At 42.7% G+C, this 121896-nt stretch overlaps 1 protein-coding gene across 1 annotated transcript; it reads left to right on the plus strand.

Moving 5' to 3' along the window:
- The first annotated feature begins 50295 nt into the window (after positions 1 to 50295).
- ADTRP (androgen dependent TFPI regulating protein) lies at positions 50296 to 120878 on the plus strand. Its single transcript, XM_012534333.3, has 7 exons — positions 50296 to 50390; positions 51037 to 51369; positions 61008 to 61142; positions 62687 to 62788; positions 94391 to 94506; positions 104786 to 104937; positions 119899 to 120878. The coding sequence occupies exons 2-7, from the start codon at positions 51070 to 51072 to the stop codon at positions 119931 to 119933; spliced, it is 840 nt and encodes a 279-aa protein (XP_012389787.2). The 5' UTR covers positions 50296 to 50390; positions 51037 to 51069; the 3' UTR covers positions 119934 to 120878.
- The last annotated feature ends 1018 nt before the right edge of the window (positions 120879 to 121896 follow it).

The raw sequence follows: 121896 nt of genomic DNA on the forward strand, positions 1-121896 counted from the left end.
TGATATTTGTATGTATTCCAAAATGATCACCACAGTAAGTCCAATTAGCATCCATCACCACACACACAGATGTTTTCCTTGTGATGAGAACTTTTAAGATCTACTATTTTAGTAACTTTCAACTACACAATATAGTATTAATAACTGAGTCACCATGATGCACACTGCATCCCCATGACTTACTTAATTTATAACTGGAAATTGGCACCTCTGACCACCTCCAACCATTTCACCCACCCTGTCTCACACCGCCTGCCTCTGGCAGCCACCGCTTTGTTCCCTGTATCTGAGTTCTTTTTCTTTTTTTTCGTTTTTTTTTTTTTTATTCCACATATAAGTGAGATCATACGGTATTTGTCTTTCTCAGTCTGATTTATTTCACTTAGCATAATGCCCTCTATATTGTTTAACTCTCGGAGTTGGAAAACTTTGTTGCTAAAACCCTTTTCAGAAAAAGAAAAAATGTGACAGTGTACAACAATTTGGGGGCTTTGACTGGCATGTTTCTCCCAATATGGACATTTGCAGATAAGAAAACCAAAACACAGAAATGCCTTTACATATAAGCTCAGGTACCATTTATACCCCACTTCTGTGAATAAGATTTAATCACTATATATCAAATCTTCAATGAGATTCATATCATCTTTAAATTATCCTAGTACAGAGTCTTGTCCTTAAGAAGGTACTCAATAAATGTTTGTTGAAGCAGTCATGGAGAATTTAGCTCACAGGAAATCTAAGTGATTATCAACAAGCATAGCAGACCTTAGTGGGAACCGTTGCTTGCTATGCTATTTGATTTCCCAGTAGGAAATACAAATTCAACCTTACCTTGGCTTTCTTCTTCCATAGATTTCAGGAAGATCTTAATGGCTTTGGAGTTTCAGGTTCAGCCTTTTTTTAAATTGTTTTTCTTTTATGCTGGACATACATTTACAGCTTTAAAAGATACTAAGCATATTCACACTACCATTCTACTTGACTTTATATAAGAAGAGAATTATGGTCATGGAAGGGTTTTTCCTATTAACAAACTGCAAGGGAGGATTTTCTGATAATTGTCTGGTTAACCAAGGGTCAGTGAAACAGATTAACTGTGCCATTGACTCTTGATATCATAGAAACATGTATACTTCTGAACTGGGGTCCTACATCCTTTCTTTCTAGGAGCAAACAACTAATTTCCAAAACTATTTTTAAGTAGTATTTAACAGTGATAGTCATTATTTCTGGCAGAATTTTTGATGTTGTTTTGCTTTCAATTAGTTCAAATTAAGTGCATCTATTCCTTGAGTAGAAGATGAAAATCCATGAATAAGAGCAATTAGCGTCGGTTTAGTTTGAGCGTTTATGAGGCAATCAACTGAGAATCCCATGAAAATTTGTCATTAGACCGTGAGTACCATATCCCTTGTTTTCGTTCTTCCAATGTCTCTTCTAGACACAGACACGTACGTTAATGGGCTTCTACACACCACTTATAGAACGGGATGGTTCCCATGGAGTGTTGGGCTTTCAGCAGTTAAGGAAGGTAGAATGTAAATTGCCAGTTTGGCTGCACCAAGTTAACAGTTCTGAGTAGCTGCTATGAAGGTAGTGCAGACCCTCCAAGTACAGAGGAGGCGCTGGGGACCCTGACCACAGCCCTCTGTGACTTCCTGCCACCTGCAGGACTCTTAAGAGGCAGAGACTTCCAAGATACTTTCCCCTTTGTGGCAGCCACACCTGACCTTCACGGAGTAGAGGTCCTTGTCCTTGTGTCTACCTGGATGACAGATCGCCAGCAGGACCAGAGCAAGGGGTACTCAACTCAATGCAATTAAAGAGTCAGTTTACTGAAATGTCCAGATCACCAACTCACATTCTCACAGCACCGATTCTACTGAACTACACAAGGACAGTGTCTTCTTGTCCAGGACAGTACTTTAGCACCCAGTACAATGTCCGCTGCAGACAGGCTCTCAGTAAACAGACTTCAACCGGATGACTTGCACGAGCTGTCGGGGTTAGGAGTAAAGAAACTCCAATATCTTATTTCCACAGCTGCTAAAGTTCCCAGCTGTCAGGTCCTTAAGCTCCAAGGTCAGCCCTGGAAGGGCAGCTGATGGAGGCTGCAGTGTTCACCCAGGCTTATGCTTAATCTTTGGCCATTCCCTCTAAGCCTGTCGCTGAATGGAGCACCTTCTAAAACCTTCCACAGATATCCATGCACTTAGAATTGTCCAGTGCTTTCTGCTAAAGCTAGTGTTCCTTGGCTAACGCTGCAGTGTACTTTGGCTTGCATTGATGTCTATGCCTAATGTGGTAACATGGTTAAATGTCGGCTCACATCTTCTTTTATCTTAACCTTCTTCAGGACCCTCTTGGGAGTTTACTATTTTATGACTTTGTAAAAGCCACTTGATTTTCCTCTCTTACTAGTGGTGAATAGGGTGAATAGTGGTGAACAGGGGATATTTCCTCATTCACATCACTCAAGCCAGAGTAAATACTCATTTTTAGTTGTGTATTTAAGTTATACTATTGGTGCGAATCCAGAAAAAAATTTTTAAGTTCAAATATGTCTTTAATAGTACATAAAATTATATATGAGGAATTTATATGAGAAATACTATGAAGCATCTATCTAGTGATAAGTCAGACAACAGAAATCAGAGAACCATTCAGTATGTCTATACACACTAGAATAGCGTGTGATCTTTGGCGAATCGGTGTCTCAGTAACTTTTTGTTGCAAAGGTGACTAACCATTTAATCATTCTTATGGTTAGTAGATTAAGACTACCCTTTGCCCACCTGAGAGCTCTGCTCTGAAGAGAAGCCACTGTGCTGGGTCCCAACCCATCGGGCTCTATGAAGACAAGAACACTTCTGTCCTGTTGTTTAGTGGGAACACGGTGCACAATGCCTGGCCCGATGTTCAAGGAATATCTGTTGAATCAGTTAATGAATGCTGGAGGTGCTCTGTATGCCTGAGAGATCCTCCCTTATTCTACACAGAGTTACACAGTCTGTTCTACTCAAACAAGTTTGTTGTGGATTCTGTGGGAAGGAAAATAATGTCAGCACAACAGATTTTTTTTCCCCAGTGAATAAGGGAACAAAATTTTTTTGTAGTGTAAACAGGCAAATACAGACATCAAACACTATTAAACAAAATTCAATTGTCTAATTTAGTTCAGTCAAATTGTTTCTCACTTTAAAAATCAGAGAACACTTCTTATTCACTTGGCAGTCACTTTCAACACTTCAGAAGAAATGACTGCATTGACAGAAAGAACCTCAGAGAAACGCATAGGGAAATAAAATAATTGAACACCGGCACATCAAACTGACTTAAAGAAACTATTGCCTATTCTTTCCCACACTGTGCTAATTTACTGTTCTAATCGCCTAGAGTATGTATTCAGCAAATATCATAGCTGCGTGTGTCACGAGCTTCATTTTCCCCGACACTGACCTTGGATTAACCCTTCACCTTTCACTCTACAGCTAATTAAATCCAGTGACATTTCGGTGAGACACTCTCCGCTGAAATATTTAATGAGGGTCTTAAATTCCTTCATACTTGTCCCAACCACTATATGCCTACCTCCCCGTCGTACATCTGCTTCAGTGTCACAATATTGTGTCAAAAAACTGTAGCACTGCCATGGTAACATCATAAACCTGTCCCTCGCCCAACTCTTCAAGGAGTTTATAAAAACGCAGCTGTAAAAGTTGGCCATTGGCTGTGTGAGCTGGGTCTTTTATGTGTGCTAGTTAACTTTTTTTCCCTTTCTTTCTTCACCACTCCCACTTCAAAACCACTCATTTAAAAATATTTACAAAGTAATTTAACATTTATTTAGCCATCAAAGAGGAAATTGACATTGAGCTCAAGTTCACTTTTCTTACTACTGTACTGCTTTCTAAGGTTAAAATTGTCACTTTTTTTTTTTCCTTTTTACCATCTGGGTGAGCTCAGCTGAAATCAGGAGTTCTTTTTTCATCCCCCTCTCATTTCCTCTTTCTTGGAAGTCTTCACTTCCCCGAGTTCCTTCTGAATTCGGCGAGAGCCCCATATATAGGAAAAACACAGAGGCATTCAAGGGAAAGGGAGCAGGCATGGGAGGAACAAATCATTCCAGCACATTAATCTGCATTTTACTGAAACCCACTGAAGTCCGCTTGAAATAGGGTGAAGTTGTTCCTTTTATTTTTTCTTCACAGCTAGGTTACCTAACGTATCTGTTTCTCCATTATTCCTAATGGTCCCCCGCGCCCCAGCAGTTTGGGCACTTCTGTGGAAATCCCATTCATCCTCAAGTTTTAGATAAGGTTGAGTGAGGTTATGTCACTCATAGTGGACAGAGTTGACACAGGGAACTCTGCATCTCCTAAAGAAAGGAAGATTTTTAAGTGTTTTTTTTCTTTTTTTCTTTTTCTTAAATAAAATCAAACGTGTGAGGCAAAGAGAGAAACCAAAAATCCAAGAAACAGTCAACCAATATCTACTGGAACTATTTTGGGTTAGATTCTTTGAAAGAATATAAGTATATAAGTACAGAAATGTTAATTATATGACATTCGATAAGTTTGATGCCTTTGAGCAAAATTCAGTTGGAGGTTTTGATACAATTATCACCTAGGCTAAATTACCTCAGGACAAACATGAACTGTGTGTTATTAAACAGTTCCTGGTGAAAGGAGCTTGAATGGTCAGAACTGCATATCTAAGTCAAAGTGGAGTTAGGCTGCCTTCAGGCAAACATAAGCAGGGTCTATACTGAGGCTGGCAAGCTAAGGGTGTGCGTGTGTGTGTGTGTGTGTGTGTGTGTGTGTGTGTGTGTGTCCAAGATGCACATGGAGTGATTCTGAGTAGAATAAACAGGCGGCCCAGACACAATCACCTCACTGTTGAGGTCCATGAGCTTGTGTTGGGAACTTCCCATCTTCTGTTATCCCTGCCTCTCTCCCTCACTTATAAGCACAACGCTCGATACCTAGTACAGATGCTCAAAGGATGTGTTCTTTGCGAATGATTTGATTTTATCCCTTTCATTTATAATTAGTAATAATTAGTAATGTATTATCTCAGGAACTAACTACATCTAAAATCTGGAGAGCTGTAATATCTTGAAACTGTTCACCATAGCCCAGCAAATTAACAACTCAGCTCAGACTAAAAAAATCCCCCTTTCACACTGGCAGTGTGTGGTAATAACATCACAGTCTTTAATCATAAAACGACAGAGCCACAGAATGCTTGCAACAGAGATGGTTATCAGTTAACTTTAAAAAATTATTTTCATGCACTCTGCAGCTTGGAATTCCCCCCTTCCCCCCACCACCTTGATGTCAAGAGGAGCTACACATGGGGGTCAGCTCTATAAAGGGCCACACAAGTTAATCTGAGATTACCCTGGAAATTCCCTCCTATGGGTGTGGTGGTACCGTGGAATGACAGGTGATTTTACGGGGGTAAATGTGTTTCAACACAACAAACATTCTAAACAAGAAAAAGAGTAGCACCAAAAAAACAGCAAAAATAGCACTAACAGTTTTTCTCAAGGTCTGTTATATTTCAGACAGTGGCAAGTGCATGGAAAAGGCAAGTCAATGCTTCTGAGCTACCGATAAAAAACTGAAGAGTTTCCTGTATATTAGCGGGATGAAGTCCTTTGGGTGGATGAACTCACGAAGAAAGAGAGTACGGAGTGAGAAAGGAAGGAATCAAGGTCAAAGTCTTAAGGAACTCCAACATGTAATTGTTGGAGAGTGAAAGATAAGCTTGAAAATGGGTCTCCAAGAAGTGGTCAGAGGAGTAGGAGAAAAATCAGGAGCATGTGGGGTTCCAGAAACCCAGAGAAGAAAGGGTTTCAAGCAGGTAAGTGTGGACAATACTCTTGAATTCTCATGTAAGGTCAAGTAAAATAAGCAAAAGGAAAAAATTACTTAGCATATTATGGACTGAGCTATTCCCCTCCAAACTGAAATGTTGAAGCCTTACTGCCCTATGTAACTGTTTTTGGAGATAGGGTCTTTAAAGAGGTATTTAAGATTAAATGAGGTCATAAGGGTGGGACCTTATCCAAAATGCCTGGTGTCCTTATAAGAAGAGGGAGAGAGTCCAGGGATGCAGGCACATAGAATAAAGACCATGTGAGGACACGGGGAGAAGGTGGCCATCTACAAGCCAAGGAGAGAGGCCTCGGAAGAAAACAAACTTGTTAGAACCTTGATCTCAGACTTCCAGCCTCCAGAAAATAAATTTGGGTTGTTTAAGCCACTTAGCTATTTTGTTATGGCAGCCCTAGGAGACTAAGACAAGCAACAAGGGTCTTAGATCACCGATGACAAAGTTGCTTTGGGGGGATATGGAAGTTAAAAGCTGGATTGGAGCATGTTGAGAAATAAGCAGGAGATGAATAAAGAGAGACAGGGAGCAGAGTCAACTCTTTTAAGCAACTTGAATGCGAAAAAAAAGTAATTTGAATGTGAAGATGAAAAAGAGAGATAGGGTGATGAACTGGGGAAATGTGGGGTTTCAGGATTATGAGGATTAAACTTTAAAATTAGCAAATAATGTATGAGATTATCTATGCAAAAGCCACATTAAAAAGACAAAATATCTCTTAGATTAAAGAGCACAGTTAGAATATGGTGATAACAGCAACAATAATAAAATAGTGATAAAGCAAAAATAATATCATTTATCAAGCAACTTATATAAGCCAAGTTATGAGTGTCATGCTTTATAGATTTTATATAGTTTTATCTTCATAGCATAGTGCCTGCCACCTACCAGGTATTCAATACACTTTTTCTGACTGAATAAGAAAGACTCTATAAAATAGATATTATTATTATTCCCAATTTAGTCCCCATTTATATTTGAGGAAATTAAGACTCACATAGTTTAAATAACTTATCCAAGGTTTACGTGGCCCTAAAGTCTAATCAATAATGTAGACATATCCAAAGGAAAATACCCTAAGTGAAAATAAAATGAGACTTTAGAAGGGTAAAAACTGAGTGTGCTTTTATACTGCTGTCTAGGGGAAAGGATACAGGTCAGTGGTGCTATTGGCATTGGAGAGAACAACCAGCTCTTGGGAGAAGGTGCGGGAGGTTTCAGGCTTCTGGTGACTGAGTTCATTCCACCGTTCACCCCCTACCTGGGATCTGGGGATCAGGTTGTGGACCTTGTAGACGCCTGTATGAACTCTCAGGAGGATGGAAAGCAATTGGAGGGTTTTAAGCAGACGAATTTTATCATCTCATAAAAGTCTGCTAGGGCTGCCAAGACAAACTATCACACACTGGATGGCTTAAACAACAGAAACTTATCTTCTTATAGTTCTGGCAGTTGGAAGTCCAAAATCAAGGTGCCAGCTGCGTGGTCATCTCCTGAGACCTCTCCCCTTGGCTCGACGATGGCCGCCTTCTTGCTGTGTCCTCAAGCCGTCATCCCTCGGTCTGGGTATTGTGTGTGTCCTAATCTTGTCTTCTTAGAAGGACACCAGTCATACTGGAATAGGGCCCATGCTCACGACTACATTTTAACTGAATTACCTCTCCAGACCCTATCCCCAAATACAGACATTTTCTGAGGTACTGAGGATTAGGGCATCAACACATAAATTCTGAGGGGACATAATTTAGTTCGTAACACTTCAACTGGATGTTTAACATGATCACTGGGCTGATAAGAATAGATAACAAAGCGGTATGGATGCCAGGGTGCAGGAAGGGAGAGCAATGGAGGTGGCTCAGTCCAAGGCGGCAGTATTGTTGAGGTGGTAGTAAGAGTTTGCACTTGGGAAATATTTTAAAAGTTGAGCTGAAAGAAAATGCTCTTGAATTGAGTGTAGGCTACAAAAGAAAGAAGTTACAGAATAACTCCAGGGCTTTTGGCCTGAGTAGCTGGAAGGATGGAGTTGCCATTGCCAGAGATGGGCAGATTATGGAATAGGCAAACTAGGGTGGGAGGATAGGAATTCTGTGTAGGACATATTAAGTTTGAGATGCTAGTTGGACATCTAAATAGAGATGTCAAGTAGGCATCTGAACACAATTCTGGAATGTGCATAGAGGTGTGGGCTGGACACATAAATTTTGGAGTCATTGTTATATAGACAATATTAAAAGAAACAAGAGGCTGTATGGAACTGCTGAGGGGTGCGGACAGAAAAATAAGTCCAAGGGTTGAGCTCCGGAGCACAACAACGATAAGAGGTCAAACGCATGAGGAAGAACAAGCAAAAGAGACAAAGAATCAATGGCCAGAGAGGTAAGAGGAAACTCAGAAAATTATGGTGCCTGGAAGCCAGGCGATGTCATAGTTTCCAGAGCAGAGAACGTTTGCCAAATGCTATGGATAGTTCAGTAAGAACAGGACTGAGATCTGAGCACTAGATTCAGCAGTGTGGAGGTCACTGGTGACCCAATATTTGTTTGCTTAATGTGAGTCAGTGCTTAAGAGCTTAATCAACTCTGGGGCACTGAAAAGCTGAGTTTGTGGATCAAACTGCAGGGAGGACAACGCCAAGGAAAATATAACCCTCATGGCCTTCCTACCTGTCCAACTGCCCTCTCTAGGTAATCTGCTGCCTCTTTCCCAAACCACAACAATGTCTCTGGTGTCTCAATGATAAGATTGGACGTGCAGTCAACACTTGGCCTTTTAAGGTCTCTGAAATCTCTGTAGACCTCAAATTGTTGTTTCTGTTGTCATTAAGTGCTACCACAGTGCCTGGCACATGCTAGACAACCAATAATTATCAAATGAATGGATTAAAAAAATGAACGCTGTTGGGTAAGTAGATATCAGCCAACAAATGACTAGTTTTCTTCTTCTACTCTGTGTTAATATGAACCCTCCAATGAGAGACCTCAAGATGAGATTTCCCAAAGGGAAATGCCTTTGGGAGAAAGATAGAGAAAGACGCAGCAGAGGTTGGAACAACCATCAGATCTTGGAGAAGAGAAGGAAGGAAGGATGATTGAGAAGAAGCATCTTAGACTGTAGTGCAGTTTTAAGAAAGTATTGGCAAATTTATTGGGCCACGAATGCCCATCAGAAGAGTCCTTGTCTTCCAGGAAAGGTCCTGACTTATAACCCTGCCTCACTCAGTCACTGGCTGGGAGCAGCCCATGGGAAGCATGTCCGTGGTGCCAAAGCGATGGTGTATTTCTGAGCGCGGTAGCTGGGGCTATTCGTCCATTATGCCACCTACGGCCAAGATCTGAGAGGTCCTTTTCACAGCCACCTCACATCCCATGTCTATTTTTGGCTTCCCACTCAATATTTTATATAAATGAGTGAATAGAAATAAAACTCCAAAGAAAATTTGAAAAATTGTCTTTTTCAGAGTTTCTAGTCAACTACCTGAACATCCATAACATTACTTGGTTAAATAAGTCAAGCAACGACAACAAACCATAATTCAGGCAACTTACAATTGGTATACGATTAATCTTTGGTCATCAACATCTAAAACACTATCACTATCTCATTAAGTGCTGACTTCTTATCTGTTTTTTTATTTTTTTTTTGCAGTACGCGGGCCTCTCACTGTTGTGGCCTCTCCCGTTGCGGAGCACAGGCTCCGGACACGCAGGCTCAGCGGCCATGGCTCACGGGCCCAGCCGCTCCGCGGCATGTGGGATCTTCCCGGACCGGGGCACGAACCCGTGTCCCCTGCATCGGCAGGCGGACTCTCAACCACTGCACCACCAGGGAAGCCCTGATTTCATATCTTTTAATAGAAGACAAGGTAAATGAAAAAGACAGAACATGCTCTCCATTCTGCTTTCCATTTATTCTGTTAGTTACTAACCTTGAATTAGCTCAGGCCCCAGCCTGCCTCCTCCTCTTCCATTCCAGCCTTCTCCCCACACACAAGTTCCTGGCAAGGTTACTGCTTGGACTGCTGGTCAGCACCTGCCCCAGAAAGTCAAACAAAGCCAATTGTTCAGAATCTAGTTTTTGAAGGAAACCTTCCACCCATAAACGCACACTTGTGTTTTTATAAAAATGTGATTCAACCACCATGTACTGAGAACATATTTCTTGTTAAGATTGGAATTGACTAGTCAAAAGTTAATCATTTTTTTAATAAAGGAAAGCCTAAAAGAGAACATCTGGCCTGCTTTTCTCAACACTGTGCGCTAAGATTTTTGTAATATAATGTGTTCATTTTCCGAAGAAGTAAACTGAGTCATGGGATAAAGAGTTATTTTATTTTTACATTTTCTTCTGAGTTGATACTGAAATCAGAACCCTTACATTAGATTTTCTACTCCTGCACTACACTCCATCAGGGCACCGAGATCACACTACCTCTACAGGCTGAGCGTGTCAATAACTGAGAATCATGCCTTGTGCACGACAGGATAAATAACTGTACTTTTGAAACTGAATATTGATTTTTCAGTGGTCTGTCATACTAGACATGCCATTTCACTTGAATGAAGCAGTTTTTTTTTTCAGTGTTGCAGAGGAAAAGCACAGGTACAAGACAGATTTTCCCACCTCTATTACTTAAATGAGAACTTCTGTTTTTAATTTACCAGTAACCATATTAGTCCCTGCTTTTGTCATTCTCCCCAGGAATATCTACGCATTTAGGACTTAAGGTGGGGAGGAAAGAGGATCACAGATCCGGGAAAACTGGGTTTTTCTTTTCTTCGAGTGTGAAGGACGTCAGGAATTAATAACTATATAATGGATTTTGTAATTTTCCTTTTTCTTCTAAGAATTGAAAGCTCAATGGTCCCTATCCATGTAGCACTGACACCAACATCTACTGTTTCTACAGATGAAACAAAAACTCTAGAAAACCTCACTCACCTTACTGAAAGTGTTCATTTACTGGGAGCTTACCCCATGCTAAGAAGATGAGCAATTCAGAGGAGTTAAAACAATTTTCTCAGGTCTTCAAAAAGACCATCCCTATTCTGGAGCCTCAAGGTCAGGAACTCACGGTCCTAGCAAGGTCCCTAAGATGTGTCACCCATTATTTTGTTCAGTAGAGAAATGGTCAAAACACAGCTTGCAGACAGCAATCAGATCGTTATGTACAACCCTCTGCAGCAAGTTTGAAAATGGCGACTCTAAATTGTGGTGATTAGATGTCACACTGTGCTCTCTAAAAGACTTGACATGAAACTACTACACAGAGATATATGAATACTGAAAATAAACCTGTCAATTTTATTTCATATAATAAATTACTATATTTAAAATGTGGTCTTTGGTCAGTAACACTAGTGAATTCTGGTTCACATCCTTATTTAGTTTGGCCGCACTTACTGGAATCCTATGGGCAGAATTAAATCTAGACTTCCTGTACAGATTAAAATCTGTACAATCTCTTGTCTAGTTTACAAAGACCTCAGAAAGAGAGATTTTTGTTCCAGAAGGTTGTTTCCCTATTTTTTTCTTCTTTTCAGTGATTTTTATTTCCTTAAAGTTTTTGTTTGTTTGTTCTTTTGCTTTTTAACAAATGTACATGAGAACCTTGATTAAGCAGCTTCTCTACCAACTTTCCAGGCTGTCTCATGGTTTATTCAATGATCTTATATCCCAAACATAAATAACCTGAAAGGCTCTCTATTTATTCGTGTAATAAATTATTCGAGTGGCTGCGTTGGGCGAGGCGTACACTGGGTGCCGTGGAGAAGGCCTGCACTGATGCAGATTGACAGTCTCTGGGGCAGTGGCACATGGCCTCAGGCTATGCAGGACACTCCTTCTCTGTGCTTGTTTCAGCTTGGTGCTCCTCTCTTTTGTTTGCTTAACCCTCACACTGTTAGCAAAGAAGAGAAAGAGAGGATGCGATGCGGGCAGGACGGCCTCTGCCTCTTTCTTCAGTCCCTCTTTTAAAAAAAAATTGGGGGAGCAAGGAAACTTTTCCTAGAAATCCACCAGAGCTTTCTACTATTTTTTTTTCCATTAGCCAGCATTTGGTTCTAAGACCATTGCTAAAACTATCACTAATGAAAGAACGGGACTACAATGTTTGGCTTGAACTAACCCTTTCAGAAGGAGCAGATATTGAGAAATCAGCCAGAAGAGCTGCAGCAGGCATGTAAACAAATCATAAACTGCAAGACAGAGAGCGCTGGACCATAAAAGTGACGTAACTGAAGTGTTCTGGGTGTTAAACCTGGAGAGCTTATTTCTATCTGGGGATTAATAAAGAAAACACTTCTGAACTGAAGCCTGGGATTAGGGACAAGAGAATGAAAAAAACCATTTAAATTTGCCAGTCATGAAACGGCAATGGGGAAGAATGGGACATACGCAAAGTTACAAGATACATGGGGCTGAGACAAAAGGTTTATCAGTTAGGTTTTGCTATGATAACAAATAAACCCCACATTTCAGAAGTTTATAACCACAACAACTTTTGTCTTGCCACAGATCTGCCGGTTGTCTGTAGCTGTGTTTGGCCCTTCTTCAGGTGTCTTCTTCTTCTGAGAACCAGGCTGAAGGAGCATCTCCTACCTGGGATATGCTCCTCTTGTGGAAGAGAGCAGAAACCCAAACCTATGGTGAAGTTTCTGAGGGCCCGGTGGGCTAGGGGATGTTGAGGTATTCCCTCGAGATGCAGCTGAAGTTGCATCATCTTGTGCCTCCTACCACTGAGAGGCACAGGGGCTGATGGGAATCTGGATTCTGGAGGTAGCACATGTCACAGCAAGTGTGCTGTTCTAATCGATTTAGTGAGTTATCTGTAAGCCAGACAGTTTTGCCAGGGGTTGAAAACAAGAGAAGGGTCTGTAGCATGTCCATGTTTGATCATGGAAACCAAATTACCACCAGTCAGACTGTAACTGCCTCCACAAAATAATGGCCTCTCCTGCTCTCTTCCAAATCTTGTGCAAATAACTCACATTGGCAAATTCTAACCTGGAGCAATACAGAATAAGGGTTTGAGGAAATGCAATCCCTGGCTTCTCTGCAATGCAGAGGCCCTAGGAGGGTGGAAGTGATGCCAGATTGGCAAAGGCAAATAAGATTGGAAAGAGAGACTGTGACTCAATCACAGAGGGCCTTACATGCTATACCAAGAAAAAGAAGTAATAGGGAGTCTTCTACGGATTTAAGCAGAAGAGTGGCATGACCAGGAGTGTGCTCTGAAGCACTTTCAAGTTCTCTGTATGTAGAAAGGTCACAGGGGGACCCAAGAATCTTAACACTTATCCCTTAACTGTGTTCCTTTGTGCCTGGCACTGAAATATATAATTTTATTTAATCTTCTAGACTTAAATCTTTTTTTTATAAATTTATTTATTATTTTATTTATCTTTGGCTGTGTTGGGTCTTCGTTGCTGCGTGCGGGCTTTCTATACTTGTGGCGAGCGGTGGCTACTCTTCCTTGCGGTGCACAGGCTTCTCATTGCAGTGGCTTCTCTTGTTGCATAGTGCAGGCTCTAGGTGTGTGGGCTTCAGCAGTTGTGGCACTCAGGCTCAGGAGTTGTGGCTCACAGGCTCTAGAGTGCAGGCTCAGTAGTTGTGGCACACGGGCTTAGTTGCTCCACGGCATGTGGGATCTTCACGGACCAGGGCTCGAACCTGTGTCCCCTGCACTGGCAGGCGGATTTTTAACCACTGTGCCACCAGGGAAGCCCTAGACTTAAATCTTTTTAATACTTTATATATTACGCTTACAAGGTTGACCTTATCATCCCTATTTTCAAGATGAGGAAACTGAGACAAAGACAGGTTAAGGAACTTGCTCTTCTTCCCCCAGATAAGCAGATGTAGAACCAGGTACCTAAGTAGGTTTTCCTGATTTCGGTGTCCAAACACTTCCCACTATGTAAAACTCTCTTTCCCTGTGGACTAACGTGTGGGGATGGGAGCCCCACAGCCAGAAAAGGTCCAGGGGGGCAGGCAACTCGGAGGGGCTGACATCTCCTCTTTGCATTCATTCATTTATTTATTCCTCCATTCAACAAATCATTAGGGGTTACAGGTTGGTCAGTTTAGAGGAGATTTGAAGGGCATTATTTTAGCATGCCGTCAACTGTGGATCTTCAGATGCTGCATTTAATTGGGGTCCAGGTGACTTACACCCAATTATAACTACTGATTTAATTGTCATTTCCACTACAGTTTAAACTCCAAGAGGGTAGAACTATGTCTACTATATCTCCAGTGTCTATCACATAGCAACTTCTCAATAAAGGTCTGATGAGTAAATGTGGGAGTGCCTGAGTGACTGGCTGAATAAATGGGAAGAACTGCAGAGAATTTACTTCTGCGGTGGTGGTAAGAATTGGCTGGTAGTCTTTCTCTTGCTGATGAGACTGGTTCTTTAAACCCGGAGCATGAGCTCTCCCTCACACACTCTCCAGAATGAGAGAGTTAGTAAAAGCCTAATAACTCTCTTGCAGCCTCAGTGTCACTTCCTGCTAATCTCTAGCCACAAGCGAGGTAACATGTCTAAAACAGACACCTAGTCACCATGTTATTCTCCCAATGACAAACCTCCAGAGATCCTCCACTTGACTCCAAAGTTTGGCATAACATCCAAGGCCCCTTTGGGAGTCTGTCTTCGGCCCATCTTTCCAGCTTCCCTTCCATCACTTACGACCAGCTCCACAACGCAACCCTTCAGACTCTACACTCCATCCATGTGGGACTGTTTGCAATTCCTTAAGTACTCCAGGCCCGCCTCCATTTTTCCACCAGAACCCCAACCTACCCTTTAAGTCACAGCAGCTCAAAAATTGTCTTGACCATCACACCTCATTTAGAGTGATTCGTGCCTTCTACTGAGATCAACGACACCTTGTTTAAAACTCTCTTCCCATACTACATTTTGATTAGGTGTTTCCATGTCTATGGCTCCCCAGACATACAAAGACCTCAGACGTACAGAGAGGCTTTGTCTTTGCACAGGTGGTTCCTAGAGAGGCAGCCAGCACATCATAGGTGTTTCAGCAACTGGTAGTTGGACGAATGAGCTTACAGAGTGAGTGGCTGGAGGTGTCTGCTTGGCCACCAGGCTTTGATCCAAGCTTCTTTGCCTGGGTGTTCACGCTGGTTACAGACAGTTCCATGGCCCTGTGTCTGCCACTGCAAGCAAAGGAGAAACTGTCCATGAATGCTCATTGTATAGGTTATATCTTTTCAGCCACAAAACCGTCCTCTGCTGGTACCAGTAACTTGGAGTAGTAGGTCGGTGACCAGGAGGTCCCCAGGAGATCATCCTCTGCAAGAGACTAAGAGGTTTAAATCTGAGATGCTAGCCTTTGCATCAGCCTGACCCACTGTCACCCTGGCTTTGTTGTTCTGACTAATTTGCCTTGCTGTGCAGGCTAATTTAAGAGAAAACACACAATTGATGATTATATGAAACTGGTGACTGCACACCATTCCATCAAGGCACAGTCCTAAAAGGGGGCAGAAATGATGTTGTTGTTTTGAAAGTCCAGCAATGTTGAGGATACGACCAGACATGTTCCCTCTCAGCTGAGAAATATTCCGCTCTCCTTTGTGGAAAGTAGGAGGATGACAGCAAACTTTCATCTTCCCTGACAAGGTAACTCAGACATTTTCCTCAGGGAATGGCAACTGCTCATTTGGTTCTGCTCAAGGATAATGTAAAGTGTATAAAAGCGCTCACAGGCCCCACTCTATAGCTGCCTCCTTTGAACACATGTGAGAACACACAGGATGTTCTTCATTAGACAAGGAGCCCACTTATGAGTTTTGTTCCTAAAGGCGCTTGAGTCCTGGGAGCTACGACAAGAGGTCATTTCTTCTCTATGACGCAGACCAAAAGAGCTCTTCTCAGGCCCCCAGACATGCCCCCAACCTAACTACTCTGGTCGACATTCCTCTCTACTCTCTGGACTCTTAAAAGCTCTTTCCGCCTGAAGCGTACTGCAGAACATTTATTACGGGTCATGTGCTCTCCTCTTATGTTTCATAGTGTTTCAGGTAGATTTAAAACTTCTGAAGGACAGAGGACCCACCATGTACGTCTTTGGTAACCCCTAGAGTGCCTAGCACAATGCTAAGTACATACATCATGCTCAATAAATAATTCGATTGACACATTTCTAGACACAAGATATAAAAAGGATGTGTGAGAGAAGATTAATCATATTATGTCAACTTCTTTTTAGGCAACTTTATAAGAAGGTATCACCAATTTATAACTTAACAGTATTTCTTTTTGTAACCTAGATAACAAACAATGTTCCGTGATCAATGACAAATGCAGTTTCCCGTCAACCTGAAGCTGGTCCCCTAGCCTGTGCTAACATGGGATTGTTTTTAACAACAGGACTAAAACAGCATCACATTCTTGAACCTAACCAGGATACATCTACCTGAGGAATTCTGTGTGTCATTCTGTTGTCAAACCTTAAGAAAAATAACTGAGAGCTACAGAGACCTGTGGGAAAGCATTTTCCAAGAGTAAAGAGATTGGATGCACTGCTTTAAGAAAACCAGTTGACATACTACAATTCTTTATTCAGACTACAAAAAGGATAATAACATATACAAAGTTTATAAAATCACAAAGACAAAAATTGAGTGACCACAGAATTACCTACCAAAAGCTATAACTCTACCATCTAAAGACACTTGACAAACAGCAGGCTTGGAAAATCCCTCATTTAGTGATCATGTGATTAAAGACATATATAGACCTTAGAAGGATTGGAATCAATTAATGGTGCACAGAACCACAATATATTATTTAAGGAAATCAGGAACACTTGAGGTTCTCGTGCTGAAAGCCAAATTACCATGTATTCTCACAAAAATCTTATTTGCTGGCCTCCTCAGACATATAATATTGAGGTGATGAGGGTATTGTGCTTTGCTATTATTATATGTTTTAAAATCTTTACCTCCAGGGGCTTCCCTGGTGGCGCAGTGGTTGAGAGTCCGCCTGCCGATGCAGGGGACACGGGTTTGTGCCCCAGTCCGGGAAGATCCCACATGCAGTGGAGCGGCTGGGCCCGTGAGCCATGGCCGCCGAGCCTGCGTGTCTGGAGCCTGTGCTCCGCAACGGGAGAGGCCACAGCAGTGAGAGGCCCGCGTACCACACACACAAAAAATCTTTACCTCCAGTTTGAATTTTTTTTTTCTTTCCCTGGATTCCTACAGAATTTTATCTGTACCAACAATATAGTAAATAATCTGTGTACTCTGTGCCTTTTATTATAAATATGTGCATGTCATTTGCCCTACAAGGTTTAGAGGTCCTTAATGACAGAAATAATGATGACAAGGATGATGATGATATAATAAAAGCTAACATTTATTATACTTTTACTATGTGCCATGCTTTACTGGGTTTCATTGAATCAGATTCACTTAATCACGATGCACTCATCTTTGTATGTCCATTAGGCCTAATAGTACTAGAATAAAATTATATGTGAAATCAACAAATAGTAAGCAAGTTCAGTTGTTTATTTTCCCTTTGAGTAACCTGGGCATATGGGCAGATTTGATTGAGATCCAAATACGTGACTGGTTTTTCTCCTCCTTTGAAATTTTCAGAAGTCTCTTCTATCAGGCAGGAAGGGTCACATCTTCTGATGACACAGTTTCCTCCAAGTCCCTACTGCAGTGGTAGCTACCTAATAGGTTCTTAGAAAATGCCCTTGACTTACATATTCCACAGCACCAATTATGAAAAGTGACTTAGCATAAGCAATGATGATAGACTGAGCTGCTGTGGGTTATACACAGTGAACATGCTACCACTTCAAATTTATAAGTGTCAGGAAGATCATGAGGGATATATATATATATATATATATATATATATATATATATATATATATATATATATGAAAATTTACATTTTCAAATAAGCCCTGTAATGAGTTTGAGAGGTCCCTGTGTGTTTCTAACTAATTTGACTACATCATCGTAGTCAATCTAAAATGCTCTAAAATGCCTGGGTGGGCTCTAAAATGCCTGAGTTTGAAACCTTTTAATACCATGAAAATAGTAAAAGAGAAACTGTGTGTGTTATTCTAACACTTTAAAAGGCTTAAAAATAAATCGCAAATATCCTAAAGAAACTCCCACTCTTGGGGAAATTACTAACTTGTGAGTAATGTGAAGACATTCTCAATAGATTTCCAGTTACATATCCAGTGGTCTTCATTGTTTACTCTTTAATTAAAGTGGGTCCATCCCTTATGTCTCACGGACTCCCAAATACTCAGAATGGCCCAACAAAAATAATCACTCTTCCTACCCCGCTTTCTGCCCTACCCCTCATCCCTTCTAGCACCTTTTCCTGGGGTTACAGTCTCCTGAGGGAACTTGCCCTGGGCCAATGGAGGTTGGGAGGAGAGGGGTGAGGGAATAGAAAGCAAGGGAACCATGGCAACTCCCTCACTACCCTGAAAAGTTCTGAAATGGCCTATCTTTGTAACAATCTATGGAATTTGCCTCAAAGAGAAAGTTGGAGAGTTTTCTCCTTTTCTGATGAGGGGAATCTTAGATCCTGGTCTCAGAGTTTGCCCGTTTCTTTTTAGTGGTGGGCGGGAAGTCAAGTGGCTGAATTCCCAAGCCTTCTGGATCTATGTGAAAGTTCTCAGCCTCTACCCAAGCCTTTTTCTCTGCCAAGTGATGCGATAAAATTTGTGAGAACAGGTTTGCCTTGCGAGGTAGCTGATGCATCTGCACCCATTTCTGGCAGAAAACCAAAGTAAAAAAGAATTTGGAGAAACCTTCCAAATATCGTAAGGGGCTTGATATGAATTTCCTTTAGAAATTTAATGATTGTTCAAGGGAATGTGATTTTTGTTTGACCTTTATCTAAGCAGTTTCTCCCCAATCCCAGCACTCACACTTAGCTATAATTCAGCTTAATCAGCCAAGACCCAGGCAAACCACTTTTATCTGGATGAATTATAAGACTTTCACCAATTCAACACGATCGGCATGTGGCGTAGGAGTCCTTTTGCAACAATGACCTTCTACAATAATAAAACCTTAGAACTGTATGAGCGTCGGAGATTTCAAAAGACTTCGACATGAGTTATCACTTTTAATCCTAGGAGAGAACGGCTCCAACTGTCCAATAAATTCATGGATTCTAATATCTCAGTAAAAGAAATATTTTCTATTTTCCATCCTTTCCCTTTAATAAGAAAAAAGAACCAAAAGGGAAATATGTACTCTTGTCATCCCTTCAGAAATGCAGAGCGGACACAGCTAGCTGTTGCATCCTTCAAAGGGCTGAGGTCTCAACCGGCCCTTGGTGATGTCACCCTGATCAGTTTTCACTTTTGTTCACCCTTCCACTCAGACCCAAGGGAGCAGCCACGAGGACTGTCAGTCACTGAGAAGCGGGGCTCCCTCCACCTGCCTCTTCTTCGTTCTGCTGTGAAAAGCCCACAGTTATCCAACACACACTTGGTGGAGAAACCAAACAAGCCTCAAGATCACTAGCCAATTCAGACTTATAAAGTGCTTTACTGGTTACCTCACTGAACTCTTAAAACAATGCTTTGGGGCAGACATTATTACTTGTCATTTTACAGATGAAAAGTCAGAATTTTAGCGAGATTGAAAGTAACCTGTGGTCTTCCCTGGTGGCGCAGTGGTTGAGAGTCCGCCTGCCAATGCAGGGGACACGGGTTCAAGCCCTGGTCCGGGAAGATCCCACACGCCATGGAACAGCTAGGCCTGTGCACCACAGCTGCTGAACCTGCACTCTGGAGCCCGCAAGCCACAACTACTGAGCCCGCGTGCCGCAACTACTGAAGCCCGTGTGCCTAGAGCCCGTGCTCCGCAACGAGAGAAGCATTGTAATGAGAAGGCTGCGCACCGCAACGAAGAGTAGCCCCCGCTTGCTGCAACTAGAGGAAGCGCACGTGCAGCAAGGAAGACCCAGTACAGCCAAAAATAAATAAATAAAATAAATTTATTAAAGAAAAAAAAAGTAACTTGCACAAAGTCAGATACAACTTGGACTGAACCCATGTCTCATGGCTCGGTGACAATGGAATAAATTCACCACATCCTTCAAAGCGTGTTCTGTGGACCAGCAGCATCAGCATCCCCTGGGAGTTTGCTAGAAATGCAGAGTCTTAGGCACTCCCAGAAGCACTGAATCTGCATTTTATCTAGATCCCAGGAAGTTTGTATGCACAGTAAAGTGTAAGAAGTACTGCTCTACAAAATAACTATCTCCAGCCAAGGGGAAGCTCAGCTGAAGCTCCAAATGCAGAGTAACCAAATGAGAGGGATGTGCCGCTAGGAGGAACATTACGGCACCTCATGCTAATTTTGTATTATTCATCTGTAGTTAATCCCCAAATTTAAATCCCTCTTCCAAGTCTAGTAAAACAGAATCTCACCCTCTACGGGGCAGATGGACCTCTGCTCAATGCCTCTGCTTGTGATGGGGGGGGATGGGAAGCCTTGTTTTCATGTGAATCTTTCTGAAGATCCCTAATGAACAGAGGCTCATCACTCCTGCTAATATGGAGTCCTAGTTGATGTCACTTTTAAGAAAACCCATTTAGCTTGAATACTGTTGGAGATATTCACAGATAAGCAATAGTGATTTTCTTTTTTTTTTTTGTGGTACGCGGGCCTCTCACTGCTGTGGCTTCTCCCGTTGCAGAGCACAGGCTCCGGACGCGCAGGCTCAGCGGCCATGGCTCACGGGCCTAGCCGCTCCGCGGCATGTGGGATCTTCCTAGACTGGGGCACGAACCTGTGTCCCCTGCATCGGCAGGCGGACTCTCAACCACTGCGCCACCAGGGAAGCCCAACAGTGATTTTTGCTTGAACAAAAGTTAACTGGTAGCTGTAGGGAATGGGAAAGGGTTTGGGGGAGAGGGCTATAAAGACTCCCACGGGAACAAGGACGAAAGCTGCCTCTGACTTCATTCTCCTGCTCACTGAGCATCCCCCACCAGAGAGGGCTGAACAGGCCACTTAGGGCCTGCCATTAAGGTGTCATAATCCAAATAAAAATGTTTCCGGAGTCTTTTCACCTTCTATCCTTCCCACTTCCCCAAAGAAGTAGTCAGGAAACCAAACGGCATGATTTCAGAGATTGGGAAAGTCCAATTATGCAAAATGCACCCCATGCCCCTGCCATCACCTGTCTTCCAATTCCAGGAATTCTATTAATTAGTGTTTCTGCTCAAGGTAATTTTTTTATTTCTCACAATTGGACCTTTTCATGATTTTGGGTAGGGTGTTGGGACAGCTAGAAGATTCAAACTGGCCTCAGTCACACGGATGCTAGTTGGTGCTGGTGGCTGCCTGGGAGCTCAACTGGGCTATTAGCTGGGAGCTTCAGTTCTCTTCCATACGGGTTTGTCCACGTGTCTGCTTGGACTTCCTAACAGTATGGTTCTTGGATTCTAACAAGGAGCCTTCCAAAAAGTAAAGGCAAGTAAAATTTAAGACCTTGCCTTGGAGGTACACAGTGTAATTATGAAACATCATATCAGTCAAAAGAGGTCACTGACACAGCCTAGATCCAAATAGAGAGGGAAATAAGCTCCACCTCTTTATGAGAGAGTAGCAAGATCACAGTGCAAGAGAGCTGCAGAATGAGAGAGATTGCTGGAGACACCTTGAAAACATGATCTACCACAGGCCATTTTAAAAGTCCTCTTGCAGGCTTCCCTGGTGGCGCAGTGGTTGAGAGTCCGCCTGCCGATGCAGGGGACACGGGTTCGTGCCCTGGTCTGGGAAGATCCCACATGCCACGGAGCGGCTGGGCCCGTGAGCCATGGCCGCTGAGCCTGCGCGTTCCGAGCCTGTGCTCTGCAATGGGAGAGGCCACAACAGTGAGAGGCCCGCGTACCACAAAAAAAAAAAAAAGTCCTCTTGCATGACACGAACTGTTTAAAACATCAGGAAAGACGATTATAAGGACAATAGCATTTGAAAACAAAACAAAACAACAACAGCAGGATAAAGATTATGATATCTCTTTAAAAAAATAGAGGGTGGGATGCCTGAGATTTTGATAGCCCTCAAATGTGTTATAGAGGTACATTCCTACTCAATGGATCCAATACATTCCTAATCAGCGTATGGGGTGAAGAAAGGTCAGGGTTCATTCTCACGACTTGATTGAAATTATCAGTTGGTATTGCCAACTAATGGAGCACTGCAAGTGTATTACCCTATAGCAATACGTGGTGTGCACGCCCCACTGCTAGCACTAGACTAAGCATCGTGGGTTGCATAGGAAGAAAAGGGCCAGTCCTTGCCCTCTAGCACTTGCATACTTAGATGTATGTTTGTATGTATGTATGTTTGAGAATCCCATTAGGATGGAGCTCCCAAAAGTCTACCTAGTCACATACTTCTGAGTTTAACAAACTCTTGAATCACTTAAGGCATCACTGCTTGTCTTGCTACAATGCTTTAAAAAGGAATGGTTGGTGGAAGCTGATCTAGGGTGAGGTACAGACCACTCTTCTGGAGGAACAAATCATAGTAGCATGATCAAATTAAAATTGGAGGCGATATGCGGGTTCAGAGGGAGAAGGCAGAATCTTGAAGATGTTACCCAGGCATGTGACTCCCAATGCCTGGCTCCTTGCCATTAACAACCTGGTGTAGGATCAGAAGCTTTGTTGGATGATCTGAACCTGGACAAAAAGAACATTTTCAAGCACCTTGTTACAATATACTCTGGCAAGAGTACAGCTGGCACTCTGTAAAGTAATCTGGACATTTTTAGCAGAGTAAGAGACAATAATATGATTTGCTGTTGGCACAATATAAAATCTATTCATTTTTTAAAATTAAAAAGTACATAATTATGTAAGTGTCTTATGGTAAGCATTCTTCCAAGATAGGGAAAGACTCCATGTCTCCAGATTTCTGGGTAGAGTTTATATCTTATATAGATTTATGACAATGATGAGATTTGGTCCCTTGAACTTCCTGACATGGAGTGTCTAGTACAAGCTTCCTACTTGGATTGAATGGTCACCCTTGGGCATCCTAACTTGTGTGGGAACAGCAAACACATAATAGGCATTCAGCAATTGCTACTGAATGGATAATTTCACGATTGGAACAGACATGACTGATTAATTGGATTTCCCAGATCTCCCCATCTGCCCCCAGCTCCCATCTTACACACACATACCTACCATCTGAGTTGCCTTCAAAGGCCCAAGAGACTATAAGCTGCTTCAGATTCTGAGGCATTTCAAACCAAAAACATAGTAAATATTGCTAAATCAAAACCACACAGACCGCATTCATTCAGTCTACTACTTTGGAACAGTTGCTTTCCAGAGCAAGACACTCAGTGGTTATAAGTAAGAAATAGGGCTCAAGTGGAAAATATTTATAAAGGGAACACAAAGAAAATGGTGTTGTGTTTGCCAATGACATCTTGGAGAACCAGTGGGTATTAAAAGAGGGAAGACAAAGAGGCCTGATATTATAACATGCCTTTCTTTCAAGCACACACATACACACAACCAACATAAGGCAAGCCCCTCTCAGGCACTGAAAGGCGGAACACTTCTGGCAGAAATAATTGCCCTATACTTATTGCTGCTGGAGTTGTGGCTCAACAGGGGAACAGAAGGTACAAAGGGCAATGAGGTAGAGCTGCAAGGGAGACCAATGGGCACTGAACAATTCACAAAAGGCTCAGTGTGTTCTACCTGGAGAGAGGAGTGTATATTTTAAAATATCACATTTAATTAACGCTTGAAGAGAGGAACCTAATGGCTCACACCAGTGATTCTAGGCAGCTTTTGTATGAAACAGAGGAAGGGGAAAAACCCTGATTAGGTACTGGCCTTAAGCACAGTTTCCTTGGATTTCCTTTTTCCTCTTTACCATATAATAACATGGCTGAAAATTAGTTCTGACAGCTAATCAGAGTGAGTGGCTCTTTCTTTTCTTGGAGTGGTTAACACGTACTGTGCATTGTGCCAATACACCTACTGCTGAATGGCTGTAGGAAGGATGGAACTAATGAGTTATTTCATTGCAGGCAGCTCTGTACCTCCTTTCAGCTGAATCAGAGGACTTCTGTGGTACTTGGGTCCGTTATGTGTCTGAGGGCAACCTAAGAATGTCAGAAGCAGCTCTGCTAATGTGGTAGCTTCCGCTCTGACTTACTGGACCTTATGTACCTGCACTTCCCACGCCCCCATGCCCCACACCCATCCCTCTCCAATGCCTCTCACTCACAGTTACTGCTGCTCCTGAGAGCACACTGGAAATGTGTACGATAAAGATGGAGTGTTGAACTAAATTTAGGTGGTTAAATGATAAAGCAGGAATTAGCTAAAGACAAAAGAACAAGTCAGTAGAAGGAAAGAAATCATAAAGATCCGAGCAGAAATAAATGAAATAGAGATGAAGAAAACAATAGCAAAGATCAATGAAACGAAAAGTTGGTTCTTTGCGAAGATGAACAAACGTGATAAACCTTTAGCCAGACTCACCAAGAGAAAAAGGGAGAGGATGCAAATCAATAAAATTAGAAATGAAAAAGGAGAAATTACAACTGACACCACCAAAATACAAAGGATTATAAGAGACTACTACAAACAACTATATGCCAATAAAATAGACAACCTGGAAGAAATTGACAAATTCTTGGAAAGGTACAATTTTCCAAGACTGAACCAGGAAGAATTAGAAAATATAAACAGACCTATCACAAGTAATGAAATTGAAACTGTGATTAAAAATCTTCCAACAAACAAAAGTCCAGGACCAGATGGCTTCACAGGTGAATTCTATCAAACATTTAGAGAAGAGCTAACATCTATCCTTCTCAAACTGTTCCAAAAAATTGCAGGAGAAGGAACACTCCCAAATTCGTTCTACAAGGCCAACACCCTGATACCAAAACCAGACAAAGATATCACTAAAAAAATAAAATTACAGACCAATATCACTGATGAACATAATCCGAAAATCCTCAACAAAATACTAGCAAACAGAATCCAACAACACATTAAAAGGATCATACACCATAATCAAGTGGGATTTGTCCCAGGAATGCAAGGATTCTTCAATATATGCAAATCAATCAATGTGATACACCATATTAACAAATTGAAGAATAAAAACCATAAGATCATCTCAATAGATGGAGAAAAAGCTTTTGACAAAATTCAACACCCATTTATGATCAAAACTCTCCAGAAAGTGAGCATAGAGGGAACCTACCTCAACATAATAAAGGCCATATACGACAAACCCACAGCAAACATCATTCTTTTTTTTTTTTTTTTTCCAGTACGCGGGCCTCTCATTGTTGTGGCCTCTCCCGTTGCGGAGCACAGGCTCTGGACACGCAGGCTCAGCAGCCATGGCTCACAGGCCCAGACACTCCGCGGCATGTGGGATCTTCCCGGACCGGGGCACGAACCCATGTCCCCTGCATCGGCAGGTGGACTGTCAACCACTGTGCCACCAGGGAAGCCCCAAACATCATCCTTAATGGTGAAAAACTGAAAGCATTTCCACTAAGATCAGGAACAAGACAAGGATGTCCACTCTTGCCACTCTTATTCAACATAGTTTTGGAAGTCCTAGCCGTGGCAATCAGAGAAGAAAAAGGAATACAAAAGAAAAAGGAATCCAAATTGGAAAAGAAGAAGTAAAACTGTCACTGTCTGCAGATGACATGATACTATACATAGAAAATCCTAAAGATGGCACCAGAAAACTACTAGAGCTAATCAATGAATTTGTTAAAGTTACAGGATACAAAAGTAATGCACAGAAATCTCTTGCATTCCTATACACTAACAAGGCATGATCAGAAAGAGAAATTAAGGAAACAATCCCAGCTACCATCGCAACAAAAAGAACAAAATGCCTAGGAATAAACCTACCTAAGGAGGCAAAAGACCTGTACTCAGAAAACTATAAAACATTGATGAAAGAAATCAAAGATGACATAAACAGATGGAGAAATATACCATGTTCTTAGATTGGAAGAATCAATATTATGAAAATGACTATACTACCCAAAGCAATCTACAGATTCAATGCAATCCCTATCAAACTACCAATGGCATTCTTCACAGAATTAGAACAAAAAATTTTACAATTTGTATGGAAACACAAAAGACCCTGAATAGCCAAAGCAATCCTGAGAAAGAAAAATGGAGCTGGAGGAATCAGGCTCCCCAACTTCAAACTATACTACAAAGCTACAGTAATCAAGACAGTATGGTACTGGCACAAAAAGAGAAATATAGATCAATGGTACAGGATAGAAAGCCCAGAGATTACACACACATATATGGCCACCTAATTAATCACAAAGGAGGCAAGAACATACAATAGAGAAAAGACAGCCACTTTAATAAGTGGTGCTGGAAGAACTGGACAGCTATATGTAAAAGAATGAAATTAGAACACTCCATAACACCATACACAAAAATAAACTCAAAATGGATTAAAGACCTAAATGTAAGACTGGACAATATAAAACTCTTAGAGGAAAACATAGGAAAAACACTTGACATAAACCACAGCAAGATCTTTTTCAACCCACCTCCTAGAGAAATGAAAATAAAAACAAAAATAAACAAATGGGACCTAATTAAACTTAAAGGCTTTTGCACAGCAAAGGAAACCATACACAAGACGAAAAGACAACCCACAAAATGGGAGAAAATATTTGCAAACAAAGCAACAGACAAAGGATTAATTTCCAAAATATACAAACAGCTCATGGAGCTCAATATCAAAAAAAAACAAACAACCCAACCAAAAAATGGGCAGAAGACCTAAATAGACATCTCTCCAAGGAGGACATACAGATGACCAAGAAGCACATGAAAGAATGCTCAACATCACTAATCATTAGAGAAATGCAAATCAAAACTACAATGAGGTATCACCTCACCCTGGTCAGAATGGCCATCATCAAAAAATCTACAAACAATAAATGCTGGAGAGGGTGTGGAGAAAATGGAACCCTCCTGCACTGTTGGTGGGAATGTAAATTGATACAGCCTCTGTGGAGAACAGTATGGAGGTTCCTTAGAAACTAAAAATAGAACTACCATATGACCCAGCAATCCCACTACTGGGCATATACCCTGAGAAAACCATAATTCAAAAGGGCACATGTACCCCAATGTTCATTGCAGCACTATTTACAATAGTCAGGACATGGAAACAACCTAAATGTCCAATGACAGATGAATGGATAAAGAATGTGTGGTACATATACACAATGGAATATCAGTCAGCCATAAAAAGGAATGAAATTGGGTCATCTGTAGACATGTGGATGGACCTAGAGTCTGTCATACAGAGCGAAGTTAAGCCAGAAAGAGAAAAGAAACATATCGTATATTAACGCATATATGTGGAATGTAGAAAAATGGTACAGGTGAACCTATTTGCAGGGCAGCAATAAAGATGCAGACGTAGGGAACAGACATGTGGACACGGGGGGAAGGAGAGGGTGGGATGAATTGAGAGATTAGGATTGACATATGTACACTACCATGTATAAAATAGACAGCTAGTGGGAACATGCTATAAAGAACAGGAAGCTCAGCTCAGTGCTCTGTGATGACCTAGGTGGGTGGGATGGGGGGTGGGGTGGGAGGGAGGTCCAAGAGAGGGGATACAGGTATACATATAGCTGATTTGCTTCATTGTACAGCAGAAACTAACACAACATTGTAAAGCAATTATACTCCAAAAAAAAAAAAAAAAGACAAAAGAACAAAATCAAATCCAACTCTCTCTTAAAGAGAAGAGCTTGGGACCCAAGAGATTGGCTCAGAACAGGACCAGCATTTGTGTGTAATGGGCCGATGTGAGTTAAGGTCATCCCAGGTGAGTGGGCAGGAGCTTCCCTCCCCAAAGAATGTCCTTTACTTGGCTGAAGGGAGTTTGTTTGCCTCACCAAGAATTTTGTTTTTATAGTTTGGAATGCAAAAGAATGATCATTGCTAAAAGGGTGTGATAGAATGGAGTGGAGGTAAAGAGCTTTAATATTCTCCAGATGAAAGCCATGCAAAGGGGTACAGTGATTGCCCCACCAATTAAAAATAATAGCAACAGGGCTTCTCTGGTGGCGCAGTGGTTGAGAGTCCGCCTGCTGATGCAGGGGACACGGGTTCGTGCCCCAGTCCGGGAGGATCCCACATGCCGCGGAGCAGCTGGGCCCGTGAGCCATGGCCGCTGAACCTGCGTGTCCGGAGCCTGTGCTCCGCTATGGGAGAGGCCACAGCAGTGAGAGGCCTGCGTACCGCAAAAAAAAAAAAAAAAAAAATAGCAACAGCAAAAGTGGCCAAAGGGGAGGTATCTGGGCCAAACACAGCCCACAGGATTCCAAAACCTGCCCTAGGGCTGGATCTCACTGGAAATCCCAAAGAATGTCCCTGAGACTACAGTTCCTGATATGTCCCCTTCCTAGGGAAGGAGCCCGGGGAAAGGATTCTGAGTTTAATAGGGCAACGTGACAAGGCAAGACCTGAACTGTGGCAGCTCCCACTAAGCTGAGGCTGGCTATGTCCAAGCAAACAAGCTGGGGTGCTTGGTCATGCCCCAGTCAGGCTCTTGGCTGAGATCCTGGGAAGTTTCCCTTTCAAGTTGTCTTTCGAGGGAGGAATGGGCGCTCATATTCTCCAGCACAGTTCTCCTTGGCCCTCTGGAGGGAGATGAGCCCCCGAAAAGAAGGAGCCTTCTTTAGCACAAATGTCCTGGCATTTTCGGGCTGTGTTTTGCTACGTCTATGCTAGGTCAAAGAGAAAAGGAAAACCAAGCCTTCAAAATCACTTTAAAAATGCACAGGCTGTATTTTGGCTGGATGAACACTTGTCCTATTTTTTTTTTTATTGTGGTAAAATACACATAACAGAAAACTTAAATTTTAATCCTTTTGAAGTGTACAATTCAGCGGCATCAAGTACATTCATATTGTTGCTCAACCAACACCACCATCTGGTTTCAGAACTTTTTCGTCACCACGAAAGGAAACGTGTACCCACTGGCAATAACTCCCTCGTTCCTACCTCCCCCACCCCTGGCATTCACTAATCTGAATTCTGTTTCTATAGTTTGCCTCTTCCTATGTTTCATATAAATAGAATTACACATATCTGGCCTTTGGTGTCTGGCTCCTTTCACTATGCGTAATGTTTTCAAGGCCCATCCACGTTTTGGCATGTACCTTATTCCTCTTATGGATCGCTAATATTCCGTTGTGTGGATAAAGCCCATTTGGTTTATCCACCCATCAGTGGATGGACACTTGGGTTGCTTCCACCTTTTGCATACTGTGAATAATGCTGCTGTGAACATTTGTGTACAAGTTTTTGTTTGAACATTTGTTTTCAATTCCTTTGAGTATATATGCCTACAAGTGGAATTGCTAGGTCCATATGACAATTCTATAGTTAACTTTTTAAGGGACTACTAAACTATTTTCTATAGATGCTGTACCATTTTACATTCCCACCAGCAATACAGGAAGTTTCCAATTTCTCCACATTCTCACAACACTTGTTATTTTCTGTTTTATTACTGCCATCCTTGTGAATCTGAAATGGTGTCTCATTACGGTTTTGATTTGCATTTCCCTAACGACTAAGGATGCTGCGCATGTTTTCACGCACTTGCTGGCCATTTGTACGTCTTCTTTGGAGATACACAAATAACTGCTCAAGTCCTTTGCCTATTTAAAAAACATTTTTTGTTGTTGAGTTGTAGGCGTTTTTTAAAAATATATTCTAAATATTAGACTCATCAGATATGTGATTTACAAGTAATTTTCTCCCGTTTAATGGGTTGCTTATGTATCCTCTTCACTGTCCTGTTTTTAAAGAGAAGATACCAAACAAAGCACTCAGATGCTTTGAAGAAAGGAGTACCAAATAAGACAGTAACGGTCACAACAGTTCTGAGCTAAGGAAAGTCTCCATGCTGTCACTTTTTTACTCTCCTGGCCGCCAGTAGGAGGCCTCCGACGTCCCCCTGAAATAACTAGAGCAACAGTAAGTTGTGTAAAGACTGCATGTGCCAGACAGGGTGCCGAGTGCCTTAACTGCGCTTTCTCCCAGCCTTGTAGCTACCCTGCAACATAAGTGTTATTATTCCCATTTTACAGATGAGGAAACTGAGGTGCAGAGGTATTAATGAATGACCAAAGGTCTCAATGCTCACAAACGACAGAGTCAGACTCCAAAGCCAGGTCTGCCAGACCCCTTCTTGCTCACCCACAGGTTTGTTAAATTTTGTTCTGGGGAGCTTTAGGGCCTCCATGTGGGTGCCTCTGGGGCCTTCCTGGACATAGAGAGGAGGATCAGTAGAGGGTTTGGGTCTCTGGGGCTAGCACCCACTCCAACCAGAGCAGCTCTGCTTTGATCTCTTTTATAATTTGGGGCTCAGGGGTAGAACTTTGATAAAAAAGAGGCTTCCGGTGATTTAAAAAAAATGTTTGAAAACCACTGCTAAATCATGTTGCTTCATGGGAGGAAAATCCAAAGCTCTTGTAGCTTCTTGTAAAACAGAGGTTTAGTTAAAGGAAAATCAGTTCTAAATGGGGAGTTGTTGTTCCATAGGTATAAAGTTTCAGTTATGTTAAATTAATAAGCTCTAGAGATCTGCTGTACTTGCCTATAGTTAACAATATAGTGTTGTGCGCTTAACATTTTGTTAAGAGTACAGATCTCATGTTAAATGTTCTTACCACAAAAAGAAAACAAAAACAATTTAAAAAAAAAGCCTAAGGGATACAAGGAAAAGTTGGAAATGTCTATTACCTTGATTACAGCGATGGTATCATAAGACTTTGCATATGTCTGAACTCATCAATTTGTACACATTAGATATGTGCAGTTCTCTGTATATCGCTTATAATGAAGCAATTTCAAAAAAAAAGGAAAACCACTCCTTGGCTTCATTGATAGAAACCTTTTGTGTTGCACTTGCACACACCCACCCCCAAAGATGCACACACTCTCCCTCGTCGCCCCATTCCTGTACTCTCCTACTTCAGGTGGGTGATGCCAGCTCCGGAGGGAGTTGCCTCTGAACTCCCACTCACCAAAAAAAAATAAAAGTGGCTCTTGCTGGCGAGTGCACCCACACTGCCTGGCAGCCACAATTGTCACCAGTCATCAGTCAGGTATGCTGCCTGCTTACCTTTGAGGGCATTCTCACAGCCAAGCAACCAAACCAGAGCCACCTTTCTTGATTTTTATCTTGCAAACTTAGCATGAGGACCGTGTAACTTAGCATGAGGACCGTGTTTAGGAACAGAGCCATCCTGTGGAAACCCCTCAAGGTGAGGCCAAATCTTAAGAAAAACAGCTTGCAGGTGCCTATCTTCCCAGGCTGACAGCTGGCTTGGATGGACAGGTGGCTGTGTGGCCAGGTAAGGAAGGAGGCGAGGGGACTGCCTTTCCCACACAGCATTTCTGATCTTAGGGGAAGAGGCGGCCAGCAGCAGGCAGAGCTCTGGGCCGGAAATGCCGTGTGCAGGAAGCTGGGCTTGGTCTTGAGCTCCCTGCCTTCCGTTCTTAGGAAACTCGGGCAGCCTGAGGTGAGCTACATGCACATTAGAGCTGGCATTTGAGCTTCACCACTGTGTGAGGATGAAGCGTTGCAGAGAGGGTAAGGGGCCTTGCAGTGGGTGGACAGGGGACATGGGTTTGGGCAGCTTCTCAGAACTGCAGCTTGCGTTTCTGACCATTTATTCTCCGTGCCAATGAAGCGTTGCCAGATGCCTGCTCAATTACAGTTCTAGTGTGAAATCACACGGACAGGTTTAATGCCATTTACTGCTTTGGTCAAAGATAATGGAGGGGTGAGAAGGGGTGATGAGGAACCTTCCTGCCCACGGGTTGAATCGAGATCTAAGAGCAGAATGCCCTTTCATCCTCCACTTTTAGTTTTCTCCACTTAAACACTATGCAGGGCATCTTGTTTCCTTCTGTTCTTAAAAGTTACCCAACTGATAGTGGGTATTAATTATCGTACTCCTATAGGGTAAAGGGTGTCAGCAGGATGTCAGCAAGATGTGTTTTCCAAAACACTGAAAGGCCTCCCTCACCCCCACATCCTCCCAATGCCTTCCTCAAGTACTACCCCCTCTCCTCTAATCTAGCCAAAACTTTCCTAAATTTTAAACCACTGAAGTCACTAGCAGGTTAGCCTACCAATATGGCACGTTTGCTGCCGGAAGGCGCCTGGCAAAGTACACCTGGCATTGCAGACTCAGCTGCTCAGTGGCCCGTCTCTGGAAGATCTAGACCACACGAATCCAATGAGATACAGATAAGAGCAAGCCCAGGTTTGTCCTGCCACTTGCTGTTTGGGTGTGCACACCCTTGCTGGGCAACACCCAACTCACCTACCCAGATAAGCAGCAGCGGGGCGGGGGCCCAGGCACCAGCCATTTGAATACTCAGTGAATCATCTCTGGAACACTGGATGCCTGGAAGTTGAGAAAATGCCCCTTTCCTTCATCCTTCTTTCTTTCAGAGCCTAGGGTTCCAGCTGTAATTTATTCTCTTCTTTACAATCAGAAAAAGTTTTCCCTATACCCTGAGAAAGAATAAAACTAAGAGGAGCTTAGTACTGTCTAGCCGGTGTTATTTCCCAATGCCTCAGATATTTATATGCGCTGTGGTGCGGTTCTTTTATTTTTCAATCAGCAAAATAAATTACCACCTACCAGCGAGGGAGACCTTTTGGTGGCCAAGTTTCCAGATGGGAGTGGCAGAGGGGAAGAAAAGGCCATCCCCACACACATTACTGGCCACTGAGTTGCGTCATTCAGTCAAGCCTGATGTGGTCTGCTCTACCCCATCACAGTTCTTTAGCCTCTCCATTTACAAGGGATGAAATTGACAAGCGCTTGGGAAACACTGAAAAACGTTCTGAAGGTATACAAGAGAGCAGGGATGGGATCTCATCGGGTAGCAAGGTGGCTCTGGAGGGAAGGCAGTAAGATGAGGCGCTAAATTCATGTAAACCCTCTATATCCCAGTGTACCCTTGATGGCTAGGGGTGCCTTTGCTGTTAGATCTTCCTTTTGAACTAAACTAGCAAATCTCAGGGATCCTGGATCAGAAATCCCATGAATTTGATTTAGAATGATTTCCAAAATACTCTTCTCTCAGGACTGACATGATTTCAATGAGCAGCAAATAACAGAATTATGCTTGAGGATATGCCTTATGTGAAATAAGAAACAAGAAACCCTCCTTTCTCACACCAGAAGGGTCTCCCTAAAGCCCTCCTGCAACTCTCAACCTTCAAAACATAAACTGTAGGCAGCATTTCAAAGTGATCACAGGGCACAATCGTATACAGAGGGTTAGATACACAGAATATAGTTAGTGCAAACATTCTTGCTAAATTAACCATGGCTTGCCAAATTAATTCCTATAAGCAAAGAAAAAGTTCAATTTTCTGACTAATTATGCTCAATGATTTTTCAAGGTCATGCATGCCTCAAAACAAAGAAAAGAAAACGGTGAAGGTGAAGGTGAATACTGAACATTGCAATAAGGCTTTACGAAGAGCCTGAATCTGAAATGATGTTTTATTTCTATTTCAGCAATAACTACCATTCTCTTAATCAGGGAGCATATCTAGAATCCTATCTTCAGAACCACGCCCTGTGTTCATGCTGGCTACAGACAGGTCTGTATACGCTTAGGATCCCGGGAGCAGGCTCACCTATTTAGGGTCTACTTTCTGGGGCTTAAGAGGTTTCTAAGAAGTAAATTATTCGGCTGCCTCTGCCCTCCCGATTACATAACTTGTCTGTGGCAATCAAGAAAGTGTATAGTTGGATGTCATATGATGCTTGTGTTCTTTTGGTGCCCCAGTAATAAGTTTACTTTGGGACCAAGATCCACACCTGACCTAAGTCTCATTGTGAACCATGAATCAAGATGACCAGTTTAAACAATTGTTTTCTGAGGGGGGGGGGAATGGCAGAGTTGTTAATGACACATGAATTTACAAATAATTATTTCGAGGTGTAAGACTAAGTGATTTCTGAAGGATTTAGTGTATTGAAAATGGATCCATTCAAAACAAGCTTGCTTCTTTAGGAGGGAAAGAAAACCAATTCTAAGTGTTTAGCTTCACAGACAGAACCTGGTGTTACATCTGCACACATCTACACCCACATCCACTCCCCCGCCCATTTCCCCACTCCTAGCAATTCTGTGAAAAAGATCATGCTTCTGAGCATTGCCACCCAGTAATAAAGTCGAGACTGTTTTACTCACTCCTGAGGGTGCCCTGGTGATTGCCCATTCCCACTGTCTCCTCCAGTACTTCTACAGATATGAGTACAGTCCAGCTGTGGGCTGCCTGCATGGAGGGGGCCCTATTCCAAACACTGATTCTTCCCCAGACCTACTGAAACAGAATCTCTTGGGTTGGAATCAGGAATTCTGTTTTATTTTTTAAAAAAACAAGATCCCCAGCTAATGCTTATGCACAATAAAGTTTAGTAACCACTGACAGCAAGATGGCAAGGAAATCCGTTGCGGAGCACAGGCTCCGGACACACAGGCTCAGCGGCCATGGCTCATAGGCCCAGCCGCTCCACGGCATGTGGGATCTTCCCAGACCGGGGCACGAACCCGTGTCCCCTGCATCGGCAGGCAGACTCTCAACCACTGCGCCACCAGGGAAGCCCTGAGATAGGTAATTTTTAACTCTCTTTAATGACACAAAGACACCCAAGACATCACTACTTCTAAAGTCATCGTGATTCAGGTAACCAATATGACTGAAATTACGTATACATTTTAATATGGATGCTGATTTAGATCAACTGAACTAGAGACATGAGAAGAGTAAAGCAAAGCAAAATAAAAAGTGGGCTTCTTCTTCAAAACATAAAAAAAAATCCTTTATTAAAATGTATGGATAGACAGTAGTTACCAATAAATATACATATATTGGGGACAGAGCTCAAAATTTTTGCTGATAAGGAGACATAATCAAAAGCGTTTGGGAACCACTGCTTTATTTCATTCCTTCAGGATCACGATAGTTGAGATGAATCTGATAAACTTTAAAAATAAAACAGGATACTAATATATGGTCCCACGTGCCCCCTCTTAGAAGATGTCTGTATTTTCATAGAGGACAATGCTTACTCCAGAGGAATCCACTCAAGGAGAGCTTCTGCCTCTCTGGTTGGCAGGTAGATGAGATGTTGGGGTACAGAAGCCTTTCCCAGAAGAAGCATATCCAAGAAGAAACTTCTAAGGGTTCTTAACCACATCCTTGTCTGGGATGAGGAAATCAAGGCACTTATGATTTTTCAGTGAACTCACTAATTACCTTCTATTTTCCCACCTGAGTGGGATTCAAAATATGGTCAAGTAGGTTACTGGCGGTTTCTTCAGGTAGTCTGAGGATAAATGTCTTGTTGGTGTTTTCCATATTCATATTTTTATTGCAGTTTTACATAGACTACCTCAGTTTTTTTTTTTTTAATTGATTTATTTATGGCTGTGTTGGGTCTTCGTTTCTGTGCGAGGGCTTTCTCTAGTTGTGGCAAGCGGGGACCACTCTTCATCGCAGTGCGTGGGCCTCTCACTATTGTGGCCTCTCTTATTGCGGAGCACAGGCTCCAGACGCGCAGGCTCAGTAGTTGAGGCTCACGGGCTTAGTTGCGCCGCGGCATGTGGGATCCTCCCAGACCAGGGCTCGAACCCGTGTCCCCTGCATTGGCAGGCGGACTCCCAACCACAGCGCCACCAGGGAAGCCCCACCTCAGTTTTAATAATCAACTCTGTGATCACATCAATTCATTCATTTGAAAGGATATTTTATAGGTGTTCTGCTTGGGAGGGAAAACTCAATCCTTTATCTTGCCTCTGCGTTTCTCTCCCTTTCACTCTACATGTAGCTAGCACATGTCTAATTCTCACTTCCAAATATGCCAAACATATTTTACAAAGGAATCTGCTTTAGAGTGACCAACTATCCTAGTTTGCCTGGGATTGTCTTGTTTTAACACTGAATGTCCTGTATCCCAGGAAGCCCCTCAGTCCTCTTCACCCAGAACCGCTCTATCCAATATGGTAGCCACTAGCCACATGGGGTGAATTAAATCTCAATAAGTTAAAATAGATAAAACAGTTCCTCAGTTGCACTATCTGTATTTCAAGGGCTTAATAACTACACGTGGCTTCTGGCTACCTTACTGGCCAGAGTAGATGTAAAAATCTCCATCATTGCAGAAAGTTCTGTTGGACAGTGCTGAGCTAGAGGGTTTTTCCAGCAAGTACCTAGAACTAACATCTTTTAAAACAGTACCCTGGTCAAGTGTCACCAGTTGGTTGAGCAAACTCATGTGATGGGGCCTGCCATCTCAGTGAACACACAGCGTATGCTGGCTCATCAAAGCCTCAGTGAAAACTTTTGTTTTTCAGAGTTCACGTTTCCTGATGCATCAGGCTTCTGGAACCATGCCCTCAATCTTCCCAGCTCCCAGGGATGTATAAACAGCTGTTCGCATTTAGTGAAAATGGGAATATGGCATTAAGAAACATTTAACATGACAGCAAGAAAAGACAATTTGACTCCTTTTAAATTGTGTCCATGAGGCATGAGGGTCACACTCATTTTGTTCCCATCTGTGGATTTTCCCTTGATGCGCAGCATAGCAGAGAGGATAGCCGGACCTAGCTGAGTTAGAACTGAAGAGGACATGCATAGGAAAACCACCTTAGGAATGGGTGCCTTTAAGTCGGTCGCATCCCTACCCCAAGCATCAGGTGGATGGAGCAACGGGGCTTCTCCTCTTACAAAGTGGCCAGGAGTCACGCAGAGGACAGCACTTTGGCAACACCCCTGTTCCTCCAGGGCAAAGGAGAATTAGAAACAGAAACAGGAACAAATTGCTGTCGGTTTGAAGATTCATTGCTGAAAGATCTAATTGTGAGCACAGGGCTTTATTTGTTTTATAGAAGTTATTGAGCACCTACTCAATAGGTCCCTACTCGTGGGCCATTCACAGTCTAGTAGGGGAGATTAACAATGTTCACTGATTTTTAAAGTATAATGTAACAAATGGTTACTTGTGAAGATAGTGATGATGATGATGACAACTAACATTTACTGGGAGCTTTCCAGGTGGCAAGCTCTACTCTGAGTGCTTTACATGAAGAAATACAAGAAGAATACTTTAGGAATACAGGTGCTGGAAGGATCCCCAGGTGAAAATATAACACACTATTTTTCAAAATTTCCAGGAAATTTAGCAGATAAACAAAACAAACCTCTCACAAGCTGCTTGAAAAAGTAGCCCAGTAAAGCAATTTAGATAATGGATTTTATGTTTTAAATAACCTTTTTTATTTTGGAATGACTTTAGATTCATGGAATAGTTTCAAAGAAAGTATGCAGAATCCCCGTATGATGACTGGTTTCTGAGTCAGACAGAAATGGCTTCAAGTCCCAAGTTCTGTTATTTATTATTGTGTCCTTGGATAAGTTATTTAACCACTCATACCCTCAGATGTGGCTTCCTCAATTGTAAAATGGCACAACAGAACTTGCTTTAGAGGGTTGTGGGAAAGAAAATAAATGAGAGAATTTCTGTAAAGTGGTTTGTACAGGCTTGGGCCACTGTTGTGTTTAATCAACATTAGCACATTATTATTTATGTGGATGACATCTTTAACAAATTAATGAAATTTGTTAAATTTAAATGTTATAATAATTTTAAGTGGCCAATATCTAATAACTATAGTTTTAGCACTTCAAAGGACAAGTTCCATTTCCTCATCTTGTTCCTTTTCTCAGGCAGCTGAAGGGGCTCTCAGTTCTAACCTTCACCCAGGCTCAGTCTATACCAGGCCAGATGGACACACCACCATTTTGGTCTCACATCGTAAACGTGTCTCTCCCCACCTAAAGAAATGGAGGGAAGGTGGAGTGGGTATACCCACTGTCTTTGACATTTCAGGCTGGTATAACAAAAATACCATAGACTGGGTGGCTTAAACACAGATATTTATTCCTCGTGGTCTGGAGGCTGGAAGTCCACGATCAAGGTGCCAGCAGATCCGGTGTCTGGTGAGAGCCCATTCTCTGGCTTGTAGATGGCTGTCTTCTCATTGTATCTTCACAAGGCAGAGAGCAGAGAGAGGAAGCAAACTCTCCTGTATATCTTATAAGAGCAGTAATCCCATCTCGAGGGCTCCATCCTCATGACCTAATTACCCGCCAAAGGCTCCCATCTCCAAATACCATCAAATGGGGGATTAGGGTTTCAACATATGAATTTTGAGAGGACACCAACAGTCCACAGCATTCATCCAGGATGGGAAGCTGAAACATTCTGCTCTGGTCTGTTCAATCGGGGCTCACTGAGGGGGCTCACAGAGCACCTTCTGAGGAGCTCTAGGCATGGGTACAGGGACTCCTTCTTCTGTGGGGTTGGTGAATGATCCATAACTCAGCGTCCTGTTGTCTCCCTGCTGAGCTGGGGATGGAAGTGGAAGGGCAGAGAAACTGGAGGACCAAGCACCTTCTTCCCCCTTTTCTTCTCATTCTATGATCTCTGAGGTACTGAAGGCTGTGTCTCTACTTCTCGAACACAGAGAAGTCCCAGGATCCTTAGGCCTCTGTGTGGTCCATTAGAGCCATGCACATTTATCTCCATCTCTGAGAAACAGTCACTCCTACTGTCTGATTTCTTTAGAAGAAAATACTTTTAACTCGACAATATTTGGGTTATGAATTCAAAATCAGTTTTCTGAGGCTTCAAAATTTGGTAAAGAGTTGAACATACTCTAATTTTTCCATATTTCTCTCTGCTATCAGAAGACACTTCTAATCATTGCTTAGCATCCCCTTGATTAAAACAAAGACACCAACTCAACACTGAGTGTTTACTTCTTACCCACCCTTGCCCACATGAACCTGCCCCCACTATGTACACACACACACACACACACACACACACACACACACACACACACTCACACACAAAGAAAGAGGTGATAATAATCCACAAACCTTGGACTTTAGGTCTATTTCAGTTGGTCTTTTCAATTTCTAAGAAACTAAGCAGGGGGCATTGGGAAATTCTGAGTTGCAGTCTCAATGGAAAGCCCCAGGTCAAGAGTAACAGCTTTTCTTCAGTTTAAAAGCTAATGTTGACCTTAAGAGAACTCTGAAATATGTGTGAAAATTGTTCCCATCAAATGTTTTCTGGAAAGAATTCAGGCTTTTTGCAATGAAGAACCTATTGATAGATTTAGCACCTCAACATGCCATTCACCAAAGACACACTGCAAAAGTTGTTCCTGTGACCATTCTTTCTAGTGGTGCGGTACTTGTTGTCGGCCAGATGGGCATTCTGATCAGGTGGTGGCTGTGAGGACAGACAGGCTGTGAGTAATTCCTATCATAAAACCTAACACTTATTGAGTACTTACTACCTTACAAGTTCTATCCTTAACACTTCACATGTACTGTCTCATTCAACTTGCATGGCCATACTATGAGTTGGGCACTATTATTATCCCCATTTTACAGTTGAAGAAACCGAGACTCAGAGTTTCATTAACTTGCTCACTGTCACGCAGGTAGAAAGAAGTGAAACTAGGATTTGAAGCAGGGCACGCTGACTTCGGAGCCCACGGTCCTGGCCACTAAGTGACCAGGCTTTGCCTCACTTCACTTTGGAGTCCATGCTTCTTTGGAAGCCAACATTTAGCTGCAGACCAGCAGCCTCACCAAACAGAAAGCAACCTGAGGACCACTCAAATCATCCAGCATCTTGCAAACATTTCCTTACTCATCCCCTCTTCGTATCCCCATAATGATGTCACTGATGGTAGAAAAACGGCAGTGCCAGGACTGAGCACTGCATTTTCCTAGGTGGCACTTGGCCCAGTGGCTTCTAGGCCCAGTGGCTTCTCTCTTAGTTCCTGAACCGGTGCTCACTTTGAAAGCTACAGCCAGATTTATGGAACCAGGGATGCTCATACTAACACCACTAAAGAGCCAATAACTTTGTAAAAACTGTTCTATCGTATTACAGCGGTAGGGGAGGGTGTCATTAGGCCTGCAGTGAAACAATCATTGTTTCCAAGAACACAAAAAAGTCAGCACCTCAGCACTTCAAGTAAGTTCACTGGCAAAGAGGCCTCATGGTTTGAGGACAATCTTGAAGACAACCGACTATGCTTCATCTACTCCCTATGTAGGCCTTTCCCGAATCATTTCAACATTACTCTCTCTGGATTTTGAAAGGGGGACAGAGAAGGGGAAAAGGCAGAAGAATATCATGGAAAAAGTTCTGACATCTTTGAAGACAAGAATGCAAAGGGCTGGTACTTGAGTAGAGGCTCAGGAGGAGACATTCCCTCTAAGCAGCTGAGCAGCAGCTGTACTTCTGTCCCCAGGAGCTTACAATCTGTAAAACATTCTTATCCTGAGAGGCCAGGTTTCAAAGAGATCTATTGTTGTTGAAGGTAAGAGAGAGATGCTGAGTTTATTCTGTATTGGCATGTGATTTATTTTAGGCACCAACAAAAACTAGAATCACTTTGAGTAGCTCCAAAGGCTATGAACCTTCTGGAGGAGAATGGTGGAAACTGCACCTCAACCAACCGGATAAGGTGAAGCAATTCTAGATGAATAATTAGTATGTAGTGATTCAGACGTGCTTGGCAGGAAGAAAATGCCAAGGAGGCTAACAGATTTGACCTTAAACTTCAGCCATTTTGTAAATAAGTGTTCTGTGAGGTTTCATCTCATTTTCATACACGTTGAGAATGGCATTTCTATTCAGAGGTCAGTCAAGTAAAGGATTAGCCAAAGCAACTCCTTTTGACCAAATGAGTCAACTCTGCAATAAACAATCTGGCAGTCTGTGTGTTTTTTGGATTTTGGGGTTTACTTTTTGTGTTAAGGGGATTTTTTTTTTTTTTTAAAGCACAGCAACCTTTTCCTTGCTTTTATGAAACACTGCCCTATGTTTCCAGGCAGGAAAGCAAAAACTTTCAAAAGGTCATGTGATGTCATTTCAGCAATGCAGAAATAACAAGAAAACCAACTAACATGAAGAAAGGGATGTATTTGATAACGATCTTTGGCAGATGTCTTAAAACAGAATATATAAACATGCATGCTATATATGTAAGGCTAAGAGGATTTCACCTTGAAACTTGATAGCTGTAATTCCTTAATAAAGACCACTTGTTTGTCAAGGGCTAGATTAACTTCTGAGCTGCGTTATACAGGAAATCAAATTCTGTTCCATTATAGGAGCCATTATCAATATCCTCCCTGAATACAAATTTGGGATGTAGTAAGAGGCAAATAAAGTCTTCCCTCATCCCAGGCTGAAGGAGTCAGCGCACGTAAACACAGATTGGGATCCTAAAGTGCTTCCACAAAGCTTCAGGGGAGAACATATTCCCATCTCCCTACAGGATCATGGCCTGTTCTATATGGAGTGCATTGAACTCTTCTGGTTTCTATAGAGTAATGGTCCTCACTTGGGGGTGATTTTCTCCCCAGGGACTTTTGGTAATGTCCATAGATATTTCTGGTTGGAATACTGGGACCCCCAGTGATACCAAATAAACAAAGCAAATCAAAGTAGCATCACAAAGGCTCAGGAAATTAAACTGCCATTGGAACCACAGCCTACAAAAGTCAGGCCAGGACCCGTGTGCTAACCCTAAACAGGGTGACTGATTGCTAAAAGATTTAAATAAAACTCAGAGACTCTTAAGATAATAATCGAAATCTCTAGGATACAACTGAAAATCCCAGCCATACCAGGAACCAGAAAAAGCACAGCTTGAATAAAAAAGGACAGTCAACCAGCACAAAGATGAGTCATATACTGGAATTATCTGACAAAGACTGCAAAGCACTTATTATAAAAATGCTTTAATGAACAATTAAAAATTCTCTTGAAACACATGAAAAACAGAAAATATCCACAAAGAAATAGAAGCTGTAAAAAAACTCAACTGGAATTATAGAACTGAAAGATAACAGTAACAGAAAAACAGACAAAAACAAAAACAAAAGACCTCACTGAATGGGCTCAGTAGCGGAGTGGAGATAACAGAGGATAGAATCAATGAACTTCTGGAGCAATTTACTCACGTTGAAAATCAGAGAGAAAATAGACTGAAAAAAAGCAAACTGAGTTAGAAGAGCCTCCGGGAACTGTGAGACAACAACTAAGGATCCAAAATTCATACCACTGGAGTTCCAGAAGGGGAGTAGAAAAAGAGTTAGATTGAAAGAATATTCTTTTAAAATGGCTGAAAATTTCTCAAATTTGGTGAAAGGTGTAAATCTACAGATTTAAGAAATTGCACAATCTCCAAATATGATAAGCCCAAAGAAATTCAAGCCACAACACATCATAAATAAACTTCTGAATACTAAAGATAGTCTTCAAAGCAACCAGAGAGAAACGACACATTAACCATAAGGGAGCACAAATTCAAATAAAAGCGTATTTCTTATCTGAAACCATGGAGGCCAGAAGGAAGTTGCACAGTATTTTTCAAGTGCTGAAAGAAAAGAACTGTCAACAGTGAATTCTATATCTTACAAAGCTATTCTTCAGGAATGAAAGGGAAATAAAAGACATTCTCAGATGAAGGAAAACTTAAAGAATTTTGTTACTAGCAGAATCACCCTTAAAAAATGGCTAAAGGAAATACAGTCAGCCCTCCATATCTCCACATCCACAGATTCAACCAACTGCAGATCAAAGATATTCCAAGAAAAAATTCCAGAAAGTTCCAAAAAGCAAAACTTGAATTTGCCACATAGCAGCTATTTACATAACATTTATACTGTATTTACAACTATTCACAGGCATACCTCATTTTATTGCACTTTGCTTCATTGCACTTCACAGATATTGCACTTTTTTACAAATGGAAGGTCTGTGGCAACCCTGCATCAAGCAAGTCTATCAGTGCCATTTTTCCAACAGCACTTGCTCACTGTGTGTCTCTGCATTACATTTTGATAATTCTCACAATATTTCAAACTTTTTCATTATTTTATTTGTTTGGTGTCCTGTGATCAGTTATCTTTGATGTTTCTACAACTCACTGAAGGTTCAGATGATGGTTAGCATTTTTTAGCAATAACGTATTTTTTAATTATGTACATTTTAGAAATAACGCTATTGCACACTAAATAAACTATAGAATACTGTAAATATAACATTTTTTTTTTTTTTTTTGCAGTACGCGGGCCTCTCACTGTTGTGGCCTCTCCCGTTGCGGAGCACACAGGCCCCGGATGCGCAGGCTCAGCGGCCATGGCTCATGGGCCCAGCCGCTCCGCGGCATGTGGGATCCCCCCGGACCGGGGCACGAACCCGCGTTCCCTGCATCAGCAGGCAGACTCTCAACCGCTGCGCCACCAGGGAAGCCCTAAATATAACTTTTATATGCACTGGAAAACCAAAAAATCGCAAGTGAGTCACTTTATTATGATATTTGCTTTATTGTGGTGGCCTGAAACTGAACCTGCAATATCTCCGAGGTCTGCCTGTACATAGCATTTACGTTGTTTTAGGTACTGTAAGTAATCTAGAGATTTAAAATATACAGCAGGATGTACCTAGGTTATAGGCAAATACTACACCATTTTATATAAGGGACTTGAGCATCTTTGGATTTTGGTATCTGCAAGAGGTCTCGGAACCAATCCCCCAAGGATCCTGAAGGATGACTTAATTCAAACTGGAAGACAATGACAAAAGGATGAAACTTGAAGCATCAGAAAGGATGAAAGAACAAATGTAAAGAGCAGAAATATGGTATATACAATATACTAACTCTTCTCGTGAGTTTTACAAATCATTTAATAAGTAGAACAAAAATTGCAACACTATCTGATTTCCAAGACTATGATATTTAAAAATGGGAAAAGTAAAGGGACTAAAATGGAAGTAAGGAGTCCAAGTGGTAAACTGTAATGCCAGTAGGCTGTAATAAGTCACTATGTATATTGTCATACCCAGAGCAACTGTTAAGAAAACTACACAAAGAGATACACTCAAAAATACTATAATTAAATCAAGATGGAATCCTGTGTTTAATTAATACATGGGAGGCAAGAAAGGAGGAAAAGAGGTGTAAAAAACAAAACAAAACAAAACAAAAAACACCAGAGGAAACAAGGAGAAAGCAAACAACTAAATGGAAGAACTTAAGTCCTAACATACCAACAACTACCTTAAATGTAAGTGTCTAAACACAACTATTGGGTTTCCCTGGTGGCGCAGTGGTTGAGAGTCCGCCTGCCGATGCAGGGGACATGGGGTCGTGCCCCAGTCTGGGAAGATCCCACATGCCGCGGAGCGGCTGGGCCCGTGAGCCATGGCCACTGAGCCTGCGCGTCCGGAGCCTGTGCTCCGCAACGGGAGCGGCCACAACAGTAAGAGGCCCACATACCGAAAAAATATATAACTAACTAAATAAATAAATAAACACAACTATTAAAAGGCAGAGATTGGCACAGTGGGTTAAGAAAAACCTCACAACTCATCTATGCTGTTTACAAGAAACTTGCTTTAATTTCAACAAAATAGGTAGATTGACCGTAAAAAGATTAAAAATATGTACCATGTCAGCATTAATTTAAATAAGAAGAAATAATAATATTACTATCAGATAAGGTAGACTTTATCTGAGCAAAGAAACTTACTAGAGACAATGAGAGACATTACATAATGTGAAAAGGATTAATCACCAGGAAGACATAGCGATCCTAAAGATACATGTACCAAATAACAGAGTCTCAAACACATAAAGCAAAAACTGATAGAGCTGAAAGGAGAAATAGACCAATCCATAATTATTGTTAGGGACTTCAATACTGCTCTTTCAGCAAATGACATAATTATTAGATAGAAAATCAGCAAAGTGCAGTTTAGGTATATGAATATACATGATTCACACATGGTACTATACAGACTACTAAAACAAGATAACCAGAGCTTAACTGCTGATCTTCTTGTGGTGAATTTCCCAAGAAAACAGGCATTTACATGAGAGTTTTAAAAGACTGAAACTGGAATTGCTGATTGGTCAGCACTGACTATGTTTTTTAACTTTGCTGATTCGTTCAGCATATAAAATTCTATCTGAAATATCTGAGTTCTTTCATGAGAAAACTCATGCATTTCTCATTAACACAATTTTGCAAAACATGAAATCTGACATGGCATCTAAAAAAGTCATTTCTAGGTAGAGTTTCTCTTTAATAACTTCATCAGACCTCACATAATGAAGTGACACAAAAACTAATTAAAGCAAGAGAAATTCACCTGAAAATTTCAGAGCTTGGGTACAAAACAAAGCAATTCAAGAAACAGTGAAAGCTCACTGGTCTGATTGTTAAGACACTTGTGTTCTGGTCATTGCTCCCCCATTAACAGCTGTGTGATTTGGGGCAAGTCCTTTAACCTCTCTGAGCTTTAATTTTCTCATCTGAAAGATGAAGAGGTTGAATTAACTGACCTCAAACTCTTCTTTCCTGCTCTAAACTTTTAAGACAATGTGAGTCAATTTCATGCTTGTAAACAGGAAGAGTTCTTTGGCCTCCCAATTGAAAATGCACCATCAAAACTACCAACAGAGAACTCTGCTGCTCTAAGTGAGTCTGAGAAGATTAACACAGACATTGCATTCCACTGCAAAAGCAGAACTGGAGATCAAAAAGTACGGCAGATCTGAATCAGGTTTCCCAATGCAACCGGCAAAGTGATGGGCCAGGAAAGTTTTCATAGACTGAAAAAAACAGGTTCCAATGCCTTTCTGAGCTGGCTTGGTTTGGTGGCTGGAAACCCACACATGGTCTCACCAAGCAGACTTCAGATGGGAGCCTTTAATAAATGTTCTAGTTTTTGAAAAGCAGGGCAGTCACAGTGGCCTCTGAGAAAATCAAGTGCTGTTAGATGTGGTATAAATAACCCAATGGGTGAAACGCTTCATTCTAACTCAGTTTTCAGCCACATGTACGGCAAATGGACAAAGGATCCTAGGGATGCAAAGTCCACTGGAAGGAAGATCCTAGTCTCCCTGAACCTTGACTTCAACTGGGCATCTCACACATTTAATTATTTCCAGAATAAAAGGTAGGTACCTTTTACTGGGGAGAGGGCCTTTAGAAGACAGTGGGGGTGATATTGGTTCAGAGGCAGCAGTGCTTCCAGGGATATACAAACAGCACTGGGTTATGAGAGTGGTAATAATCTGGAAACCCAACAGTTAGAGAACCTTCCCCCGCCCCAGGTAGATATTAAGAATACCACGTGCCGGGCGCGGTGGCGCGTGCCTGTAGTCCCAGCTACTCGGGAGGCTGAGGCAGGAGGATCGCTTGAGCCCAGGAGTTCTGGGCTGTAGTGCGCTATGCCGATCGGGTGTCCGCACTAAGTTCGGCATCAATATGGTGACCTCCCGGGAGCGGGGGACCACCAGGTTGCCTAAGGAGGGGTGAACCGGCCCAGGTCGGAAACGGAGCAGGTCAAAACTCCCGTGCTGATCAGTAGTGGGATCGCGCCTGTGAATAGCCACTGCACTCCAGCCTGGGCAACATAGCGAGACCCCGTCTCTAAAAAAAAAAAAAAAAAAAAAAAAGAATACCACGATACCAGAATTGATCCATGCCAACAAATCTTCATTAGCATCTAGAATTTACCTGCTACCATAAACAGTGCTGAGGGCCCAGAATTGCATCAGATACTCCTCGAGGGGCACACAGTCTGACTGGCTCCATCAGTTAGAGTTCCAGCGGAAGAAGGTAGCCCCACCCAGCTGGGAATTTAATAATGGGACTATTTACCAAAGGGTGGGTGAAGCTAAGGGAGCCTGTAAGGGCTGGGGAGGTATATATCAACTTTAAAGGGAAGGAGCCGTCTCAACATGGTTCTCTGTAGGTTAAGAAGGTAAGTGGAATACAGGTAAGTCCCACCAACACGTCTTGTCTTGAAGCTTAAAATGACTGGGATTTACCGGTTAGTTTGTTCAGCACCATCAGTGGGAGGGGTCTCTCCCTTGTGCCAGAATGAAACCACACTCCCTCAACCTTTTCACCATAACCTCAAGAATTCTGGGCTCCATCATCCTTAATTCCTTCTCTCCACTGTGCTACCTGCAGTCATCACTGTGAAGGGGCTTCCAACACCTTCCACTATGGTTGGCTCTACAGTATGTGCTGGAGCGGGTGTGTATCGGTGTGGGCTTGGGACTCCCGGCCAATCTCTTCAGAGGCTAGCCCACATCAATTACTCCTTTAGCCCAGTAGATGTCCTGGCTTTAGGAAGTGAGACAATCACCATTCCAGATTCCCTGAGCCCCATTTCACACCCGAGGGAACTAACTAACATCCCAATGAGGCTGATGTCTGACCAGCTCAAGGTCATCCAGCAGACTCAAGCCCAGGTTTGAGCCCCTGCTCTTTGTACCTCATCATTCTGTGACTGGCCGAAGAAGGAATGGGTTACAATCTCCATCAGACAAAACTGTTACCTGTGCTGGTGGTTACCACAACTTTACTCAGTGAGATTACATTAATTCTTACCTTCTCCTACATGACATCGAGTCTCCTATGATTTACTCAATGCATTCATCTTTAACTCCATCTTCTGCATATTTAGAATGACAGAATAATTTGCAGGATAATTTAGGCTCCATTAGTATGTTATACATGCCTCTATTACAGTACTTATCACATTGTGCTGTAATTTTTTGTTTACATATCTGTCTCTGCCACTTGACTGTGAGTTCCTACGGGGATTAGCCTATGTCTTACTCATGTTAGTATTCCACCTCCTCCCCAGAACCCAGCAGCTGAACATTTTGAACGTCGTAGGTTTTTAATGAATGAGGCAGCTATTTATAGTAAGGCTCAATAGACGACCACACCTGGTTTGCACACATTCATTTATTCAACAGATATTTATGAAGTTCTTACTGTGTGCCTAGCAATATGCTAAGCTCTAGGAATCCAAACATACCACCTCTGTGTGTTTGGGATATAATGGGAGATAATGGCACATGAAAAAAGATAAAATCCTAATGGCTACAGACTGTGTTTCTCCAAAATTCATGAATTGAAATCTTAATCCCCAAAGTATTGGTATTAGGAGGAGGGAAGGTGATTAGGTCATGAGGCTGGAGCATTCATGATGGGATTAGTGTCATTACAAAAAAGGTCCCAGGGAGACCTCTGGCCCCTTCCCACATGTGAGGACATAGCAAGAAGATGACTGTCTAGGAAGCAGGCTCTCACCAGACAGAATCTACCAGCAACTTGATCCTGGACTTCCCAGCCTCCAAAACTGGGACAAATAAGTTTCTGTTGTTTACAAGCTACTCAATCTATGGCGTTTTTGTTATAGCACCCTGAATGGACTAAGACACTAATCATCATGCAATTTGCAGAGACGCACAGGGTATTAAGGGAGACTAGAAGTGGCTAATTAATATGGCCTGGTTGAGGAAAGGTTCAGGTAAGGGTTTCTAGAGAAGGAAACTGCTGAGCTGCATTTCTGAACATGGTTATGAAATAACCAGTCAAAGACATGCTGTGAGGAGGCCATCAGGGAGAGGAAATAATAAGAGTAAAGGCACTAGGACATGACATAGCCAGTTGTGACTGGAAAACTATGCCAATTTGGTGCTGTAGGACAAACATCAACTATGAGACAAGAGTAAGGCAGGAAAGACTATCAAAGCTAGCTGAGAGTGGCCAGTTCACCAAGTTATGGAATTTGGATGTTATTCTGTTAATGATACTGATGCAGTAAAGGGACTTAAGCGGGGGAGAGATGTGGTAAGACTGGCATTTTAGGTAGAATCACTCCCTGACCTTGTGAAGAACAGAGTTGGGGGATAAGACTAGAATTAGGAAAACCAGTTAGAAGACAGTTACTAAAGTACTGGAAAGAGATGAAGAAGACCTGAACTAGGTCAGTTGTAGAAGGAATGGAAAGAAGAGCACTGACTTGAGCTTGACTTGGGAGATGAACTTAGCAGGATCTGGTGGTTAGTTGGATTTGAGGAGTAAGGGAGAGAGAGGAAACAAGGAAGACTCCCAGTTAGAAGACAGGGCCATACTCACAGATGGAGAATAGAGGTAAATACTCAGGTATGGGGCAAGGTGCTGAATTCATTTTAAACATCTTGAGTTTGAGGTGCATCTAACTAATTGAGGAAATGTCTAACAAGCAGTCAAAGATATGTTTGAAGCTTTATGGAGATGGGGAGAGGGCTGGGATTAGAGGTATAAAATTCTGGGTCCTAAACTAGAAAGCAGTGGTAGAAATCATGAAAGTCAGCAAAATCGCTATGGTGAGTATGTAGTGTGCGATGGACAAACAGCTGGGCCAGGTCCCTGGGAAACACCAGGGAGATTTAGGTCTTTGTCTCCTCTCCTTTCCCAATATTTCCTCAATTCTTTACCCATCTGCAGACCTATGCTTGGGATTTTGTATAAAGGGATCCAAATCCCTAAATCTATAATGATGCTTACCATGAAAACACCCTGGGAGACATATAGCACAGCACCTCATATATGCACCAAGTTTTAAAACATAACTGATCCTTTCCTGAGAGAATTTTCTGATGGGAGAGGTAGAGGAATAAAAGGGGCTCGGCAGGGAGTGGAGAAGCATTGCAAAGGGAGTCTGAGGGTGTGCTTCTTTGTGGCCAGGCGCACTGGTTATGAGCGCAGCCTGCAGCTCTGCCTGCTTCCTACCAGCTTTTGAATGCATCCAGCTTGGGCTTCAATTTCCTCATCTGAAAATGAGGATTACAATAGTACTTACTTCATAGTAGTGTTTAGAGTGTTAACTGAGTTCATATGTGCAAAGCATCTGGAACATCGCCTGCCTCACAGTAAGTACTGTAAAAGTATTAGCCGCTATTGTTATTTACCATTTTAACTTAGGCCGTGGAGTTGTGTACAGCATTTTCCATCTCTCATTTCCCAGACCATCCTCTCCTTTGGGAATGGTTACAATGCAGACCCTATATTGTTGGCTCAGGCTTGCCCTACCCCCGTTTACAGTTCCTGATGTTTGGGATCCAGTGACTTAGGAGGTAGGTTTGTTTTTGTTTTGTACTCCATGTGTAGCCTGCAGTTCTTTCTCCCAGTACTTGTAAACCCTGATTAAATCACTGAACAGCACCACCTACAGACTTACATAACTGCATCAGGAGCATTTCCCTTGGGGATCTGCTCAAAACCCTCTGAGTCAGTTGCCCAGGGAAACAAGCTGGTGATGTCACAAGGTCCCTTCTGTCGAGCCTGAGGCAGGGCCCGGTTCTGACAACTTTGCCCAGCCTAAGCATACTCTTGTCCTCTCCAAGGCAATGCAGAGACCCTCATTCTCTCCCAGCAGTGTCTGAACTCAGGTATATTGGGGTAGTGACCACACACCTCTTCCTGATTCTTTGGCCACAGACCACTTGCTATGCTTCCCTCCAAGGGAACAGAAATGCCTGTTTAAATGGAGTGTCTGGGACAGCTCTCAGTAACTCTTGGTTCTCTAGAGTATAGATAAAAAACTGCGGGGCGGTGGGGGTGGGGGTGGGGAAACAACGAACAGAAACGCTGGGGCTGCTCCCTAGAGGATCAAAGGTTGTTTCAGATTTGATAGGGCCTCAGAGACCTTAGGAGCAAGATTACAACACCCTTCCCCTTTCTAAATATTTACTTCCCTCCATGCGATAAACACGCCCACAATCTCTCCCTCCTGGTCTGTCAACCTGCTTCTCATTCTCTCAAGATATATTATGGCAACTTCCTTATTCTGCCCCCAAGAAAAGAAAATACGACCATGACGGTAGGTATTTTCATTAGAGTTCTCTGGTACTTAACGATAAGGTCATTTAATCATGCCCCGACCCAGTCAAATAGTGCAAAGTGCACTTCTTACATTGCTCCCTGCCCTCTTCAAAGCCTAAATACTGAAACATATGCAAATTTGCAGATTACCTGCTATTATCTAAGTGAAGGCATCTGAAAATCAGCAATAATCCTGTCTCCCACGTTTATCAGGAAAGGAGCCTATGAGAGAAGCAAAATTCAGCCATGTTGGAACGCTCAATCCCAGAGGGGTGTGTTACACAGTTCTCCTTCTCTGGCCCGGCCTGCCATAGGACTTCCGCTGTCACCTGCAGAAGTACGCCAGAGGGAAGCTACTTTGAGACCGTTACAGTCCCCTGGTCAGAGCTAGCCATGACGAGGACTTCTACGTGCATATACCACTTTTTTGTTTTGAGCTGGTATATTTTCCTCAATTTTTATATCTCACAACAAGGAGAGGATCCACGGAAATCCAAAGTCTTTCTAAATGGTGGACAATGGAAGTACTTAACATTCCTTAACCTGGTAAGTCCATTCGGCTGTATCAGGAAGCAAGCTATTTGTCTGTAATATCAGTGCCTCTACACATAACACCTTTGGATTTTATCAAGTACAACATTCCAATATTTGTCTTTCTTCTTCACTGTTTGTTTGTGAGTTTTGGCATTCTCTTTTACTTGACAATTTGCTCTGAGAAACCCCATTTGGGAGTTATCCATAGCTACCTTTTGTGCTACTTGTTAAATGCTCTTTTGAAAAGAATCTTGTCTTGAAGTTCTTCTCAGATGAGCCCAAGTGGGGAACTAAACTAATGGTTTCACCATGGGACTGACTACATATGCAGGAGGAATTTTGAACTTTGCTTGGGGAAGTCTGTGAGGGAAGGCAGAGTGGTGTATGTTGCGTGGGAAGTGCAATTTCCAGTGGAGGAATAATGCCCTTTTACAGCACACACAGACTAACAGATTTATCTAAGAAAAGCAAATACATTTTGCCATGTTCGGATCCCACTTCAATTTTTTATAGGCTCAGGCTCCATCTTAAAGGACAAATCACCCAACCAAATGGCAAATACACATTTTCAACTATTTACAAACCAATCACATCACTTGATCCTTTCTTGTCTCCCTAGCCCAGCTGACCACAATCTGATGAATGAAGTGATGAAGTGTGAATGAATGGGAGAAAAATAGGTTTTTAAAAAATGTTTTGGAAATATGTAAAATTATTTTTAGAGTTAAAAGCTAAACATGCTGCAGCCTTTGGGGATGCTAATTAAAGTTTTGAGATTTTTAACCTAAAATGTAGGGTACCGTATAAACATCTGATTTCAGAAACTAGACAAAGTATTCTAGTTCTTTGGCGTCATAATCCTAGGCAGAGGTAATGCATGGTAAAAAAAAAAAAAAAAGAAGATGACTCTCTGTAATGCTAAGGAGAGGAAATTCAGAAGGTTCAAATCAAAGCAGCCTGGAAGTTCAGCTTCCTCCTCTCTGGTAACTTGCTGGCTTTTGATTTTGAGATTTGAGCCCTGAATACAGTTCTACTGTGCCTGAAAACTATCAAGGTGATGGCTTGTTTCAATAATAGAATTTTATGAGAAAACAAGTAAATAGAAAATAACAAAAAATGATTTTGTGGAATTAGAATCATACAGTAAAAGTCTCAGCTTGATGTATCTATTAGCTTCACATTAAGAATAGTCAAGGTAAAGAGAGCAGTGTCAGCCAGGACTGATGATCTAATCAAATCCAAATTCTAGTATGGTTGTCCTCCCTCACACTAAGCATGGCTAACAGCAGATTCATCACTGACTCCCAAACCCCATCTCCCTGGCTTCTTAATTATAGCTCGGTTACATGTCCCAGAGGCACCATATTTCCAAGAATGGAAAAAGACACTCATCTGTCCAGGATACTTATTTCCCAGTGTTAACTCCCTGACTAATCAGCCACCAGATCCTATGTCTTCCCTCTTACTAGGTTCATGCCTTCTTCCCCAATCTTACTGCCCCTCTCATTGTAGGTGTTTATTAGTTGGTACCTAGATAACCAGATCACCTCTTCACTGTCGTCCCATTATCAGTCCATCCATCACTCAGATTTCAGATTAATCTTCCCAAAGAACTGTTTTGGGTTTTGTTTCGCTTCAAACATCATAAGCCTGCCTGAGAAGTGTGGTCAGCTACTCAGGAAACCACAGGGGCTCCCTCCTACCTTACAGGACCAATCTAAACTCCTGATTTAAGAGCTCACCTGCCTACTTGGTCGTCGGGCGCTCGCCTCCCTAGGAAGGTTGGTCTATGCTCCAGGAAGGCCTGTGTCTTCTCCAGTGTTGGTCCCTAGGCTTTTGCTGTCACTGTTCTACCCATGTTCACACTATCCTTGAATGAAAGGCCTACCTGCTTCCACACCACCTTGCTGCTTTCACAGACCACCTGAAATCCCATATTCTCCTTAAAATCTCTGCTGAGCAACTCTAGCCCAAATTCGTTTTTTCCTTTCCCTGAATTTTTACGGCTTCTCTCAGTCTCCGTTTATTTATGTATAGTATTGTTTTCTCATTTCCACCCACATGTGATTCTCAACATTTCAATCAAATTGTAAGTGGCTCCCAAACAGGAGTTTTGTCTCCTAAGTCTTTGCCAGCCCTGACGTTCTAGGATTCTACATTGTATTTGCCACAGTGGCTGGCGCAGATTATCCCCATAATAAAAGCTGGGTGCCTTGGTATGTTGACTGGACTTGACCTCACTTTTCTATATTCCTGAGCCGTATAGTCTCTTCTGACATCTTCTGGCCCTTGAAATGGGCAGAGAGGGGCTTCCCTATGGCTGTTTCCTTTCTGCTGTTAGGTGTCATCCTGAAATTGTGACTTAATGCAACGTTTTCCAACTGGTGAAGATGGGTTGAATGTGTTTTAGAGGATCAATTTAAGGTCAGACTTCAAATACGTGACATCACGTGAAATACTGCGCCTTAAAATTTCTAGCTCTTGAGGTCTTGTGGGCTGATTAATGGTTGTGTTTCCTAATGATTAATTAGTGTTAACTAACGAATAATTAGTTAATGGTTGTGTTTATAAAGTCACAGAGGTCTCATAACTTGCTATAACACTCTTAAATTTATTTTATGTAAACATATTGAAGTCAGTACCCCATCCTGCTTTCCAGGAAATTTACATCCTGCCCCTTTAAACAGCTTTCATTTCTAGTTGGCGGAATATCCGTCATGGCCCCTAAGAACAAAGTCCAACTTAATCCAAGTCAGCATTCTAAGTGGGCCCCATTTCCTCCTGAAGCTACCCCAGGGGCTTCAAAGGATTGATGCCTGGGGCATGAGGTGAGTTAGTGGGGGTGCCACTGAGGAATGGCGACCAATTCCTGCCTAGTGCCTAAGGAGAGTAAAGGAAGAAGAGGAGAGAGGTGAGTCTCTGTCTAATGAGGGAGCAAACTGACCCCAGGGAAGAGGCAGCCAATTCCCTGCTGGGAGGGAAGGCAGTAGAGCTTAGTGGGTATAAGCAGGAGCTCTAGGATCATGAGCTCTCTGGGATGGTTCCTCAGTTCCACCTCCTACTGACCCTGGTCTGGGTATTTCTTTGTCTTCTATTTACAAATCTGTCAAATAGTGCATAACCACAGAGTGACCGTAAGGGACAAAGGACATGAGGGAAGCACTCAGAATGGTGTAAGAAGTGGAAAACGGAATGAGGAGATAGGAGAGTGCTGGTGAGCTTCTAGCCATCTCATCTTTGAGTACAGAAGGGATGGTGCAGAGGGGAGGGTAATTTTGGGGGACATCAGTCCCCTCACTGAGCACCATGGGTGGTGGGTCATGGATTCAGGCAAGGGTCACCCAACTGCCTCACTGCTCAAGTACTTCCCTCCACAGGCTTCACACTTCAGCTTCCCAGCTAGAGGAGGACCACTGTGGAGTCAATGCTTTCCCTATATAATAGTTGCCTAGGTGGATGCCCTCAGGCACTGGGGAAGCCCTAGAGCTAGAGTCTGCAAGCTCAGGCAGAGGGCAGTGAATCCCGCTGAATGCGGTAGCCCCCAGGAGCTGGGCAAGGAGACAAGGCAGTGCTGTGGACATCCTCGGGTGCTCACGTTGGCTCAGGCTTCCAGTGCCTGGGTCTTCCACAATGTTGTGTTCCCTCCTCTCCATCCACTCCACTTCCACCCAGGGACTGTCCCTGACCCCAGGGAATGCAAGCTGGGGAGAGGGGACAGAGGGATTTTTCAGCTACAATTGAAATCGGCTTGCAGAATTCATAAGAGTTTGCTGGGTTTTCCTCTTTTTAAAAATAAACTTCATTCTGAAACATGGTTAGAGGTGGTGCCTCATAACTGGGATCTCCAGGGGAGATTCTGGGTGGGCCCCTCCCTGTTTCCCTCCCCCTACTTCACGAACAGAGGCATGACATTGCCCTCCCCTCTTCATATAAAGCTGCCCAAGCCGCAGGCAGCTCTGACCTTATTATCGTCAAGCTCTCAGGATGACAACAGCCACTTCATTACATAGGTCCTCAGGGATGGCAAAGCAGGGCCAGGGGAAGAGAGATCCTTGAGAGATCCTTGGGGACGTTCCATCGTTCAAACTCCAAGGTAGCCCATGAACAGTGAGAAGACAGGGATCCATTTATAGTATATAGAACCCACTGCGATACTTGGGGCCAACCTTTAATTTCCATCATCGGGTTAATACATTCATCTGTGGAACTCTTAAGCTCAGCAGACTCAGAAATACACTGAACTGTCTATTCCACAAAAATGCTTAAGATCACTGTTTTTACCTCTCGGATAGTTGAAAGGATGAGGGCTGAGAGAAGGGAAGAGTCACCACCAGCACCCGAAATAAAACAGCTGTGGTTTACTGAGTAACCATGACAGCGTTTTGGTAGGTTCTTTGTGCACAGTATAAAGATTAGTGATTGAAGGCCTAGCTTCTGGAGCCAGACTGCCTGGGTGCCACTCACTTGCCATGTGCTCTTGAGTGAGTTACCTAACTCCTCTGTGCCTCATATGTAGTGGATCTGTGGTGCGGCACACAGATTCCCCTACCTCCTCAGCATCAAGGTACTCATTCCCCAGCTCCTGGGAGAAGGGGTGCTGCCTGCTGGTGACTCATAGCTGAGCTCTCATCCCACAACTGTCCTCAGCAGAAGGGAGCTACCTGGACCAAGGCTTAAGACCTCCCTGAGGTTGCTGCGTGCAAAGACTGGTTGACCTGGGCTACAAAGGCTGGGCTCCAGGACAACTCTGAAGGGACAGCTCAACTCCAGGGCTCCTTCGGGGATTAGCTGATTCCATGCAACTGTACTGCCCTTCCGGTTTTCCTGGTGCTCAGTCCTTCTCCCTCCCTCCCTCCCTCTTCTCATGGATGTTCTGAGAGCACTCCTCCATGAACACCCTTCAGGCAGATCTCAGCATCTCACTCCATGAACACCCTTCAGGCAGATCTCAGCATCTCAGATTCTGTTTCCCAAGGAACCTGGTCTACAAAACGTAAAATGGTAAATGTACCAAAAAGGTTCCTCCTCTTCTGCCGCCTCTTCTTCTTCCTAATAAAGACATATTAACATAGAACCTGCCCTGGTCTGTATTATGCCTAACTTCTGGCACCTAAGAGACATTCTGTGAATGTTGGCTGCATGAATAAATGATCAGAACATAACTCTTAACTGGTAAGAGCCACTTTCTAGAGAACCCCATCCCACCCGTAAGACAGCCTACCGCACGGCCATCCTACTGCTACACTGAAGCCAGCTGTTATCAGCTATACAACACTGGCTAAGCATTCTTACAAATCTTCCTTCCAACCTGTCCCTAAATGTTCTTAGTTTCCTCTCTTTATTTTCTTGTGTTCTTCATATCAGTTCTTCTCCCATGTTCTCGATCTCATTCTTTCATCTGTTTCATAAGCTCAATGCACATGAATAATGTCTGAAATATAATATTACATATAATACAGATATATTTGACAAACTTCCTCTACCTGTCCCAGATGCCACCACCCTCACCACCACAGTTATACAAAATGCTCGTCACAATGAGTCCCCATTTGCTGTTTTATTCTGAATTAATCTCCACGGCAAGTGTTGCATCATTCTGAAGGCGAGACCTGAGAAAGTCCCGGCCTGTCTGAGTCAGGCACAGAGAGCTGAGCTGGGCGTTGGATTACTTGACTCATTCAGTCAGAGTTGTAATGTCTTGCTCAGGAAACTTGTGGAATCTCCCTCTCTGGAATTATTTTTAAATGAAGAAATTCTCATTTCCTGGGATAGTGTAAGAGGATTCTGGCTTAGAGCAAGGAAAATAAACTTGACGACTTAGAAAGGTTAAGCTTCTGTGTTTTCAAGATTGTTGTGAATTTTGTGAAGACGTATGAATGTAAAAATGAAACATCCTTTAGCTATGTTTTCTCAAGTTGCACTAGTTATTAAAAAAATGTAAATTAAGCTCTCCCAGGTGGTAAGTTTGTCAGCTAGCAACAAAAATGGAAGACAGCTAACAATCTTAGATCAGCAGTATTTCAGAAGAAAGGACAGATGGAATTAGGGAAGAACTGGTAGAAAAAAATTAAATCAGACAGTAGCAACTCTGAAGTAAACCCTGACCAAGAAGATACCGTTAACTCTGCTTTTCTGAGCGGCCCAAATAGTTGAGAAATGTAAACAGTAATTTTGCTGTAAGAGTCGTAAAAGAAGGCCAGTTGTTGCTATCTTCTTTCAATGCTACTCTATTAGTTTGCTGGGGCTGCCATAAAAACGTACCACAGACTGGGGAGCTTACACAACAGAAACTTCCTCAGAGTTCTAGAGGCCAGCAGTCCAAGATCAAGTTGTTAGCAGGGTTGGTTTCTACAAGCCTCTCTCCTTGGCTTGTGGATGGCTGCCTTCTCCCTGTGTCTTCACGTGGTCTACCCTCTGTGTGGCTCTGGGTCCTAATCTCCTCTTCTTCTAAGGACACCAGTCCTACTGGATTAGGGCCCACCCTACTGTCCTCATTTTAACTTAATCACCTCTTTAAAGATCCTGTCTCCAAATACAGTCACTTCCTGAGGTACTGAGGGTTATAACTTCAAATATGAATTTTGGGGGCATACAATTCAGTCCCTAACAGCTGCCATTTTCCCCCTTGACTATTCCTTCTGTGAGTGTCTTATAAACATTCCCGTGTACTGTCCTTAGAGAATGAGCAGACCAGTGTCTGGTTTTGTGAGCTGATGCAAACCTGCCCTTGAGGCCCTGCAGGAGGCCTCCCCATTGAGTAAGCCCATGCCACCTCCCTCTCCTTGCTCGCCAGCTCTCCTGTGTGGATCCTCTATGCCCTAGTTCTCGCCTGTTTATTTCTTTTGGCAACACCCTAGCGCCCCCCCCCGGGCTCCTATGCAGGGGCTCATAAATATTCCTTGTTGACACAGATGATGGCACATCAACGTGGGTTAACATCGATGGAGACAAGGCTGCCTCACGCACACAGCTGGCATCTCTCCAAAGTGACATATGCCTGTGAAATAACCTGTGAGCTGAGGGGAGAGGGGGAGAAGTGATTGGCAAGTTTGTGGTGTGGAGCAAATTTTTATCGGTGAAGGAGAAGCCACGGAGGCTCTGAGTAATGTGTTCTTTCCCCAGTCCAATTTCCACATTCTGTGACTGGGAAAGGCAAGAGAAAGTCAGGACGAGCTTGACTCATGCTGACGCTAGGAAGCTCTCGCTAAGGAAAGCGGTCACAGGGACTTCACATGCTGGGTGGAGGCGGCCTCTCCCCAAGGAGGGAAAACCTGGCAGGCACTCAGCGCTCAGTGGGAGATTAATTGCTGTGTGGATTAATTGCTGTGTTGATAGAAAGGTGCAGGCCTCCTCACCGGGGCCCAGGCCCCTCGTCTGCCCTTCCTAACTCCAGCAGCTGCCTGCTATGGCCTCAGGGGTGAGCTGAGAGCTGCTGGGGAAGAAGGGGAGAGAAGGAGACTTCTCCTAGCATTCAGTGCAAAGACTGCACTCCAATTCTGCAGCGCTCAGCGCTCAACGGCAAAAGTAAACGACGAGTATTGGGGTGGCAGCCTCTTCATGGCATTTAAAACCGTAGCCCACCCTCCCTGGAATGGCCCCTTCTGGCTTGAAGCTTCCTCCTCCCTCAGGGCCATGGGGTTCTTGCACATTCCTGATTTTCTACCATCTGATCATTCTTTGCTACTTTGCTTCCCCCTTAGCCCTTCTGTCCCTTAGAGGAGGGCATTTCCTCAGCATTCGCTTCCCACTTCTCTCCTCTTCCCTTTGTCCTCTCTTTAAAAACCTCATCCCACCATGTGGGCTCATCTCCGCAGCCCCGCCTCCCTGGAGGCTACCAGGTCTGCATTTCCAAATGGAAGTTCCTCTAGGCAAGTGGTTCTCAACCTTGGCTGCCCTGATTACAATCACCTGGGAGAATGTTTTAAGATCCTGAAGGCTAGGCTGCACCCCCAGACTCATTAAATTAGAATCTTTGGGAGTGAGAATCAGGCATCGGTATTTTTTGAAGTCATTTTTAATTCTCCCACCTGGAGATAATGGTCTCTTTTTTTGAACTCCCACAGTGCTTTATCCTTATTCTTAGAAACCTGACACGTCACATGGTGTGTGTGGTTTTTTTAAAGTCTGGCTCAAGAAGCAGACTTTGGGTTTCAAATCCTGGCCTTGATATTTATCAACCATTAGACTTTAGACAAGTTTGTTTATCTCTCTGTGCCTCAGTTTCCTCATCTGTAAAATGGGAAGTGGGGAAGGAATAATAGGACTTACCTCATAAGGTTGTTATAAGAAATTAAAAGCTTAGATCAGTGGCCAGCACATAACAAGAAATCAATAAAAGCCAGCTATTACAAAAAAAAAAAAAGTCAGCTATTATAGTTTTGAGTAGTCAGTAAGATTTTTAAGTGATAAATTTATGTCTAATCCAGTGGTTCTAGAACTTTAGCATATACACAGAGCGCCTGGGAGTTTATTGAAAAACAAATTCCTGGGCCCCATTCCCAGAGATTCTGATTCCATAGTCTGGGGTGGGGCTGAGGGCCTGCATTTCTAACAAGCTTTGGGGTGATGCTGGTACTGCTGGTCTGAGGACCCCCGTGGGGACATCGCTGGCCTAATCCACCTCTGTGTCCTCTCCTGCCCACCCTTCAGCCTGAGGAGTGGCAGGAGGCCAACTCTGCAAGAGGTTTCCTAGGGTTCAGAGCTCAGAGCTTGTTCCCCAAAAGCCGACTTGGTTGATCATTAGTCCAGATGCCCAGGTTCCAGAACTTGTCTGACTCAGACTCACAGCAGAGTCCAGGCTGTTCCTTTTGTACCAGTCAGAGCTTTCAAGGAATAGGATTGATTCTGAAGCAGTAACTCAAAACCAACTCCAACTCTGTACTCTTGTGACCCTTAAATTAGAAGCCGTGGGTTTGTGGAACACTGTAAGAATGGACAAAGTCTGTTCTGATTGTGATCTTGTGTCCTTGAAAAAGGCCCTGCTTCTTTTTTACCTTCAAGGCCCTCGGGTACCTAGAGATGCACCCGAGCCCACGGCTTGCTGTGTAGCCCTGTGGATTTAAATCACTCCCTCACACAGACTGTCTCTGTGAGGTCCTCAGAGGCCTTCTCCTCTGGCTTCTCCCTCAGAAAGGCAAGGTGCCATGCTGTGGGTCTCCCTCAGGAGAGCACAGAGCTCCTTCATGGGGCTCTTGACGCTGATTCTGGCTTCTCTAATGAGATTGCAACACTAGGCATTTAAACATTTTTTTCTTCCTAGGAAGAGGCCAGAATATATCTACCATTGTGTCTGGTGCTCTGCCCTTGTGCTGTTTATCTGGATTTTCCCACCTCTGTGCAGCCAAGCTACCTATCTCATTACATTCTCCTTTTAAGCTGACTCTATTCTGTTTCCATTTTAGCTCAAGTCCATTATGCTAAATACTGTACACATTATTATCCCCTAAACAACTTTACACAATCGGTTTTAGTGATCAAGGTCAGGGCCCAGCAAGTTGCAAGACCAACCTTCGAACTGGCTCCCAACTGAAACAGCCAGCGGCCCCTCCTTCTCAAATCAACACTGCTCCCAGAGGGATGGTGCTTCATGTCAGTGAAGAATGTATTAATTAAAGGAATGAAAAGGTCCTCATCTGTTGTAATGAATTTAGTTCTTGCAGGCCCTTTTCTACGGGGTGGCCTGTCTGGAAGATGTGCTGAAAAGAGCTAAAGGGAAAAAAGACATTAAGTTCATAACAGCCTTCAGAGACCTGCTTTTCACCACACTGGCTTTTCCGATATCTGCAGTAAGTTTACAAAGATGTGCAGGTAATATAATACACATGTCATATGGACTGACACTTCTCCTGGGCAGCGAGGAGCCCATTATTATAATCCAGGGCAACTGCATTTGCATAAATGGCCTGAGGACTGCATAGCACTGCCCAGTGTCTTCGGGAAATAAGGCACATTAACTGACAAGATTTATCATTAGCTTTCGTACCTTTGTGAACGTTTGATACAAGATCCTTATTACTGTCTAACAGGGAAGTCTGAAGGACCTTTCTTAACCAAAATACAACTGCGATGACCTTGGTTCCATCAGGGTGATGGGAATGGAGGCTGCCGAGGAGGCAGATGACTAATTTCCCTTTCATACATCTTGTTTCACTTGCTGCAATAAGCATTTGTTATTTCTGCAAGTGGAAACCATTAAAAAAAAAAGGTATGAAAACTTTCAAAGTTGACACTTTGAAATGGAGGAGAGACAGGCTGTTTGAAATACCTGGTGTGGGACACATGGTGGGTGACTCACGTATTTTGTGGAATGAATGGACATTGGGAAGAAGCAAGACATATATATGCAAGGGACAGTCGGCTTGTTGCTGATACTGTCCACATTTCTACAACATTGCGCATGTTTTCATTCATTAGTTAGAATGGAAACAAACTGAGACCAGGCACACGGGCTGCCCAGCAGGGCCTATAATTAGAAATGATTACCTCTTTCTACCCGTCATCATTCCACTTCCTATAGTATTGAGACCTCAAACTTAAATCCAAAATGAAACTCTCCAAACACTAATGATGAGCTCGCAGATAACGGAGTGAGTACTGGCATTCCAGTGTTACTCTGCAGGACACCTCCTCCTCCACCCCCAAAAATCTTCTAAAGAGGCTAAGTTTTTTTTGTATCAATGGAGTTTATTCATTGTTTAAGACTTAGAAATTGAGCCTTTGGAATTTAAGAAGATCGTTAGAAGATTAATAGTTATTTTTTCCCATCTCTCCATTGATTTTGTAGCATGGAAGACAGACACTTTGAAAAGACAGCCAAGGGGTACAAGAGGATGGGGATCAATCCAAAGTTCTGAGCAATAAGGAGATCCAACTCTCTGTTAACTAGCTTGTGAATTACCCTGGGAGCTTGTCACCTATCCTCGCCCCAGCCTTCCTGCTTCCCCTTGCCATGCCTATTTAGAGAGTGGGCAACGCAGGTGGAAGACTCAAGCCATGCCATGTGGCTGCTCTCAGCACTCCTGGTAAAGCTCAGAGAAGAGAGAAGTCATTGGTTAAAATGAAATGGTCTGCGAATCCTATTTATCTACATCCTCTCTGCCTGCCACAATGACAAATAATTGATCCCTAACTCTCTGAAATCCCCAGAGACTGGGTATTGTAATTCTACAATAAATAATTTTTTCCTTCATTTAGTATTTCATTATGTATATATAGGAATGTATCTTTAAAACTGGTATCTATTTTTATTTTGCTACGTTTCCTTGATTATCTTAGGAAGCACTCATTGAAAATAAACCTAATGATACTATTTTTGTGTTCTATTTTCCAGTTTGTATTTTTGTCATTCTGGATCCTCTTTCTCTACGATCGAGAACTCGTTTACCCTAAGGCCCTAGATGGTATCTTTCCAGTGTGGTTGAATCATGCAATGGTGAGTGAAAGGAAAATTTAGTGAATACAGAACGGCAATAACCTCTGTTCTGAGAACTCCAAGTGCCTTATTTATGTTTCCAAACTGCTCCTCAACCCCCAAAATCCCATTCACTCCTCCCTCTTCATCCCGTCGCTATTTATTTAAAGAACACTTTGAGAATACGAAATGAACAAAAAGCGGTGCTGTAACTGGAGATACAGAGAGCAGATGGGATGTCCAGGCAAGACTCTTTGCCAAGTTGCTTATGAAGTTATTGAAAAGACATGAAACCATAAGGGCAAGCAAACTCTTGGAGCCTGCAGTCCTGAAAGAGAAGTAACTTCAGCAAATAACATGTAATGAATTCCTATCTAGGAATGGAATCAAGCAAGCTTTAAAAATAATCCACCCTGGATGTTAACTAGACTTGTGGTGGTGAACATTTTGCAATACATACAAATATCAAATCATTATGTTGTACACCTGAAACTAATATGCTATACGTGTCAATTATACCTCAAAAAAATCCACCCAAATGTCCAAAGAATAACTCACGGCTCAGAAGCAGCTTCTTAGCTAACACTTGATCACAACTATTTATCACAGATGATTTACACATTTCTGCTTCCCATTTGGGTTTTTATTCATGTATTTATTTTTGAGGGGCTGAAGAGTAACCAGAACCTGTTCTGAGTTATTCGGGGCACTGTATCTGAATACCAGTAACAGTGGCCTGGACAAGCAGAGCTGGAGCAGGACCGTCCAGGCCTTGGATGAAGGAGGTCTGAGTCATCAGCACCACACGCACAGAGTAATCAAAGTACTTGCTCCGCTTCTCAATATTTACAAATGTATTTCCACATTAGTCAGGAATTCAGAAGGAGGTCTGAGAGTCTGTGAAGCCAATGACATTTAAAAACCAGGGGGGGCTTCCCTGGTGGCGCAGTGGTTGAGGATCCGCCTGCCGATGCAGGGGACATGGGTTCGTGCCCCGGTCTGGGAAGATCCCACATGCCGCGGAGCGGCTGGGCCCGTGAGCCATGGCCGCTGAGCCTGCGCGTCCAGAGCCTGTGCTCTGCAACGGGGGAGGCCACAGCAGTGAGAGGCCCGCGTACCGCAAAAAAAAAAAAAAAAAAACCAGGGGGAAGTCACAAGGGAGTAGCATATCAAGGCTCCTCAGGTTCACAGACTTTCTTCTACCTCCAACTTTTCCACTGTCTTAAAACTCACATGATTACCAATTTGGAAAAGCAGCTCAGTCCACCATGTGCCCTGCCCCCCACCCCTCAGAAAAATGTACTTTCACTTTAAATATGTGCTCAGTGAGATACTAATTAATTAACTAAGGTATACAAGTTCCGATCTCATTTAGAGTTCAGGACCAAAAACTATATATTTAATAAGTCCCACCTCCCCGAGACCCGTCCTACCAGCTTCTTTTTGTCAGATCACCTCCTCATCTTCCCAGTTTCCCATTAACGTTGATCTGAAACCCCTACACAGGGAATATTGTGGCTTTTTATGGCACTTAGAGTATATTAAGTATGTTCCTCAAATAGGAGCCCATTTAATTCATACAACTTTCTTTAGATAACAATTACAATCCTGAATTTTTCCAAATTAAAAAAAATAAAAACTCAAAAAGTTTAAGTGATTTGCCTGGGGCCACTGAGCTCATAATTCACTCTTCCTTGCCTTGTACTATAGTAAGTGCAGAACTTGTGGTTCAGTCTAGTTTCATAATTCACCAGGCAATCAAAAAGGATGTCACTGCTTGATTAACAAAGCAAAGTGAGAATTCTCACTTAAAAAAATCCAAAATCCCCATCTGTATGCTAATAAGCCAAAACTCTACTTAAGAAAATGAAGCGATTTGGGACAACTGACTGAGCTGGATGTTACTAAAATAAAAAGGCAGAGTATTGAAAGTGTCTTTTATTTGGAGCCAAACACATATATCAAATACCTTTTCAAGGTTTTGTTAGCTCAGCTAGTAGTTTTCCTACAACTATTACAAGCTTCCTACCTCTTTGGGGTACCATTTTCCACATAGAAGTAAGATTAGATTTCTTCCAAATAGTTGTGATGGTGATGCCCAGCATTTGTGACCTTGCTAAACAGCCATATGGACTTTTGGTAATTTTGGAAGCAGATAGCTTGATAATGTATGTCATATCTATCAGTTAATTAGCAAGGCAGATAATATACAACAGAGAACATAAAATATTCGTGTGCCTTCACAACCTGGGGGTTTCTTTTGACCCTGCTCTCTGCCTTTTGGTCAATCAAGTAACCTGAATCCCTTAGAGAGAAGGGGCTAGGGTCCAAAAATGTGGAACGACAGTGAAAAAGAGAAAAGAAGAGGCAACCTGCCTTGGGTCAGACACAGACTCTTCTGTGATTCTGTTAATTTAATTGGAGAAACTCCCAATGGAGCCATTTCTAGTGAAAATGTTGGCAACAGCAAAACCAGCACTGGGTGCTCCTAACGGGGTCATCCCCAAACGTCCATGCTTCCTTATGGTGTCTGCTCCAAATCCAGTGTGCTCGTGACTGCATCTCATCCCTCTTCCCCAAACTGTGTCCCTTACTCTGGACATTTTCTGTCCTCACTATCAAATACTCCTGGTCTATTACCTCAAGGAATGCTCTCTGTTGACTTTTTAAATACTAGTATAAAAGAATATGGAAATGGCTGTTACTGGGTTAATTTGTTGACACTTTCTGCATTTTAACAGTGTCCTTCCACGACAACTCAAATGAGTAAATACCCAGAAACCACCACTGTGGCAGCCAAAGTGAGGATGGGAGGTCACTGGTACTAGTTGCTTCCATGTAGGGCTGGGCCTGATCTTAAAATGAATCACTTCCTGTATTGCTCCTTTTTTTCTTCCACAATATAAGAATTATTGCTGTACACAGCCAGCGTCATACTTTCCTGAAGGTTCTTTCATTTCACAACAGTCTTTATGTTTACTATTCTAGCCTTAGCTCTGGAATATTCTCCCTGTTGCCATTTGCATTGCTGCCCTGGGTTTTATGAGTAGGATTTGTCAGATTAAGAAATACCACTCTCCCCTTTGACACAGTGTAGTTCTAAAACCTTCATGATTCATCAAGTCTTTGGGCTCCTCCCAACCCAACCCTTCTAGCTCATTCTAGACTTGCCGTTGCAGTAGATTGTTCAAAGCTGACTATCATCTCTAATGGACATTTTTCTATCCTTGTTATATATTCAAACCAAACAGTAACATCAGTGTAATATTTGCATCAACCGTGGGCAGGCTGCCTTATTTAAAGTAGATCAACCGGACTGTTTTATTGCTAAGCTGTTCTCCAGTCTTCAAGAAAGAAGGGAAAGAATAGCAAAGTACTCCTCCAGGTTTTGCCAGGAAAACATTAACTCCTCAGGCATTATCTAAATGACTACTCAAGATAGAACCAGAACAGACAGATTCAAACAGCAGGAAGAGGACTCAGTAACTGAGGAAACGCTCAGATCCTAACCTGAAGGGAGCTGGGGGAACTTATTTCTCCGGAAGTCAACCTAAACCATTCAGGTTTCCCTAAAGGAGAGGGAAGAGATCAGAGAACCCCCCCAGAGGCCCTCTACATTTGAGATCAGTACACGATTATTGAGCAAGTGCATACAAGCACCTTATAAACTACCGAGGACTGCATAAATAGTTATGATCACGTAAGACTCTCAATCCATGATCACAGAGCTTTAGAACTGGAAAGGCTTCATTTATATTAATGGAGATTTCAAAACAACCTGCTCTTAAGAGATAGGCCTTGGCTCTTTAAATCAGAGCAAATACCAAATCCAGCCACCTAGTTATTGAATGTGTTGTCATTTATTCACTTGAAATAAAATAATGATTAAGTACCGGCTATAAGGGTTAACACCAAGATGGACATTTGACAAGGGTTTTGACTTCTGGCAACCTTAAATCTGGTGGAGCCTAGTTTACACACACAACGTTGAAATAATACAAATAACAGTTAATGCTAATACAAGACATTGACATAGATGGTGTCATGCAGCGGTATGTTATTATTGCCAAGTGAATGACATAGACAGGAGGGCTGCTATGCCCCTTGTGTCCCAGCCTGGCTGTGACAGGCATGTGGGTCATGATTGGACAACCTGGAAGGCCTTTTAGCCCTCTCTGGGGGCTTGCTGGGGAGTCAAAATGTCAAGGGAAACTCTAAACCTTCCAGTTTCTTCCTCACTCACAGTATGCCACATGTTGTCCATCACTAAATTCAGGCCCCAGTCTCAGATTTTTCTCTCCCACCCGTAAGCTTGGTGTGAAACTGCTGGGCGGCTAGGCAGAGGTAGGTGAGTCCTAATGAGTAAAGAAGGTCACCTGTGCGGACATCAGCATCAAAAGGCCCCCTTTGTCCTCAACGGTACAAACCCCTCGCCCACGCCTCCTTGGCTCTTTACCCCGGCGCTTCTGGGCAGAGAGGACCCACAGTCTGGATATCGCTGGATAGCTCAGTGGTTTTCAGCCTTTAGGAAACAGAACACTTTGTGAATCTGAGGAAATCTATGAACACTTTCCCAAGGAAAGCACAAATAACCATAAAATGTTGTGTACAATCTTAGAAGGTTCATAGACCCTCAAAATTCCATTTATGGACCGCAGGTTAAAATCTCCTGACATAACTGAACATATACTTGAAAACTGGGCCCCCAGATGAGTTCTAATGCTGAGTTCAAATAAAAAATACACAATCAAGAATTATTCATGGGGTGACAAGAGAAATTTGAGATATGATTCCCAACCTCAAGAAGCTTAAATTATAGTTTTATCTATATACATACTCCCACCCAGTCTTTTAACTTGCTGTAAGTAGAGGCTGTGTTCTGAAGGAACTCTGGCAGAACATTTGCCACAGTTAAAAACAGCCCCCCGCCCCTCCAGTATTATTCCCCAGAAAGTCCATGTCTGAAAAGGAAGAGGGTCCTGGTCAGGGTTCCTATGGGGAACTCCACCTCCCATCTACTTCTGTTTCCACATGATATAAGACAACAGCCAGAGTATGTTCTGCTGATACAGCAGCATCCCGGCCCATGTCACTCACAGGGTGGTAAGTGAAATCCTTTGGAGGCTTGGTCTAAGTCTGCAGACATGCTGTGCTTGTGCTCAGTATAGATCTGGAATGCAGAGCCATCAGGATTTACTGAATATCTGGCAAGAAAAAAAAGGGAGATAAGATTATTAGCTTAAGACACAGGGGAGGTATGGATAGAGATGGTAGGGGAGGTGCAAGGATTGTGGAGAAGGAAATTGTTTTGTCTGGACATGTTTGAGATGCCAATTAGACAACAAACTTTAGATGCAGAATAGGCAGCTGGACATATAAGCCTAGGGGAGATTTCTGGACTGGTGACGTAAATTTGGCTGTCTTCATTATAAAGATTGTTTTTAAAGTTAAATAAGATCACCTAGGGAGTAAGTATGGTTAGAGAAGATATCCCAGAGCTAAGCCTTAGAACATTCCAACTTTCAGTACGTGGGAGGAAAAACAGGAGAATTCAACAGAGGAGATTGAAAAGGAGATGCCAGTGAGTTAGGAGGAAATCCAGTGCAGTTTAGTCTCCTGGAAGTCAAGTATATAAATGTTTCAAGAGGAAGTCTTCTACGTCAAAAGCTGCTGAGAGGTCAAGTAAGAACGACACTGTAAGATGATCATTGCATTTGCAGTAATGAACTCTCTGGTGACTTGTACAAGAGCAGTTTGTTTGTTTGTTTGTTTTGCTGTACGCGGGGCCTCTCACTGTTGTGGCCTCTCCCGCCGCGGAGCGCAGGCTCCAGACACGCAGGCTCAGCGGCCATGGCTCATGGGCCCAGGCGCTCCGCGGCATGTGGGATCTTCCCGGACCGGGGCACGAACCCGTGTCCCCTGCATCGGCAGGCGGACTCTCAACCACTGCGCCACCAGGGAAGCCCAACAAGAGCAGTCTGACTGGGGGGAGGGGAGAGCCTTGGTAGTGCTGTATGTATTAGTTTCCTGCTGCTACTGTAACAAATAAACGCAAACTTAAATGGCTTAAAGCAATACAAATTATCTTACAGTCGTAGATGTCAGAAGTTCAAAATGGGTCTCATGGGATAAAATCAAGGTGTCAGCAGAGCAGCATTCCTTCTGGAAGCTCTAGAGGAGAATCTGTTTCCTTCCCTCTTCCATCTACAGTCTGTCTGCCTTCTTTGATTCACGGTCTCTTCCTCCTTCATATCTGTTGTACCATTAAATTCTAAAATCTTCTCTGGCCATTTTCTACCCTAGACCAAGTCCACATTAGAAAGAGAAACGATGACTGCCAGCAATGACCAGAAAATGGTGCTGGGAAATAACTGGTCATGTGACTCTAGAGAGGGAAGAGCTGCCCTAGTTAAGCCCACCGCGTACCACAGGAAAGATCCTTTCTCAGAGCACTGCTCTACATCTCTGAGCAAGAATGAAGACAGAATCATTTATCAGACCCTGATATTTACTTGGATTTTTTTTTCAGGTTTAATCACTACAGTGTTATAAAGAGTTGCCCTCTTGTTTTAAAACACTTTATTCATTCCATTCGCTTCCTAATCTAAGGTAGGTTAGACTCTCCCGTGGCACGGGAGAAACACTGGGTTAAATGAATGCTTAAAGCTCAGCAGAGAAGTCAGAAGCTAAGCTGGGATTAGGAAGCAGAGTTAGCTGGGTAAGGACAATAAAGCCATCTTGCCCCTCAGGAAGTCTTAAGGTAAACACAGGAGATTCTGATAATGAACTGCCAAAGGATTACCAGTCCACTTAAGGTTTTATATAACTAGAACCAAGCAATCACAGTGCCCGCTTTCTTCATCTCTTGAGGGCAGAAACCAGAATGGTGGAAGTATATTTTTTTTAAAAAAAAATCCCAGTTCTGAGAATTTCCAGTGTGTGCTGAAGAGCAGCTTGCTTTTACAATTCCATTATCCAGTAAATACATCCCAATTTCAAAATCAAAGTCAAAGGTTTTTAATGATCAAAACCTATACATGTCTTCTAAGAAGTTACTGGGAATTTGAATAATTGAAATCATTCGGTGTCCTTGAGGGTTCCCTAGCAGGTCTCCCCTCCTGTGTGATGTAATTAGTCCCCACTTCCATGGCAACCACGGGTAATACTACCAACAGGAAGAATGACTTTATGCTGGAGAATAACCAAGGTGGAGAAACTCACAAGAGAAGATCCTAAACCTCTCTGATATACCAAAAGAAATAAAATCTAAGTGGGTAGGAGAGGGCAAAAGTCCCATGATCTCAGAGCAGAAGTGAAAATGCCCACGAGAAGCCTGGTGGAGGGTGTGAGAGCCTTCTCCACAGATTTGAATGGACATCCCCTTCCTGATTAGGGAGCCAGCACAGAAAAGCCCCCTTCATGCTTCTAGTTACTTCATAACCCCACAGGCAGACACTCTGACAGCTGCAGAGTCCCGTCCTTGAACAGGGAGCTGCTGACAGGCTCTCAACCAGCTCCACATCTTTTTCCCTGGTCTCTTTATCTTCTCTGCCTACAGAGCAACCACTTGTGCCTAATTGGGAATTGAGCTTTTCCAAGTCCTCTAATCTTACTCTCACCTCCAGGTCCTTGGATTATCAGCCAGTAGATGATTTCTAGTCTGCTTTATTCCACTTGCCCACATATTATCCACCCATCACATGGGTTCCTAGCTCTCACATGCTTATGTCCTAAGTTTTGAATTCTCAGCCCTGCCCTTCATTCCTCTCAATCCGATGGGCACAGTCATTAATATATAGGTACCTGCGTTCCCAACTGCTTCCTAAATCTCAACAACTCTTCCAACCTACCACCAGCCTTACTTATCAGCTTCATCCTTTTTCTATCACCTTCATGTATTCACTAGACTCATTTATTTTCTCTAAAAGTTTATAATTAGAGCAAAGCTAAAGAAGAGTAAGAACATGGGAACAAGAATGAGCTCTTTCTCTAGGGACTTCATGCATGCTGAGCCATGTGAGACAGGGGCCACTGCCAGAGTCTGTGAGCGTGTGAGCAAAAGGTTTGCTCAAAGTGGAGCTCCTGCTTTTATGCTCAGTGATTCTACACTGAGTGTATACTTGCAGTCTTTTAACAGTGGTCTGATAAAAGGGCCCAGATGCCATTTAAAGAGCATCTCCATGAATACAAAAATCTATAGGCATGTTGGTGCACACTCCATGTACTCACTCAAAGAATCAGCTATCTCATTCTGAATGCTGAGAAACAGTAAAAACCTGATGTTAGAAACAAGCTTGCTGATCAGGGCGCAAGAGGGCATGGCCATTGCTTGAAAATGCTGTTCTTGCTATTGCCTTAGTACATATGACTAACAGACAATAATATAGTGATATTTCCCTTTTTACCCAATTCATGTTTGACGATAAATACTTTTGTAGCAATGATTGGCAGAGACACTAAAATACTTAACTTATCAAATAGTATTTAATAAGAGTCTTTTGTCTCCTATCAACCCAGGGACTTCAGTTTAAGCCTTATATGTGGGAACATTTTAATTAATATGCATACTTTTTCTGACATATTTTAAAATACTTTGCTAACCTAATAATGTCAGAGTTAGCGGCATTAAAATATCATGATGATCACAGAAATTGTAAGCCTAGAAAAAAAGGTGCTTAAGAAATATTTGTTGAATGATATTTGACAACTGTAATATTAAGCTGCATATCCACAGGGAATGACACAATCTTAGTGGTATCTTTTGAGGTGGTGACTTTTAGAGCATGGTGCAGACAGTCCAAGACATCTCCAGGTACAGGTCATCAGGAAATGGACCATCTGGTGAATCATAGTCTATCTTCACAAAAGTCCTTTCACATCTGTTAAGGTTCTTCTTGGGCTAAAAAGTTGGACGGGATAAATTATTAGGAAGAAAAGTGCTGCAGCTTGATGCCTAAGAGTTGGTTTGGGATGAGTGGAAGCAAAATGTCTTAGCCCTGTGTCTCAGTTGCAAAAATAATTGATCTCAGATGTTTTCTACAAGTTAATTTTTGATTTCATGAAAACAATTGACAAGTGCCAGAAAACCTCAATTCTGGTCCCATTTCTGCCATTGTCTTGCTGTGTGATTTTTGGAAAAGCTAACAGACCTACACTGGGTATTGGTTCCTTGAAATAGGTGTGTTTACTGTTCTTAATTCTCAGTGATGCTATTAGGAGCACATAAAATAATATGTGTGCAACATAAAGTGCTATCCGTGATCCGTAACAACCTATGCCAAATTGTTGTCAACTTGGAATCACCGTCACCCCTCCTCCATTCTCCTCTGCATAGCAAGGGATAAGCCTGGAATCACACACAAGGTCCTAGAATCTCTTTCTCCATATGGTTCCAGGTGAGAGTCAGCCAATGACAGGCACTCTCATGAGACGTGAAAGTGAGGACGCCTTTTTCTCTAGTGGCAGTTGAGAGCAGATGTGCAGACACGAGGTTAGCATCAACTTCTGGACAAGCACCCAGGAATCACAGGCTTTATACTACAGGCAGCGAGGGGGCAGAGACTTCTGAGATTTACCATTTCTGAGCCAGCTCCCTCAAAGCATCCCCTTGTAGTAGAAGTTTCCCTCACTTTTACTGCTTTGACCTTTCCAATAACTGCCAAAGCCTCTAAAACCTTCATCCTTGGAATCCCTCAGTGGGCTTCCCTGTTCCTGATGGGATCCCGACTGATAATGACCATAAATTCCTGCATCCTTCCAAATCATGCCCACAACCCTTAGCAGGAGGAGAAAGTTATCCACCCAAAGGAAACAAGGTCCCGAGTGCCGTCCATTTCTGGCCATAGAGAGCAACAGTAGCCTGAAACAAACAAACATACAAACATCACAAGACACCTCAAACGCTGAAAAAAATATTTTAAAAATATTTGTAAACATTTGACTTACGAACAAGAAAATAATGGAAATTCCCCAAAGTTAAAATAAAACAGAAGAGGAGCTAAAAAAGAGAGTGAGATAGATGCAGGCAATATCTGAAGAGAGCATCACTGATTATTTCTTGGAATTTATGAAAAATTAATCCTCAGAGTCAAGAAGTGCCAAAAAAAAAAAAAAAAAAGACACACAGGACACAGGTCAGACATCTAGTCACTTGTATGACATCACAGACACCTTAGACAAAAAGATCCTAGAACCAGCCAGATTAATAAAATGGATTTCCCAAAAAGTAACCACTGTTACACTGATAGCTGATTTCTCAATACCAACAAAGAAGCCAGAAGAAGTGGAATAACAGCTTCAAAGTACTGAAGAAAAAAAGAGCCAACCTATTTACTCTCCGAAAGTATCTTGTGAAACAGGGACAAAGTAAAGACATTTTCAAACACACGAAAACAGACGTTATCACCCACAGACCCTCAGTAATGGAAAATGCTAAAGGTCGTACTTCAGGAAGAAGGAAAATGATCTCAGAAGGGAGGTACGAGATACCAAAAACAATGGCAAGCAATGTGTTCAGTTTATGGTGACTTTAAAAAAGTATGAATTAAAATCCTGGATGCAAACAGAATGTAAGTTGAGAGAGGGCTGATTAGAATTAAGGCACGCTAAGCCCCCCTGGATTGCTGGTGGGGAGGGGCTAGAAATAATGACTTACATTAGCCGTTACTACATTAAATACACGTGTTTTAATGTCTAGAATAGCCACATACAAATGGAATGTATGACTTATGCATCAGTAGAAAAGGAAAAAAGAAACAGAAAAAAAAATAAACTGATGAGAGTTCGAATCCATGGTCAGAGACTGTTCTAAGGTGTGGAGAAAAGCATGTGAACAGGACCTGGTATGAGGTAGATTCAAACCCATGAATATGGGAAGTGGCTTATGGTGGAAAGGCCTTTCCTGCAGGAGTAAGTTACCATCCCCCGAGAATCATTTCTACTGTTCCTGCAGGCACAGATCTCTATTATGCAACCAACCCCTAATTGAGCTGTTCCAGTTAATAAAGTAGGTGATATGATGGGGGTTGGGGTGCAGGATGGGAAGGTCAGAACATATTTGAGAGTAAAATGCTAAGCTTCTGAAGTACTCATTTTAAAGGGGTAGGCAAAAGAAAAGGGAGTTAATGATTAAATCATCCTTTTTGTTCATCCCTTTAGTAGGGACAAGAGCCCTGTTCCCGAAGGCTTATTCCACAGGCCACTATTTAAAAATACTAAATTGTGATGATAGATGAATTTGGTGCAGTGTTCTCCTTTCTAATCCCGGCAGCTGTCCCTGGAGAGGAGGCCCGTAGAGTTCTCTGGCAATTAAGAAGAGGCTCTCGGGCTTCCCTGGTGGCGCAGTGGTTGAGAGTCCGCCTGCCGATGCAGGGGACACGGGTCCGTGCCCCGGTCCGGGAAGATCCCACATGCCGCGGAGCGGCTGGGCCCATGAGCCATGGCCGCTGAGCCTGCGCGTCTGGAGCCTGTGCTCCGCAACGGGAGAGGCCACAACAGTGAGAGGCCCGCGTACCGCAAAAAAAAAAAAAAAGAAAAGAAAAGGCTCTTGATCATAAAGTGATCTCTGGAGGTGATCAAATTGCCTGCCTTCCATGCTAGGCAATGTAACCATTAAGCACAAGGTTTGTATCTTTTTTATATTGTGGTGCATGCTGTGTATTCGTTTGTATATAATTAAAGTTTCAGGGCTGGGTTTTAAGGTCTCAGGATTGTCTGATTTACTTTCCTGTTAATGTCAACATGGGAGTTCTGCACACAAATCTACAGAACAACCTGGACCTACTAGTGAGGGGAGGGGTGAAATGCAAGTTCTATTTGTTACCCGAGATTTCCCCCACTGAGAGATCCAACTGGAAACCAAGTTCTCAGCTCTCCCCAGCTCAGCAATGCCCCAAAATGGAGACTTTGCCAACACAGGCACTGCTTTTCTTTCCCCCAATTTCCCAATCCCTTCTGTTCTTCTATTCTATTCTATTCTGGTGGTTGTGGGGTTGGCTGATTAGGAGTTTCCTTCAGGGCAGAAGGTGCTATTTGCGCCACACGCAAAACAAGCAGGTATGCCTTTCCGAACGGAACAAAGTCCAAGAGCATTGCCCCAGACCCATACGGAATTATCTATACATTCTGCTCATTCCTCTTTTTCTAGCCACCAACTATCTCCAAACTGCCAAACCCAGGGCTCCTGTTTCTGCCCCCATCTTACTCTCAGCAGCATTCAGCACACTACACTTCTCGCTCCCTGAAACTGTGCTTTTTTTGGTTCTGTTGATAGCAGACAGACTAGTTTTCCTCCTACCTCAGTCTCTGGCTGTGTCCTCTACCTGCCCTCTAAGTGATGCCCTCTTTAAGGCTTGTCCTGGACCCTCTTTGCCAGTACTCTTTTCCCAGTAACTACTCACATCCATCCCCATGGGTTTAATTCTATCCATGTGCTGGGTCTATAGCTCAGATAGCCTTTGAGTTCCAGACTTGTTTCTCAACTGCCTACCTGACACCGCTGTTACAGGCACACCTATAGGCGTGCCACAGACATCTCTGAATCAACGTGTCCAGAAGTGGACCTGTTATACTCACTGCCAAACCTGTCCTGGGCACCTCCATCTCAGAAAATGGAGTCACCATCCTCCCAACTGCTCAAGACAGAAACCAGCATTGACCTTCCCACCTCCCTCCATCCCACCACCCTCACATCCCATCTATGAACTAATGTCGTCGATGCTACCTCCAAAATATGTAGCAAATCTGTTTGCTTTCTAGTTTGCTTTCTGTTCACTGCCAACACCCTGGTGTCCACCTTCACTTCTCCTCTAAACCACACAATACCTCCAAACTGGTCTTCCTGCTTCCATTCTCAACCTTTTCCATACAGCAGCACGATACACAGGAAATAGTGTCCCCCTTCCCAGTGCTCTGCAGTGGCTCTCCACTACACTTAGAATAAGTGTAGTGGAAACTACACTTATGGGAACTCCTTCCCATGGCCTACAGGCCAGATGAACCTGGCCCCTGCTTAATGCTCCAGACCCCAGTGGAGCCTGTCTCCCCATTACACTATGTTACAGCTCTTCCGGCCTCTGCTTTGTTTCTGTAACTATGAGAGCTCCTTCCCACACCAGGACCTCTGCATATGGTGTCCCCTTTGCCTGGAATGTTCTCCTTTTGCTCTTCCCTGCCTTTGCTTGTACATTTAGGTCCCAGCTTAAAAATGACCTCCTCAGAATGACCTTCCCTGACTGCCTTACGTAAAGCATGTGCCTCCGCGTTCCTTCCGATGAGTAGATTCCTGTTTGTTTCCTTTATAGCCCATATCGTGACTGGTATCTATGTGGCTGTTTACTTGTTTATAGAAAATCTTGCTGATTAGACTGTAAGGTCTACAAGGGCAGGGCCCATATTTGTTTACTGTTTAATCCCCAGCACCTCACACAGCACCTGGCATGGGGTAGGCGCCTAATGAAGATGGCTGCATGGAAGAATGAAGTCTTTTCCTCTTGCTCTGGTAGCTTCTCTGTGCCCTAGACTGACCCCAGAGTTCCTCCTCAGGGGTAGAGTGAGGTGTGCTGGGACCAAAGGGCATTGGAGGCAGAGAGAAAGCCTTTAGCAGCCCTGCCTTTACAATCTGTGGATGACATGATACGTTTGAAACGTTGAGGTGTTCTTTTGTACAGAAAGTTACAAGTGAGGAAAATTCTAGAGAGATTATTGGTACCTTGAAATATCTATGGGGCTTTTCGTTGTTGCATCTGAGACATATGCTATATTAGTGACTGATTTATGTTCAAAGAGACGCACAGAGTCATAGTAATTACATATATTTTGTTAAAGGAGAGATGATGTTTATTCTGATTTGGACTGGAGTGTGGCTCAAAAGCGGTTCTGGAAAAACCATTTCCAGGCTTACACTTTCCTCTGTTATCACCATTCTCAGATGTTAATTAGGGAACTGAGTATTCATGTAGCCAAAGAGAGTTCAAACAACCATCAAATCAAGGAAGAAGGGTGGCAGAGGCTGAATTTAAGAAAAGGAATGAAGACATGACCACAGAAAAAACCAGATGAAAGAAAAGTGGTCAAAAGAAAGAGGAGAAGAATTGGTTGGAAAACCAGCCTCCTTTTATCTCTGTGAAAGTGTGTGGAAGGCCAATTTCCCCCATTTTTGTTGGTGGGCTAGCAGTGGCTCTGAAAGAGATTCTCTCTCGTTTTTTTTTTTTTTAAATGACCGAACCGAGCTGCAAAAGGAGGCCCGACTGCGACCCGGTGGCCCTCGGCGGCCCTTTTTTAAGACCATTTTTTAAAAAGTCTTTATTGAATTTGTTACAATATTGCTTCTGTTTTATGTTTTAGTTTTTTGGCCCCAAGGCATGTGGGATCTTAGCTCCCCAACCAGGGATCGAACCCACACCCCCTGCATTGGAAGGTGAAGTCTTAACCACTGGACCACCAGGGAAATCCCTCTGAGAGAGATTCTTGATAACACACAACCAAGGATTCCTACTGATGAGAAGCTAGTAATGGGGTGCATTAGTATTTGTGAAAAGTGTACCCACGAATGTGGAATTCCACCAATAGAAAGAGAATAACTACTTCGGTGGCTGCCACTGAACCTAATGTTTTTTCTTTCCTTTAACATCTTTATTGGAGTATAACTGCTTTACAATGTTGTGTTAGTTCCTGCTATATAACAAAGTGAATCAGCTGTATGTATATATATATCCATTCCCATATCTCCTCCCTCTTGCGTCTCCCTCCCACCTTCCCTATCCCACCCCTCTAGGTGGTCACAAAGCACTGAGCTGACCTCCCTGTGCTATGCAGCTGCTTCCCACTAGCTACCTATTTTACATTTGGTACTGTATATATATCAATGCTACTCTCTCACTTCATCCCAGCTTACCCTTCCCTCTCCCCGTGTCATCAAGACCATTCTCTCTGTCTCTGTCTTTATTCCTGTCCTGCCCCTAGGTTCTTCATGACCATTTTTTTCCTTTTTTTTAGATTCCATGTATATGTGTTAGCATACGGTATTTGTTTTCCTCTTTCTGACTTACTTCACTCTGTATGACAGACTCTAGGTCCATCCACCTCACTACAAATAACTCAATTTTGTTTCTTTTTATGGCTGAGTAATATTCCATTGTATATATGTGCCACAACTTCTTCATCCATTCATCTGTCAATGGACACTTAGGTTGCTTCCATGTTCTGGCTATTGTAAATAGAGCTGCAATGAACATTGGGGTGCATGTGTCTTTTTGAATTATGGTTTTTTCAGGGTATACGTGCAGTAGTGGGATTGCTGGATCATATGGTAGTTCAATATTTAGCTTTTCAAGGAACCTCCATACTGTTCTCCATAGTGGCTGTATCAATTTACATTCCCACCAACAGTGGGAACTCTCAAAACAGAGTTCCCTTTTCTCCACACCCACTCCAGCATTTGTTTGTAGATTTTGTGACGATGGCCATTCTGACTGGTTTGAGGTGATACCTCATTGTGGTTTTGATTTCCATTTCTCTAATGATTAGTGATGTTGAGCATCCTTTCATGTGTTTGTTGGCAATCTGTACGTCTTCTTCAGAGAAATGCCTATTTAGGTCTTCTGCCCATTTTTGGATTGGGTTGTTTGTTTTTTTGATGTTGAGCTGTATGAGCTGCTTGTATATTTTGGAGATTAATGCTTTGTCAGTTGCTTCATTTGCAAATATTTTCTCCCATTTTGTGGGTTGTCTTTTCATCTTGTGTATGGTTTCCTTTGCTATGCAAAAGCTTTTAAGTTTAATTAGGTCCCATTTGTTAATTTTTGTTTTTATTTCCATTTCTCTAGCAGGTAGGTCAAAAAGGATCTTGCTGTGATTTATGTCATAGAGTGTTCTGCCTATGTTTTCCTCTAAGAGTTTTATAGTGTCTGGCCTTAAATTTAGGTCTTTAATCCGTTTTGAGTTTATTTTTGTGTATGGTGTTAGGAAGCGTTCTAATTTCATTCTTTTACAGGTAGCTGTCCGGTTTTCCCAGCATCACTTATTGAAGAGGCTGTCTTTTCTCCATTGTATATTCTTGTCTCCTTTATCAAAGATAAGGTGACCATATGTGTGTGGGTTTACCTCTGGGCTTTCGACCCTGTTCCACTGATCTGTATTTTGGTTTTTGTGCCAGTACCATACTGTCTTGATTACTGGAGCTTTGTAGTAGAGTCTGAAGTCCTGGAGCCTGATTCCTCCAGCTCCCTTTTTCTTTCTCAAGATTGCTTTGGCTATTTGGGGTCTTTTGTGTTTCCATACAAATTGTGAAATTTTTTGTTCTAGTTCTGTGAAAAATGCCACTGGTAGCTTGATAGGGATTGCACCGAATCTGTAGATTGCCTTGGGTAGTACAGTCATTTTCACAATGTTGAGTCTTCCAATCCAAGAACATGGTATATCTCTCCATCTGTTTGTAACATCTTTAATTTTTTTCATCAGTGTCTTATAATTTTCTGCATACATGTCTTTTGTCTCCTTAGGTAGGTTTATTCCTAGGTATTTTATGCTTTTTGTTGCAATGGTAAAAGGAAGTGTTTCCTTAATTTCTCTTTCAGAATTTTTGTCATTAGTGTATAGGAATGCAAGAGATTTCTGTGCATTAATTTTGTACCCTGCTACTCTACCAAATTAATTGATTAGCTCTAGTAGTTTTCTGGTAGCATCTTTAGGATTCTCTATGTATAGCATCATGTCATCTGCAAACAGTGACAGTTTTACTTCTTCTTTTCCAATTTGCATTCCTTTTATTTCTTTTTCTTCTCTGATTGCTGTGGCTAAAACAGCCAAAAAAGTATTGTATAATTGTGGTGAGAATGGGCAACCTTGCCTTCTTCCTGATCTTAGAGGAAATGGTTTCAGTTTTTCACCATTGAGCACGATGTTGGCGGTGGGTTTGTTGTATATGGCCTTTATTATGTTGAGGTAGGTTCCATCTATGCCTACCTTCTGGAGAGTTTTTATCATAAATGGGTGTTGAATTTTTTTTTTTCTTTCTTTTTTTTTTTTTTTGCAGTACACGGGCCTCTCACTGTTGTGGCCTCTCCCATTGCGGAGCACAGGCTCCAGATGCGCAGGCTCAGCGGCCATGGCTCACGGGCCTAGTCACTCTGTGGCATGTGGGATCTTCCCAGACTGGGGCACGAACCCGTGTCCCCTGCATTGGCAGGCGGACTCTCAACCACTTCACCACCAGGGAAGCCCGATGGGTGTTGAATTTTGTCGAAAGCTTTTCCGGCATCTACTGAGATTACCATGTGGTTTTTATCCTTCAATTTGTTAATATGGTGTATCACATTGACTAATTTGAGTATACTGAAGAATCCTTGCATTCCTGGGATAAACCCCACTTGATCCTGGTGTATGATCTTTTTAATGTGCTGTTGGGTTCTGTTTGCTAGTATTTTGTTGAGGATTTTTGCATCAATATTCATCAGTGATATTGGCCTGTAGTTTTCTTTCTTTGTGACATCTTTGTCTGGTTTTGGTATCAGGGTGATGGTGGCCTTGTAGAATGAGTTTGGGACTGTTTCTCCCTCTGCTATATTTTGGCAGAGTTTGAGAAAGGTAGGTGTTAGCTCTTCTCTAAAGGTTTGATAGAATTGGCCTGTGAAGCCATCTGATCCTGGGTTTTTGTTTGTTGGAAGATTTTTAATCACAGTTTCAATTTCAGTGCTTGTGATTGGTCTGTTCATATTTACTCTTTCTTCCTGGTTCAGTCTTGGCAGGTTGTGCCTTTCTAAGAATTTGTCCATTTCTTCCAGGTTGTCCATTTTATTGGCATAGAGTTGCTTATAATAATCTCTCATGATCCTTTGTATTTCTGCAGTATCAGTTGTTACTTTTCCTTTTTCATTTCTAATTCTTTTCATTTGAGTCTTCTCCCTTTTTTTTTGATGAGTCTGGCTAATGGCTTATGAATTTTCTTTATCTTCTCAAAGAACCAGCTTTTAGTTTTATTGATCTTTGCTATTATTTCCTTCATTTCTTTTTCATTTATTTCTGATCTGATCTTTATGATTTCTTTCCTTCTGCTAACTTTGGGGGATTTTTTGTTCTTCTTTCTCTAATTGTTTTAGGTGTAAGGTTAGGTCATTTATTTGAGATTTTTCTTGTTTCTTGAGGTAGGATTGTATTGCTATAAACTTCCCTCTTACAACTGCTTTTGCTGCATCCCACAGATTTGGGGCCATCATGTTTTCATTGTCATTTATTCCTAGGTATTTTTTGATTTCCTCTTTGATTTCTTCAGTGATCTCTTGGTTATTTAGTATCGTATTATTTAGCCTCCATGTGTTTGTAATTTTTACAGTTTTTTTCCTGTAATTGATATCTAGTATCATAGTGCTGTGGTTGGAAAAGATACTTGATACGATTTCTATTTTCTTAAATTTACCAAGGCTTGATTTGTGACCCAAGATATTATCTATCCTGGAGAATGTTCCATGAGCACTTGAGAAGAAAGTGTATTCTGTTGTTTTTGGATGGAATGTCCTATAAATATCAATTAAGTCCATCCGGTCTAATGTGTCATTTAAAGCTTGTGTTTCCTTATTTATTTTCATTTTGGATGATCTGTCCATTGGTGAAAGTGGGGTGTTAGAAGTCCCCTACTATTATTGTGTTACTGTCGATTTCCCCTTTTATGGCTGTTAGCATTTGTCTTATGTATTGAGGTGCTCCTATGTTGAGTGCATAAATATTTTCAATTGTTATATCTACTTCTTGGACTGATCCCTTGATCATTATGTAGTGTCCTTCTTTGTCTCTTGTAATAGTCTTTATTTTAAAGTCTGTTTTGTCTGATATGAGTATTGCTATTCCAGCTTTCTTTTGATGTCCATTTGCATGGAATATCTTTTTCCATCCCCTCACTTTCAGTCTGTGCATGTCGCTAGGTCTGAAGTGAGTCTCTTGTAGACAGCACATATATGGGTCCTGTTTTTGTATCCACTCAGCCAGTGTGTCTTTTGGTTGGAGCATTTAATCCATTTACATTTAAGGTAATTATCAATACCTATGTTCCTATTACTATTTTCTTAATTGTTTTGGGTTTGTTTTTGTAGGTCTTTTACCTCTCTGTGTCTCCTGCTTAGAGAAGTTCCTTTAGTATTTGTTGTAATGCTGGTTTGGTGGTGCTGAATTCTCTTAACTTTTGCTTGTCTGTAAAGGTTTTAATTTCTCCGTGGAATCTGAATGAGATCCTTGCTGGGCAGAGTAATCTTGGTTGTAGGTTTTTCTCCTTCATCACTTTCAGTATGTCCTGCCACTCCCTTCTGGCTTGCAGAGTTTTTGCTGAAAGATCAGCTGTTAACCTTATGGGCATTCCCTTGCATGTTATTCGTTGCTTTTCCCTTACTGCTCTTAATATTTTTTCTTTGTATTTAATTTTTGATAGTTTGATTAATATGTGTCTTCATGTGTTTCTCCTTGGATTTATCCTGTATGGGACTCTCTGTGCTTTCTGGACTTGACTCTTTCCTTTCCCATGTTACATGGAAGTTTTCAACTATTATCTCTTCAAATATTTTCTCAGACCCTTTCTTTTTCTCTTCTTCTTCTGGGACCCCTATTATTTGAATGTTGGTGCATTTAATGTTGTCCCAGAGGTCTCTGAGACTGTCTTCAATTCTTTTCATTCTTTTTTCTTTATTCTGCTCTGCGGCAGTTATTTCCACTATTTTATGTTCCAGGTCACTTATCCGTTCTTCTGCCTCAGTTATTCTGCTACTGATTCCTTCTAGAGAATTTTTAATTTCATTTATTGTGTTGTTCGTCACTGTTTGTTTGCTCTTTAGTTCTTCTAGGTCCTTGTTAAACATTTCTTGCATTTTCTCCATTCTATTTCCAAGATTTTGGATCATCTTTACTATCATTACTCTGAATTCTTTTTCAGGTAGACTGCCTATTTCCTCTTCATTTGTTTGGTCTGGTGGGTTTTTACCTTGCTCCTTCATCTGCTGCATATTTCTCTGTCTTCTCATTTTGTTTAACTTACTGTGTTTGGGGTCTCCTTTTCGCAGGCTGCAGGTTTGTAGTTCCTGTTGTTTTTGGTGTTTGCCTCCAGTGGGTTAGGTTGGTTCAGTGGCTTGTGTAGTCTTCCTGGTGGAGTGAACTTGTGTCTGTGTTCTGGTGGGTGGGGCTGGATCTTGTCCTTCTGGTGGGCCTGGACCACATCCAGTGGTGTGTTTTGGGGTGTCTGTGAACTTAGTGTGACTTTAGGCAGCCTCTCTGCTAATAGGTGGGGCTGTGTTCCTGTCTTGCTAGTTGTTTGGCATGGGGTGTCCAGTGCTGGAGCTTGCTGGCCATTGGGTGGAGCTGAGTCTTAGCACTGAGACAGAGATCTCTGGACGAGCTCTCACTGATTGATATTACATGGGGCCAGAAGGTCTCTGGTGGTCCAATGTCCTGGACTCGGCTCTCCCACCTCGGAGTCTCAGGCCTGACAGCTGGCCAGAGCACCAAGACCCTGCCAGTCACAAGGCTTGGAAGAAAAGGAAGGAAAAAAAGGGAAAAAAAAAAGAAAATAAAAAGATAGAAGCCTAAGCCAAATGGTAAAAGCAAAACCAAACAGAAAAAAAAATCACACAAAGAAACATACATACACACACTCATAAAAAGAAAACAAACAACAACAAAAAAAACCCAGTCAGAACCCTAGGACAAATGGTAAAAGCAAACCTTTCTACCTTGTCAGACTGGCTTCTGTTCAGGATTTCCAGGCTGCTATAATTCTGAGAGTCATTCTAATCTCTGCTCTTCTCCAGTCCTTCTGAAAATTATGAACCAGGAACTAATGTAGATCCGTGGATTTCAGTACTAAAAAGCAGTCAAGAATGTGTGGCTTCACGGCATTTATACTGGTCTTCCTAAAGCCAGGCCACCTGCAGAAGCAACTTCTTGTAGCCCCGCTTCCATGAAGCCAGAACCTAATGTTTTAAGAGTTCAGTAGTAATCAGGAGTCTTATGTTGAGGGCAGAATTGGAAAACAAACAAACAAAAAACCAAAAAAAAACCCTCATAAAGCCAGGGGAGATTTCAGCATTTCACTTCCCTTAATCAGAAGAGATTTTACCAGTGAAAATTCAGATCTGAAAGCTATAAAAACCAAACTAAAACAAAACAAAAACCTTTGTGCTTTTCCCCCCTGAGTTTGGAGACCAAAAAATGCACAATCATTTCAGAGGGGTATTCTGGAGAGCTCTGCTAGTACAAACTGCTTGGGAATAAAAGCTTGTGTGTTTTTGACATCTCTCTCCAAACACATCTAGGAACTCATAAAAGCCACGTTTTTACTATTCTCTGGTGAGACGGAATTTTGTGACCTTTTGAGAAATTCTGTTTTATTTTTCCTCAGAGGACCACGATAAGGAAGTAAGCCAAATTTCTTGGCAATGGGAGAATTTCAATGCCACAGGCTTGCATTCCCAGGAGTGTAGAGGGCTCTGAGCAAGTGGACTTGTAATCAACTTGTGCCACATGTAGGTTCCCAAATTTTACACTTAAAAACTTGTCTAGATGTCCACCCACTCTTGGGGTTTGTAGAAGGGAAGGCAATGGCAGCCCTGGAGACATCTCTGTATTAACCTCCTCCCAGAGCCCAGGGGCTCCAAGGTCCAGGTCTAAAAATACTACGAACAGGAGGTTGAAACCCAGAGATGCAGGAGACTGGACAAGTAACACGGGAGTCAGCCTAGAAGGAAGAAGGAGCAATCGGGGACACAAGGAGCAAGCTCCTCTCTGCTCACCACACATTCTCGTCCCTAAAACCAGGGATGCTGGTGCTCACGTCTTAATACCTTTCCTTGATCTTTGACACAAATTTACCACATCTTTTTCTCAAAATATTATCTTCCTTTACCTCCAGACTCTCTGACACTCCTTGTCAACTACCTTTGCAAGATGTTCTTTTTTTGTCCATCACTTAAATCAGGGATTTTCAACTGGGATTGCTTTTGCTCTCCAGGGAACGCATGGCAATATCTGGAGACAGTTTTGATTGTCACAACTGTGGGTGGGTAGGTGCTCCTGGCTTCTAGTGAGTAGAAGCCAAGGATGATGCCACACATCCTACAAGGCAGAGGCAGCCCTCCACAACAAAGAATTATCTATTCTTCAACATCAATCGTTCAGGACTGAGAAACCCTGCCTTTCACAGTGTTTACTTCTAGATCCTTTATTATTCTTCTCACTCACACACTCCCTTTGGGTCATCTCATCTACTACCACTAAAAAAAGTTCTGCACTCTGCTCCCATATCTCTCTCTACAGCTAGATTTCTCTTCTGAGCACCAAACTTGTGTATCTACTATCTTACAGAACTTCTTCTTTGATATCCTACAGATGCCCTTTTGTTTTCATTTTGTTTTGCTTTTTGATTCTCAGCAAGAAAAATAATTGTTCATAATTGAAAATGTAGTCTGTGATTATAGCTACCTGCTTTTAATAAAAGGGAATTAAAATTGACTTTTATTTTGAAAGAACAAAACACAGCTTAGTGACTGCCTATGAGATATTAAGACAGTTTGGGATGCCACAAAAGCTGATGAGGAGAAACCCTTGAGTCTCTTAGGTGTGAAGGATTTTTATGAAGTGCGTGAAGGAGAAGCAGGTCTTTGCAGTAAATGAGAACTTGTTCTCTTTGGTTGTGGACTTCAAGGGCTCAACCCAGTGCTGCCTACTGCTAACACTTTCAGAGCCTCCACTACATAATGCTTTAGAACTAGCCCAGGCGTAGTGTGAAACCTGTAGGGTTACAGTACATGTAAGTTGAAATTCATTAATATTTTTTTGAGTTCCAAGACCGTATCTTATGGACCTTTTAATTGCCTGGAGTGCTGAAACATAACTGCTTTTCATAAGATATTTAATGGATAGCAAATGAGGTCATTTCCCAAGCAAACTTTTCTTTTGCCTCTAGGCGCCACTCCCATCCATCTCCTCCCTCTACTGGGAAGACCCCCCACCACCACCAAAACCCCACAGTGAGCTCATGTGCCCCTCATGTAGACAAACCCTAACTCAACCAAGTACACACATCTGGGAAAATCAGCAGTGGGCAACTGCCATTCTTGCAGAACAGCTGGTGAGTCCTTCTAGGAATACCCTGATGGGTCAGCAAGGGAAAGCCAGAGGCAGGAAGGAGAAAGTGTGGAAACTGGTCCATCATGGGATCCGTCACATGGAGAATCTGGAACTCTGCCCTGGTGCTTGTGCTTACAGGGTACTTTCCTGATTCACTGCTTTAGCTCCCAGGGAAACCAGCTGCCTACATATTGAGTCCTTTATTGACATGGAGACAAGATAGCTGAGAGGAGCGGAAGGTGCCCTGAGAGGTGGTGGCTCTAGAGCAAGAGCAGATTCCTGTGCTTCTGAAACTTTCTCTTTCTTGAAAAGAACAGTCTCCTTTCTCCAACTCAGAGCAGCTTTCTAGAGAGCTGCCCATCTGTCTATGTCTTAAAAACAAGTCTCCATGTGTGCTCTGTGGAGCCAGGCACAGAAGCACGGAGGAAGCGTGGATTACAGATTGATATAGAGGAGGGGGTACAAAGAAGATACCGAACAAAACCTGGGGAGTTTGTTTACACCTGGCCCAATCTCAGAATGGAGGGCCACAGGCCAGAGCGTCCCAAAGAACAGCCTTTGCTGGATAAAAATTTCCTGACTTCTTCTTCCAGGGCTGCCAACTCCTGCAGGGCTGCAGGGATGGTGACACCCCTTTATTGAGTCTATAGTTTAGTTGCTGTAATGTTGGCACCCAGAGATTGTTCCCAGGAGTCACATTTTCTCACAGGTTTCCCCGTGACCCACAACACCCATTTTCAGGATTTGGGGAGCCATCTATAGCCATGACAAAGGGTATAGGTGACTAGCCTGAAGTGGGATTGACTCTGTGGCCCTGCTAACCACGGGCACAGCCCGACATGTGGCTGCCAAGCCAGGTGAGTCTGGCCTGCAGCTGTTGTCTTCTCACTCTGGGACACTGATTATCTTCCCAGCCTATGCAGAGGAACTCTTCTTCCTCTTCTGCCCCACTCCACTGTTTCACTGATTCATTCATTAACGCCACAGACAGTAAGTGGCCAGAGAGGTTAAGCACCGTTCTAAGCACTGGAGATGAAATGGTGACAGCCCTAGCCTCGAGTTGCTTCCATCTGTGGAAGGTTTGGCTGGTGCTGGGTAAACACAATAATGTGACGCTGGGATGGGGACGAGCAAAGGGAGATCCCGCCGTGCCAAGGAAGGGCACCTGCCGGAGGTCCAGATTCTGCCCTGGAGGCAGGGATATCTACCTTGAGCCCTGTAAGGTGAGAAGAAGGTGGAGGGGGCTGAGGAAGGGGAGACATAAGTGTGTGTAATGTACCAGTGGTGGGAAAGGGAACTGTGGGTGGAGGACAGCGTAATCAGGGTCTGAGGGCTGGGTGAAGGCCACAGGATGCGGAGCAGGGCATGGAAATGAAGATGGGAGAGGTAACCAGATCACCAGGGGCTTTGCAGGCCATATTAAGGGCTTAATTCTATAATACTTTGTAACACTTAGGTTTGAATGAAGAAGATGGGTCGAAAAGTAGTTATTAATCAGAGGGTGGAGGGGAGTCCTGAAAAAAATAGAAGGTGAAAGCTTTGACCTCAACTTGTTTATAATCTAACTGAGAGCAGAAGAAAAAGTACACGAAATTGACAGTGTAAAAGTGAAAACTGAACGTAATTAAGCACAGAAGAGTCTAATGCAAATCAAAAGAGCTGCAGGAAGGACAGGGGAGAGTCAGCATCTAATGCAAAGGCAGGATGTGACACGGGCCCCAGAGGTTGCAGAAAGCGCTGGGTGCACAGCTCCTGGAGGCAGGATGGTTTTCTTGGTGACGCTTCTGATCTGCAGTGAAAGGGTGTCAACATTACCACTGACTCTCTGAATTCCTGCAAGCTTTTATATCTCCGTGTCATCAACAGTGTATAATACCTACACTCTAGGCTCTAAACACAGAATAAAATACTGGCTGTTTTATGACGCACAATTAGAGTAAAAACAAACAAAAACTCTCGTGGGGGGAAATGTTATTTCTGGAGTCCCTCTACTGCTCTGATCAGCAGAAGCCTACATAATCATACAATGTTATCTCCTTACTGGCAGAATCCCCTTCAAAATATGTTTTATTATTTTGCCTTCAAATTTTATCAGATATTATCATTTTATGGAACTTAGATCTCTGAAATGTTTTGCTATGGGGACACTGGTGAGAGCACTGCCTACTATTACTGAGTGTTCCCTAAATGAGATGCAACAGTGAAAATTTCTTTGAGGCCTACTTACTAGTGGAAAAACTTAATTTCCCCTTTAAAAAACACAAAAAAAACCAGGAACTGTATACATTCCATCTCTCTCTTTTCACTTTGGCTGTCTGGAAAGAAATTGCTAAAATTAAATCTCGACAGCAGCAACCCAGCAAGCCTCTGGTTGGCGTGTTTCTGTTTCAGTGTTCTCCTGGGTCCTGATGTTCTTTCACGTCTCCTCATGTTAATGTGTGCGCTTTTGGTTGGAAGGCATCTCAAAAGTGTGTGGGTCTGACTGGGAGAGAAGAATTAAAGAAGAGAGTTAGGTGTATGAAAAGAGGGAGGAGTTCTAGGGAAGGAAACAGAATGAAACACAGGAATAATGAGGAGACTGGATTGAGTGGAAGGGGCGGAGCCTGTGGAGATATTGTGGAAAATGGGAGAGAGATAAGATTAGAGGAGTAGACAGTGGACTGAGGTAACAGGGAGCCACAGAAGGTTTTGGGGGGAGTAGTAACATGAAACTTGTTTGAAGAAGGTTGGTCTAATTGCAATGTTGAGTATGGACCAAAATAGAAGAAAGCTAGGGAGGTGATGCTGGGGAAGATAAAAGAATAGACAGCTATGGGAAGCATCTGAGGAGGAAAGTGAATCAAGTTTGGATTGAGAAGGAAAGAAATGAGTCACTGATTACAGCTGGTGTCTAGGGTGTTATTATTGCTGGAGAGAGTTAAATTAGAGGAAGGGGTTTGGTGCTTTGGAGAGGCAGAGACAGAGAGGAGAAGAATGGGAAGAGGCGGATATATTCCAGACTGCAGGCTCTCAAGAGCCCAGATCTTTCTTTTGTCTTACCCCTAACTGAATAGAATCTAACTCACTTCTTCACCAGGCTGGACACCGTCAAAGCCGACTAGCTTCCTGGAAGAATGCTGCTTTGAAATGTTGGCTAAACTACATATTAACCCAAAGGACAATAGTGTAGCAAGTAAAAAATCACATAGAAAGTTCAGAGATTCAGAAAGTTATCATTTAACCATAAAAGATTCAGATAGTTATCATTTAACCACCTGTTCGTTTCACATACAAGTTCATAAACAATGGCATGCTTTTCTTCCTCAGCCCAATGGAGCATTCGTTTCTCCTTCCAGGTCAGTAAGACTATTCATATTTCTCCCAACATTTTATTATGAACATTTTCAAACATAAAGCACAGTTGAAAGAATTTTACAGTGAACACCTGTATTACCTGCCACATAGGTTCTGCTATTAATAGTTTACTGTATTTGCTTTATCACGAATCTATGCATCTACCCATCCAACAACTCATCTTATTTGTGGTGCGTATCAGAGTAGGTTGCAAACATTACTACTCTTCTGCAATAAATAAAACTATTGGTTTTTGACTTCTGTCCTCTGAAGTTTTACCTGACTGGGCTGTGTCAGCCCACCCAGGTAGACTGGAGATCAAAGAGAAGCCTTTGGCTCTTTCTATGGGTGCTTTATCCTCTCAATCCCTCATCCCCAGGCGCTGACTCTTTAATTACAGTGATGCTTAGTCTGTGCACTTAAGTTCCTAGAAAGTAGAAAAGGAAGTTTTTACAAATCCAGTTATCTTCTAAACTCTAGAATTTGAGATGGAAAAGACTCCTGCAGGTAGTGCAGGTGGAAGAGTGAAAAAAAAAGTCCCCTAGACATGTAAGCAATATAACCTGTGTCTACATATCCAGATTACCATATATTGGATTGACTTAAAGCAAAACTGCACCTTTAGTAACATAGCAGGGGCCACAGAGAATACAGATGGTCTCTGCTTTTGGATACAAAATATTCCCAGAAAGACCATCACCACTGTCCCAAACTGTAAGAGTTAGAGGCAGAAACTGCAGTGGGGGAAGTTGGTGAGGAGTGAGGTAAAGTTTTTTAGCTGGTAAATGGATATTATCAAAACCAGAGATTGCCTTACTAGGATTTACAAAACAACTATTACTGCATCTTTTTACTGTGTGTAGTTTTCAAGCTTAAGGAACATGATCCGCCATTGTAATAACAAGCCTGGGTACAATGGCGTGCTATTAAGGTTTGTTTTGCCTCCATTTTCATGTCTGTTGTTGTATTTACGTTTAAGTTTTAATTGATGTTTTGACCATGTGTTTGCCCCGAGGAGGTTTTGTGAAGGCCTTCATTTTAAAATAAATTTTTAAAATGATATATTTAATGTACAGTAAGCAAAAATATCCTCCTTAATGTACCCAGAAGTAAACTCTTGTCCGTGCACTAAAACTTCATGTTAAAATATCTACCCAGTAGCACCATAAACGAACCAAAGACGTTATCTTAGAGACTTGAGAGAAGGAAACTCAGCTTGGGAAGAGCCAGTGTAAGGAATGAATTCTCAGATCCAGGCATTGCCTGAACAGTGGAAGGAAGGAGAAGACTGAAGCAGCTGTGAAGTGGGCAATACTACATAAGCTCATGATTAGGAACAGCACGTGAAGGAGAAAGCCTTGCAATGACCAGCCCGAGAAGGCAAAAGCTGACCTATTTATATCGCTCCACTCAACATAAGAGCTGGTGCAATAAGGAAATGAATCAGAGGAGAGAGGCAGAGAAGTTACTTTAAAGTGTTATCGTCTGATTTTTACAATGTGGAGGCTCTCTGAATTTCTTTCACTGAAGACAATTAAGTGCTCTTGGACCTCCAAGGATCTTAGAGATAAGAGTGTGGCCGTCCTCGCCTTCTGGAGTCAGTCTCTGGAGGCTGCACAGCAAGGATGGAAGACTGTCGGCTCCGTGGGTTACCTGAGTGATGGAGGCTTGCCTCTTTCTCAAGAGTCAGGCAAATGCATCTCATTTTAATTTGAGCCTCAGACACAGGGAAGCTGTTTAGAGCAGCTACTTATCTACTGGCATGAGGCTAGTAAAAATAAGTGCTCATTACTTTCTATGTTGCCACTCATATAACCTTATAGGAATTCTCTATGGGCTGGTAAATTGTAGTACTTATCTACAAGGCTGTTTTGCAACCAAGGAATCTACAGGGCAACTATTATACTAACACTTAAATCAATCTTTCATGCTTATAGTTCTCTCTCCAAGATATTCCGATGGAAGCAGGCATCACACAAAGGACAGGAGGAAAGGTGTAATTTAGTAGAAAAGGATGAAAAAAGAACAACACTTTTCCTTTTAACCAATGCTTTCGGAATGAGGTATTTAAAGAAAAATCTACCAAAACGATGGCTCAGTTAACAAGGAAAGGTAGCTTCCTTCCATCCCCTCTGTTTACACATACTATTGTTTCAGTCCATGATGTTTTGTTTACTTTGGAAGGAAATATTTTACCCCCTCTGAGATAATTAATTTTTGTCAGCTTCACTGTTTATAAGGGAAACTGAAAAACTGTTAACTGAAATACAGAATGAGTCACTGTTTTCAGTAATTTTTGGCAGCATTCTAATTTGTGTCAATCCCAGCCTAATTATTAGATTTTTTGGAAGCAGAAAGCATATTTGATTTTCCTCTTACTAAATTTTTCCTCCTCTTTTGAAAAATATGTGCTGCCTGACAAAGGTTATATAATTTATATCAACGTGAGGTGAAATACCAGTCGGTTTGAAATACCAGGGGGTTTACTGTGTCATGCTTGGCTCTTCACAGTAGCTCAACATTTAGAAAGCTCACAGAATACAATCTTCCTCCTTTCCTCATTCATACCCCCAGCCCTGGCCAAAACAATGTGATTCTTTTAGAGACCTTTTAGCTGGTATTAAGCCATAGTATATGGCCCATCACTAATGACATCACTGAAGTAAACTTCCCAGAAGCCATCAGGAAGAATTCATTTGGAAACGCAACTGAATGTCACTTGCAAAGGGCAGGCTCCTAGAAGAGGTGACCCGTCATGCATTCCTGAGTTATTTGTTATAAAAGCATTAATCACTGTGAACTCATTTGCTCCTAATGCAAACGCGCTACACTATTCCACAGGAATTCTGTTCCAAATGATCATTAATGTAGAGAACGGAAGCTGCTGTGAGCAGGGATAATAGAGTCTGTCAGGTCAATGGCCAGCATAATGGGGCTGTTAGTGGTTCCTGACAGAAGTCGGACCTTCCTGATAGAGCGACGGTGGGCAGAAAGGCAGGCAACTGTACTGGGTAGACAGCCCCCTCCCGGGCCTCCTGAAGTGGCCTCTGGATTAAAGGAGCATCAGTGTCTATCACAGGGTATTGCTAGGGCTCTGAGGTGGCCACCACTGGGAGCGTAGGCACCAGCTGTGGGCGGGAGAGGGACCCATGGGACGGCCACGGGGATGGCCCTGCTCCCACACTCCAGCCGCTTGCAGGCCACAGGCAAGGGTGCAAACAGACACCTGGTGCTGTGGACACCCCAGCCGCTTGCCTCACCCCACTCCACACTGGGCCACCAATGAGAGGAAGGATGAGAATCAAGAACAACAGTGATCATCACAGCCAGTGCTCACTGGACGCTCTCCTGGGCTAAGCATTAAGCCCTTTACACGCACTAATCCCAATCCTCAGGGCAGTACCTCCGTGACATGTGTACTATTTACTGCCACGTTTTACAACCGAGGAGGCTGAAGTTCAGACAGATTGAGTAACTAGTCCAGGGTCAGATTCAAAAATACGTGCCCTTACACACCACGCTCCTTTACTGGAGGGAGAGACAGAGAAACTGGAGATTTTGATCCCTAAAATTAGGCCAAAGAAAGATGCAGGATATGACAGTGGGCCTGGAAGTCTTTCCATTGTGTGGTCAACCAGTCAGTATATTCAGGACCAACCTTGTAGAAAGTCTGTAAAAGCTGTGGTTTGTCCACAATGCTCTTCCTCCAAGCTTTGCTTCTAAAATGTGGGTACCCAGGGCCTTCAAGAAGCCTGACTGCTCTGTGCCACTGAACTGCAGGCTCCCTCTGCCCAGTACTGCCCTATATTTAAGACCTGTGCTTCCTCATCCCACCCCTGCTCCATTAAAACTTGTCGCATTTCTTGTCATCAGAGGGTTCTGATCTCCTGACTGGACCCAAGCTAGCACAGGTAGAGCAAGAAGAAGCTTCCACCTCCTTGGATGCCTCTGAGCACCAGACTGGTATGACTGACAGCAAAGGCCAGCCAGAGTCAGTACCCAGGGTTCCAGCAGCACAGCTGGGCATGGGAGCATGGTGACGTGGGCACTGTGACATTCCTAAGCCCCAGCCCCTATTGTAATTGAGGTGCTGACACAGCTGTCTCGGGGCTCAAGAATGGGACTGGGAAGGAGCTTGCAAGTGGAAGCTACGGATGCAAGAGGCTTCCAAGAGCTAAGGAAACTGGGGAGCAGGGATGAAAGAGGAATGATGTAAACGTAAAAAGTATAAAATACTAACACTATGAGATGTTACCAATAAGCACAGAGTGTGGCAGAGGAACTTAATAAATGTGTTTAAGAAAGGAAAGGACATTGCAAAGAGACTCAATTCACCTTTGCCAGATCAGTTCCCATAACCAAGAGAGGAGTGGGACTCAGAAGTCTTCACACCCAAAAACACCACTATTCCTTGATTATGTCATTTGAAAAAAATCTAGTGTTAAGAGTCTGAAAGATGTGAGAAAACAGATGGTTATAAAGAAGGAGGTGAAGCAGGGAAGGAAGTGGGGGAGAACACGGAGGTTTCAGAGGGAGACTCTCACAGCCCCTACAGCACCCATCACCTGTCGACAGGACAGTTCCACGGTGCCAAGTGCACTGCTAAATGTGTTCTCGGCCTCTCCCCGCACCGAGCTTACCAATACGCACCGTAAGTGTTAGACTACATGGCACAGGATATAAATGCAGCAGAACTGAGTGGGAGAAATTAGCAAGAGGAAAATACAGAGACAGCATCATGGAAGATTGTACTGGCTGTGAACACCATGGACCATGTGAATACAGGGAGAAAAGACACACTCCATACAGTCGAAGCATGAACAGAAGTGTGAAGGGGGAGCAAACATGCCAAGTGCAAAGAATGAAGGAGACAGCCTTGTTCTATGAAGGAGTGTGTGTGTGTGTGTGTGTGTGTGTGTGTGAGTGTGTGAGTGTGTGTGTGTTAGGAAGGGGGTGATAGCATATTATAAAGAGCCTTGGTAGCCAGACAAAGGAGTCTGGATCAATATGGTAGGCAGTAGGGACCTGCTGTAGGTCCTTGGCATCCAAGGAGTATGATCCAAGCCAGGTTCTGGAAAGTTTCATCTGGTATTTGTGTAAGAAGGTAGACTGGAGGGGAAGAGAGAATTAGGGGTGCTGGAGGCAGCCGGGGCACCTTGGATTGATGATTTGTCGTCTTTTCTCCTGCAGCACACATCTATATTGCCCTTCTCTCTGGCTGAAGTCATCCTCAGGCCACACTGCTATCCACTGAAGAAGAAAGGACTCGCCTTGTTGGCTGTTGCTAGCCTTGCTTATGTCAGCAGGTAAGAGTTGCAGAGAGAAAATCAACTTAGACTTGTCATTCCAGACTCTGAGGAATATTCCAGAAGAAGCACACTGTTCTATAAGAGTGCCTTTATCTTGGGTTAACAGGGATTTTGCCATCTTTAAATTTCAGGAAAAAAGGAACCTTAGTGTTTCCTTTTGATACTCATGGAAACATCAAATGCCCAAGAATACACAGGTATGCGTGCACACACGCAGCAAGTCATGAGTTCCCCCTCCCTCTCATGAAGAATTAATCGTTGTAAAGCTACACATGTTACTTTCCCTAGGAAAACATTAATCTTTGGCTTCATTTGTAATTAACATGTTTGAATGGCTGAATGATCTAAGGCATCTAAATATATTCCATTTAAAAGGGCACTTGACAGGCTAATCAGGCAAGGTTTGGTCCATTCCTGTTGTCTGTATTATTATGGGCTTAGTTGCATCAACATCTGGCACTGGAGCCTGAAAGGGCATTTGGGCAATTGCCCAGGGGCCTGTAGAACAGCCTAACTGGAGGCATGAGAGAGAATTTAAGTAGCTGGCCTAGATTTCATCATTCAACCACCTGGTGACACTAATTCTCTGGAATTGTGCCCAATGTCTGTAATCAAGGGAAAGTGCTTGGCCTTCCACCTAGCAACTGGAGAACCCCCCTTTCTACTCTACAGCCTTCTCCCCTGCAGCATGCTCTTGCTCTACTGGGAGGGGCATGCCAAGCATAATACCTGCAGTTGGAAGCGAGTCATGATGTTCCTACTCTAGCCTAGCCTCACATAAGCTTTTCACATCTGCCAATCCGGATAATCCCCCACTCCCTATGTGAGGGGTGGTTTCACTCAGGGCAGTGCTCTGCAGGAGACGGAAGCCAGGAGAAGAACGCATTCCAAAGGACTGGTCTCCAGCGGTGCCTGCTTCATCTGCTTCAGCAGCCTCTGTCTTAGAGCCAGTAACCTTTGTGCCCAGAACTCAGGTGATGGTTCCTCCCTAGCCTTTCCTTCCCTTTTGCAAGGTATGTTCCTCCCACCCTTCTGCACCCTTCTTTCCCCGAGTGCCTAAAGTCATTCGTGTTTCACCTGTCTTAAAAGAAAGCACTTGTTCAGTAAATCCACCCCAAGACTCAACTGATTTACACTGTTCACTAGCCTGGGGCCTTTGCATTTTAACAAAGGACACTTTTAGAGAATAAGGCATAAATTGGGGACCTACTGGTAGTTGAGGTCTGGAGCACTGTGTTGAGAAGGATTCTGAGACCCTACCAAAAGAGTTGTGCTATCATTTAGCAATATCTGCCTTTAGCATGTGAATGGAGAGTGGTGGGACATGCGCCATGTATATTCCAAGTCTGGCTTAACCCAAAGGAATAAATCCCTAAAGACAGAATATCTAGGACCTGGGGTCGGGTAAGATATACACAAAAGATATATTTTTTTCTCTTGTATGTGTTGAGGAGAAGCAGGGTGGTAGCTGGTTGATTATGCACATGAATTTCCATACTCTGTGTTTTTGGTGGGCTTTAATCTGATTTATTCTTTCTTGCCAAGTATAACTTTCAGAGTTCATATATGAGATGGCACTTTCGGTCTATTAATTTTCATCTACCTAAGGACTTGGAAGTTGATCATCAATCCTCATATCTACCCTTGCTCTTTTCCTCCTCAGAAACCAAGAAGGTAACAGAGCACCTAAGGTGACTGGTATTGGGGGAAAATTGCGGTACCCATAAGGATGAAAAGTAGTGGTCGAGAGGGTCTGGCTCATTGGTGCCTGGGCGTGAGCTCTGACAATGCAGGGAACTGGGGTGCTGGAGAAAGGAAGTGCAGCAAGATGGTCAGGAGTGAACACATCACAGGTCCAGTCAATTATTCCTCAGTGCCAGGCACTGTGCTAAGGTATGAGGATATAGAGATGTACAATACACCATGCTGCCTTTAGGGACTGCCTGGGAGAGAGGAAAGTACAGAAACAATGGGAAGACAGGGTGGTGAGACTCTAACGGGGATAAGCGCAGGGTGCTGGGCGATGTGGAGGACTGGCTTCTTAAAGGAAGTGGTGTCTAAGCTGAGATGCAAAGAATAAGTAGAAATAAGTCAAAAGAGATATGGAAAAGACCTTCAGGCAGAGGGAATAGCATCTGTGAAAGGCTGGAGGAGCTGAGGGCGTGGCTGAACTGTAGGACGGGGAGAAGTTAGTGAATTTGGACTTTGAAAATGAGGGCTTTTCTATGCAAAAGTTATAAGCAGAGAAGTGAAATAACATGGCTTATGTAAGAAAGATGATTAGAAAGATGATGCTGGCCGAAGTACGGAAATTAAAGAGGAATCAGACAGGGAGATCAGTTGGTGGCATTTGTGGTAACTCAAGACAGTTGATGTTGGCCCACAGATGACAATATCAATCAATCTGCAAAGAGTCAGAGAGGGTGGGTGGTGGAAGGCGACTCAGAGGTCATCCAGCTCCGGAGACCTGAAGCCCCACTGGGCTAAATGACGTGTCCAAGGTCGCGTGGCCGGGGAAAATGAAAGCTGAGACTTAACTCAAGGACTTCTATTTCCAAATCCAGTTCTCTTTTCCGTGTATTCAGATGGTCAGGTATTTGTTCAGCTCCCTGTTTGTGTAAAACACACTCTGCTGAATGCTGAAGGGGTGAGAACGCAAAACAGCTTTACCATGATCTCTACAGTCTAAATGCTTTCACCATGTTGCTCCTTCCAGCTCTGTGCTCTGATGGTATGTTACAGTGATGTAATGGGGCAAATGAAGGGAAGGGATGGAGACCTATCACTAGCAGGAATGTGACTGGGTAGACCCTGGCAGGGAGCTGAAGTGGTTTGGGATTTGGACTTTCTTATCACTAGTGAAGTACAGAGTCAGCGTTCTGTCCAGTAGGGCCTCATGTTTGCTGGAGTGAAGCAAATACACCTGTACGCAGGCGTTTTATGCTGCCCTATTGATTGAAGCTTCCCTCCCTGTCCGTTGCCTAATTAGGGGAGCTCAGACTCCTTGCTGCCAGCTGCCTCTACCCTTACACAATACTCTGGGGGCACAGGCACCTTCATGGCCACGGATGGTCAGCAACAAGTTCCACAAGCTGGGGATGTCCATGGAGATATTTTAGGGAAGCGGCTATAGGTCAGCTGTTAGGCGTGCCAGTTTGGATGCTCAAATGGGGAAACAGCATAGCAGGAATGAGGTAAAGAATACAGTCCCGGGCCACAGAGAGCGTGAGAAACAAACATGAGTCAAAAAAACGGCAATAACCCTGAGCTGGAGAAGTACTTCACTGCTGGAACCATGTTACAGTGACCTAAAAATATCCACCGAGACCATGGGGACCGCCTCATATGTGGCACTTGCTTTTTATTATTTATCAGATTGCAAAATTGGAGGGCTGGCCCCTAAGCGGGAAAATAAAGCTTTGCAAAGTAGTAATAACTGTAAATCTTTCGTTTCCTTTGGAAAGCATTAGTCATCTATATATATGGTAGCTCACTTACTCCCCGCTTCTCTCTCACCCCAAAACACATCGCCTAGCTCTTCCTAAGGAGCAGGAAAATAGAAACGTTCCTACTGCTGGCTCTTACTCATTCTTTTATTGAACAAATATTTCCCCTAACACAGGGCTGGTCCTGCTGGGAAAAGCAAAGTTATATAAGGCCAAGCCCCAGCCCGTAGGGGGTTTGTACCTCGTAAGTGGAGATGAGCCATGCATACAAATTATAAGAACACGAGATGGGAAGGAATAAAATGTCATAACAAATACGAGGTGCCAAAGGGAACACAAGGAGGAAGCAGTTACATCTGACTGGGCAGCGTGGGAAGGACTTCATGAAAGGTGTCACTGGATCTGGGCCCTGAAGGACTGGCTGGATTGGAGCAGCAAAAACTGGGAGAAAGCGAACACTGCACAATCGCAAAGCCAAGGGGGCACACATCACGTTGAAGCAATGGCTAGCAATTCACTTTAGCTGGACCTACTAGTGAAAGAGACGAACAGGAAATCACCCTGAAACTGCCCGCTCACAGAGTCCTGCAGGCAGCAGGCTGGAGGAGGCTGGACATGGTACAGACAATGTGAGATGTGTTTGCTGCTGTTGTTTGTTTGCCATGAAGGTAGGAGTGAGAATTCTTAGTAACATGGCCAGACAATTATGCTTTAAAATGACTATCTTGACAATAGTGCTTAAAATGGATTGAAGTGGCAAGACATGGGAAGCACAACAGAATAAAGCAACACACGAATAAAGGTTAGCCGGGATGCTCGTAAGTCATCTAGTTCAATCACAATGGTTTATTCTTCATCCACGGATATTTCACAGCTCCAGTGTCATCCCATATCTGGATGCTTGGAACACCCTTCTGCAGGTGGTCCAGTCCGCCAGGACCTCCATCTCTAAAATATTCTAATAATCCAGTGAGTGCTCACACATGCCCATGTAGTACACAGTCCTGAGAATCACCCTCCCACACAGACTGTAAAGCCACAATACCCAGTCTCCTGGATCCAGCACCTCCACGGGGCTTGCTTTAAGGTTAGCATGCCTCCCCCGCTGCTGTCACTGCCAACAATGCCACTGCCCATTAGTCTCCTACGTTGGTGCAAGTAGAACAATGCTACTGGCTATTGCAACAGCCCCAGTTGGCCTGCAGTGCACCACCGCCTTGCTCTTGGTAGACCAGAAATCAGCTGATGCTGTATTTGTCTCTGCTAGCGTGTAAGGTATTGCATGCCAAGTGCAAGTATCATACAGATATACAGCTGTAACCCAGCCCGGGGAAAGATATTTTTAAAGTCACCTCTCGATAGCAGTTCCTATGGGGCAAGAGAGATGATTTCTTTCTTCTATGCTCACTCAGGTGAGGCCCCAGAGCAAAGCTGCCTGGACACCCCAAGTGTAATAACCCTCTAAATTCGTGCACCCGTTTACACATGCACACTTACACATATACACATCTTACGCCCAGAAGCCATTAGAAACTGCCAGAGGGGCAGATTCAGCTGAGTTCCAGGACCAGCCACCTTGTTACACGCGGTACCAACAACCCTCTCCTACTACCGCTAGCGCACTATGTGAATTCACTCCCAGAGCCACTGTTGCCCTTTCCTGAAATATGACCTTAGTCTGGGACCATCTAGATGGCACCACTGTCTTACAACCTAAAATCTTAGTGGGGATCAGAACCCCAGCCTCATTTTCCACAGAAGGACTCCCTAGCCCTCATGTAAATTAATATATGAAAATAAACATGAAGATGCCACACAACTTCCCCTATCATCAGCATCTGGGGTCCAGGCCAGCCAGCATGCAAACTGAAGAGGGGTGGAGGTGGAGGGCTAAGAATGGAAATGCTTATTTACACTTTTCATCCTTCCTGCCCAAATCTCAGCTACCCAAAATGCCTGTTACACAAGTTAGAAATAAGAAGAGCCTGAAGAGGGATATAGCTGTACAATTAGGAATGAGGGACATACCTGAGACACATTGTTGGTGTAACAGAATAGGTTTTATGGATTAATTGGTGTGTAGTGGGCAAATGAAAAGGGAACATCAAGGATAATTCTCAGAATTTTCAGCTGGTGGATTGGGAAGATGGTGATTCCATTAATGTGAGCATCCAATTAACTACAGTTTGGAAGGCTACTGGTTACACGTTCCAGTTTTCAGAGGCTGCAGTGTTCTTGGCGGGTCAGGCAGCTGAGACCTGTCTATAGAAGCCACAGCTAACAGCAGTTAAAAGGAACCATAGGTACTGGTAGTGCCACCTAAACAGACATTTATTTAAAACTAAAGAACCTGCCATGTTCCTAGCATTTGGGAAACAGATGCACATAATAGATAAAATCCCAGTCCTTACAGAGCTTCCAGAAGCTCTGGAGAAAGACAGTCAAATATGCAACAAGGGTAAACTCATGGTAGGGGAAGCACATAACAACCTAACCAAATGTGGGTTGTGGGAAGAATGGTCAGGAAATTTTTCCTGGAGAAATTAACTTTTAAGCTGAAATTCAAAGCATGAGTAAGATTCAGCCAGGGACAGAGCAGGAAGTATGTCCTAGGAAGGGTAAAGGCAGAGGTGTTCCAAGCAGAGACAACAGCATGGGTGAAGACCAGAAGCTGCAGAGCTGGGTTCATTCAAGAAACAGAAAGGGTTAGACTGCAGATCTGAGACTGGAAGGGTGGATGGGTGGGCAGGGCAGGGCCAGGTAGGCCAGGGGAAGGAGCTAGGGTATTTTCTAAAGCAACGTGGATCCACTGGAAGCAGGGGAGCACCATGAACGATTTTTTTCTTTTAGAGAGATTATTGGGTTACTGCATTGTGGAAAGTGGATTGATGTGAGCAAGAAAGCCCAGTGAGCAGACGATTATAGAAACCTATAGGAGATGAAGGAGCCTGGATTGAGATCATGAAATGAGTGCACTGCAGAAATTTTTTTTTTTTTTTGCTGTACGCAGGCCTCTCACTGTTGTGGCCTCTCCCGCTGCGGAGCACAGGCTCCGGACGCGCAGGCTCAGCGGCCGTGGCTCACGGGCCCAGCCGCTCCGCGGCACGTGGGATCTTCCCGGACCGGGGCACGAACCCGTGTCCCCTGTGTCCGCAGGCGGACTCTCAACCACTGCGCCACCAGGGAAGCCCCCACTGCAGAAATATTTAAATATGATTCCATGGGATCATATATGGCAGCTAGGGAAGAGCTGACATTGACTGAGATGGAGGACAAGGACAGTTCAGCTGCACACGTGCTGAGTGCCTTTCCCTCTCTCCCTCCCGCACTCCCTTCCTTCTTTCCCCCCCTCCTTCCTTCTCCCCTTCCCTCTCTCTCTCTCTCCCCTTTTAACATATATTCCAGAAGCCGTAAAGAGGTGATAGCACCTGACCATGACTATCTCTGCACTCAGGCCTCTCTGCTGACTGCCCTTCATTAAATGACTGCAATCATGCCTCACGCTCTAATTGTATTTGCAGTAATTTTCCCACTGTCAGTTAACACACCTATAACTTTCTTTGCACCTTCTCTGTGAAAGTGCAGACTTCATTAGCTTACTTCAGGAACTTCCCTTTACAAACCTTACGCTGGAGGAAACAAAAGTGAAGTAAATAAACAGAAACTTTCCAGGCTTCCAGAGAAATGTCCTTATTTGTAGACTATCTTACATAAATGTGCATGGAAACTAGGAAGCCCTAATTTCAAGTATATAAAGAAAACAAAGTGAACTAATTAACGCCACCCGTTTGGAGCGTATTTAGATCTCCTCGCTGACCCCAAACTCCTGGCCTTAGCTACCTGAGGATATTTACTTTCTGTCCGTCCGGCCTGTCATGAGAGACAGCCATGCAGGAAAGAAGTGCTGTGGACATCCTTCTAAAATGCACCCATGGATGCACATCTCACAGAACTCTAATATTAGTAACCATGATGACAGTTATTACTTGTTTTCAGTCTAGTGCAGTTTTGAGTACATGAGAGTAGCATCTAGACAAGTCTGGGGCAGCAGAGTGATACCAGCAGGGCCAGGACTAGGGCCCAAGGGACAATAAATACTACACATGCAGAACCCTGAGACTGACGCCTCCTTAAATTTTCTTTTTTATTGTGGTAAAATACACGTAACATAAAATTTACAGTTTTTAAGTGTACAGTTTAGTGGCATTAAGGATGTTAACACTGTTGTGCAGCCATCACCACTATCCTTCTCCAGAATGTTTTTCTTCCCAAACTCCCCACTTGCCCCTTCACCCCAGCTCCATTCTACTTTGTCTCTATGAATCTGATGAGTCTAAGTACTTCATATAAGTGAAATCATACAGTATTTGTCCTTTTGTGACTGGCTTATTTTACCTAACATAATATCCTCAAGTTTCATTCAAGTTATAGCATATGTCAGGATTTCCTTCCTTTTTTTTTTTTTTTTTTTTAATTTATTTTTGGCTGCGTTGGGTCTTCGTTGCTGTGCATGGGCTTTCTCTAGTTGCGGCGAGCAGGGGCTACTCTTCGTTGAGGTGTGCTGGCTTCTCTTGCTGCTGAGCACGGGCTCTAGGCGCGCAGGCTTCAGTAGTTGCAGCATGTGGGCTCAGGAGTTGTGGCATGCAGGTCCTAGAGCACAGGCTCAGTAGTTGTGGCGCACGGGCTTAGTTGCTCCGTGGCATGTGGGATCTTCCCGGACCAGGGCTCAAACCCATGTCCCCTGCATTGGCAGGCGATTCTTAACCACTGCACCACCAGGGAAGTCCCAGGATTTCCTTCCTTTTAAAGGTTGCATAATATTCCATTGTGTGTATATAACTGTACCACATTTTATTTATCTGTTCGTCCTTAAATGGACACTTGGGTTGCTCTCATATTTTAACTACTGTGAATAATGCTGCTATGAACATGAGAGTACAAATATCTCTTTGAGCCTTTGCTTTTAATTCTTTGGAGTATGTACCCAGAAATGGAATTGCTGGACCATATGGTAATTCTAGGTTTAATTTTTTGAGGAACTGCTATACTGTTTCCCACAGCAGTTACACCATCTTACATTCCTACCAACAGTGCACAGGGGTTCCAATTTCTCCACACCCTCTTCAACACTTGATATTCTCTGGGGGTTTTTTGATAGAAGATACCCTAATAGGTGTGAAGTGGTATCTCATTATAGTTTTGATTCACATTTCCCTAACGATTAGTGACACTAAGTATCTTTTCATGTGTTTGTTGGTCACTTGTATATCTTCTTCATAGAAATGTCTCTTCAAGTCTTGTGTCCATTTTTAATTGGATTGTTTATTTTTTGTTGTTGAGCTCTAGGAGTTCTTTATATATTCTGGATAATAATCCCATATCAGATGCATGATTTGCAAATATTTTCCCCATTCTATAAGTTGCCTTTTTATTCTGTTGACGGTGTCCTTTGATGCACAGAGATGACTTCTTAAATTTTATGCCATAGGTGCCTCCCTTGCCTCACCCTAGTCCTGGCCCTGACGTTAGCCCCTCTCTTCCAACAAAGCATTTGACAAACTTAAAGGATCTGAAACAACCAAGATTGCACTTGGGTTCTGAAAGTTTCATTAAGCACAGAATTTCATTCTTCCATCTGAACTCCTTTGACAACCTGGGATATCCAAATATGAACGTTGTTTCTGAAGCATAACCTAGGCTATCCTAATTTTTATAAGAGATGAATAGCCTCAAAGAAAGATTGCTGAGGCGACACCCACTGTGTATTCCCTCAGAGGAGAGAAGCTTTTAAACTCTTATAAAATGATTACAATCTGCCAGGCACTGTTCTATGTAATTTACATGTGCTAAATTAACTCCCTTAATCTTTACAATAGCCTTATAAGCTGTATGCTGTTTGTACCCCTATTTTATACATGAGGGTAGGGGGAGAGAAAAGTTGAATAAATTAGTGAAGGTAACACAGCTAGTAGGTAGCACAACTAGGATTCAAATCACAGAAGCCTGGTTCCATATTCCATACTCTTAACCGATTATAAACTGTAGCTGATACATCATCTTCCCCGTATTTAATTTTAAAAGTTATTTCAGACTTTGGCATCTTCCGGTGCAGTTTGTTTCCAGCAAACTGCATTTTTAGGCTTCACTTAGACATTGTGGCTCCTCTCCTAGCATTTCTTTTCCTTCTCTTGGCTGACAGAAATGATTTATATTCTATCCTCACATGAGAAGGATCTGAGCCTCCTGGAGATCCATCTATCCCTACTTAATACTCTATCCGTGGCTATTTCCACGAGCTGAAATCTAGGCCCATAATTAAACCCCAGGTCTACTGTATTATAGTAATAATGCTCAATCTCTGCCTCTCCTACCCCAACAGGCTTGGAGAGCTAATGGAAAGCTATACTTAACTCCTAGGCACAGAAAAGCAAACCCCACTTGTCTGGCTGAGAGTGAGCAAATGGGCACCACCTTAGCAAGTTCAATGTCTCAGCAGGTCATATCTTTCAGGGAAAGAAATAATTCACGTTCTTATACATTTTGTTTGGTTAATGATGTGTTCAGTGTTCTCCCATATTCTTTTACCATCACTGAGTTTTAACGGATTAGATAAAATAGCCAAGCCCGGCGCCTGAAACAGAATGTCTCAATGAATCAGTCTATTTATCCAGAAAATCCTCACTTCTGTAGGTTCGGGAAACACCTCGGCTGTTAAGTGTCCCCTGTGGCTTCTCTTCCTCTGCCTGGACTCCAGAACCCCCGTGACCTTGAAGGGACTATGGCTTTTCTCCCCTGCTGCCCTAATCACTGTGATTTGTCATTTTCTGCAGGGTTCTATGGATCTACTCTGAGACGGGTACATGGGTGTATCCCGTGTTTGCCAAACTCAGCCCAGTGGGTCTAGCAGCCTTCTTCTCTCTCAGCTACATCTTTAGCGTCGGCATCTACCTATTTGGAGAGAAGCTCAACCACTGGAAATGGGGTCAGTTCATTTCTCTTACCTACAGAAACACTTCTTCGGTATGCTCTCTTGACTCCTCCTGGAAACAGAAGGAGAAACCAGGAAAGCAGAAGGCAGTGATGTTTGATGCTTTTGTCCAGAGCAGGCAAGGGAAAAGCCTGGGGGAAGTTCATACCTTCTCAAAGGACCCCATCAAATTATCTCCCCGCCTCCTCCAAACAACACCTCATTTAGCTTTAAGGCTAAAAATCATCTTGTGTAGAGAGCTTAGGACCCAGAGAGCACGGGTATCACCAACCCCTGCATGAAAAAGCGGACTCAAGGTCTCTCCCTCCCTTAAGTGAGGACTTGAGGTTCACAAGTTATTAAATGCCAAGAATTCCTCTTTGAAAGAAATGGATCCAGATGACCCTCTCAGCTCTTCCACCCTCAGCAGTGCCTTCCCTGATGTGTTCCCATCCCTCTCTCATGAGGTTGCTTCTCAACCTTTAGTAAAGTGTTCACCAGGTGGAATCACACCCTGTACTTGAGACTGAAATTCTCACTTGGGGTTTTAGGCAACGTGAATATGCCAGTAAGCTAAGCTTTCTAATTATAGGTAGGCAGAGCCACGTCTCTTCTTCATAGAAAAAAAGCAATCTTAACTTAGTTGATTTCAAAGTGGAAGATTTTATTCTCTCCCTGCTTCTCCTACTGCCCTCACCTCCAGAATATTTTCTGTCAGAAAAGTAACCATGAAAAAGTCAGGTTGCAAAATATCCAGGATTTTTTTACCTATCCAAGGAGAAGTGCAGGAACTCCACTCTGATTTTGTATATAAGGAAGGCAAGAGTCACACACAGTCCCCCACATCACACACCCACATGCCATTCTGTTCTATTAAAATAGAAGTGGCATCTTCCGCCCAATCTATGAACTGGTGTGAAAACATAAGCCTGTGTATGCAAAAAAGCCGACAGTTTCAGAAGGTTCAGTAAAAGAGTCTGTGTTTCTGAGAGGAGACTGAGACCCTGGAGAAATAAGTATGCAACTTGGCCTTTTCACATATTTTCTGCTCTTGGAGAATTTAACTGGTTGAGAAAGCCTCAGAGGCAATATCCTCCTTGAAAGCAAACACTTAAAAAATGGAATACTAAAAATGACTCAAAAAATCGGGATTTCAAATCACAGGAAATTATCCAGAAAAAAATGTGTTGACATTTCAGATGTGCTGACATCTAATTCTAACTAGTTTTGGCTCCTTGAAGTTCTGGGTAGATTGTTGATGCCGTCCCCAAGTCTATATTAAAAAAAAAGAAAGAAAGAAAGACACTAATCCATTTAAAACTTGGCAGAAAGTGTGCAGAGAAAAAAAGTGATTACTCAGTGCTTAGAGAACAATAACTTTTTAAATCAATACTATTTTCAACACACAGCTCTTTTTAATAAGCTTCATTGTTTAAGTGCTATATCCAATTTTCCACTACAGTTGGATCCCAATGAGCAAACAGGCTGGCATCAGCATGTGGACCCTCATTTGCATCATGCATATGTGAATGTTCATGTGAACGACGGACACTACCGTCAGTGGCTATGCGTCTCTCTCTTCTCTCTAGATTTTTAACACCTTAAGAATAGAATGGGTAGAAAGTTCTACATAGCATCAGAATAGGATCATAAATGTGTTAAATTCTGAACTGATCTTAATTATAGATGGTTAACTAAGAAATTAAAAAGAGAAATTAGATCATTTAAAATTCCAGTGGCAGTGAACACTTAAATCACCTAAAACCAAACAGAGCTATATATGTGAGCACATTATCCCGTGTCCTATTCCGCTGAAAGCACTGTAAGGCTTCCCTCATCAGATGAAAATCCAAGCCCTTGGAATGGCACACTGTGACCCAGTCCCTGCCTTGACTCTTACTCTCCTTCTTCTAAACTTGTGTCCCAGCAGCACAGAACCGCTTGTTTTCCCTACACATTGATGTTTCTCACCTCCAAGGGCTCTCTCACTTCCCCCAGTCTTTGCCTGTCTCACACCCACTCATTCATTTCAACTCACCTCTTCTAGGAAGCCTCCCCTGGTCTGCCCCGAGATTTGTTTTTACACTAGACCCTGAGTTTCTTAAGGGGTAGAAGTATGTCTTATCCATCTTTGAATACCCCATTTCCATTAGCTTCCCCAATATTAAATGGATCAATCAACACAAATAGAGAATATTCAAGGCCTCTTCTCTCTAGGCATTAAATGGGACTTTGTGCAAAGTTGTTCTGGAGACAGTGGTCAAGAAGTGACTCTACTGGTTGGTTTTAAAGTGTTGGACAGGGAGTTTAGGAGCATAGGAGGGTATGATATGGTACACTGGTGAGAGAGTTGTCGAAAAAGAGATGAAAATTAGGGCAGGCAATACAAAACAGGAGAAGGGCATCGGAACAGGAATCAAGAAAACTAGGGTGTGTCCTTCACCCGGCCACAAACCAACCATGTATCCTGTACTAATGGACTTCAACTCCTCGCTGATGAGATGACCTATAAGAAAGGCAATTGCACAGCTCAGTTTGCCTAGGACAGTCCTGGTTAATGCCTGCTGTGCCAGTGTGAACAGAATTTTACATTGTCTAGGCTTGGACAACACATTGTGCGGTCCCTCTATCTCTGAGTCCCTCTCTAAACCCTCTGTTCTGGATCTATGGAAACATGTAAGTGGCCACCTACTCTGTCCAGATTCAGGGCTAATTCTACTTTCTCACCTTTTCCCACAGCCTGAGCTTCCTTGGATGAGAGCAGAAATTCAAAGGAGTGCTTTAGTGATGCAGTGGGCGGCCGCGGTTGGGAGAAAAGTTCTGTGCCTGATTGCCTGGGTTCCTACCTTGGCCTTACCACTTATAGACCTGTTTCACTGGGCGAGGCACTCAATGTCTTCGTGTTCCAGTTTTCTCTTACACATCATGGAGACAGTATTAGTACCCTCCTCCTGGGATTCTGGAGGATCATAAATGACTTGGGAAGTGTCAACTGCCAAGTATAGAGTCTGGCACACAGGGTTAGTCACTACTGCTGTTAATTTCATTCTTTCCAAGGAAAAATCACTAACCTTCTTTTCTATGTGGATATTCCAATCATCCCCTTCAACTTCACGCATAAATTACCAGTTTCCCCAGACGAAGGTGATTAAAAGTAACAACCACCTAACTGAGTGCAAACTGACAGAGATGGTGTAGTTCCTGAAGGACTTACAGAGTGAAATAGGTTAGGCTAATTGAGATTAGAACTGATCAGAATCTCTGCTTCTGAAATTTCTGAGCCACACTGTGGCCCGGTTGGGAGTCACCAGCCAACTAACCAAGTGATCAAGAAGTATCAGTCAAGACCCAGGTAATATGCAAGTATCTCTCTAGCAGTAATGCTCGATCTTGACTGCACATTACAAAATCACTAGGGGAACTTTAAGAATACTAACTCCCAGGTCCACCCCAGACCAATTAAATCTATCTATGGAGATGGGGACTCGGCACGGGTATTTTTAAAAGCTTCCCAGTTATTTGAATTTGCAGTCAGGGTCAAGAACCACTGTCACAGAACAGCGCTTCTCAAACTTGTATGTGCCTGCAAACCTTGTTAAAATCAGGATCTTGTTAAAATGTAGATTCTCATTCAGTAGATCTGGAGGACAGCTTGGGATTCTGCCCTTCCAACATGTGCCCCAGAGAGACTGACACTGCTAGTCTGAGATCAAGGCCCTATGTGCCACAGGACCCTGGACTCCTTTCAGTTTAAATAGTTTTGCCTACAAGCATCCTTGTCCGATGTGGTGTTCTCCCAAGTCAGCTGCTTGGCTGAGAAGGGTGTTGGAAATGATGGTCACATCTACCCACTTTCTGCCTCCTCGTGTGTCATGTCAGTGGGTGAAGGTGAAGAAGAGATTGAGAAGGGCAATAATAAGGAGTGATACCAGGAATCAGATGTAGACTTGGAAAGTGTGTGACATTCTCCAGGGGTATACAGATGCAGAGAGCTGACCCTGTGCGCCAGGGAGACAACTGTGGTCAAGCCCTCAGGAAGGTCCTTCTGGCCTTCAAAAAGCTCTCAAGAGGTTCCAGAGGGCCACCCTGCTTGACCTGACAGCATCTCATTTCCTGACCTGTGCTAGCTTTTCGGTGTCACGGAACAGAAGGGTGGGCAAGCACTGAGTCAGTTACTGGGACCAGATACCCACCAGGAAAGAGCCCATTTCTACTTTTCAGGCAGAGCTATAGGTGAAACACTGATTTCAAACAATGATGGAAGCTGGCAGGGGGAAGCAGTCTTTGGTAGATCACTGAAAACTTGGCTCACCATGTCTGAGCATCTAGGGATACTCCAGACAGATTATTTCCACTCTGAATGGGAGAAAGGGGCTGTCAGGGGGTCCCAGTATAGGCCTCCTTCTTTGCCACTTAACTACTTAATTTTCTCTTTTTTTTTTTTTCCTTCTTGATAAGACATAAGGATGCCGACACCAGGACACAAGTCCATCAGGAAGAGAAACCCAATCTACAAGATCTACCAGGCACTGAAAGGGGCTAAGTGCCTCCAGGACAAAATGGAGGGCCTCTTATATGTAGGTGTAGCTGGAGAGGCAGTCAGCTTACCTGTGGCCCATGGCCCCTCTCCTTACATTCACTGAGGGATATATGCCAGGGATATCCTTTGTCAGGGCCCAAGACCACAGATCCTTTTCACTCAGGATAGTTTATAAGCTGAAAATTCCAATCTGGCCAAGTGACCTTGTGACAGTGCCTTGGACAGAATGATATTGAAACCTTCCTTTAATACTATTTCCTACAGATCAGATTTATTTAAAGGAGATTTTATTGTTGAAAGCTGCTTAGAGGCCATCTAGTTTACCTCCTTAGTTTTACCCATGAAGAAATTTATTATAAGGTCTGTCTATCTTCCATGTTGTCCCTAATCATTTCATAAAAAAAAAATCTTACCATGAGTTGACTCCACGGGTATTTATAAAGCATGGCCTCACTGGGCACCATTTAGTCCATTAGAAAAATACATCTCCTTTTTGCATTTCTTGTCCTAACTTCATCTCCCTAAGCTCCAAGAGAGTCCACGAGGGATTATCACTTCTCCCTCTTCCTCAGCCTCTTTTCCCACTAGGGTTTCTCTGGCCAGCTCTCAACTCCATCTCCTTCTACTACTTCTGCACTGTGACTTGTACTCATGTTCTTGTACTCAACTACATTCAAATCTTGTACTCACTTGTACTCACTATGTTCAAATCTCATTCTTCTAACACCTCATGTCCCCCCCACAATCTGCCTTCTCACCCTTTTCCAAGCCAAGCCTCTAAAACCAGGCAAATGTTCTTCAAATTTTCAGTTCAAAGTCTAGCAGTAGCTTTTGTGATGGTAGATACATAGGTGTAAATCTTTTTTTTAATAATATGCTTTTACTTATCCTGTGTCCCAACTATTGGAATAATAAGGTATATAATTACATATGTATCCATAGTGATGTGGACTAAAGGAATGGTTTCCCTTACCATGCCAGCAGAAAATGTTTGAATCTTGTCCGAGACGAACACTAAGTGTTTGGCCTAAAATACCTCTACTCCTTGGTACTAACATAGGATAAAGAAAGGACTAAAATAATCCAGGGGGGGAGGAGATCAAAATGGTGTAGTAGGACGACACTGGGCTCACCTTCCCTCATGAACACATCAAAACTACAACTGCATATAGAGCTTCTCTCACTGAAACTGACCCGGGGACTAGCAGAATAGCTCTTCTACAGCCAAGGCTGTGAAGGAAGACCCACACGGAGCTGAGCAGGCAGGGAGAAGAAGCGACCTGGTCAGCAGCCACACTGCTGGTGGGGGACACAGAGGAGGAGGGGGCTATCACAAGCTAAGGGATCCTCCCTGGGGAACAAGGGGTGCAAGCCATGTATTAGGCACCTCAGCCCTTGGGTCTGACATGGGGAAGACGAGCCCCCTTGGCTGGCTTGAAAACCAGTGGGATTTACTCATAAGGGCTGTGAGGAACTGAGACTCCACTCTTGAAGAGCACACGCACAGATCTGCTTACTCCCGATGACAGCAAAGAGACAGCTGACTGAAAAATGCCTAGGGACCATCCCAGTGTGACCCCAGCCTTCCCCAGGCTCCTGCTGCAGCCCCTCTTGCTCCAGCACTGCTCTCCACTAAGGCAGAGGCTGCCACTGCCCACGAGAATGTGCACACTTGGAGGGAACGGAGCTGGCTTGAACCCTGGCCCTGCCTCTGACCAGGGTAGAGGCAACCATTACCAGCTCACGAATCCCTGCTCACACTCAGATGGAGAGTGCCATCGCTGGAGCACAGATCTCTGTGCACACTTAGTGTAGGAGGGGTGGGGGCAGCTCAGTGGCATGGCACTAACCCCTCCAGCCCTGATCCAGCCTCTAACTGAGGGCACACACTGGGGAAAAAGTGAAACCAGCACAGGAGTGCAGCCCCAAGACCTTAGGCCCTGACCTTGTCCCAAACCAAGATGGAGACTGCCATCATACCCAGGAGAAACCCAGCTCCCTCAGGGCTCCGGCTCCAGCCCCTCTGCCCTCACTCCCACCCCCAACAGAGCAGTGACAGTCATCGAGCACAGCAACAACCCTGGCTTGCATCCGGCTCTGGCTCTAGCCCCTCCAACTCCAGGCCTACCTCCCACCAAGGCAGTGGCTACCAGCACACCCTGAGGGAAGATGCAGATCACGCTCACCCCAAAGCCAGCTCTCCCACCAAAGCCACTGGGCTCACGCAGACTGCACAGGAATGGTCCCACACGAGGACGTGACATCAAGACTAGGACAGGCAACTGTTGCACCTGATTTCACACAGGTGAAGAAAGTTAAACAAAATGGGAAGACAAAATGAAACAAGAAAAAAATACCTGAAAAAATGCTAATGAAACAGAGATAAATAATTTATCTGACAAAGAGTACAAAGAGGGCTTCCCTGGTGGCGCAGTGGTTGAGAATCTGCCTGCCAATGCAGGGGACATGGGTTTGAGCCCTGGTCTGGGAGGATCCCACATGTCACAGAGCAACTAGGCCCGTGAGCCACAACTACTGAGCCTGTGCTCTAGAGCCCGCGAGCCACAACTACTGAGCCCGCATGCCTAGAGCCCGTGCTCTGCAACAAGAGAGAAGCCCCCGTTCGCCACAACTAGAGAAAGCCCACGTGCAGCAACAAAGACCCAATGCAGCCAAAAATAATAAATTAAAAAAAGGTGTTTAAAAAAGAAAAGCTGGGGGCTTCCCCAGTGGCGCAGTGGTTGAGAATCCACCTGCTAATGCAGGGGACACGGGTTCGAGCCCTGGTCTGGGACGATCCCACACGACACGGAGGAACTGGGCCCATGAGCCACAACTACTGAGCCTGCGCGTCTGGAGCCTGTGCTCCGCAACAAGAGAGGCCACGATAGTGAGAGGCCCGCGCACCGCAAATAAGAGTGGCCCCCGCTTGCCACAACTAGAGAAAGCCCTCGCACAGAAATGAAGACCCAACACAGCAAAAATAAATTAATTAATTAATAAACTCCTACCCCCAACATCTTAAAAAAAAAAAGAGTACAAAGAAATAGTAATGAAAATATTAACTGAACTGGGGAAAAGAATAGATGAACATGATGAGAATTCAACAGAGAACTAGAAAATACAGGAAAGAACCAGTCAGAGTTGAAGAATACAATAACTGAAATGAAAATACACTAGATGTCATGAACAGATTAGGTGATATAGAACAATGCATAAGCAATCTGAAAGACAGAATAATGGAAGTCACCCAATCAGAACAGCAAAAAGGAAAACAAATTTTAAAAAATGAGAATGGTCTAAGGGACCTCTGGGACAACATCAATCGTACTAACATTTGACTTATAGGGTTCCCAAAAGGAGAAGAGAGAGAATAAAGGGTAGAAAATGTATTTGATAAAACTGTGACTCAAAACTTCCCAAACCTGAAGAAGGAAACAGATATCCAGGTACAAGAAGCACAGAGAGTTCCAAACAAGATGAACTCAAAGAGACCCACACCAAGACATAATCATAATTAAAATGGCAAAAGTTAAAGATAAAAAGAGAATTCTAAAGGCGGCAAGAGAAAAACAAAGAGTCACATACAAGGGAACCCCCATAAGGCTATCAACTGATTTTGCAGCAGAAACTTTGCAGGCTAGAAGGGAGTGGCATGATATAGATAAAGTGCTGAAAGGAAAAAATTTACAACCTGGGATACTCCTCCCAGCAAGGCTAACATTCAGAACTGAAGGAGAGATAAAGAGTTTCTCAGACAAGCAAAAACTAACATTCATCAATACTAAACCAATCTTACAAGAAGTGTTAAGGAGTCTTTAAATGAAAATGAAAAGGCTATATCAAGAGATAAATTATAGGAAGGGGAAAATCCTACTAGTAAAGACAAATATCCTACTAGTAAAGACTAGACAAAAATCCTACTAGTAAAGACTGTGGATCAACCACTGAAATAAGTTCATATGAAGGTTAAAAGACAAAAATGTAAAATCAACTGTAACTACAATAAACAGGTAAGGGACAGACATGAAGATGTAAAATATTACATCAAAAATACAAAACATGGCGGGGGGGGCAGAGAAAAAATGTAGACCTTTTAGAATGTGTTTGAACTTAAAGGACTACCAGTTAAAAATAAATAGATATACTTATAGATCAATATATATGAACTGCATGATAACCACAAGTCAAAAAACTACAATATATATACAAAAACTAGAAAGGAACATAAACATAACATTAAAGAAAATCATCAACTCACAAGGGAAGAGACCATAAGAAGAAGAAAAGAATAGAGAAGAACTACAAAAACAATCAGAAAACAAATAACAAAATGGCATTAAGTACATACCTATTAACAATCACTTTAAATAAAAATGCACTAAATGCTCCAATCAAGACATAGGGTGGCTGACTGAATAAAAAAACATGCTGCCTACAGGAGACTCACTTCAGAACTAAGGACACACACACTGCAAGTTAGGGGATGGAAAAAGATATTGCATGCAAATGTAAATGAATAGAAAGCTGGGGTAGCAATGCTCATATCAGACAAAGTAGACTTTAAAACAAAGTCTGTAATAAAAGACAAAGAAGAGCATTACATAATGATAAAGGGATCAATACAAGAAGAAGCTATAATGTTCATAAACATATATGCATCTAGTATAGGAGCACCTAAATTTATAAAGCAAATATTAACAGACATAAAAAGAGAAATTGACAATATTACAATAATAGGGGACTTCAACATCCCACGTACATCAATGGACAGATCATCCAGAAAGAAAATCAATGAGGAAACAGTAGACTTAAGTGACACATTAGAGTAGTTGGACTTATAACTACAGGACATTCCATCCAAAAAAGCAGAATACACATTCCTTTTAAGTGCACATAGAGTATACTCCAGGATAGATCACATTCCAGGTCACAAAACGAGTCTCAAAAAAATTTAAGAGGATAGAAATTGTATCAAGCATCCTTTCTGACCACAGCAGTATGAAACTAGACACCAATTACAGGAAGAAAACTTAGAAAAACACAAACACATGGAGGCTAAACAACATGCTGCTGAAAACCCAAGGGGTCAACAAAAAAACTGAAGAGGAAATCAGAAAATGCCTGGAGACAAATGAAAATAAAAACACAACTTTCCAAAATCTATGGGACACAGCAAAAGCAGTCCTAAGAGGAAAGTTAACAGTGATACAGGCATACCTCAAGAAAGAAACAAACAAAAAATCTCAAACAACCTAATCTACCATCTGAAGGGATCAGACAAAGAACAAAGAGCCCAAAATCAGCAGAAGGAAAGAAATAATAAAGATCAGAGAGAAAATAAAATAGAGATTAAAAAATAGAAAAGATCGATAAAAGCAAAAGATGGTTTTTGAAAAGATAAACAAAATTTATAAGCTTTTAGCTAGACTCATCAAGAAAATAGAAAAGACCCAAATAAAATAAGAAACGAAAGAGGAGAAATAACAAACTATATCACAGAGATACAAAAAACCAGAAGAAATCACTACAAACAGTTGTATGCCAACAAACTGGACAATGTAGAAGAAATGGATAAATTCCTAGAAACATACAATCTTCCAAGACAAAATCAGGAAGAAATAGATCATCTGAACAGACTGATTACTAGTACTGTAATTGAATCAGGAATCAAAATACTCCCAAAACAAACAAAAGTCCAGGACTGGACAACTTCACAGTGGAATTCTACCAAACATATAAACAAGAGTTAATACCTATCCTTCTCAAACTATTCCAGAAAATTGAAGAGGAGGGAACACTCCCAAATTCATTCTATGAGGCCACCATTACTCTGATACCAAAACTAGACAAAGACACTACACAAAAAGAAAATTACAGGCCAATACTCCTGATAAATATAGACACAAAAACTCTCAACAAAATATTAGCAAACTGAATTCAATAACATATACAAAGGATCATACACCATAATCAGGTGGGATTTATTCCAGGGATGCAAGAATGATTCAATATCTGTAAATCAATCAATGTGATATACCACATTAACAAAATGAAGGATAAAAATCACATGATAACCTCAATAGATGCAAAAACAAAAGCATCTGACAAAATTCAACACTCATTCACAATTAAAACTCTCAACAAAGTTGGTACAGAGGGAACATATCTCAACATAATAAAGGCCCACAGCTAACATCATATACAACAGTGGAAAGCAAAGTTTTTCCTCTACAATTAGGATCAAGACAAGGATGCCCACTCTCACCATTTCTATTTAACATAGTATTGGAAGTCCTAGCCACAGCACTCAGACAAGAAAAAGAATTAAAAGGCATTCAAATTGGAATGGAAGAAGTCAAACTGTTACTATCTGCAGATGACATGATACTATATATAGAAAACACTACAGTCTCCACCAAAAAAAACCTATTAGAACAAATAAATGAATTCGCTAAAGTTTCAGGATACAAGATTAATACAGAAATCTGTTGCTTTTCTATACACAAATAATGAACTATCAGACAGAGAAAGTAAGAAATCATCCCATTTACAATCACATCAAAAACAATAAAATATCTAGGAATAAACTCACCCAGTGAAGTGAAAGACCTATACCCTAAAAACATAAGGCACTGATAAAAGGAACTGAAGATGATACTATTAAATGGAAAGATTCTGTGTTCATGCATTAATATTGTTAAAATGTCCATACTGCCCAAAGCAATCTACAGATTCAATACAATCCCTATCGAAACACTCACATGACATTTTCACAGAACTAGAACAAAAACTCCCAAAATTTGTATGGAAGAACAAAAGTCCCTGAAGAGCCAAAGTAATCGTTGAGAAAAAAAGAACAAATCTGGAAGCATAATGCTCCCAGACTTCAGACTATACTACAAAACTACAGTCATCAAAACAGTATGATACTGGCACAAAAACAGACACACAGATCAATGGAACAGAATAAAGAGCCCAGAAATAAGCCCATGCACATATGGCCAATTAATCTACAACAAAGGAGCAAAAATATAAAGCGGGAAAAAGACAGTCTCTTCAGTAAGTGGTGTTGCGAAAACTGGACAGGTATATGTGAAAGAATGAAATTAGAACATTTTCTCACACCATACAGAAAAATAAACTCAAAATGGATTAAAGACCTAAATGTAAGACCGGAAACCATAAAATTCCTAGAAGAAAACACAGGCAGTACATTCCTTGACATAAATCTTAGCAATATTTTTTTTGGATCTGTCTCTGCAGGCAAGAGAAACAAAAGCAAAAATAGATAAATAAGACTACATCAAATTAAACTTGAAAGCTTTTGCACAGTGAAGGAAACCAACAACAACATGAAAAGACAACCTACTGAATGAGTGAAGATAATTGCAAATGATATGTCTGATAACAGGTTAATATCCAAAATATTAAAGAGCTCATACGACTCAATGTCAAGAAAACAAACAATCCAATTAAAAAATGGGCAGAAGACCTGAATAGACTTTTTTCCAAAGAAGTTATACAGATGGCCAACCAGCACATGAAAAGATGCTCAGCATCACTAATCATCAGGGAAATGCTAATCAAAACCATAGTGAGATATCACCTCACGCCTGTTAGAACAGCTATTATTGTCAAAAAGACAAATAATAATAAATGCTGGCAAGGATAGAGAGAAAAGGCAACCCTAGTACACACTGGTGGGAATGTAAATTGGTTCCTCAAAAAATTAAAAATAGAACTACCGTATGACCCAGCAATTCCACTCCTAGGTATACATCCAAAGAAAAGGAAAACACTAATTTGAAAAGATATATGCACCCCAAAATTTATAGAAGCACTATTTACAATAGCCAAGATATGGAAGCAACCTAAGTGTCCATCATCAGACGAATGGATAAAGAAGACAACATATGACTATTACTCGGCCAGAGAAAAGAATGAAATTTTTCCATTTACAGCAACATGGATGGACCTGGAGGGTATTACAATTAGTGAAGTAAGTCAGACAAAGAAGACAAATACTGTATATTTTTACTTATATGTGGACTCTGAAAAATAAAATGAATGAATATAATAAAACAGAAAAAGACTCATAGATACACAAGACAAACTAGTGGTTACCAGTGGGGAAAGGGGTGGGGGAGGAGAAAGGGGAAGGAGATTAAGAGGTACAAACTACTATGTATAAAATAAATAAGATACAAGGATGTAGTGTACAGTGCAGGAAATATAACCAATATTTCATAATAATTTTGAATGAAGTATAATCTATAAAAATATTGAGTCACTATGTTGATACCTAAAACTAATATAACATTGTAAATCAAATATACTTCAGTAAAACAAAAACTAAAACAAACGAAATCAGGGTGGACCTAACCCCCTAACCACCAACTAGGAGGTATTCCACTGGGAAAGACTCCCTTCAATGAGGAAAAGAGTGATAACAAGGAACATTATTTCTCAACCAGTTTGAAATGCATCTTGTGAACTCTGGTAAGATAATATGCTCTATTACGAAGTCAACAATTCCCTCATCTCCAGCCATGCACTGTGGCAACACGGTCAGAGATAAATTCTGAAGACTCGAAGAAGTCTAGAGACTGCGCAGCCTCATAAGAATTTAGGACTAAGGAACCATCCCCACCTGCTAGAAACAAAAAGAAAAACGTGATTTCTGTGATAGTCACACTGTGTAAGTCTCTACAGAATGAAATGACTGTTAGAGCTCCACACAGAGACACATCTGGGGATGGTGCCTTCTCTAGCACACAGGTGGGCATGTGGGAATTCCTTGGTGCTCTATCTAGCTTCATGGTGTTGGACAGGGGAGACCTGGATCCACTGGAAGGAGCCATCTGCTCTCCTCCCCCAGGGGAACTTTCCACCACCACTTCTCCTCCTGCTTCTGCTGTTTCTCTCTAAGCCATCATGTTCTGTTGTGTTTCCTAACTGGAGAAGGAATCTCCAATCCTTGGAACCCTGGGTTGAAGAAGTGAGGTTTTGATTACAGTTAGATTCGAAGTGTTGAGGGTTGGTAGCAACATGGATAAACAAAGTTTTAGGTGCCCTCAGAGTGACCACAGAGGGAACAACTTTGAGAAGTTATACTGACCAAGCTCTTGAACACAGGAGAATTAATGTGTTATTTATCTGAAAACTGATTCATTAAAAGCCCTAAGTGTATACTTAGAAAAGAGAAGATACTGTGTTTGTCCTTATAGACCCAATGTAGAAAAGACCTAACTGGGGAAAAATGAAAAACAAGTGGAAGCATAAATGAAAAGAACACGAAGCATGTAAAGCTGGATAAATCAGCTAGGCTTCACTGGAGTGACTGGATATAGTATGGATTGACGAGGAGTAGAAGGAAGGAGAGGACTGCGCCTAAAAATGTTGAGAGACATGAATTCAAGTGTGGCCACAGGGGCTGTGTGATTAGGAGCTGTCTGCCCTAGAAAATCAGTGTGATGAGGGGGCCACAGGAGGACTTCAAGTCATCAGTCACTAAAGCCTCTGAGAAGGGGAGTTCCAGCAAATAAAATTATAAGATATTTAAAATTTACTATTAAAGATATAAGTGATGGAGGGGGCAGGGTCTGAAGCATAAAGCATGGCCTTGGGAGCTGAGATTGCTATGGTAATACCGAGCCAGAAGTAATAGGGCTGTAACTTCCAGAATGGATGAGAAGAGGCTGAGCTGAAAAAAGACTGCATTTGGCAACAGACAGGAAGGACAATGAGTTAATGAAGTTTTCAAAGTTTCAAAGTTTATGTAAAGATTTGTGATCATTAAATATGGAGGTACCCATGGTTGGCTAAATGGAAGTCATTCTAGAAATCTAATGCTACAATTAGATGGGTAATTAGTAATTCCTAATTAGTAATATGCTTATTACTTATGACAATTAGTAATAAACTTACTAAAAACTAAATCAATATGCCAGTACTTTTCTTTATTGGGCCAGTACCCAGCCCAATAAACTGATTTGGTGAGAGGTCACAGAACGGCCCCTAGTTAGGTGAATATCCATTCTTCTCTTTCCTCTCTCATTTGATGCGGTTTGTTCATCTCCATCTACAAAGTCTCAAAGTTTGTTGACGAACGGTGTGCAGCCTACAAACACATGGCCAAAAGCAACAGCCATCAGTGGTCCACAGGACATATTCAGAGCCACGCGATATGAACTGCACTGCTGGTCAGCCGGGTGGCTGTGAGCCAGGCACCAAGTAGGACAGTAAGATGCCCCTTCTTGCCCTTGCGGCGGTGCTGGTGGTTTTCCAGAGCTCTTTAAAATACATCATCTTGCCTTCGGAAAAGCTTCCTCAACTTTCCACTGTCCCAAGTCAGGGTGAATGTCCACCCACAGAAGAATACCCATTAGGGAAACCCTGAAGGCTAAGGTCTCTTTCTGTTCTTATTTGTGCAGGTGACACGATGCAGCCAAGGAAGAAGAGGAAGTAATTAGACACCATTTTCCAAGAACTAAGGAAGAAGAAAACAGGAGTTTTTTTCATCTTTTTTTCTTCCTGGTGCAGGGAGGTGGTGGGGCAACATAGGAAGGTAAAAAGGACAGGGAATGATATTTAAATTTCATAAGAGAGTTATGAAGGTAGCTGAATTTGAGGACTCTTGTCTTTTTAAAACTTTTACTGGACACACCCAAAACAATTCCTGCTGTCACAGAATTTGTTACATCCGTCTGACCTCTGTGGAGGATAGTCTGTGGTCAACACCTGGCCAAAAGCAAAAAAAACTCACGTAAATGTGGTGTTAGAGAATGTTTAGAGAGAGAAAGGAACTTAGGATCACTCAAACTATTCACTTTACAGAGGAGGATGCTAAGGACCTAGATGAGAAGTTACCTGCATGAGGCCAAAGAATTAGCGTCAGAACCAAAATAAAAGCTTTTGTCTCCCATATCTTCTAACTCCCAGTCCTGTGCCATTTTTGAAAAATCCCAATTTTCCTAAAAAGAGGCACTTTCATAAGCTAGTTATTTTCATGGATTTCTCATCTATTTTTTTCTCAATCTAAATGGAAATGTAGGGAGATGGCTGCTTCTGAAGTTGTCTGTCTACCTAGTATAATAGCAAATTAACTGGGGCAATGAGAAAATAAGTTATAAAAAATATTGGTAAATCTGTCCCTCTTGTGAGCAAGCATTTGGGGCAAGTAGACATTGAACACAGTGATATTGTCAAAATCTCTTCCATTGGTATATTGATTAATTTGTCAAATAAATGTACATTTTACTTGGGGAATAATCTGGATGGGAGGTGATATGATTATGATGACTGCTGAGACTGCTGTAAGTACAAAGCACTTTGCTGTGATAGTTCACGGTTTAACAAAGCTGACCGTCAGATGATTAACAAGCACATTCATGAACCTGCTTTAACTTTCCTAGAGGATTTTTCTCGGTCTTTATTTACAGACACATTCTGTAAAGAACACAAATGACTGGTAGTAGGTAAACATGTTCAAGTCCATCGATGGGTCAACAGGCCCATGTGGGTTGGGTGTGGGCACCAGAGTAAATTGTACTTGGGCTTCCCAACCTAACATTATAGAGGAGAAATCTGGTTGAAATGGACACCAAGGGCAGTCTGATAGGCTTAGAGAAGAGAGCAGACTATCCCAACAGGGCAGGTAGTCCAAGGCAAGACTAGGACAGGCACCAAGCAAACTGCTTGAAACCTACTCCTCTACAGTTATACAAATATGAGCCTCAAGTCTTTGGATTGAGCTGGGAACACCACCTCTTTTCCCACACCTGCTGCTTCTTGACTGCTCCTAGCACCTGTCTCAGCAGGAGCCCAGAAGCAGTTGTCACAGTGGAAATTCTCCAAATGTGAAGCCCGCAGGGGATCACCCAAATTTTCCACACCCCAAAGATGACTCGGGCTGCATCCTTCTCGGAGTCATAGTAAGCTCTTGGCTGTGATGAGCCTGCAGATTTCTATCTGTGGTTTCACTATCCCCAGGACCAAATTAAACTGTGGTTGCTGCATGACTGGCCACTGTGCAATATCTATTCCAACACCAGAAACACCTCAGAACCATTCCCCATTGAGTGTATATGTAAGCACACAGTGCTTCCTTGGTGCTGGTATAGCTTAAGAAAGGAGAAGCAACAAAACACCTGTAATGAACACTGACTAAACATTCATTAAAAGGGAGACAGTATTACCTGCCTACATAAGGCTGTGTTTGGCCCTTAGTGGTTAGAAAACAACAATACAAACCAAATGATGAGAAAACCAGCAATAATACTTGTACAGTGTCATGTAATTCAGAGCCACTCTCACCTCCATGACCTCGTTTTATCTTCACAAAAGTCTTAAAAGTAGAAAATATATTATGTCCTCATTTTACAAATGAGCAAACTGAGTTTCTGATGTTGGTGTGCTGTAAACGTTTAAAA

This window comes from Orcinus orca, chromosome 10, assembly GCF_937001465.1.
Source record: "Orcinus orca chromosome 10, mOrcOrc1.1, whole genome shotgun sequence".
NCBI lineage: Eukaryota > Metazoa > Chordata > Mammalia > Artiodactyla > Delphinidae > Orcinus > Orcinus orca.

Excerpts from the sequence above, each read along its gene's own strand:
- ADTRP (XM_012534333.3), top strand. The coding sequence starts at position 51,070 with ATGTTGGAACGCTCAATCCCAGAGGGGTGTGTTACACAGTTCTCCTTC. Across the intron at positions 61,143-62,686 it reads TGGCTTTTCCGATATCTGCA|TTTGTATTTTTGTCATTCTG; the intron begins GTAAGTTTACAA and ends TCTATTTTCCAG. Across the intron at positions 62,789-94,390 it reads TGTGGTTGAATCATGCAATG|CACACATCTATATTGCCCTT; the intron begins GTGAGTGAAAGG and ends TTTCTCCTGCAG.